This window comes from Peromyscus maniculatus, chromosome 1, assembly GCF_049852395.1.
Source record: "Peromyscus maniculatus bairdii isolate BWxNUB_F1_BW_parent chromosome 1, HU_Pman_BW_mat_3.1, whole genome shotgun sequence".
Taxonomy (NCBI): Eukaryota; Metazoa; Chordata; class Mammalia; order Rodentia; family Cricetidae; genus Peromyscus; species Peromyscus maniculatus.
In genome coordinates this window covers 18339412-18455297 of record NC_134852.1, presented here as the reverse complement: position 1 = coordinate 18455297, position 115886 = coordinate 18339412, and the positions used below count along the sequence as shown (strand labels likewise).

Here is a 115886-nt window from a genome sequence, read left to right as displayed (position 1 = left end):
CCAAGAAACAGAGTGAAACGGTGTATGGGTAAATATTATCTAAAAAATTTTATGTCTTCCTAAATGTTTGTTTCTGCTTTTCTCTAAAGATTTAACACTATTGGTCTTCTAATAGTCCCAGTTCAATTAAAATTTAAAACTGACTTTGGAGTTGGAGAATGGCTCTCTCCTTCTTTAAACTCAAGCATGTTGTTAAAAGGAAAATGCAAACTCCCTGTATCATGCCAGAATAAAAGAGCCATCTTCTGCTATGGTACAGGACAAAGGCAAAATTAATTAAGGGACTATTCTATTACTAATCTCAACTCTTTCGATTCTATTCTGATACTTTAAACTTTTCTTAAAGTATAAATTTTATATCAAAATTTACAAGATTAATATATATATATATATATATATACATTTTAAACTTTGTTAAGATATGAATGATCATATAGAGTACTAACTAATTCTAGAAAAAGGGCTAGCTGCATATATATGTTTTTGTGTTCGAGTCTCTTATCAGTTTTCTGCAGGAAATCACGGCCAGGCCTAACATCAAATGAAGTCTCCAGAAAGAAGATGGGGCCCCACCCCATCAACAATTCCACGTGGACAATAATAATATCATTAAACTGACAAACATCATCCACAGATCAGCTTTGAGCTACAAGGTGCTCAGAGCAATTTTGAGATGACTAGCTGAGATGATCCAGTCTCAAAGACTACTTGAATAAGGACTTGAAATAAACCCTGAACTTTGGCATTATACACAGACTGGATAATGAAGGATATAGTTACCTCTCCTAGAATTTGACAATTAACCTAAAATTTTTCTTTCAGGATACAGAAAACTTTGCCCATACCCAGCAGGAAGCAATTTTAAGAATACGACGTCCACATTCCCAAAGAGGTGGTGTGGGGCGGGTGGTTTTTTGGTCTTTTTAATGGGTTTTGGGTCTAAGATAATTTTCAGTGTTTAGGGGGGTTGGTTACAAGTTATTGTCAAGGGTTAGGAAAAAGGCTAAGCAAAGGAGATTAGATTTAAGGAAAGAAAGAAAGAAAGAGAGAGAGAGAGAGAGAGAGAGAGAGAGAGAGAGAGAGAGAGAGAGAGAGAAAGAAAGAAAGAAAGAAAGAAAGAAAGAAAGAAAGAAAGAAAGAAAGAAAGAAAGAAAGAAAGAAAAGAAAAAGGCAATTACTAGTTTTAAATACTTTACATTGGATTGAATTGTTTTATATTGTATACAAATTTGAAATTGATATTGTTAGAAAATGCTATATGTATATTTCTAATTGTATTCATACCATTCATTTATCAATGTAATGCAAATTTCTGATCCTTGAATGTTATTATTACCAACTATTAGGATATAAAGAAATGAAAGTTAGTAGTTAGACATTACAATAGAACTTGTAGTCATATTAGATATATTTTAAAAATTGAGCAGAGATGTTTTAGACAGGTCATCTTCAAACCCTTCAGAGATCTACAGAATATGGCATTTAAAATGTTTTAATAACTTAGAAAATTTTTCTTTTTTGAGACATGTCGGCTCCTGGCAGTACCAATCTACTTCAGAGAAAATATGGGCATTGAAGAAACTGTATACGGAGTCAACCTTCATTGTGGCAAAAGTTAGCCACTGAACAACAAAGTATCCTCGAATCAACAGGACAAAATTGACAGACAGGACATGAAACAAAATACTACTGATTCTTGCCAAAACAAGTGTGGTCATGGCTTTATCAAAAGGCATCTTCTGAGGCCAGGACAATATGGCCCCATCCCTGAAGTGGCCTTTGCAATCCGGAAAAGGCAGCTTAACAGGCAGAGGGCCGATGGCTTCTGTTGTGCAATGGAACAGCACATGAAAGCTCATGCCTCTCGAAAGTAGACTGGCATTTAATAGAGGGATGTGGAGAAGAAGGGGATGCTGAGATGAAGCCATATATACACAGCCAAGAAGAATGGGCAGCTGAATTAAAAAACTGTCAACAATTTCCTGAATTTAAAATCCTGAATCATGACAGGACACTAGTGGAATTCAGGTGTTTCTGGTACGTGGACTGCTCTCACCCAATGTGAGGTTAAACTGTTGACCTTGTGTACATCCTACATCACAAATGAGTCTGTCAGATACACTAAGCCTATGGGCTGAAGATGATGCCCAAACACTGCAGAGAAACCTCAGGTGACTGCCCAGGCAGCTGGCTGTTTCTGTCAACTAACAAAATTTTTTGGAAGTTGCTTGCATGCACTTCCTGTTTTTATTTTTGTTAGCTAATATTATTCCCTTCTTGGGTCTCTGAGGGATTTGAAGATTAGTTAGTTGTGGTTGAAGATTAGTTAGTTATAGTTGAAAATTAATTAGGATAGAAAGTGCATTAGATACATCTTAGATTTACCAAAATAGGATAGATAATGGAATGACTTCTCTGATTTGTCAAATACCTATTTAGGTATTTATTACTTGTATATATTGTATATAGTTATTGTACTTTTGTATATAGTTTTTCTTTTTCTTTTTTTCTTTTTCTTTTTGGTTTTTTGAGACAGGGTTTCTCTGTGTAGCTTTGTGCCTGTTCTGGAACTCGCTTTGGAGACCAGGCTGGCCTCGAACTCACAGAGATCCGCCTGCCTCTGCCTCCCAAGTGCTGGGATTAAAGGCGTGAGCCACCACTGCCCGGCTAGTTTTTCTTTTGTTAGTTATAACCTTTAGCTTTTTTTTCTTTTTATTAAAATAGAAAAGGGGAAATGTAGTGGTAATCTAATTGTACTGAAATGTGATTTTGATTGTATGTTAATAAATAAAGTTGCCCAGGGGTCAGAGCTATTAGAGCCATAGCAAGAGTGTGGCGGTGGTGGCACACGCCTTTCATCCCATAGATCTCTGTGTGTTCAGGGATACAGCCAGCATTGGAGACATATGCCTTTAAGACCTAGGGGGCTGTACATTCAGACAGTGACGAGGCAGTCACGTGTTTGGGTTTACAACCAATGAGAAGGCAGAACAAAATACTATAAATAGACAAACAGACAGGAAATAGGTCTCTTTCGGGAAGCTGGGACACCGCAGGCGGAAGGGTGAGATTTTAGCTCTGAGCTCTGACCTCTCGGCTTTCTCTTTTACATTGTTTCTGTGTCTCTTATTTAATAAGACGGTTGGTTACATCAACAAGACACCATGTTCTCAACACTCTCAAAATTAACTGGAAGCCAAAATACCAAGGTAATTAAAACTCAGGAAGAGCCCTGTGCTCAACTTCTTATATTCCATAAGACTGTCTATGAATTCCTTCATGAATTCTGTCGCATTATTGTTTTTTGAGATTATGTCTTAGAGGAAATCAACTGGGCAACTCCTCATTGACAGCATTATTGATCATTTCTAGTAGCACTTCAAGACTTTTAAAGTACACAGACTCCTCTGCACATAATCTCTGGTCCCCAGATAGAGGATGTCAGGAAATGATGATCACTTCCCCTTGAAGAGTTGAGATCATTTAATCCCAAACATATATTACAGCACACATCAACCCAGTATGCACTGTCCAGATAAGCCCTCAAAGGCAGGTATTTGGTGAGGGTGACAGTGTAATATATGTTATTCTGTATTTCTAATATCTTATATAATTGGTTCATGGAAATTATAAAATTTACTTTGTAGTATTCATTCAGATCTGGGTGTTTGGATAACTGTAGATTTGGAATCTTCAGAGTTGAAGTGTGATCAAGCCTCTCTCTCTCTCTCTCTCTCTCTCTCTCTGATTGTGTATGAAGTATGTAGGTGTGAAGTCTGCTTTTCACACATCTGACTAAGCTTTAAAAATGCCCCCCAGTGAGACCTTATGTGATAAGGGAGAAACCTCGTGCTGAGGAAATTCCAAGGAACCTACAAGGATGGCCCCAGATTAGATTACTAGCAATACTGGAGAGGGTGCCTGAACTGGCCTACCATGGGAATCAGATTGGTGAATACCCTAACTGTCATCATAGAGCCTTCATGCAGTAACTGATGGAAGCAGATGCAGAGATCCACAACCAAACACCAGGCTGAGGCCCGGGAGTCCAGTGGAAGTGAGTGAGGGGGACTATATGAACAAGGGAAGTCCAGGTCATGATGGGGAAATCTTCAGAGACAACTGAACCAAGCTCATAGGAACTTATGAACTTTAGACCAGCAGCAGTGGAACCTGCATGCGGCCAGCCTAGACCCTCTGCATACAGGAAACAGTGGTGTAGTTTGATCTGTTTGAGGGGACCCTGGCATTGGGATCAAGATCTATACCTGCTGCATGAGCTGGCTATCTGGGAGCCACCTATGGTTGGATACCTTGCTCACCCTTGGTGCAGGAGGTAGGTGCTTGGTCATAACTCAATTGAATGTATCAGGGTTTTCTGTACCCCCACAGGAGGACTTAGCTTTTAGGAGGAGGGGATGGGTGGTGAGTTGAAGGGGAAGGCAGGGGAGAGAGAGAGGAGGGGTAGGAGGGTGATCTGTGGCTGGTATGTAAAATGGATAAAACTTTTTTAAAATTTTGAAAAAAAAAATGTCCCTCAGCAGCTCCCAGTGGTGCTCTGAACCACCGACTACAGGTGCTTCATGCTTTTGTGCAGATTTGTGGAATCTGATATTTCTCTCTGCATCTATGAAAAACCACATCCCTGATGGCAAAATCAAATTTTATAGGCTGTTCATGATTCTGACTAATGTTCAAATTGATTCATAAAGAAAAGAATCAAGACAGACAGAAACACAGGCATGACACAAATGTCCAAAATATATAAGTATATATGACTATGACATAGATTCTTTGAAGTATCCTGGCAGCAGGAAAAATACTTGTACTGAATATTAGCCCCCATGGCCATCCCCAAAGCAGGCAAGTCAGTCAGAGACAGAGACACTCTTTGAAGTCTCACAAAAATATTAAGCTATACAACTGTCACATATATGCAGAGGACCTAGGTCAGACCCATACAAGCTCCCTGATTGTCCATTCAATCTCTGTCCGCCCCTATGTGCCCTAGATGATTCTGTAAGCCATATTATCCTGGTGTCCTCAACCCCTCTGCCTCCTACAATTCTTCTTCCTCCTCTTTCCAGGATTCCCTTAGCTCTGATGAATGTTTGATTGTGGCTCTTTGAATCAGCTCCCAACAATTGCTGTTCGAATCCTCTCTGATGGTGTCTATGCTAGGCTCCAGTCTAAAATTATAGTACAGGATCTTTAGGGATCATTTCACAGGATTTTTTCCACTTGTGTTTGGTGTTTAGGTCTATTCTAGGTATCTGGGCTATCCAGACCCTGGTTCCTGGCTGTCCAGACAATGTCAGGCATAGTTGCCCTCTCATGGAATGGGTCTCAAGTTGGACCAGTCATTGATGGGCCACTTCATCAAGTTATGCTCCACCATTACCCCTGCACATCTTGCAGGCAGGACAAATTGCAGGTCAAAGATTATGTAGCTTGTTTGGTGTCCCAATCCCTCCACTGGAAGCCTTACCTGGTTACAGAAGATGGCTGGTTCATGCTCCATATCCCCTATTACTAGGAGTCTTCTAGTATCTGCCTGGTAGATTCCAGGGAGTTTCAATTGTACTAGGTTTCCACTTTGCCCCTGAAATGCATACCAATCCAAATGTTTCTCCCAATACTCCTGTGATTATTTTTTTATCTGTATGTTCTTTATAGTAAATGGTTTTTTAAGACAATAAATGAAAAAAATTGAGTGTCAAAACCATTCTTTTGTCAATTTTCAAATGTAAAACATACTTATATTAAATATGATTATACTGCTCTTTCAGAACATCTGATCTTAATCAGGTTTCAATGGACATGTGTGAGGGTTGTTATTCTCTTTAAAAAATCTCATGGGTAATTTTCTATGAGGGCTATGGACTCAGAGTGTAAAGAACAATGGTCTTTATTTCATAATAAGATCATGAGAGTCTTAGGGTACAAATGCTAGATTGTTTAAGTGTTGATTGTGCAAGGCCCCGCTTACATCGGTAGTGGAAGTCATGCTGGTTGAGTGTTGATAATAAATTATAAACCCCAACATATGACCCTTCCTCCCCTCTGAGTAACAAGGATGGTACAGTCGTTTACATGTTTCTAGCTCTTTTCTTTCCCTGAGTCATTCAGGGTTATCGTTTTTACAACAAATACCATGCTCAGGATATTCAATAAGGACCATTGGTTGGAGGACCTGGAGACATAGCTCACTGGTTAAGAGCAGACACTACTCTTGGAGAGGAACAAGTTTAAATTCTCAGCTCCTACTCTAGGCACAACTGCCTATATTTCCAGGTGATCTGATAGCCATCTGACCTCCTGTGTGTACACACACACACACACACACACACACACACACACACACACACACAAGCACACACAAAGTATTAATTAAAATAAAAGGAAAAAAATTTATAGTATTATATTTTATAATTAGCTTAATTTCACATATCAGCCACTGATTCCCCCATCCTCCGTCCTCCCACCCCCAGCCCTCTCCCCCAGTCCACTCCCACTCCTACCAAAGCAAGTCCCCTCCTCCCTACACTAAGGCTGTGTCTCAGCATAGGCCCCAATCTCCATAAAGTCAGCCCATGCACCAAGGACAGGTCCTGACTCCACTGTCTGGGGGCTCCCAAACAGTTCAAGCTAACCAACTGTCTCACTTATCCAGAGGGCCTGGTTAGGTTCCATGGGGGTTCCTTCACCATTGATTCACACTTCATTTGCTTCCACTAGTTTGGCTATTTGTCCCTGTGCTTCCTTCAACCTTGGTCTCAACATCTCTTGCTCATACAATCCCTCCTCTCTCTCACCGATTGGACTCCCAGTGATCCACCTGGGGCTCAGACGTGGATCTCTGCAACCAATTCCATCAGACCCTGGATGAGAATTCTATCATGACAAGGTTTTTGGCCATCTGATCACCAGAGCAGGTCATCTCAGGCACTCTCTCAACCATTGCCAATAGTCTACAGTGGAAGTATCTATGTGGAATTCTGGGGACCTCTCTAGCATTCTGCTTCTTCCTATTCCCCTGGGGGCTTCATTAATCATGGTTTCTCCCTCTTGATTCTCCCACTCTGTTCCTGATCCAACTGGTACTTCCCTCTCTGATAAGCTCTCTTTCCCCTGACCCTTGCCATCCATTTACCCCCAAACCCCAGTTTACTCATGTAGATCTCATCATCTATTTCTCTCTTGTTGGGTGATCTGTGTGTCTTTCTTATGGTCCTTTTTACTAGGTACCCTCTCTGGAGTTGTAAGTTGCAGTCTGGTTATCCTTTGCCATCTAGTATCCACTTATGAGTGAGTACATACCATGTTGGTCTTTCTGAGTCTGGGTTACCTCACTCAGGATGATTTTTTCTAGTCCCATCCATTTGTCCGCAAACCTCATGTTGCCATTGTTTTTCTCTGAGTAGTACTGAGCTGAGTAGTACTCCATTGTGTATATGTACCACATTTTGTTTATCCATTCTTCAGGTGAAGGGAATCTAGGTTGTTTCCAGGTTCTGGCTATTACAAATAATGCTGCTATGAACATAGTTCAGCATGTGCCCTTGTGGTATGACTGATCATTCCTTGGGTATATGCCCGAGTGGTATAGCTGGATCTTGGGGGAGATTGATTCCAAATTTTCTAAGAAAGCATCATATTGATTTCCAAAGTGGTTGTACAAGCTTGCATTCCCACAAATAGAGGAGAGAGTTCCACTTTCTCCACATCCTTTCCAACATAACCTGTTTTCAATCTTAGTCATTCTGATGGGTGTAAGATGGTATCTCAGAATCATTTTGATTTGCATTTCTCTGATGATTAAGGATGTTGAGCAATTCCTTAAATATCCTTGGGATATTTGAGCTTCTTCTCTTGAGAATTCTCTGTTTAGCCTATATTTTAATTGGACTGTTGGGTATTTTAATGTCTAGTTTATTGAGTTCTTTATATATTCTGCATATCATCCTTCTGTCAGATGTGGGGTTGGTGAAGATCTTTTCCCATTCTCTAGACTGTCTTTTTGTCTTATTGAGCATGTCATTTGCCCTAAAAAAGCTTCTCAGTTTCAAGAGGTCACATTTATTAATTGTTTCTCTCAGTGTCTGTGCTACTGGTGTTATATTTAGGAAGTGATTTTGGGTGCCAATGTGTTCAAGACTACTTCCTACTTTCTCTGCTATCAGATTAACAGTAACTGGATCAATGAATTCTTTGATCCACTTGGACTTAAGTTTTGTGCATGGTGACAGATATGGATCTATTTGCAGTCTTCTACAAGTTGACATCTAGTTATGCCAGCACCATTTGTTGAAGATGCTTCCTTTTTTCCATGGTACAGTTCTGGCTTCTTTGTCAAAAATCATATGTTCAAAAGTGTGCAGATTAATGTCAGGTCTTCAGTTTAGTTCCATTGGTCCACATGTCGGTTTTTATGCCAATACCAAGCTGTTGTTTTATTACTATAGCTCTATAGTAGAGCTTGAAGTCAGGGATTGTGATGCCTCCAGAGGTTGCTTTATTGTACAAGATTCTTTCGGCTATCCTGGTTTTTTGTTTTTCCACATGAAATTGAGTATTATTATTTCCAGGTCTGTGAAGGATTGTGTTGCGATTTTTATGGGGATTGCATTGAATCTGTAGATTGCTTTTGGTAAGATTGCAATTTTTATTATGTTAATCCTACCTATCCATGAGCATGAGAGATTTTTCCATTTTCTGGCATATTTTTCAATTTCAGTCTTCAGGGACTTAAAGTGCTTCTCATACAGTTCCTTTGCTTGTTTAATTAGAGTTACCCCAAGCTATTTTATATTATTTGTGGCTATTATAAAGGATGATGTATCTCTGATTTCGTTCTCAGCCCATTTGTCATTTGTATATAGGAGGACTACTGATTTTTTTTAGTTAATCAGGTATCCTGCTACATTACTGAAGGTGTTTATAAGCTGTATGAATTCCTTGATCAAATTTTTGGGGTCACTTATGTATACTATCCTGTCATCTGCAAATAGTGAAAGCTTGAGTTCTTCCTTTCCAATTTGTATCCCTTTGATCTCCTTATGTTGTCTTCTTGCTCTGGCTAGAACTTCAAGTACTATATTGAATAAGTATGGAGAGAGAGAACCTCCATGTCTTGTTCCTGATTATAGTGGAACCGCTTTGAGTTTTTCTCTATTTACTTTGATGTTGGCTGTTGGCTTGCTGTAAATTGCCTTTATTTTGTTTCGGTATGTTCCCTGTATTCCCAATCTCTCCAAGACCTTTATCATGAGGGGGTGTTGGATTTTGTCAAAGGCCTTTTCAGCATCTAGTGATATGATCATGTGTTTGTTTTCTTTCAGTTTGTTTATATGTTGTATTACATTGACAGACTTTCATATGTTGAACCACCCACCCTTGCATCCCTTGGATGAAGCCTACATGACCATGAGATAATTGTTTTAATGTGTTCTTGGAGTCTGTTTGCCAGTATTTTATTGAGTATTTTTGCATCAATGTTCATGATGGAGATTGATCTGTAGTTCTCTTTTTTTGTTTCATCTTTGTTTCACTTGGGAACCAGGGTAATTGTAGCCTCATAGAAGGAGCTTGGTAATGTTCCTTCTGTTTCTATTGTGTGGAACAATTTAGAGAGTATTGGTATTAACTCTTCATTGAAGATCTGGGAGAATTCTGCACTGAAACCATCTGGTTCTCGGCTTTTTTTGGTTGGGAGAATTTTAATGTCTGTTTCTATTTCCTTAGGGGTTATTGGTCTATTTAAATAGTTTATCTGGTCTTGATTTAACTTAGGTATGTGATACCTATCCAGAAATTTATCCATTACTTTTAGATTTTTCCAGTTTTGTGGAGTAGAGGTTTTTGAAGTATGACCTGATGGTTCTCTGGATTTCCTCAATGTTAGTTGTTATGTTGCCCGTTTTATTTCTGATTTTGATAATTTGGATGTTCTCTTTCTCTTTTGGTTAGATTGGATAAGGGCTTGTCTATCTTGTTGATTTTCTCAAAGAACCAACTGTTTGTTTCATTGATTCTTTGAATTGTTCTCTTTGTTTCTATTTTATTGGTTTCAGCTCTCAATTTGATTATTTTCTGGCATCTATTCCTCCTGGGTGACTTTGCTCCTTCTTGTTCTAGGGGCTTTCAGGTCACTCACCTCTAGGTCTGGATGAGGCTGGGGGTTGGTTTCCAAGCCTTAGGAAGTGGCTGGTGTCTAATTGGAGCTGCTCTATGGTCAACACAAGCTAGTTGATTCTGTGAGTCACAGATGCTTTCTTTGTCTTCTCAGGACTCTTGGTCCAGTCACAGTTGACTGATTCCGTGTTTCAGGAGGCCTCTCTTCGTCCAATGAGAGGTGGCAGATTCTACTTCTCATAAAGCCACTCTTGGTCTAAAAAGGGCTGGCAGATTCACTGTCTGCTGAGGTTAATTTGGTCCAATGACTGCCCTTGGTCCAATGAGAGTTCATTCTCTAGTCCTGAATAGAGCTGGAGGTTGGTTTCCAAGTCTCAGGAAGTGGCTGGGGTCTCCAGCAGATAGGAATGGTGTTACAGCATGTAGATTGTAGTGTCTGCAGCTGAGCAATCTTGGTGAACAGGGAACCTTCCCATAGGAGCCCTGGCTACTGGCTGGCAACTGGGGCCGTGTTGGGCGGGTGTTCCTGGGTAAGGGATGGGGCCCAGAAATGGGTCCTAGGAGTGGGCTTCTCTGGATATGACCACAGTCATTCACATCTAGTTACTGATAGAGCTGAGGGTTGGTTTCCAAGCTTCAGGCTGGGGTCTCTGGAGGAAGGGAATGGGGTAGGGCATATAGATAAGAAAATTGTTTTTGACAAAAAAGGAATTCTCTACATTTCATATGTTGTAGATCTTGTTTGCAAATTTAGCTTTTAGGAGTTTTCTACTCTAAGTGTTTATCTTGGGTAGAGGGTTAACTTGCTGAGTTTGAGTGGAGGTAGAAAAAACAAGACTAGTATACACTAACTAGCACAGCAGGGTCTAGAGTTTTTGTTTTTTATCTGGACCTAAGCTAGCTCAGGGAACCTTGGAAAGTGAATCATAGATTATATTTCCTATGAACCTATAAGAACACCTTCTTTTTAGAGTCTGGTGTTGTAAAACTGGTATTGATCAGTACCAAAAATATTTACCTCCATATATACATATAGTCACAATAATCACAAGGAAATAGTAGTCCTCCTCACCCTGCAAGAATAACAGATTCTGTTGTGTTTGGATTTGAAAGTTTTAGGTGTAGACCTTCTTAAATCCTTGCTTCATAGAATCTACATTTGTCTGATAGGATTTTAGATTACAATCCATATTCTTTGTCTGTAATGGATGTACTTGGAGTGACTGTGGAAGGATGGATCAATTTGGACCACAAATATGTAGCTGCTGAAATAATTTCAGTAGCTTCTGTTACATACTGGGCAACACAAAGTTTAAAACCAACCTTTCTGACAAACTTGAAGATCATTGCCCACTGCATTTGGAAAGTAAGTGATGGCACTGAAGGTGGATCAGGTTACATTCCTACTACATACACAGAAAATGTCATTTCCAGACTTCTTCTATAGTCCATATTAGGGGAGATTTGATGGCCACACTGGGGAGCAGAAGGTACTGCATTTTCCTATAACATTCTAAGATAGGCTGCTGCATGATCCAGCTTATAAAATCGCAGAAAAAATGTCTTAGTTACATTTGTATTGCCCAAGGCAACTAATAGAAGAAAGAGTTTATTTTGGGCTTGAGGTTCCAGAAGGTTAGGCTCTATGATGGAGGACTGTAGGCCACAAACAGCAGTTGGCTGAAACAACAGCTGGTAGTTCACAAATTGACTTGCAAGCAGGAAGCAGACAGCACACCATGAATGGCACAAGTGTTTTGAAATGTCAAGCCAAGCCTCTCCCCAGTGACACATTTTCAACAAAGCCACACCTCTGAATCTTTCCCAAACAGGTCTACCAGCTGTGGACCAAGTGGTCACATATGTGAGCTGTTCTCATTCAATTTATCATAGAGACTTTTTCCCCCATATCCTCATGTCATCTGTGCAAGACTTCAGGAATCCTTCTCAGAGTGTCACCTAGTTTCTTCTGATTGAATTTATTCAATAATAGGCTCTGCAGCACCAGATTGGAGCCATATTTTCCTATGAAGATTCTGAAAGCAATGAGATCTCCACTCACACAGAGGTTGGTATGAAGCATGGTGGAAGCCAGAACTCATTTCTAAATGGTATTAGAAAACTGGATGCCAATCTCATCCCTATGCCAGCACCACTCAGTGGCCCAGGCTGTTCCATAGCATTCGGATTCTTACTGCATATGAAGCCTTAGGTCCAATTTTTACCATTCCAAAAACCCACATGAAAGAAAAAGCAACAAACAAGGAAAACTTTCATTGTTGATGGTTGTTTATAATCATTTCATAGTATTAGAAAAACTATCAAGTTGGGGATCATTTTGAAACAAATGTAAAAACTCAGGTTTTAGGAATGTGTGACCAACAAAATGAAAGTTTTGAAAGTGACAGAAGAAGCCATCATTTCGTACTCAGAGTCTGCAGTTACATGTCGCTACATCAAGTGTTTGCCTTTGATGTGTGGCTGTTTACATGGTTGTTGGGATCTCAGCTACATTTATATTGCTGATACAACAAGTGGTTTACTCACCAAATCTCCAGCACTTACAGATGAATCTTGTAAATTAGATGCAAGGAGTTGTCAGTTAAATTTGAGGGACACAAATGGCAGGATATAAGGGTCCACTTGGCTACACTCTTTGTTATCAGTCTTTGGTTCCCAGAATCCAACTCCTGTCCATTCTTCCTCCCCGGACTCCCTCTCTTGACACCCTAGAAGAGAATAATATCATACTACCAGCCTGTACCTATAGGATGCCAATTGTTCAGTTAAATCTTTTCTATTCCTTGATGTGAACAGTGTTGTCCAGTGGTGATGTCATCTCCCTCACAAATGCTATATCAGTGTTGTCTTCTCTAATACAACCCCATAAGCCATTGGGAAGAAGTTCTTGGAGCATATACAACATACATATTAGGTGTTGCTGCCAATCTACTGCTGTAGGTAGTCTGCCTGTGCCTTTGCTCACTTAGTCTCCATCCAGAGACAAGCATCACAGATATGTTATACCTACACACGTGAGTACTTTCTTTCAAATCTCCAGAATGCAGAGGAATGGACGTTCTCAGGTAGAACATATAATTGCTGTTCCCTGAATTAACATCTTTCTATCATGGAATTCCTCCTGAACAGACTCAATCCACACAATGGAGAGAATCAAACCTGAGGCTTGAGCCTAACATAGATAAAGGAAGGTTGCAGGTGAAAAGCATTTCAAGGCCAGACCCTCCCTTCTTGCAGCTATTTTCAAGTCAGTAAGAGGAGGTCTGCTCCCAGGGAGGTCCCTGGGTTAAATGTTTTCTGAATATATTCATTTTCTTATAAAAATCCCATACTCAAACATTAAAGCTCATGAACTATGGAGGCATTTATTATTCAAGTCACCACAGATGTTTAACTGTGTAAGACTCAAGGAACATCATGGAACTTATAATTGTCTCTTTCTACCTCCCAAGGTGATGCTAAAATTAAAGGTAATCATCATGCAAAACCAACCTTTTTTATGGGTTTCTAGAGATTTGAAGAACCAAGCCATTTACAGACCTCATAATTCATTTTAAATCTGCAGCAACTTAGTGGTTTCTATATAGAAATGATGATAGTATGAGTTTGGTGAATCCTTGGTCTACAATGACCTAAGGAGAAATGTATATTTATTGACTTGATCCCCTAATATATTACAGAGCCAGCCTCTAAAAGTTTTACTGTCTCACCCTCCCTCACCACCCACTGTGTCTCATTCTCAGTATCACACAATGTAGGGTATTTGAGATCCTACTAATCTGTGTGTTTATTCTCATTCAGCCTTTTTCCAAGGTGTCTTTTCTTTGTATGAATCCACTGAATTCAAATTTATTTATAATTCATGTATTTTGAGGTATTACATGAAAAACAAGAATGGCATAGTATTTTATCTCTAATTTTGGTGGCTTGATTCATTACATTTATTCAAAACTTTCTCATTCCTGAACATTATGTAATATATAAAATTTTATTAAATTCATCCTACATTGCTGAGTATGCTGATTCTGCCTACTGTCCTTGCCCTCAGCAGGTGAAGCCAGAAGGATTATGAGTTCAAGGTTAGCCTTGGATACACAGTGAGCTCAAGGCCACCCTTGACTACATATGACTCTGTCTCAGAAAAAAAAAGAAGTACAGGAGAGATATTTCAGTTGGTAAGAGCATGTGATGCTCCTCTAGAGGCCCCAAGTTCAGTTCTGAATACCTATGTAACAGGAGGCTCAGAAGCACCTGAAACTCCATCTCTGGGCATGTGACAATAACTTCTTGGATCTGTTGGCACTGCCACACAATATCCCAACATACACATGCACATAAATAAAGACAAAAATAAACCTGTTACTGTAAAGAAATAAAAATAACAAACATGAAATCTGAGATACCTCTCTTGCAAACTCTGTATATATACCATTTTAATTGGGTTCTTTGGTTTGCTGATGTCTAGTTTCTTAAGGTCTTTATATATTTTGGATATTAGCCCTCTATCTGATGTGGAGTTGATGAAAATTGTTTTCCATTCTGGAGGCTGCTGTTTGGTCCTATTGACCAAGTCCTTTGCATTATAGTTACTTTTTGAGTTAATGAGATCCCATTGGTTAATTGCCGGTCTAGTGCCTGTGATATCTGTATTCTGTTTCAGGAAATTGTCTCCATTGCTGATGCATTTAAGGATATTCCATGTATAGCAGGTTCAGTGTCTGGTTTGATGTTGACTTCATTGATCCACTTGGCTTGACTTTTGAGTAAGGTAATGAACAAGGGTGAATTTGTATACTTCTGGATGCGGACATCCAGTTAGGTCAGAACCATTCAATGATAATGTTTTTCTTAATTTCAAGTGTGTAGTTCTGGTTTATTTATCAAAAAAAATATTTTAAAATTCTGCTCTCATACATTACATCTTGAGGGCAATTTTATTCTCTCTACTCCTCCATGTTTTCCTCTGCCAACATTTTTATCATCCCACTGATTCTTAGGTTTCTTAGGCTGTCCAGATCAGTATGTACTGGATGTTCTGAGCATCTGTCTGATCTGAAATTTTACTATCCTCAAAGTATTTGCTGTTTTCTTCTTTCACTGCTGCTGACTGTACACTTAATAATCTCACTTTGCAAAACTGAAAGCATGGCAATTGTGAATCATTTCCCATACAAGACACGGACATCCATGGAGTCAAATATAAATTTACATTAAAAAGGGTTGTGGATAGATGAGTAAAATTTGTCCAGTAAATATTATGTACTACTCTAAATCATCCTCAATGAGAATAGAGCTCAACTGAGGAGATGAACCACATGAATGAGGGTGGAAGTACAATCTCTGTGGAATGAGCTCTTAGCCTGGAGAACATGGAAGCAGCAATGCTGCATCCTTAGCCATCATGGGAAGTGCAGGCAGAATTCCCTTCTCTTCAGAGCAGATTAGTCTTTTACATCAGTTAGCTTTGGAAGTTAATGATCAATACTAATAACAACTTTAAAATAGAACAGGTGAAGTTACTCCCCCAGAGAGACTTTTTTCCATTTATCTTTATTAAGAAATTTTCTACTCATTGTACATGTTACCCACAGATCTCACCTCCTCCCTCCTCCCACCCTCCAGCGCTCCTTCCCAAGCCACCCCACATCCCCACATCTCCCAAATCAAGGTTTCCCATGGGGAGTCATTAGAGCCTAGGCAGATCCAAGCCCCTCTGGACTGCACCAAGCCTGAACAAGGCATCACACCTCAGGCACCTAGCTCCCAAAAGCATGACCATGCACCAGGGATGGATCTCAAACCCCCTGCTTGAGTGCCCCCCAAGCAGTTCGAACTGAACAACAGACTTTCATATCCAGATGGCCCAGCCCAGTCCCGTGGGGGCTCCACAGCCACTAGTCTACAGTTCATGGGCTTCCACTTGCACTGTCAGTCATCTCTGCACTTCTTTCCATCATGGTCTCACTGTCCTCTGCCTGAAGAATCCCTCCTCTCTCTCTATAAATTGGATTCCCAGAGCTAAGCATGGAGTCTGTCCGTGGTTCTCTGCATCTGCCTCAATCAGTCACTGGACAAAGGCTCTATGATGACAATTAGGGTATTCCCTAGACTGGTCACCAGAGTAGACCAGTCCAGGTACCATCTAGAAAACTGCCAGCACTCCAAGGTAGGTCATCCTTGTGGATTCCTAAGTGCCTCCCAGCACCCTGCCTCTTCCAATTCTTTTATACCCTGCCTATCATGATATCTCCATTCCTGCCCTCCCACTCTGTCCCTGTTCCAATTCAACCCTCCCATTTTCATATGTTCCTCAGAGAGACTTTATAGCACCATAGTTTGCTTAAATGTTCTCTTTTAATTATATAGCCTAGATTTACATCTGATCATACTCCAGACCTTTCCAACTTTCCAAATTTGTCTTTTCTTGTATTTTTGGATTTTGTGACAGAGTTTCACAGTGCCACCTAGGCTGAACTCAAATACACAATCTTCCCACTTCTTTCTCCTCAAAACAGGGACAGCAAAGTCTGTGCTACCTGCTAATCCTCTTGTAGTCTCCCATGTCTCCTTTGTCTTAATTTAAACTATCAACCTAATGCTTACATATGTAAATGTTTCCAGTACTTATTATTGTGCATGAAATTACTACAGTTCAATTCTAAACAATTTTATTTGAAAGTTTACCTAAACCTGACTTTTAAAAATGTATTTCTAATAACTTTACAGGGCTGGGAGTTATACTTTAGATTTAAGAAATATGTTGTCTATTAAATATACATTCCCTTCTGTAGCCAACACTGGCATGTTTCATTACCATCACTGAATCATTCTGACATTTTTCATCCTCTTCACTTGTTCTTACTTTCTGACAGCCACCAACACTTGATTTGATGGCCCAGGTGCAATCTGCAATGTTTAACTTTTGTACTGAAGGTGACAATGTCAATTTAAAAAGTCTCATTCACTGAGAAGATCACCTGAAGGACTACACTCCACCTAAACCCCACAGGTTAACTCTCCCTGCTACTGTGATATTCTCCATTAAAACTGTGAGTGCTGATTGTTTCAGCACTAATATCATACAGCTTGATTGACCTGTGTCCCAGACTACAAGACAAACTGCATTGGGAAGAAACTTTGTAGACAATGGGTTTCTTCTGCAAAGTTTGGTATTGACAGTGTGTTCACAGAATAGAAACTGAGTAGAAAACATGGATAGAGGGATGCAGACAGCAGAGCTTTTAGAATTCTCTGACTACACAAGCACAGTGTATTGTCTGGTAAAAACTACTGCAGCAGAGCCTGAAGAATGAAGCATAGTGTCTGATGAGCAGAAAGGGGCAGAGTGCTGGAAAGCATGCCGCCATGGCTGCACCAGTGTTAGACAGCCACCTAGATCCTTCACTGGCAGATAAATAAGATGTAAAGACAACAGAGGTTGCATAAAAGATCACAAAGCAGCACACTAGGGTGAGGATGCTTTGGGTGGCTCTGGTTTCAGGGGATGACCTAGGAGACAGGGATCTGTGGATGTGTTGCACCCTCTGCTTATGTCTGAGCAGGATGAATACCATGTAGCCACTGGCCAACGTCATGAGTGTCAAAAAAACGACATCATTGAATGCTATTAGGATTACAATAAGAATGCTGATCAGTTTCTCAGAATTGATAACAGTACAATATCCAAAATCTTGTATTCCAGTAACATTTCTTCCACCCCTTATATTGGTTGTATATACAAAAATAAAATTATATAACAAAAGCTGGAGTGCCCAGCATAGGCCCAGGAATGGACCAATAATCCTGGGGGCTCTGGGCTTGTACTGTGCCCACCGAGAACTACTGGGGCTGATGGTGATGGCCTGAAAGACACTCAGAAGGGATGTGGAGCTAAGGGATACTCCTCTGCCAACTCGATGAAAATAAAAGGCAAGTTTACAGGAAACATAATCTAGATAGTAAGTCTGACTAAAAGCAGCAATGGTCTGTGGGATTCCTCTGCAGAGAACAATGAAGTTGGCCCAGACCAGGTGTTTGACAATCAGATCAGTGGGCTTTGCCCTGATTCCAGAGAAGTCAGCAATGATAAAACAGCAAAGCAAAGCTGAGTTCCCCAGCATTCCCAGTACAGTCTGGGACAGGAAAAAGATCCCTACAACCATGTCTCTGGAGGCCATTCTGTCATGGCCCTGGGTCAATGCAAAACATGTCCAGAGCACACTTGTTAAACAAGTTGGACTTCCTTTTTCTTAGCATGCCAAACAATGTACTGCATATACAATATTACCTTACATTCATAAGTAATGCTAATGTGTGTCTTCCTAGTAAATAGTTTGCTAGGTCTCAGTGAACTGCTATTGTTTCAATTGCAGATAATTAACTGGGACATTGTAGTAAAAACTAAAGTTTATTATGCCATAAATATGTCTTAGCATTTTTCAAGCACAATGCAGTTAATTGCAGGTTTAATATCCACAGTGCACTGGTGAGATGATCTAATGACCAAACTACATTCAGATGAATGTCCTGGTTGCAGAAACACTACAGGTTACCATGGTCCCAGCAAATTGTAAAAGGCTTAAGAAAGGAGACTGTATGACTCCACAGAAAATGGTAACCCCTAACTAAGATGCTATGGACAACTGATAGCTACTAGGAAAGGTGGAGTCAGTTCCCTTTAAAAATGTGGCCCATAGTAGGTTGACAATGGCATAGTAGATGGTCACACGCCCAATATCATGTGGGTACCACAAGCTATGCTTTATGTGTTAAGAAATTTAAAAGGCAAAACATGAGTGGGTCAATTTCTATAATTGAAATTGAAAACATGGTGTAACTGTGTGGAGTGGGGTAAGTATGTGAATGATCAAAATACATATAAATTTCTCCAAGTTAAAAAATGAGAATGAATAATAGAGAATAAGAAAAACTGTACAATTTGGAATAAAAAATAGAGAGTAATAAAAAATGTAAGGCTTCTAGCTGTCAGGAATGATAACATTTGAGTTCTCCTTTTTCAAACACACAAATGTAATTGCATTTACATATGTCTGCATGTACATATATGTGCTCATATTGGCTTTTAAGTGTTTTCAACATTAATTTTAACCACTTAATTTGGCATGTATTATTTTGAATATAACTCTATCACACTTAACCATGACTAAAGACATGTATAGCAAAAAAAAAACTTCAGTATATTTACAACAGTATGAAATGAAGGTGATTACTCAATAGAAGGATCACTAGTGAGATTCTTCAATTATTTGTATTAAAATTAAAACACAATAGAGACCTATGTAACTGTTGAACAATAGGAGAAGGCCTTCTGAATTGTGGGCCATAAAATTTAACTAATATAACTGTAAGTATTATAGAAATTGATAGATACTAATATACTGTCAGTCAATGATATAATGGGTACCTAACACATAGCACAATAATAATTGACATATCTATGTGATTCAAAAGCAATATCTGGGCTGGGAATAGTGACACATGTTTTTAATCCCAGTTCCTAGTATGCTGAGGCCAGAGGATCTCTATGAGTTTGAGGCTAGTCAGGTCTATCGAACAAGTTTCAAGACAGGAAGGACTCCATAAATAAACCCTGTCTCAAAAATCAAACAAACAGAAAGCAAATTTAGGGGAACATGAAGATCCATGTCTTGGAGGAAGTGGACATATCAGAGGCCTCAGACCTGAGTGATATTAGGCTGCAGTTATTCACTTAGTCAAATGCCCATGGACTTAAAATTTGGATACAGAGACACCAATTTACCAGTTACTCCTCTTTTCACAATCCAGATAACATAGCCCTTTAAGAAGGATATTAAGTTCTCACTATGCCACTGTACACAGGAGTTTCCAATAAAGAAAAAAATCTGCATGCATATAAAGCCCCAATGGAAAGCAAAATCTGTGGTGTAAATATGCAGGGGATATCAAACAACTCTCAAAGTTACTCTTATAACTCTTTAAATTCTGGCAGAGTTTTACCAACCCACTGCACAAGCCTGAGATTAGAAAATGAAATAGAACAGATGAATCTGAGAATAAGTAATAAACTGTCTTCGTCACCAGGAACCCTCCTGACTGGGAACAGTCACAAGTCTTGGAAAAAAGCATCAAGCATCAAGTGGGAATCCAGGATAGTCTCTCACCTGCAGCCTCCAACAAATCTTGTTGGGGTCAGGTCTCTGGCTGATTCTTCCTACAATGAAGTTTCAACCTGTGCAGGACCCCTTTCCTGAAAGAGAAAGATCATTTTGAAAGTCTGAACTCACCCACCTTCCAGAGACTGCCCTGTCCTTTGAAGACTGGGTGCCTGAAGAAAATTAACTCACCTATGCAGATAGAATGCATCTGTGAAGCTGGCTGCTGGATGGCAACTCAGTTTCCAATAGGACCCACAACCGTCATATAGCTACAAAGTTGACAGCAATCCCCAAGATGAAGGCTGAATGTACACAGTTCTCATACCCTAAGAGTATGACAGGATGATGTCACAGGAAGTAACCATGACAGTGGCGCCCAGGGACTTTACATCACCTTTGAAAAAAATAAGCAAGAGAAACTTTTAACTGAGTAGTGAACATCACAGAAGGGTAGGCAAGAAGAGTAAAGTCCCTCTTCTCTCCTGTGGTATTAGAAGTTTAGAGTCCTAGTAGCAGAACAAGCAGTGATTATAATCTTGGGAGCAGGGACCAAAGGCAAAGTGTGAAGTTACAAGTGCACTCTACTTTGGGGATGCATCATTTTGAAAATGTCTCTTTCATTTGAAGAGACTGGAAGTTTTACTGGACCTCACAAGAAGAGTTAAATTGAGGTCACTTAAGATTTAACACTGCTATTCAACTATATGCTTAGAGTTTGTGATTAACCTGCATTTAAGAGAACAACATAACAACCAACCTTATTTGCTTTGGAAGTAATCAGTTTTTACAACCTAAGCTAATGCATAACATTACTCCTAAAATATGTAATCTTCCATGAGCTGACACAAGAGCAATGCTGGTGCATATGTATGTTATAGCAATAAGTGATTAAAACAGCTAGTTTGAAATCAACCTAATGAAACAAATATACACAATAAATGTTGAAAGTGATACAAATATAGGTTGATATATCTATATCCAGTGATATTACAGTACTGTTTCTTATCTGAGTCAATTGAGAGCAGTTGGTATCAGTGTCTCATTCCCTTGTAAAAATTCTTTTAAATATTTTGGTAAAGCATCCCTCATTCCTTACTCATGTGAAGCTTCTATGCTGTTCAATAAATACAGAGCAAAGAGCACCTGATTGGACTAAGAAGTGAGTTTTATCCTCATACCCAAACACCTCAGTCCCTAGGCTTTGGGCCCAGGAGCACAACCCTGTACCCCTATACCACCACCCATTGCAGTCTCAGGTTCAGGCCAGTCTGTAGGCAGACCTGCTACAGACAGGTCAGAATACCATCATCCCCCATCAGACCCTGTAACCCAAGCCCCACCTTCCCCAAATCCCATCTGCCCTCCAAGACTGCAACTGTTCCCTGAGACAGAGCCTGCCAGCACCTGATTGAACTAAGAGGTAATACCTTGTCTAGATGGGGCCTAGGGGCACAACTCTGCGCTGCTAAACTATCACCCATTGCAGTCCAAGTTTCAGGTCAGTAGGCAGGCAGACCTACTACAGACAGGTCAGACTATCTGCAGACAGGTCAGACAACCACCAGCCAGCACCAGACACAAGCCGCACACCCTCCCAATATCAGAATTGAAAAAATTGCAACAACTCCCTGAGACAGAGACAATGAGTGCTAATTGGACTAATAGCTGCTCTCTGAGTCAGAGTCCATCAGAACCTACTAGACCAAGAGCTGCCACTGGACCAAGAGTATCAATCAGACCAAGAGAGCCTCTCTCAGACACAGACTCCACTTGCACCAAGTGGAGAAAAAAGATGGGTGCAAAAATACAGTCAACAACAACAAAACAAACAAACAAGCAAACAAACAAAAATACAGTATGGCTCCATCAGAACCTACATCAGCAAGACCTCAACATCCCAACAAAGAAGTAACAGAAGAAATCGACTTTAACAATGACCTTAAGAAGATGATAGTGATCTTTAAAGAGGACATGAAAAAATCCCTTAAAGCAGTTGAGAAAGAATGAGGGAAACAGTTTGAGATTTGAAAACTGAAATCAAGACAATAAAGAAGATACAAACTGAGGTAATGCTGGAAGTGGAAAATCTGAGTAAACAAACAGGAACTACAGATGCAAGATTAACCAACAGAATGCAAGAGATGTAAGAGCAGATCTCTGGCACTGAAGATACGATACAGGAAATATATTCATCAGTCAAAGAAAACACTAAAGCCAACAAGGTCATGACCCAAAATGTCCAGGAAATTTGGGACACCATGAAAAGACCAAACCTAAGAATAATAGGGATAGAAGAAGGAGAATTACAACTCAAAGGCACAGAAAATATATTCAACAAAATCTTAGAAGAAAACTTTCCCAGCCTAAAGAAGGAAATACCTAAAAAGATACAAGAAAGTTATACAACACCAAATAGAATGGATCCCAAAAAGTCCCCTTACCACATAATAATCCACTAAACATACAGAATAAAGAAAAAATATTAAGAACTGCAAAGGAGCAGGTGGTGGTGGTGGTGGTGGTGGTGGTGGTGCACCCCTTTAATCCCAGCACTTGGGAGGCAGAGGCAGGAGGATGTTTTTGAGTTCGAAGCCAGCCTGGTCTACAGAGAGAGATCCAGGAAAAGCGCAAAGCTCCACAGAGAAACCCTGTCTCGAAAAAACAAAAAAAAAAAGGAAAAAAGGCCAAGTAAAATATAAATGTAGACCAATAAGATTAACACCTGACTTCTCAATGGAGACTAAAGACAGAAGGGCCTGGACAGACATTATGCACACATTAAGAGACCATGGGTACCAACCCAGACTACTATACCCAGCAAAACTCTCAATCAACATATGGAGTAAAAAATTTTTTCACAATAAAACCAGATTTAAACAATATCTCTCTGTAAATCAAGCCCTACAGAAAGCAACTGAAGAAAAAATCCAACCTAAGAAAGTTAGATACACCCATGAAAACACAGGCAATAGATAGTCCCACACCAACAAATTCCAAAGAAGGGAAACATAGAACACTACCACAACCAAAAAACAGGAATTAACAACAACTGGTCATTAATATCCATTAATATCAATGGTTTCAATTCACCTATAAAAAGACACAGACTAACAAAATGGATACCAAAACAAGATCCATCCATTTGCTGCATACGAGAAACACACCTCAACTTCAAAGACACACACTACCTCAGAATAAAATGCTTGGAAAAGACTTTTCAATCAAATGGATTTAAGAAGCAAGCTTGTGTAGCTATCCTAATATCTACTAAAATAGACTTCAAACTAAAATCAATAGGTAGGTAATTGATTTCAAACTCTGGAGGAGGTTCTCAGTAGGAATAATAAAGAAATTTTTGAGTAGAAGGGCAAAACCATTCAAAAATTAATATCACCAGGTGGCTCTTATAAAATGGCTTATTCTGTCATCATGCCTGAGAGCCAGCAAGTAATACTCATTCTGAATAACATATACAATATATTTGGCACCCTATTCATATGAGAGATTTAAAACATATTCAGGAAGTGGTAGTCACCTATGGAATACATTCAGCATATGTAAAATACATGTTAAATACATGGTTTTCTAGAAATAGCATTAAACCAGATGACTGGAATCAGTTTATCCCAGCTGTGGTAGAATATAGCCAGCAGTTACAATGGAAAATCTGGTTGAAAGAAGAGACTAAGGCCCTTGAACAGCAAGGTGAGATCAGAGGTTTTGAGATCTCCCAAGAGTATATTTTTGGTGAGGACCATCTCACTGATTTAAATGTACAAACCATCTTGGGTAAGCATAAATGTTTTCTATGCCATACAGCAGCTTTAAATTGGCCTCTTCAAGAGATAAATGTCTAATTTCTAGGGATTGCCACTCTATCTCTGCTAATTTTGAGATGTGTTGAATGCATAGGGCCAGAAAGACATAGAGGAAGGCTGAAGCTGTATGTGGCAAATGTAGCAGTGAATCATTGTGGTCGAGATCTGTTACAATAGTGGAATACCAAGATGAAAATTCTTCCAATCTCAGAAGTGAGATATAGAGCAATTCACGTTCTGGGGAGTAATGATAAGATACTATATAAAGCAACCACCAACCATTCAGGCTGTACATAAAAAGCACAATTGCCATTGAACTCTCAGATGTACCAATGGCTCTAATTTAAAAATGGCTTACTGATAAAATTATCTGGGTTGGACAATAGCCTATAATAAAAGAGGAACTACAAGCTTTAGAACAGCTGGTTCAGGAAAAGTTAAATGTTCAACACATTGAAGAATCTTCCACCCTTTGGAATTTTCCTGTATTTGTTATTAAAAAGAAATCTGGTAAATGGAGAATGCTGACAAATCTGAGAGCCCTAAATAAAGTAATTCAGCCCATTGTCTCATACAAAATGGGATTCCTTGCCCTCTCTGTTACCCCAAAAATGGCTTATTATACTTATTGACTTAAAAGTTTGTTTCATCACCATATTGTTACAAGAAAATAATAGAGAAAAAATTCCCCTTACAGTACCTACTTATAATAATTCCCAGCCATTCAAGAGATATCAATGGAAAGTCTTCCCACAGGGAAAGTTAATAGCCCTACCCTATGTGGATATTTTGTACAAAAAAATGTTGGAAATAATTCATGCAAAATTTCCACAACCTAAAATCTACCATTATGTGGAAATTTATTAGCTAATCAAAGTTAGGTGCCTAGGTAAACATGTTTGAAGAAGTAAAAAAAAAAAAAAGGTTACCTAACCAGGGATAAAATGTTCCTGAAAACTACAAAGAGGAAATTCTACTATTTAGGATAAGATAGATGTACAAAAAAGTTAGACCCTAGAAGGGACAACTGAGGAGAGATAGATAGCAGACTCTTCCGCCCCACCCCCTTTTTTCGAGACAGGGTTTCTCTGTGCAGCTGTGGGACTTTCGCGGATCTAACTGCATAGAGGAGGCTGGCCTCAAACTTACAAAGATCTGCCTGTCTCTGTTGCCCGAGGGCTGGGATTAATAGTGTGCGTCACAACCAGCCAGCAGACTGCAGACTCTCAATTGTTTTCAAAAATTGTTAGGAAGAATTTCCAACTTACAAACCATCATTGAAATGTGTAAAGATGGACTAGTAAATTTGGCCAATACCCTAAAGGGCAATGAGGATTTAAACAGTACAACAGAATTATAAACTGACCCTGGGAAGGAATTGGCTCTAGTGGAAAAGAAAATATGACAGGCACATGTGGATGATGTGACTCCTGAACTCAACTGCCTTCTGGTCATACTCCCTTTCTGACACTCCCCCACAAGGTTTTCATGCAGAGAGAAGATGTTATATTGGAATGGATATTTCTACCACATAAACCAAGTAAAAAGTTAAAGGCCTCTGTAGAAAACATCCCTGATTTGATGCTAAAAGGTAAATTAAGACTTCATCAGTTGACAGGAACGGACCCAACTGAAATTGTAGTACCTTTATTTAATGAGAAAAATGTCTCTTCATGGAAAGATAATGTGTACTAGTAACCAGCCTTCAGTAACTTTTAGGGAGAGATCTACAACTGTTATCCCAAAAGAAAGAGAATATAATTCATGAAAGATCTGAATGGTCCTTTCTCATGGTGTACAACAACATGTACATGTTGTACCATGTACAACATGGTGTATTTCTGGAGTCCCCATATGCTATACGAATACAAATAAATCAGGGAAGGCAGAATAAAGTTAGGCAGTACATTCAAGCTGGAGAGAGAAGAGAAGGAAGGAGAGTGGGGAAGATGTTGTGAGCCACCACCAAAGGAGCAACAACATGACAGCAGACTGGTAATGTCACAGCTATGTGTCAACATATACATAATAGGAATGGATTAAATTAAGTTGAAAGTACTTGCTAACATAATTTGCCCCTCTCTGTGTTTATTTGGGTCCAAGTGGCTGTGGGACTGGGTGGGACACAGGAAAACTCACTACTATAGAACAAGACCTAGAGGAGGTAAATGGAGCAGCCAACACATGCTGCAGGGTAAACTTTATGATTCTTCCACCAGCATATCCTGGTACTGCTGATCATGACCTGGAAGACATTCAAGAGGCAGGTGGTACCAATAATTTGAGTGTAGAAAAGGAACCTGCATATATATTCATTCTGGAACTGCTTCAACCCCAAAGATTCCATTATGTAGGTCCCTCCTGAAGAGAGAATGATCAAGGTGCTGGCATCCATTATGTACATTAGAATCAAACCTGTGGATGTTATGATCATTCTCTATATTAAATGACTGGATAGTAGAAAATAGGAGAAATTTCCTAGAATCCTTGTTATACTTTGTGAAAAGTTAATTATTCTTATTGCCAGACTCCAGAAGATAATTCTGTGATTTGGTACAATTCTTTAGATGATGGTCAGGCTGTTGGTCTGGTTACAATGAATAATGACACAATATTGTTTCCTGAGGGAACTGAGGACAGTGTTAACTGGAAAGAGGCCAGAGAAATAGAGAAAACAGAGGGTTTGTGACAATCAAAACAATAAGTATTAAAATGCTTGAAGGAAACTTGTTACTGTGTAAGCAAATAAAAAAGAGAAAATAAAAACACAAAACAAGCAGATAAAAATTCAAACAAAGTGAAGGAAGCGAATGCTGGAAACAGAAATCTTACATGCCAGTAATCAAACTTTAATTTATTTTCCAACATTCTATTCAATATTCATTTATTCTTAGAATAAGCGCATTATATAATTACAATTTAATTTGTGCTAAAGAAGGTAAGCTTTTTATAAGGCGTTTTTCCATCATTTTATTATTTTTAATTAAAATATAATTACATCATTGTCCCTTTCTTCCTCCAAACCACTTCCAAGTACCCCCACACACATACTTCTCAAATTATTTGAAATTGACCTATTTTCTTTAGATGTTGTTACATATATATGTGTGTCTATATTTATACATGTCTATACACATACAAATGCATATAAACATATTCAAACACACACACACACACACATATATATATATATATATATATGTATGTATATATGTATGTATATTCTCAATCTGCATTTGTTACTTGTATGTACATGATTTCACTGTTCATCATTTCCTACTCGATTTGGGTATTTTTTCTGAGGAAGACTTTTTCCTTCTGCCCTCAGCAATCCTTCATTACCTGTAACTCTTAGATGTCTGAGAAGAAAATTCTCTTTTATTTTATAATTTAATTTAATGTAGAAATCTCAGCCAATGACTGAGGGAAACAGATGCAGAAGAATCTTTAACAAAAAGAGGAGACCATTACAAAAAACCACAACTGATCAAAATCCAAGAACAAGTGGTTTTGTGGTGGCAAGCCTGAATTGATCCATCTACAATTTCTGCACTCAGAGCTCAGGGAACATTGTTATAGAAGAAGCAGGAAGACTATTAGCATCAGTGGAACACATGTTGGCTGTGAGATTGCATCTCCTAGAAATGTCATGGAAGCAAGAACCTTGAAGTCTCAACATAACCCTGGCTAAATAAGAACTAAATATCACACCAACAGAATGCTAACATGGAAGGTGGCAACATCCCTAGGCTCCATTAATCCCAGTTTTAAGAATCACTCAAAAAGGAAATTAGCATTTTATATCATCCAGTAACAATCACAGAAGCTTTGACATGCAAACCTGCATCACATACCCTGTGACAGCCCATGATTAATTAATTGATATGTGCAAAATTGTACATACCAATACCAGGCTTGGTAGATTTCCTGTCATCACTGTCTGGTCAACATAAATAGCTGTTTCTGACCATCACAATGGGTGTGCACATTGGTCAACATGGAGCAGAGGCCAAGCAGCCACAATGGCATAAATTTGTCTTGGTGGGTTCACAGTATGAGCAAAGTGCTGTCCTGAAGGACCACACCATGGCTCACATGCTACAGAAATAGGAAGTTGGGCAGTATTTGGTATCAGATATTCATCAGAGCTATTTGGACCAATATCATCTGCAGATGTGTAAGAAACTCCAGAAAGAAGCTATAAAAAAAACCAATCACAGTGCCAGAAGTATTACAAAGATCTTAAAGTACAGATTGAGAAAATGCTCAGGAAATCAGGAGAAGCAGGCAACTGAGGATTACATGCGGTATTCAGAAGAGAGAAAAAAGGAACTAGAGAGTCTGTTCCACAAAGGGAGATTTTTTGGGAAGAGGAAAAGGAAGACATACATCCTAGAGTTCTCTGGAGTCAGCAGTTAACTATGGAGAGGATGGAGGAATGGAACCAAGAGTGATCAGATAAGCTCTCTCTACTACTGCATGAGTGACCCCCAGGGTTCTGGAATGATAGGAGTGTGAAATTAACCAGAAATTGCAAAAGAAACTTGTGGAAATTGCTCAGTTCCTGATGACTGAAGAAAAGAACGCTTCCAAGAAAACCAAAAGAAAAGTCATTATTGGACATGGAAAAACATGACCCTAAGTGCACGAAAATGCAGCTAAATTAATACATTAAAAGTCAAAAGACAGTGAATACAATCAATATTTTATGGTTGAATGGCCATCCCAAACACCATCACCTACAATAGTGAACAATGCAGAACTGAATCACACCCATTTTACAAATGAGCATAATACCACTCCTCATTTCTCAAAATCAGAGTTCTTAAAAAGATATCCATAATAAGGTGAAATAAAAAAATATCAGCCCTGTAAATGGTCTTGCTGAAGCAAATATTACTGGATGATACAAAATTAATTCTACAATGGAGGTTGTAGATGGAATTCTAAATGGTCTTATTACATAAGACACATAGAGTTAAATGCAGAGTTAAAAGCCCAAAAGATCAGAGCACTAGCGAAGCCTTTGGCTTACCAGTCATTGCTGTCGTTCCCCTGAGAGAGAGACATTTTCTGTGTGATCAGTCTTTTTATTGTTTTTCTGATCTAGCTCTCATTGGTTTTAAATCCAACTACATGATTTCTTCATCATTATCTGTCTATACAGACCTCCAAGTCTCTAAAGTTTGTACTGAGATTAAAGGTTCAGGTCACCTCTGGCTGTCCTTGAGCACATAAAGACTCTGCCTATCATGTGATCAGATTAAGAGCATGAGCCAACACCACCAGACTTCTGCAAAATGGCTCGGTTTTCGCTTGACCCCCAGGAAACTTTATTTCTTAACATACAAATAAAATAACATTTTAACGCAAATAAAATATCACCATAGGATGTGTTCCTTCTATCTAGATTTCTGTGAGTTACTGTCAAGAATTTTCATAACCAAACAATTTTATGTCATTTCTAATAGGAGAATTCCAGACCGCAGTGCTGAGGAAGAAAATATAAGTACACAAAAATATATAGACCAATAAAATCCTCAAAATATGCAAGAGTTACTGATTGATATAGGACTCCATTTATGACAGCCTAACACAAGTAAAATGTTCTAACCTCTGATGTCTGATCACCGCATCAGTGCAGCAGACACCTGGTTTGGGTTAGTTAATTCAGGGGAACTTGAGATTCTTATGGTATTGTGTTTAATATATCCACTGTGTTGCAGGATGTACTTTACTTGTGCAATTCCCATGAAAACTATGATTATGATTTTTGTTGAAAAACTTTGTCATACAAAAAGAAAGAAAGGGGGAGAGAGAAAAAAGGGAATGGGGAGGAGAGAAGTAAGTAAGGAAGCAGGAAAGTAGGAAGGAAACAAGGTAGGAAGGAGGAAGGTATTGAGTTTGGGTTTAGGTTTTTGGGTAAATGTCATCTGGTGACTTTAACAAGCCTCATGGAATCACAGTTTAAGACCTTGATCCCCCCAAAACAACATTATTTTACATTTTCAAACTGTGATGCTTACTTGAGTGTGACATGTTGTCAGAACAATACCATAAAGACATTCTTCAATTGTGACTTCACTGCTCTGTTGATCATACATGTAGGAAATAGGACATCATTTATGATACCCACTGTCCAACAGGCTCATGTGAAAACTCAACATCCCTGGAAGATGTTTAAAGCTCTACTTCCATGTTGTACTTACCAAGAGGCCATGAACTTTCCCAAGAAAATGATGCCAGTGGACCTGCACTACCACATCTAGGAGGATGAAAAAGAAATACAATAATAAACTTGGGTAAGTTCAACTCTAGCAATCATACTGCAAAAATATTCTACACATCATGTAAGGTAAAGTTAATTATCACTTTTCACACAATACTTCAGTAAGTTCACAGACAGACTGCATTATCCTGGTGTTATTCACTGTTACTCTAAGGTGGGCATTTATAGTCAAAACCAACAGTGACTGGCAAAACTTTATGAACACTTCTGTCTTTCTCACTCACATCTTATGTGGAGCTATGGAATTATTCTTATGCCTTCTCTCTCAGTTCCAAGAATCTGTTCCTACATCAGATTCCCTTTGCTAGACATGAACAATTACACAGGCCTCTCTTCTTTGCTGGTTCTGTTGCTCAAACTGAAACATGAAGTACTCACCTGGCTTCTTGTCTCAGAAGGGTGATGAGTTCATTGGGTAGATCTAGGCTTATTAATAACTAGTGCCGTGTGAAAGCCAGTTGAGGCCTGAGGTAGAGCTCTTGTGACTCGGTGACCTCACCTCCCTCCAGAAGTTCAATTTTCATTTCATCTGCAGTAGCAATGACAGTGTTTGCTTTGGGGAACAAAATAATTCATGAAACTTTTTCCAGTTGCTAATTAACAAAGATGCTTGAGAGTTTCCTGTGAATATCTCCAAAGAGACAAGGTGTTTTGAAGATGCACTGAGTTTTTTTGATGCTTGAAAGCTGACCTGTGTCCCACAGAAGGTGATAAAAACTCTGAGGTGAGATTTGTGTGAACAGTAGAGAAATCTCTATGTCCCATTGGATCTAGGCTTTTCTCACTTCTTTCAACAGAAATCAATTTAGTTTTCTTTATTTAGCTTATAACGTTAATAATTATGTGTTTGAGTATTTTATTCATACTAATGTGGTTAAGTAAAAACTACCCACTATTATCTCGTTTCCAAATCCCTTCTTATCTCACATCAGTATTCTCTCTAAATTCCATGTGCTTTGTTAAGAAAAGATGAAATAAAGAAGAAAAGAAAGGAAGGAATGGAGAAAGGAAGGAAAGCAGAGTCTATACTTAGTGATGCCTATATGCTAGTGCAGGGGCATATATGAAAGCAACGTTAGCCTCTCTCTCTCTGAAAGACTTAAGTTATCTGGCACTTCCTCTTTCTGAAGCCAGAAATTCCCATCAGTTCTTCACCTAGGATTTGGACTTCCTGCCATATCCACTCTGCTTGTATTTTGTCTTCTAAATCTTGTGTAGTGTTTGTGTGTACTGTTCTAGAGAGTAAATTCACATGTGTAAGTGCCCTGGTTTGGTCTAGACTAGATCTATTTCCTTGAAATCATCTACCACCTCTTATTCATATATTTTTTTCTGCCCATCTTCAATTATGATCTCCTAATCTTTGGAGGAATAGCTGTCATATAGATGTCCAATTTTTAGATGGACCCTCCAGAGACTCTTATTCTCAGCACTTTGAATGATGGTAGTTTTCTTTGTTAATCACCATAGAGTGCAAAACAATGCTTCTCTGATAAGAGTTGAGGGATAGACCTATCCACCAGAATAAACATAGATGTAAAACGAATCTAAAAGTTCTTATAATAAAAACCCCAGAGCCAGATATTGAGGAGAAAGCTGAAAGATCAGAGAAGCAAAAGAGCCTGCCATTAGCTTACTTCTATGAAATCCTCAACCTCAAAGAGTGTCTTCCTATTTCCTCAAGACTTATAGACCTTTCTCTGCTCAGACATCACTTCTGGGATTAAAGGCATGTGTGCCTCCCAGTCCTGGGATTAAAGACTTGTTCCAGCACTACCATTATCTACTTCCAGTGTGGCCTTGAACTCACAGAGATCCAGAAGCATCTTTGCCTCCCAAGTTATAGGATTAGGTGTATTTGCCACTACTGGCTGACCTATAAATCTAATCTAGTGGCTGGTTCTGTCCTTTGATCCCCAGGTAAGCTTTATTGGAGTATAAAATATATCACTACAAATAAGAGTTTGGTGGCCGGGCGTTGGTGGCACACGCCTTTAATCCCAGCACTCTGGAGGCAGAGCTAGGCAGATCTCTGTGAGTTCGAGGCCAGCCTGGGCTACCAAGTGAGCTCCAGGAAAGGCGCAAAGCTACACAGAAAAACCCTGTCTCGAAAAATTAAAAAAAAAAGAGTTTGGAGAGCATTTTATTACTCTGTCAGTTTAGTAGAATTTTGATCAGTATTATGTTCTTCCCCAGGACCTCTGTACTCTTAAGACTCACATTCTTGTGCATAATGATGGTGACACACAAGTATACCATTGTGAAATGGGCCTTCAATTCAGTCATGAATCAGTTTGTTACACCATGATATTAATGACAGTATTACATGGGACTTATTGTTGGTATTGCTCTCATATTTCCATAATTATTTTATTACCTCTAGCAGTGTGAAAATCATCCAGTATAGATGGAGTTTCCACCTTGATTTCTCCATGGACTGTGACATAATTATATTGCATCATTATTGACAGGATCTATCCATCTAAGGACAATATACCCATACATATTACAAGCTAATGACATTGTTCTTGGTTATCTTCAATGTACTTCTGATTTTCAACCCCTGACCTGCACAATTTTAGAGTACTTGGAAGAGTTACATCGAGACTCAAATCTGATGAAAATACCAAAAGATATGGGAGCAAAAGGGAAAAAAACAATGTCACAATCAGCATTGGAGATCATTAGAACATTTAGTAAAATATAGTACAAATTAATTTTAACATTAAAAGCATGAACATATTCTGAGGAAATGAAAGATGTTGACCTTGTGAAACAATCTTTTTTAATTCTATGAAATTTCCATTACTTTTGAAATTTAAACATAATTACATCATTCCCACTTTTTATTCCTACCTCTAACACTTCCCAATAAAACTCACAATGCCATTCAAATTTATGGATGCTATTCTTTAAATATAGTCACTTACCCCAATCATACTAAAGCACACATACATAAATGTCCTCCTTAAGTAAATACAACATGCTTAGTCCATAGTGTTATTAATATGTATACAATTTCAGTGCTAATGATTTGGTATTTGATGAACAAGTGGGAGGCTCTTTCCTGGGTAAGACTATTTCTCCCAATCTTACAATTCCTTGGATGTCTATAGTTTGCTGTCTATGGCTAAGGTCTCATGAGATTCAGCCCTTCCATGTTACCATGTCTATAAAATATCTTGTTATTGTTCAGGTCTTGTTTAGGAAGCCACACTGATGAGACTTCATGGGTTTAGCCTCTCTGACATTTGTAGGACATGAATTCTCACAGCAAACTGCATGTTCCTCTGGCTCTTGCAATCTGTTCAACCTCTCTTTCACTAAGATACCTGAGCCTTTAGTGCATTTGTGTTTAGATATATCAGACGAGGCTGAGCACCACAAGGTCATTTGTTCTCAGCAATGTGGTCTGCTGTAGCTCTCTATAATGCTTGCCATCGATTGCAAGCCACACTTCTTTGGCAGGGAATGAGACCAGTACTTATCTCTAGTTTAAGGATAAATATTTGCAATGTGATTAGGTATCCTGCTGGTTTAGCAAAGTGGAAGTAGGAGATTCTTCTCTAAGATTCAAAGTTCACTAGTTCTTGTAGTTGGTTTGGTTTTTTTAAGCCCTAGTCATTTTTCCTTTCCTTAAGGAGAAACATTTCCAATTTTTTTATGTAGCCATTATAGGAATATATAAATATAAATATATGTATGTTCAGACACATATATATATATATATATATGTAATAAAATTTTCTTTCTATCAATGACTTCGAGAAAGGTGTGTTCTTTTAAGAAAATGGAAACAAAGAGATAATTATATTAAGGGTATTAAGCCAGTCATAAAAAAAATGAGAGAATTATATTAAGTGAATAGAGTCACACAAAAAAGTTTTAGTCCTGTTATTGTGTCTCAAGCTTTTTCCAAGCACTTTGGTCTATGTAGTGAATCCCAGGACAGGCAGCACTATGAATAGAGACTCTACTCCCCACTAAATAAACAATCAATGTAACAAATAAATAAATATAAAGGAAAGAAATAATATAGACAAGAAAAAAAGAACAAGAAGGAAAAGCAGTTACACAAATTATCTTGTTTATGGTTCATAGATCTTATATAATTACACAAAATTGTGGATGCATATACACTGAATAAAGACATGAGAAAATCTGTCCAGGGGAAGAAAGGGGATAAACAGAATGAACAAGAAAATGGAAGCTGAAGAGCATGAGGGAAATATGCTCACTATAATATATTTTTGTACAAAAATCCCCATGGTGTCACTGTTTCATGGCCAATGTACATTCACAGTGAAAATCAATACAAGATAAAATCATGGTTAATTCCTCATCTCAGCAATTGTCCTGTCGTGAGAGCTGTTCTTGCCTTGACTACTTTTCTTGCTCTGACAAGAACTTTTGTCTTTTATCCTCCATCAGTTTTCTCTATGTTTAAAATGTCACCGCCAAGTCTGGAGATGTGGCTCAGTTGGGAGACTGCTCCCCTAGCATACAGGAAGCCCTGAATTTGAATTCTCACACCTCATAAACAGATGTAGTGATGCATTCTTGTAGTCCTAGAGCAGTCAGAAGATAGAAGCAAGATATCCAGGGTCATCCTTTGCTTCATAGCAAGCTTCAGGTCAACCTGGATTACATGAGACTCTGTCAAAAAACAGATAAGAGCACACAGAATGGAAGGAATAAAAAGAAAAAGAAAACAACCTGTTTTTGAGAGTATAATGCCTAATTTTTGAAGCTCTTTCTTAAGTATGGGTCCCATGATTTCCTGTCACTGTGAAATTGCTCACAAGTCTTATCAAACACTGAAATTTTTCCTAGTTCTTCACTGTAGTATTTTCTATTTTTCATTGCCACCATAATAGGTATTTGTCTATTACTGCATAGTTTATAGTTGTTAACCAAGTCCTTTCTTCTTTTCCCCATACAGAGTAGTCAATGGTAGCCTTATTTCTGCCCCAGTCTTTCAGAATCAAAAGGAACAGGTGTAGATCTGGATATCCCTGATCTCTTGATTTTCCTTGCACATCCTCTTCAGCATTTGCAACTGTCTTGTGACTAGCCTGAATTACTATTTGGAGATAGTGGAAAGTTCACAAGTACAGTCTAGTAGTCTAGTACTAGATGGGCCATTAAGGATGTATATTTGAAGAGGACATTAGGAACATGGCCACTCTCTCTCTCTTCTCTTTGTTTCCTTTAAGTCATGGGGGTGCACAGGTTTTCTCTTCCCTCACCATGTACTGGCTCAACACTGGCCCATAAATCAATGGGAGCAAATTCCTTTCTATTGAAAATTATAATATATATGTTGCCCCATGGTATAATGGTAATTACTTTATTTCTGCAACTATCAATTTTCAACACAGATTTTTTCAAATTAGCTTTGCAAGAATTTGGTCTTTTCAATAATTTGAATTCTCTTTCTTATAAGTTTACAGCAAGAGATTGTTTAGAAAAAACTGCTTTAAAACATATATAGGTAACATGGAATAATATTATACATATTAAATATTTAGTAATGATAAGCTAGAGATAAAGGCACTTGCTACCATACCTGAAAACTTCTTTTGATCACCAAGATCCACATTGAAGAAGGAGAGAATCAGCTTCTGCCAGTTGTCTTATAACCTCCACATAAACACCATGTAATTGTCCTTCCCCAAGAACACAAAATGAATAAATAAATTCATAATAAAATGCAGTAAATAATATGGTACCACCCATATTATATGCAGTTGTTTATATAGTACTGTACAAAATAAATTTCTCTTTATATTCAGTTGATGAAGTATATCAAGAGCATGACTTATGAAAGACAGAGCTTAGAGGTGAATTAACAAATAAAAAACTAGTCCTGCTAACTTGTTTATAATTTCAAGACTAATATATAGAATCCTATTTCATTATTTGATTTTGAAACATGTCACATATTTTCAAATGATCCAAAATGGTTCAAATAGACCAGCATGACAGCAGATGTTCTGTCTTCTGGAACTTAAGAGTCTCTCTGCCCCTCTTCTGTGATGTTCCCAGAGCCAGAGATGCAGGACCTGTGCTGTAGATGCATACACTCTAGCTGGGCTCCACACATACTTTTGCTCTCCACATTGTGTCCAATTTTTGATGTTGTTGTTGTTGTTTGTGTGATGATCCCATTTGAGGTAAATAAAAGCTTTTTTTGGTGAGGGATATTAGCTACATTTATGTATGGTTCTAAGGATATGACCTAGTAAGAAATTATGCTGGCTGAACAAAGTGACTGATGTTGTATAGCAAAACATTCCCTGGCTACATGCAACACAGATCACAACTTACCCCAGATAGGTATCCCAGAACAGACTAAAGTATAGATATCACTATAGTCCAGGTTGATGAACTTTGAGGTTTATTGTGGTTACTTACAGGAATATGGATGAGGGGTTATTTAGAAGAAGAGAAATTATGCAAAATCACCTTTATCATAGGAGTCCACCTCAGCATGTTGGACAATTCACAAAAGCTTGAAATCTGGAGTTCACTTCACAGTCTTCAGACAGCTCAATGGGTTAGAGAGTGTTCTTTGTGAGTGAATCAGCTGGTCTAATCCTCATCTCTTCAGCTCTGCTGTTTGTGCTTTTTCCCATTAGCTTGTCTTGTCTTAGGGGGTCTCCTTTGAAGATGGGATTATCTGAGAAAAACTCCAAGCTTTTATTGTTTACTCTACAAAAAAGATCTTGTGAATCACATTAGTATTACGGACTCCCAGAAATATTACTGAGTCTTTTAGCTTTTTGCTTGTGGTAGTTTGAATAAAAATCGACATCATAGTCTCATAAGTAGTGGTAGTGGGAGGAGGCATGCTCTTGTTGGAAGAAGTGTGTCATTGGGGATGGGCTTTGGGGTTTCAGATGATCCAACCAGACCCTATGTATCTCTCTCATCCTGCCTCCTGTCAATCTGGATGGCGAATTCTTGGCTCCTTCTCCAGTACCATGTCTATTTACATGCCTCAATGCTTCCCACCATAATGAGAGTATACTGAATCTCTGAGACTGTAAGCCAGTCCCAACAAATTTGTTTTCTTTTCAGAGTCACGGTGGTCATGGTTATCTTCACAGCAAGAAAACTCAACCTTCAACCTAAGGGACTGCTTTAGGAGATTCCCTGCTATATATACTTTTTCAAGCACAGAGGAAACCATTATACAACATCATGAGTAGATTTCTCTTTCACAGTTCATGACTTTAGTAGCCTAAATGCTCTGAAGCACATATCTAATAAGGCTTCCAGTAGTTTCAGAGTGCATGCCAAAAAAATGTGATCCTGAAGTAAACACTGTTAATACCAATGATCGGAGGGGAAAGGTGGCCTGGCTGTAGCCTCCAGGGACAAAAATGTTATTGCAGTTAAAAGAGAAACTATGTTGGGATGGATTCAGTAGCCTGGGTTATCCAGTTCATACAGGGTTATTCATCATCATGATCTTCTGTGAATGACTCCCAAAGTCCAGATGCTAGAATCCAGAAGGCTGTGGGCTGCAGAACTTTAAGTGGAACTATGTTGCCACCACTGTACTCTCTTTCTTAACAGACTCAATTCCTTACTTGAAGCTCCTCCAGCAACACTACTGGCCCTCCCCTGATCCTCCAACTGCCAGGTTCTGCCCACAGAACACTTTAACTGCCTTATTAACTCTACCTTGCCCTTACCCTACTGAGTAAAATGCTGCACTTCTGCACTTGAAATCCCACCAGTCTCTACCCTGGAAAGCTTCACCCTGAAAAGTCCCACTCCCATGCCACACCCCAAGAAACTATATAAACCCCGACTTCTGCTCAGTTTTCTGCTGTCTCTCACTCAGGCAGAGGAAGCCACCCTCCTGGTGTTTTCCTTCTGAATAAATATCTTGAGTGAGGTTTGTTGTGTGTGTGCCTTTGTGGTACTCCTTGGCTCCGAACTGCCAGAATACCTTTACATCTGAGTTGTAATGTGTTCATTTGGTTCTGAAGCCCGGGATTGTCTCTTCTAGTGTCTGCAATTCCACAAAGTGCCTAAGCTGCACTGGACCCTATCCCTCATCTCCAGTCCACCTGCAACAGATTAACTTCCTGGCTCATTGATTACTCAACACCCAATCCAATAGCAGCAATTATGTAAGTTTCACATTTGGTCAGTGTAAACATTTCCCTGAGTTTGAGGAACATAAAGTTGAGTCTCCAGCACCACTCTGGTACTCTTGGAGGTGGAGGTGCCACTCATCATGGACTTTGCAGCTACATCTAATCCTCTTTTTCTGATCATGTCCCCCACACTTGGAGCTGCTATCCTACAATTTCTTTAGGCTAAACCAAGCTATTGTGACCCTTCCTTTTCTCTTATTCCACCTTCCATTCAAAGCTTCTTATAATCCCACAGTTCATCTAGCCCCTGTGGCTTTTGAGACCTCATTCCCAACCCTTTCCTGTGGATGAGTCCCTCCTCCTAGAGCTCAGTTTTTCTCTTTGCCATCTGGCCTCTAGGAAAGCCTTGGTACCAGGTACTGAATCTTACCAGTGGATAAGTCACTGATCCACATTGAGTGTGGTGATGACATACTGAATGGTCCTTCTTTAGTGTTGTGAATCCTGAGGATGCTCAATACTACAGACCCTAGTAACATTTTTTTCTCTGTAATCCATAGAGATGAGTCATCAATATCCTCTCATTCCCTCTTGGGATGCCTTTTAAAAAAACTCAACTTCTCCACCTGTCACCCAACATGAAGGGCCCCAAGTTTATGTATTTTCAGCTAAATTCTATCTTAATACCTTTGATAATAATTCTAAAGGGCTGCATAATGGCACCTTAGGTCCTAATAATATTTTGGACCTTTACAAATACTGTGAATGATCAGGGAAATGGAAAGAGATTTCTCTATTCCTTAACTCTCTTTTCTTTGCTCTAAGACCTGTTTGTTTTAGTTTAGTCTCTCGCCCAACATTGTTTAGATATCCTATCTTTTAAGGCACTATGGATGGATCTGTTCATTTATTGGAAATTGGGAGCCAGTAATCAGACCTAACAGCAGAGGGTAAAGCAAAGCAGTAGGACAACTCCAAGGTCTACTGAGGACATGTCTTTCACACACACTCTTTACTTTCTGGTACATCTCTCTGCTCCCACCTGAATCATCCTCTGTCTGCAGCCCTGACTCAAAAATTTCTTACCTCCAAGCCTTCTCTGTTCTCAGCTTACCAAATTCAGTATTACCAGGGTTGAAGTACATTTTTCATTATAGTAGCATTGCACTGTTGCTTTATGCTGCCTCACTTGAATAAAATCCAGCTCTGGAGTTTGTGTACGGTTCTCACTACTCTAAACAAGTATGCTTGTTTAAAGGTTTCTTCCAAAATCTCCTTCCCATATCAGGCAGGAAAGCAAAACAAAATAAAGGGACAGACTATTCCCAATAGAGACTATTGCTACTAATCTCATAATCTATTGATTTTCATTTAATCCTGAAACATTTGCTCAGACATAAATCTTATTTCAAGATTTGTAAAAATATTGTGTAAATTTTGTGTACCTCAAATGTGCAAGCACATTGGGTATGATTAAAACCCTGCAAAATCAGTAACATTGGCATTAGTTTAGAACTCATAACACTGGGTTGATGGTTAAGAATCCATATGTAGGTAATCTTAAAGGAAGCGTGTGGATTGCTGCCACCTTACCTGCTCTGCCCCTATTGGTATGGAGGTAACCACGTGGCTGACAACCATCTGTGCTAGGCAAAGAATGGATTTTGTCCTGTGACCTCACTTTCATCTTGATCAAAATGACCACACAACATGGGCCCACCAAGGAAAAAACAACTCCTTCTAGCAGTGTGGACCAAACCAGATAATTCTCCCACTATTTTCAACTTTACACACTGTCCTTTCTTTTCTTATCCAGCCTTCTTGGTAACCTGTCTCCCTTCTCAGTGACAGGCTATCAAAGCAGTCAGGGCTGAGGTAGTCCCAAACCAGAACCTTGAAAGGAACCACAATACCCCAGGGAGCATTCTGGCTCAGGATCCATTTGTATCTTGCCTCCTGGATGGTCTTCACAAGGCCACCCTTAAAGCGGTAAATTATGGAAAAATCCAAGAGGTCATTCAGGACTCCTAGACTGCCTCACAAAGACCCTCCATAATATACCAATCTGACCCTAAGACCCCAGACATAAAACAACTCCTTAGGAAATGCTGCCTCTCCCAGAGTTTTGCTGTTATTATTGCCAAACTTAAACATCCAGTGAGAGGACCCATGACTCCACAAGCAGAAATATTAGTCATAGCCTTTAAAGTGTACCATAGAATATATGAAAAAATAATAAAATCAAAAATAACTGATGCTAGTAAAGGCCTTTTGACTGGCTGTAGCAACTTCCCATGTGATCTGGACTCCAGAAGTCTGAGAATTTCTGATTCCCTGTCAAATACACTCAGGAAATTCACTGAGCCCAAGCCTGTCTGAACCCTGGAAAACCATCTGGACCATTTCCAAAGTGTCATCAAAAGGGAATTGGGTTGTTTGCTGTCATCTTGTCCCTTGTGGCATGGGAACATCAAGCCCAGATGGCCTGTCAGCTGACCTGCTAGATCTGGCTATAGACAACTGAGGGGCCCAGGTTCTCTTGGCCTGACCACTGCCATCTCTGACTGGGAGCCTCTGTGGACATCCAGTCCACTGAGGGCAATCTAGCTCTCTTCTTTTGATCACTGGGCTACCTACTTAATTCCGAAGAAGTTTTAAGGAACCACATCTTGTTACAATATTGTCAGACTAGGGTGACAGCTGTAACAGCTTCACCAACGTCACCAAATATATCTCGCAGGCTCAATATCCGTCTTTCTTCATAGCCTCAGTGAAATGAAGCCTCTTTTCTCTGGCCCTTTAAGAAAGAATCTTCTGCACCCCACTTCTTCCTTTGTTAATTCCCCATACTCCCAGGTAGAAATTCCTCTCACCCTACTAGGCCCTCATCACATAGAAAGGAATACCTCTCCACTGTGATTTGGGACATTCCTCTCTGACATATTTCTCAGTCCACTTGGGGAGGCCCTGGATTCAAATTCTCATTACCACAACACTTATCACCCTGTTCCCTCACAGCTCCTCTCTTTCTTTAGTAACTTAATTCCTCATTTACCCTAGGAGCTGTTACATGCTGCTGGTTATGAAATCTTTCCCTTGAAACTACCTGTTCTCTCTCTCCTAGTGTCATCCTGCTCCTATATGTTGTAATTTTCCTTGCCTAGGAAAAGGAGCTTCTTGCAAAATCCCACAGCTTCCTTAAGCACTTTTGAGACTCTGGGACTTGTTCCTCCTGTCTCTTAGCTGCATGCTACAGGTCTCACATCTTCTCTGTGCTGTCCTGGCTTCTCTCCTGCGGCTCAGCTGACAATTGGAGCTGATAGAAACTCCCTCCAGCAGAGTTTGCTTTGTGAGCCTTCCTCACATTATCCACAGACTTGGAATTTATTAAACCCTCATTCTGTTATTGCAAACAGCTGAGTCTCAGTGCATTTCAATGGCCTAAATTGGCAAGCTCAATTTTCAATGGAGGCAACTTCTGCCACTGGACAAACAAATGATCTGAAAATCTTTTATAGCTAAACTTATTATTCTCTTCCTCTATTTCTCCCTAACTATACCTATCCAGCATAGCTCTTATATATGGAGATCCCCTACCTCTAACAAATAACTTATCCCAGCAGAATGGGGAAGGTGCTCTACATCAGGCTGTCAAAGGCCAATTCAGTTCCCTCTAATTCCCCTATCCATCTCTTAACTGGGGCTTACCCTGATGCCTCTTTTCTCTATTTTTGTATAATTTCCCTCTTGAAAACAAAAATCAAAAAAATAAGGTTTTTGAAGAAAACAAAGGGGAAAAAACAAAATTTCTACTTTAATAAGGTATTAAAGATGCACCTCCATGTACTCATACAAGACTATACCTCATACTGTTAGTCAAACTTCATAATATAGGAGTCACCTAGGTTTTAAAATGACATAAAGGGTTCATGAAGAGAAACTGAGACTTGGCATTGTGTGGCAGGACTGGAGTTCCTAAAAATATACTGAGAGAGGATATTGTTGAAAGCTACATTAATTTCTGAGTCTAAGAAAGGGTGTGAAATTCTGAGGATACAAAAGCTTAAGAAAGTTCTGAAGATATAATACCGTGCTTTAAGGCATGCAACTAAAAATTTCTGAAGGTATGAAAAAAGTGATGAAAGGCAATGAAAAATGTATCAGATTGCTTTTCCCCTCTATGCTATTTCTATATTAAGTTTTCAAATGTTGAGGAAACATTTGCTTAATGATTCTACCAGACCATTAGTGTGGTGGGGTATGAAGACTGCTCACCCGCAGGATGCCAAAAGGAGATACTTATCCTTACAATACCTGTCATACTATGTTTGCTTTCTCTATAATCAAGATAGAGATTACTGCAGACTTTGGCAAGAGACTTATGGAGGCTGCTCTTATTGGAGCTGTAGGAGAAATAATGAGTATTCAGAAATGTTTTCTACCTTTTATGCAAAATGACCAAACTTGTATATTCTAATTAATAATCAATTGCACACCAGAGGGGAAATGAACATCACTGCTAAACTTTCCCATAATATTTATTACAGCTGCCCATCAGGTACAATCAGAGTACAGAGGATACACATCTGACTCTCTCAAAATCTAGGGATAGTCATGGTAGAAGCTCTTCAATGGTCCTTACACCTTTAATATCCCCCTTTTTACGTGATGTTGATGCCACCTCCCTGTCATCGCATCTCTTATTTCAGACCTTAACTTCTGCATATCAGTTGCTACATAATACTCTGCCTGACTTCTTTGGAGAATATAGGTTGTGTGGCCCTTCTGGGTCATACTCACTGCCACCATTTGTGGCCTCACAGATGGTCTTATTGGACTCTCTTACCTCACCTTTCATTAACTGGTTTAAGCCAAATATCACTACCATCCTTTATCTCTCCCACATCTCTCTTTGGAAACACAGACTGTTTTAACTCCTCAGGAAATGTCTTTGTTGGCATGCTGTATTTCATAGACTGCGATAATACCTCAACCCTTAGTACTACCACCAAGGCCCTAAGTCCAGTCATTAACAATGCTTTGATTCTCTCCAGCATTCAGTTTTTTTCTGTCTACCTGCTGGGGGGTTAGGACTTCTTTCCTGGTGTTCTTTTTCCAAAACTACAGGGTGGCACATGTTAAAGAGCCCTTTCCAGTTCCCATCACTGGGTTGATAATAGCAGGGCATGACAGGGGAGAAGTTCAGGTATTGCCCTCTCTAGCAGAGCTGTATAAAATCACTGACATTGCCACTGGAGGAGTGAAACTGAATACTTCATTAGCTCTGTACCATTCATTTTCCTCTTAGTTCATCTGTGATCTCAAATGGGTGGCTCAGACCATCCTGAGCCTATGGGGTCAAATAGACTCAATGACCCCCATAAGAGCAATAAAACTGGTGAATATTAGATTCACTGACAGCAGAAAGGTGTGCTTTTTCTCTTCTTCCAGGAGGAATGCAGCTTCTATGCCAACCAGTTAAGTATAGTAAAAAACATGATCTGACAGTTCCAGATGGATCTCCAAAAGCATAAGAAACAGCTCAATGCCTATGGCCAGTGGCTCATTGAAAACCCAATATGCAATTGTATACTACCCTTTTAATCCCCTTGCTCCTCCTTTGCTTAATCCTACTAGTTGCACCCTGACTTACAAACATCTTGTCTAAATTTCTTCAACAACAGATTCACAAGTTTTCTAGCCAGACGTTCAATCAGTTGGCATTACAGGATTACCAGTCCCTAGCTGCAGAACCAGAGGCCGATGACCCCTGGGTCTACCCTGAAGAAGATCAAGTTCACCCAAAGGCATTGATGCCCTGATTCAACAGGATGTGGTCTAATGTTCACATTGACCCCTTTCTTGTGACCTGATTTTATGTCAATAACAAATAAAAAGGGGGAATGCAAGCCCCTCAAGCCACAAGAGTAGCCAGACCCCTCCCCTGAGGGCCTCCAACTGCCAGGTTCCACCAACAGAACACTCTTAACTGCCCTAACTACTGTCCCTACTCTAGAGAGCAAAAATTCCAATCTCTGGACATGAATTTCCACCAATCTCTAACTTAGAAAACTTCATGTGTAAAGTAGCAACCTCTCTTCAAAAACTCTATATAAGCCCTACCGTCTGATCAGTTATCTGCTGTTTCTTGTTAAGAAGAAGCTACCCTGTTGAGTTTTTTCCTCCCAATATATCTCTTCTGTGAGGTGTGTTGTGTGGTGTGACTTTGTGATATTTCTTGGCTACTGACCATCAGAATACATTTCTATCCAGGGTTTAATGCTTCTACACACAATCTTGTGAGGCTTCAGGCACCAAATCTAGTAACACTTGTGTACGACCTGTATCTTATCATCCACTTACCTTAATATCCTTCTTCAACATGATTCTAGCCAAGCTGCTATTCAACAATCACATCTTAGGTAACCATGGACTTATAAGTCTCTGTTTCAAACAAAAAGAAACTTCACAACCCACAGCTTCAAAGTCCTCCATATTCAATGGCATAATGCTCACTTCTCTCAGTGTGGGCTACCAAGATGTCATAATGGCATCATTCTGAAATTATATCCTACTGTCTCCATGGCACACAGATACCTTGGAATTCACCCTGACTACAGAAGGCTTCCCTAGCTACCAAAATCCAGTAGGAATCACAGATATAATGTGATACACTAGGAAGCTTAAGAGAGACACCATGTTCTCAACACTCTCAAAAATTAGCATGAAGCCAAAATACCCAGGTAATTAAAACTTACACAGAGCCCGTGCTCATCTTCTTACAGCTTGTAAGATTATCCATGAATTCCTTCACATTATTGTTTTTTGAGATTATATCTCAGGAGACCAACTGGGCAACTCCTGACTGACATCATTAGTGATCATTTCTAGTAGCACCTCAGGACATTTAAAGTCACAGACTCCTCTACACATAACCTCTGGTCCCAGATAGAGGCTGTCAGTTGACTTGTAGGGGAAATGATGAACACTTCCCCTTGAAGAGTTGATTTCTCTCTCTGATCTCTCTCTCTCTCTCTCTCTCTCTCTCTCTCTCTCTCTCTCTCTCTCTCTCTCTCTGATTGTATATGAAGTGTATAGATGTGAAGTCTGCTCTTCACACATCTGATTAAGCTTTAAAAAATGCCCCTCAGCGAGAACTTTTGGGGAAAGTGAGAAACATGGTGCTGAGGAAATTCCCAGGAACCTACAAGGATGCCTCCAGCTTAGACTACAAGCAATACTGGAGAGGGTGCCTGAATGGGCCTACCCTGGTTATCATTTTGGTGAATACCCTAACTGTCATCATAGATCCTTCATCCAGTAACTGATGGAAGCAGATGCATAGACCCACAACCAAGCACCAGGCTGAGGCTCCGGAGTCCTTTGGAAGACAATGAAGAGGGACTATATGAACAAGGGGAGTCCAGATCATGATAGGGAAATCTTCAGAGATGACTGGACCAAGCTCATAGGAACTCAACAGCAGTGGAACCTGGGTGGGATCAGACTAGACCTCTGCATAAGGGAGACAGTTGTGTAGCTTGGACTATATGAGGGGACCCTGGCATTGGGATCAGGATCCATCCTTGTTGCATGAGCTGGCTTTCTGAAGCCCATTACCTATGGTTGGACACCTTACTCATCCTTGGTGCAGGTGGTAGGCACTTGATCCTACCTCAACTGAATGAATCAAGTTTTGCTGTAACCCCACCGGATGACTTACCCTTTTGGAGGAGGGGATGGGTGGTGAGTTGAAGAGGAAAGCAGGGGAGAGTGAGAGGAGGGGTAGGAGGGTGATCTGTGGTTGGCATGTAAAATTAATAAAACAATTTTTAAAAAATCATTGAAAAAATGTCCCTCAGCAGCTCCCAGTGGTGCTGTGAACCACCGACTACAGGCGCTTCATACTTTTGTGTAGATTTGTGGAATCTGATATTTCTCTCTGCTGTCCATGAACAAAACACATCCCTGATGGCAAAAACAAATTTCATAGGCTGTTCATGTCTCTGACTGATGTTTAAATTGATTCATAAAGAGAAGAATCAGGACAGATAGAAACACAGGCATGACACATATGTCAAAAATATGAAATAACAATATATGGCTATGACAGATTCTTTGATGTAACCTGGCTGCAGAAAAATATTTGTATTGAGTACTTAGCCTCCATGGACATCCTGTGCAAAACATTCAGTTGAAGAGAAGCTTATATTTCGTTCAAGTGAGTGCAAGTATGTATAATCACATAAACAGAACTGGAAGCCTGCATATCTTAGAATGTAGTAATATATGTCTTTGTTTGTGACTTAGAATACAGTACTATGGGCATGATACACATATACATAAAGTGGTGAGGGAGGCATTGACAGATGGACAGACTGTAGTGAGAAAGAAAGAGAGAAATGAATGATAGACATCTTTTAGAAAATCCATGTCACATTACCAGCTTGCTCTCTACACAGGGTCAAAACAGCACTTCCATCATTTCCCTTGTGACAGTCCTCCCTGAAACTGTCCTCATTAACCCAGGGATAAATTCCCTATCATAACTCCATCCAGACTAAGATTTTAAAGCTAAGACTTGGCTGGAGCCATGAGACAAAAAATAAGCTCTTACATGCTAGGCAGATACATGTGCCTGAATGACAGGGGCTAGAATGTGTTTAGGATTGGCTGTTCCTTTCGTTTCTCTTAAGTTTTGGGGAGAATATGTGAGCCCAAGGGAAATTGAAATTACGTTTATAAAATATATGTGGCTTCTAAAAGAAAGATAATATTTGTGTACAGGTGAAAAAAGCTCATTCATAGCCCCATGTTAACAAATAAAAAAGGTTTATATGAAGACTCCGTGGTTAATAGTTATTTGGTGGGGTGGAGGCATAAGGACAAAAAGAATATCCAAGTAAGGATTTTAACATGTCAGTGTGAGAGTTAAATAATACATTTATATTGGTTTAAAACCAGGTTTAGTCAGTGAGGTACTGTTTTCTTTCTACTATCAATGTTACTATTAGCTGTCCTCAAAAGTTTACATGAAATAAAAACATTATTTAAATCAAAGTTCCCACCAATTGAGTAAGTTCTGGTCCTTCTATGAGGCCCATTGCACTGAAGTCACTCATCCCTTCTGTTGTCCTCAGATTCTGATAATCAGCAGAAATCCTGAGTCTTGCCCACTGTGAATTCCTGCACTTTATTATGAGCCACAGTAAATCTGCAACTTCAAAACTGTCAGGTTTGTCTAACAAGCCTTAGAGTGCAATTTCCTCTCCTGGGAAAGCTGTCTATATTTATACTCATTTCAGAGTTTGTCTAACACATATACCCGAGTCTTTCCCTTCCTCTCAGTTTAATTCTCTCTTTTTTTCTGTCTTGTGACTTCATTTCCTCTGTGATCCTTAAGTAACCTTTCAATACTGTGCAACCCTTCACATTGATAAAGGACATAGTGCATACTCTGAACATTCCTGGTGACAATGAAGAAACACAGCTGTGTATCTGAGTGCTCTGACCTGCTCTACTGGGTCTTCTGGGGGTAACTACACATCCCTCAGTTGGGTGCTGAGTTCCAAGAATCTGGAACTTTCCTATTTTCTTAATTGAGGAACTTTGAACAAGTTTCATCTTCATGTTTTGTACCAATTTTAGTAAGGGATGACATTTTGATGTTACTCTCTGTGTATTTGACATAGAACTTTCAGAAATTTCTATTTCTAGTCTACTTTGTTGAAGATAAAAAGAAATAGAAACATCTGTAAAACTTATATGCCACACTTATTAATTATTCTCTGAGTTACTTATGCTTATATTGTTACATAGTCATGTGGATTATGCTTAAAATTTTGGTCACAGAATTTATGAATGGTATATTACAAATTATTAACTACCATAATTTTCAAGTATAGCTGTGATCAACATTTTACTATTCCTTACTACTAATCATGTCTCTTATATGTAAACGTGTTTTAAATTTACTTAAATTATTTTAATAAGTTAATATACATTAAAATTTTATGAGTTGATTCCACTTCTTCATTTACTTTATAATAGAGTTTCTTTTTTTTATCTGATGGGATCAATGATTCTAGAATTATGCTTGAATAGTTTATGCAGTCAAATCATATATCACATACATAATATCAATTTGTGTAGCTCATATTTGTATGAGACAAACGTTCTGTATTCTTTCTTTGCCATGTAGCACATTTAGCAAGGAGCGGTGATGTCAGTGCAAAAGTTTCCCCCTCTGCTGAAGGTTTTCTGTCAGATATGGACTACCATCCTCTGCACTATTTAATTCTAACAATAAAAATTAAGGGCACCTGAAATAACCATCTTCACTGAGTTGAGTCTGTGCATACAAAAAACCTGTCATGACAATTTAAAGTGGGAATATATAGAAAAGAATAGATACTGAGAGTCGAATGATGGTCATACAGATAGTCTCATTGGTCTAATACCTCATTCTTCTGACTCTGTTTAAATCAGTAACCTCTTGGTGAAGATAAGAAGTATTCTGCCAGCTGGTCTATGTAGATTATGTCCCACACTCAGACAGCCATTAGCATCATAGGAAATTCTCCCCCCTCTTTCTGTACATCTTCCATCTGCTCACTGGACATCATTTGGGAGCTATAGATTAGGTTCACAGTCAACTGGTTCTGGCCAACTTTAGTGTTTCATCACCTAAATCTATACCACAGACATTGATAACATTGGGGTGGAAATATTTCCTGAATGATACAAGTTGAAAACTTGTCTATTACTTGTATAGAGTTTACAGAGCAGTGTCCTTTATCACTGTCTGTTTCTTCAGTTTTTTTCCTAGTCCATTAATCTCAATTCTAGGATGTGCAGGTGGATCTCTACAGTTCATTGTTTACTACTCTCCCTAGACCTGGTTTCAGCATCTCCTGAAGAACTTATTTCTTCCATTTTTAGAGAATATCCCATTAAATGAGAAAACCTTCAGTGTTGAAAGTAATAATGGGTATTCCTCCTGGACAATGCTGTCCACATATGCTTCAGTATATAATGCCCTAAACTTTTTCTGTGACATGTTTAGTTTGATTTTTTTTAATCTGTGCTAGTGGATTTGTGGTAATTTTGCTTCACAGACATAAGCAGTGCCCAGAACATTCACAACATAGCTTCTCCTCTAGTGGTTCCCATGAAGAGAGAGTCACATGTAGCATTCTTTATCCTCATGAGTTTATAGCCTTCTATTCAGTCTACATAAGTTTGGCCCTTTGAAACTCTTACTGAAAAATGTGACCAGTGGGGAGTGAACACCTCTGTCCTTCTGGCATCCTGTTTTCCATCATTCATCTCTTATGTGCTCATCCTCAGTGACACATGACTCTGTCAGGTCTGTGTTTGCCAAGGAATAAAGCTTTTTCCTTATTCATGTGCTCTGCTAATAGTGTTTTGTAATCAAGGTATTTGAACAGAATATTACTGTCAACATTTGTCATTATTATACTCTCTGTAATCCAGCAACACATATTGTCCTGGAAATAACATCATTTGTTTCTCTAGTGTTGTGTATCTCATAAGCAATGGAAAACCTTTTATACAGGAGGAATCAAGGCAATGTTATGCTAATATTTAGGGCTTAAAAAACTAAGCTAGCCTCACATGGGCCTGGACTACTTCTAATACCCCATGCTAATGACAACAAGAAATTGGTTGCCCCAAGATTAGACAATTAGCCCCTTTCAGATTGCCTACAACCTGACAAGACAGAGTAACAGGAAATAAATATCCAAATACCCACTTAATAAAGGGAAATTTAGGTTTTCACACTAAGAACTGCTACCTAATTCCAAATTCCTAGATCTCATCATAAAAATGCAAAGATCACAAGTAACCAAGATGGTCTTTCTCTGCCAAAAACTATGACGTCTACATTAATGTTGCCTAGAAATGTCATTTAGATATGTACAAGTCAATGATTTCAAAATAGCAATAATATATGTGATCCTGCAACTCAGATGATATGAATAAATTGCAGAATGAGGATGCAAAGCCCAAACACTTGAATAAATAATGTAAAGAACTCAAGATATGAAAATATAACTTAATTATGAGATAAAATCCCTGAAGAAGGCAAAATGAAGTGGTAAATCAGGAATTTTTGAAATGGTAAATCAGGAATTTTTCTTTTTAAAGTTCAGAGAATTCTACTGTGGAATAATCCTTTTGCACATTGTGAACATAAATTGCTCTCCTTGGCTAATGAAGTATTGACTAGCTGGTGGCCAGGCAGGAAATATAGTTGGGACAACCAAACTAAGGATGCTGGGATGAAGAAGGGTGAAGTCAGGAGTGATAAGCAGACACAGAGAGAAGCACGTTTCCCCAGCCTCCTCTCCTCCTAGTCCCTCCCGTAATGTCCCTTCCCCCTTGGATCCACTTCTCCTCTCTTTCAATTCAGAAAATTGCAGGCCTCTCAAGGATATGAAACAAACACTGCCTGTCAAGTTACAAAAAGAATAGGCACATCTGTTCATATTAAGGCTGGATAATGGAACCAAGTGGGAGGAAAAGGTTCCCCAAAGCAGGTAAATCAGTAGGAGACAGCCCTCACTCACACTCTTTGAAGTCTCACAAAAATATTAAGCTATACAACTGTCACATATATGCAGAGGACCTAGGTCAGACCCATACAAGCTCCCTGATTGTCCATTCAATCACTGTCAGCCCCTATGTGCCCTAGATGATTCTGTAAGCCATATTATCATGGTGTCCTCAACCCCTCTGCCTCCTACAATTCTTCTTCCTCCTCTTCCCAGGATTCCCTAAGTTCTGATGAATGCTTGACTGTGGTTCTCCAAATCAGCTCCCAACAATTGCTGATTGAAGCATCTCTGATGGTGACTATGCTAGGCTCCAGTCTAAAATTATAGTATGTTGTGGTTGTGCCTGCACTACTGGCACCTGTTCACCATGTCCAAGCAAGGGGCTGTGGATTAAAAAATAGAGACAAGAAACAACGAGTCATTCGCCACAGCAGAATGCAGAATGCCATTTATTGAAAGAGGGAGGAAACCTTAAATACAGGCTTACAACACAATGGAGGAACCCTGGAGGGCAGAAGTTTGCTACCAAATGTTCTACATTCTTGCATTTAAGCTGTTTACACCAAATGCAGGATAAACGAAAAAAGAACCTCCAGTGAGCGTTCAGTAAGAAGGAAACCACATTCAGTAAGAAGGAAACTGGCAGAGAATCAGCATAGGGAGGACAAGCATAGGGAGGTCAAGGTTGGCAAGCATGATGGCAGCTACTCACTGTGGGGGTCCAGGGCCCTACAGGTCCCGCCTTTTTACTATAAAATGAGCTTTTGACTTAGGTTGCATGGGAAGTCAGCAGGTCACCTTACCTCTCATGGAGATACCTGCCCAGGCCACACAGGCGCTCTGCCTTAGGTTGGTAACCGCCCCCCAGGTATTACCTGTCTCTGAATACTCATTATCATACAGACTCAACCTCCTGAGCTGTAGAGTTAACTGTTGCCAAAGATATCAACGTGGCACTGGGCTTGCAATCTGTACAACACAGAAAAGACCAACAGAAGTCCTAACTACCCATAAGCAAGTAGGCTAAAGGCAATTGAGCCATTCCCTTTCTTGATGAGCCTTACTGCAAATTGGGGTCCTCCTAAGGTGGTATCCCAAAAGCAAGTGTAACTTGAGTTTTACAAATTTTATAACTTAAGATCCTGCCCCCGACTTCCCTTCTGGACCAGAGGTGAGTATCCGTGCCCAACCCAGCCCCCATCCCTGGGCACCAGCCACTCTGGGAAGACCTGTCCAACTTGGCCCCAGGTTCTGGCCAACAAGCAGGTCCCCTTCTAGCCCCACCGGGAGGGATCCCCTTTTCCAAGCCCCCTGGCAGCCCCTGCAATCTCCGCGCCCTGCCCCCACGCCCATCTGCCTGAGACCCCAGCCACCTCCTGAGACTTAGAGACCAGCCCCCGGCTCCCATCCTGCTCCTTACCTCCCTTCTGGACCAGAGACTTCCATTCCAGATAAAAGCTTCCATCCTGCCCCGGAGTTCCGATTTGGACAAGAGAACTCCCATCTAGACAAGAGAGAGAGACTTCCTGAATCTGTCAGCTCTTTCTGAACCAAGTACACTGATAAGACCAAGAAGGAACCACAAGGAGATGGGCAGACATCAAGGCAGAAGTACATACAACAAAATGAAGAGCAATACAGCATCACAAGAACCTAGCCTGCCTCCAACATCTAGACCTGAACATCAAAAATTGGAAGAAGCAGAAGAAAGTAGCCTTATGAGTAACATCATGAAGAAGTTAGAGGCTTGTGTAGAGGAAAAGACAAGACAATTGGAAGAACGCTGTAAACAACTAGAGGAAAGGGCAAACAAATTAGAAGAAAACAATAAAGTCCTGCAAGAAAACAAATTTTATAACTTAAAAAGCCAATCTAAATGCATATAACTATTGAATAAAATTTATCATGCCCAATAGAATGAAAGATTAATTAATTGTGGTAGCTACTTTTGCTGCCAGGGTCTCCACTGTGCTAGCTGTAGTAACCAATTATGAAATAGCAATCCCAGAAACAGTAGCAGCAGTGGCCACCACCCCTATAATAGCAACAAGGCACCAGTGATGTCAAATTCTCTTCTGGAGCATGTGAGTAATCATCTGTGTCTTACTGCCACTGTCCACTGGCATGGACACAGCTTCAGGAACACGAACCACCAAGGCCCATTTTTCTTGATCCCAGCATGACTTATGCTGGCAGCTCTGCAAAAGAACAACTAAGAACCATAAAGAAAAAACAAACAAACAAACAAACAAACAAACAAACAAACAACAATAAACAGACAGCAAACAAGGAACGGAATTACTGGTCTCATAATGGATACATTCAGGTTCACAAATTTTAAGGTATCTTCAAAGGGGGCTAGATGAATTTCAGGAGGCCAAAAAAAGTTGCACAGAGCCACTCCTGAAAAGTAGGTACTACACCAGCTTGAAGAGAATTGCAAAAATGAAAAAGGCTTAGCTGGGATGTTATTGTTAACAAATGGAAGTCAGTGACCTTCAGGGTTATCCTTAATCTCCAAGGTGTCTGTGTGACACATTCTCAACATTTTTTTAAAAAGTTACCATACATTACCTTCTGAAGAATCCAACTGCATGGCTACAGTTCCTAGGCTTACATTAATGCTTGCCAAGGTTGGCCATATTGGGTTCTCAATCCCCATTGACATCAAAAGGGGAGAGTTTTTCATGAAGGCCCAATAGGTCTCTGCCATGTTGGGATTCAGCAGCCGCCACTGGGTGCACACAGCACTCTGGAATCCAAAGAGGCACCTCATAGTTCTGTGGAAAGACACAAACAGATCCCAGGGCCCACACCAACTCTGGATCAGGTCCCCTCCAAGTGCCAGTAGAAAGATCCTTCCATTGCACCAGAGGATGCTTTGCATCAGGAGCCCTCCAGTGCTTATCTGCAGCAGATACTCCAGCAAAATCCACTGCTAAAAAAATTAAAATATATAAATCAAGGGAAAGAACAGACTGTGGAAAGGAGAGGTGAGCTCCTAGCTCCCCATTTTTACTTCAGCAATATCTGTTTTTTTTTTTTTTGAGATACGACAGCAGCATTCTACTATAGCCTGTCCTTGAGGATTATAAGGAATGCCAGTCTTATTAACAATAGAAAAATATTGGCCAAATTTTGAAAATCCTGTACTTCTGTGGGCGGGACCATTATCAATCTTTATGCATTTTGGCACTCCCATATAAGCAAAAGCATGAAGATGATAATTCTTTACATCCTTAACCTTTTCCCCTGAATGGGCAGAAGCAAAAATTAGAGAAGACTATGTATTAATAGACACATGGACATATTGTAGTTTTTAAAGAAGGCTTGTGTGTGACATTCATCTGTGACACATGATTAGGTAATAATCCTCGGAGATTAACTCCCAAATAAGGAACAGGTAAAAAAAACAACACAAATAGGACATGATTTAACTATCTGGATTGCTTGTTCCCAGATTATGCCTGTATGATGACAGAGAGATACAGCATTAAAATGATAACATTAATGCAACTGAGTAGCCTTTTCAAAGGCAGAACAAATTAATGTGACAGCCATCGAGTAACAATAGCATCAGCCCTCTAATTACCTTTGCGTAGAGATCCAGGTAATTGGGTATGAGCTCTAACATGGCCCACATAAAGGTTATGTGAGCAGGACCATATGAGTCCTTGCACGTGCAATAAATATTTATGAATGGGAAGAATGGATGGTATGTAGGCTGCTGTCTCCAAAGCCATAATGGCATGTGCCACATATTGGCTATCAGTGTAAATATTTACACTCTCATCAGAAAATATTTGCAAAGCAAGCAACAGTGCCTGTACCTCTGCATCTGGGCAGAAGTGCCCTGGAATGTTATTCTCTTCACTATGTTACCAAAAACCACCACAGCAAAAACATGTGAAGTGCCATCAGTAAATACTACATGTGCTGGAGAAATATGAGTCATCTGTACTATCTTGGGAAATAAAACAGGATGCAATTTAAAAAAAATTGACATACATCATTGGAGGGGTAGTGAGTATCAAACCCTGCATGGAGCATGTCAATATGGTCCAATAATTATCATTAACTTGCAACCATGCTATTTGAGACTGGGTTATGTGGTTACCACAATATCTGGCTCCTTACAAAAAGTTTGAAAACTGATCTTAATTCCCTTAAATGTAATCTGAGCAACAGCCTGAGGATAAAAAGTAATGATTTTTGCTGGAGAAGCTGGGGAATGTACCCATAGAATAGGACCTGTTTGCCAAAACACTCAAGTAGGTGATGAGTAAAACAAAATATTCATGACCTAAATAATGATATGGAAAAGATACCTGTACCTTTTCTGGGCTATTTGTAAATTATCCAGGCTAAGAACCTCTTGTAATTTAGAAAAGTCATCAAAAACAAGTTTTTTTTATCTTTAGCAGCCAATAATTCATCATCCATAAGTCAATCACAATTAAATGTCAATGTTTAGGAATTGCCACAGAGGCAGGCAAGCCAGGCTGTGTTGCTCCCATGAGAAGCATGGTTTTAATTATAGCTCTAAGATCTTGCAATTGTCTCCATTTTCCTGACTTCTAGTAGAGGCCAGTTGGGATCTCAGGATTCTTGTGAAATTACAGATATATCTAGCATCAGAATCCAATAATATTTTAATCTCAATCCCATGTAATTTTATTTTTAATTTAGGCTGTTTAATATTGATAACTCTTTGTCAAAACACAATTTTCCTGTCCTTTCAAAGGCTCCAGTTCTATATATCAGCACAATTTTGCATTTAAAATATGAAAGAAATAATAATTAATCAATTCTATCACCAACTTCTAATTCCATGGTCCTTTTTACATATGCCAATTATGAAAGCATTAAAAAGCTGGACAGTTGTGGTGCACACCTTTAATCCCAGCACTCTGGAGGCAGAGGCAGGCAGATCTCTGTGAGTGCAAGGCCAGCCTGGTCTAAGCCTGGATAAGGGCTTGTCTATCTTGTTGATTTTCTCAAAGAATCAACTCTTTGTTTCATTGATTCTTTGTGTTGTTCTCTTTGTTTTTATTTCATTGGTTTCAGCTCTCAATTTGATTATTTCCTGGCATCTATTTCTCCTGGGTGATTTGCTCCTTCTTGTTCTGGGGCTTTCGGGTATGCTGTTAAGTCACTAGTGTGAGATTTCTCTAAGTTCTTTATGTGGGCGTTTAGTGCTATGAATTTTCCTCTTAGCACTGCTTTCATAGCTTCCCAGAAGTTTATGGTATGTGGTATATTCATTTTCATTGATCTTTAGGAAGTATTTAATTTCTTTCTTTATTTCTTCTTGACCCATTGGTGATTCAGTTGAGCATTATTAAGTTTTCATGAGATTGTAGGCTTTCTGTAGTTTTTGTTGTTGTTGATATCAAACTGTATACCATGTTGGTCTGATAGAACACAGGCGGTTATTTCAATTTTTTTTTGTATCTGTTAATATTTGCTAGTGGCCAAGTATGTGTTTGATTTTGGAGTGGTTCCATGGGGTGCTGAGAAGAAGGTATATTCTTTTTTGTTAGTGATGGAATGTTCTGTAGATTTCAATTAAGTCGATTTGAGTCATAACATCAGCTAAGTCTCTTAATTTTCTGTTAAGTTTCGATTTGGCAGATCTGTCCATTGGTGAGAGGGGGGTGTTGAAGTCTTGCACTATTTTTTTTTTTTTTTGGTTTTTCAAGACAGGGTTTCTCTGTGTAGCTTTGCGCCTTTCCTGGGACTCACTTGGTAGCCCAGGCTGGCCTCAAACTCACAGAGATCCTCCTGGCTCTGCCTCCCGAGTGCTGGGATTAAAGGCGTGCGCCACCACCGCCCGGCTAAAGTCTTGCACTATTAATGTTTGGGGTTTTATGTGTAATTTAAGCTATAGTAATATTTATTTTACATATGTGTTTGTTCTTATGTTTGACGCATAAACGTTCAGAATTGAGACTTCATCTTGGTGGATCTCTCCTGTGATGAGAATATAATGTGCTTCTTGATCTCTTTTGACTTATCATAGTTTGAAGTCTATTATGTTGGATATTAGGATGGCTATACCAGCTTGCTTCTTAAGACCATTTGATTGGAAAGACTTTTCCCCAGCCTTTTATTCTGAGGTAGTGTCTATATTTGAAATTGAGTTGTATTTCTTGTATGCAGCAGAAAGACAGGTCCTGCTTTTGTATCTAATCTGTTATCCTGTGTCTTTATATAGGTGAGTTAAGTCCATTGATATTAAGGGATACTAGTGACCAGTGATTGTTAGTTCCTGTTATCTCTTGGTGGTAGTGTGGGTAGACTTCTCTTCTTTGGGGTTTAATGCTGTGGGGTTATCTATTGCCTGTGTTTCCGTGGGTGTATCAGACTTCCTTAGGTTGGAATTTTCCTTCTAGTGCTTTCTGTAGGGCTGGAAATGTAGATAGGTATTGTTTAAATATGATTTTGTTTGGGAATGTCTTGTTCACTCTGTCTATGATGATTGAAAGTGTTGGTGGATATATTAGTCTATGCTGGCATCCATGATCTCTTAGTGTCAGCATTACATCTGTCCAGGTCTTTCTGGCTTTCAAAGTCTCTGTTGAGAAATCAGTTATTATTCTGATGTGTTTGCCTTTATAAGTCACTTTGCCTTTTTTCTTTGCTGCTCTTAATATGCTTTCTTTATTCTGTAGGTTTAGATGTTCAATTATTATGTGGCAAGGGGACTTCTTTGGGGGAACTAGTCTGTTTGGTATTCTATAGGCTTCTTGGATTTTCTTGGTATTTCCTTCTTTAATTTGGGAAAGTTTTTTTTTCTGTGATCTTGATAAATATATATTCTGTGCCTTTGATTTGGCATTCTTCTCCTTCCTTAATCCCTATTATTCTTAGGCTTGGACTTTTCATGTTATGCCAGAGTTCTTGGACATTTTGTGTTATGACATTTTTGGGTTTAGTAACTGTCGAATCCTTTTCCTCTATTGTATCCTCTACATCAGAGTTCCTCTCTTCCATCCCTTGTATTCTATTGGTTATGCTTGCATCTGTTTCCTGTTCATTTACTCAGATTTTCTATTTCCAGCATTCCCTCTGTTTGTATCTACTTTATTATTTCTATTTCCCTTTTCAGGTCTTGAACTGTTTCCTTACCTTTTAAATTACATTTCTGTGGTTTTCTTTAAGGAATTTGTTGCTTTCTTCTCATTTATTTGCCTTTTTCTGTATTTCTTCCAATTTTTTGTTTGTCTTTTTTTGAATTTCTCTTTTGATTTATTCCACTTTTTTGTTTATCTTTTCTGCCATTTCATTTTTCTTTTTTTCTTGAAAGACCTCAAGCATTTTCATGATGCTACTCTTAAGGTTGCCTTCTTCTGCTTCTACTACCTTGTGATGTTTAAATCTTGCTGTTGGAGGAGGGCTAGGTTCTGGTGATACTGAATTGTTCTTTATGTTGTTGTATGTACCTCTGCCTTGACATCTGCCCATCTTCTCTAATGGGTATAAGAGGTGCCTATGTCTGAGTGAGTTACTGTTGGTGAAATCTGTGTTTGTTGTGTCTGTGTCTCAGGGGCACTCTTCTTGGTCTAATCTTAGATCCTGGTCTAATTGGAGCAGGCAGATTCTGTGTCTCAGGGAGCTGCTCTAGTGTCAACTCAAGCTCGTTGATTTTGTGTGTCACAGAAAATTTCTTGGTCTTCTCAGGACTCTTGGTCCAGTCAGAGTGACTGATTCCGTGTTTCATGAGGCCTCTCTTGGTCCAATAAGAGGTGGCAGATTCTATTTCTCATAAAGCCACTCTTGGTCTAATAAGGGCTGGCAGATTCACTGTCTGCTGAGGTTACTCTTGGTTCAATGACAGATCATGGTCCAATGAGAGCCCCTCTCTAGGCCCAATGAGAGCTCTCTAGGTCCCAATAGAGCTGGGGGTTGGTTTCCTAGCCTCAGAAAGTGGCTGGGTTCTCCAATGGATGGGAATGGGGTCAGAGCATGTAGATTGCAGTATCTGCAGCTGGGCAATCTTGGTGAATAGAGAGCCTTCCCATAGAAACCCTGTCTGCTGGTTGGCAACTTGGGCCTAGTTGGTCAGGTGTTCCTGGGCAAGGGATGGGGCCCAGAAATGGGTCCTAGGAGTGGGGTGACCACAGTCACTCACCTCTAGGTACTGATAGAGCTGAGGGTTGGTTTCCAAGCTTCAGGAAGTGGCTGGGGTCTTTGGAGGAAGGGTATGGGGGTAGGGCGTATAGATAAGAAAATTATTTTTGACAAAAATGGAATTCTCTACATTTCATATGTTGTGGATCTTGCTTGCAAATTTAGCTGTTAGGAGTTTTCTACTCTACACATTTAGCTTGGGTAGAGGGTTAACTTGCTGAGTTTGAGTGGAGGTAGAAAAAACAAGACTAGTATACACTAACTAGCACAGCATGGTCTAGAGTTTTTGTTTATTTTTATCTGGACCTAAGCTAGCTCAGGGAACCTTGAAAAGTGTATCATCAAATAATATTTATGAACCTTTAAGAATACCTCCTTTTTAGAGTCGAGTGTTGTAAAACTGGTATTGATCAGTACCAAAAATATTTACCTCCGTATATACATATAGTCACAATAATCACAAGGAAATAGTATTCCTGCTCACCCTGCAAGAATAACAGATTCTGTTGTGTTTGGATTTGAAAGTTTTAGGTGTAGACCTTCTTAAATCCTTGCTTCATAGAATCTACATTTGTCTGATAGGATTTTAGATTAAAATCCATATTCTTTGTCTGTAATGGATGCACTTGGAGTGACTGTGGAAGGATGGATCAATTTGGACCACAAATATGTAGCTGCTGAAATAATTCCAGTAGCTTCTGTTACTTGCTAAGCAATGCAAAGTTTAAAACCACCCTTTCTGACCACCTTGAAGGTCATTGCCCACTGCATTTGGAAGGTAATTGATGGCAGTGAAAGTGGATCAGGTTATATCCCTACTGCACAAATGTCATTTCCAGACCTCTTATATAGTTTGCATTCAAGAATGTTTGATGGCCACACTGGGGCGCAGCAGGTACTTCATATCCTATAATATTATAAGCCAGGCTGCTGCATGATCCAGCTATTAAAGTCCCAGAAAAGGAGATGTTTTAGTTACATTTCTATTGCCCATGGCAGCTTACAGAAGAAAAAGTTCATTTCGGGCTTAGGGTTCCAGAAGGTTAGGGTCTATGATGGAGGATTGTAGGCCACAAACAGTAGTTGGCTGAAGCAGCAGCTGGTAGTTCACAAATTGAAATGCAAGCAGGATGCAGACAGCATAACTTGAATGGCACAAATATCTTGAAATCTCAATGCCAAGCCTGTCCCCTGTGAAACATTTCCAAGAAAGCCACACCTCTGAAACTTTCTCAAACAGGTCTACCATCTGTGGACCAAGAGTTCATATATGACTCTAGTTGAGATGTTCTCATTCAATTTATCAAGAGGCTTTTCTCCATATCCTCATGTCATCTGTGCAAGACTTCAGGAATCCTTCTCAGAATGTTATCTAGTTTCTTCTGAATTTATTCAATAATAGGCTCTGCAGCAACAGATTGGGGCCATATTTTCCTATGAAGAAGCAGAAAGCAGTGAGATCTCCACTCACACAGAGGTGGGTATGAAGCATGGTGGAAGCCAGAACTCATCTCTAAATGGTATTAGTTAATTGGATGCTGATCTCATCCATGTGGCAACACCAGTCAGTGGCCCAGGTTGTTCTATAGCATTAAGATTCTTACTGCATATGAAGCCTTAGGTACAATTTTTAACATTCTAAAATCCCATATGAAAGAAACAGGAACAAACAAACAAAACATTCATTGCTGTTGCTTATTTATAATCATTTTATACTACTAGGAAATCTATGATGTTGGGAATCATTTGCAAACAAATGTAAAACCTCAGGTTTTGGGAATGTGTGACCTACAAAACAAAAGATTTGAAAATGGCCGGATGGTGGTGGTGTACGCCTTTAATCCCAGCACTCCGGAGGCAGAGGCAGGTGGATCTCTGTGAGTTTGAGGCCAGCCTGGACTACCAAGTGAGTTCCAGAAAAAGGTGCAAAGCTACACAGAGAAACCCTGTCTTGAAAAACAAAAAGAAAGAAAGAAAGAAAGAAAGAAAGAAAGAAAGAAAGAAAGAAAGAAAGAAAGAAAGAAAGAAAAGAAAATGGCAGATGAAGCCGTGATTTTTGTACTCAGAGTCTGCAGTTACACGTTGCTACATCGTGTTTGCCTTTGATATGTGGCTGTTTACATGGTTGCTGGGGATCTCAGCTAAATTCATATTGCTTACAGAACAAGCAGTTTACTCACTAAATCTCCACCACTTACAGATGAATCTTGTAAATTATTCCTTGTTCCCTTCTCTGTTCTTGATCCAGCTGGGATCTCCTCGAAGCTCTCTTTAGGAGACCATGGTAAATGAAGACCATATGAGAATAGCAAGAAGCAAAGTGCTAGATAGGCCCACAGAAATCTACAAAGATACCCCGACAATAGACTCCTGGCAATGGTTGAGAGACAGCTGGATCTGACCTACTCTGGTGATGGGATGGCCAAACATCCTAATTGTCATGCTAGAAACCCCATCCAATGACTGAGGGATCTGGATACAGGGATCCATGGCCAGACCTCAATTGGAGCTCTGGGAGTCCAGTTAGTGAGAAAGAGAAGGGTTTATATGAGTGAGAATTGTTGAGACCAAGGTTGGATAAAGCACAGGGACAAATAGTCAAACGAATGGAAACACATGAACTATGAACCAATGGCTGAGGGGCCCTCAACTGGATCAGGCCCTCTGAATTGGCTTGATCTATTTGGGAGGCATCCAGGCAGGACTGGGTCCTGTGCTCATTGCATGAATTGGCTGTTTGAAACCTGGGGCTTATGCGGGGGTCTCTTGGCTCGGCCTGGGAGGAGGGGACTGGACCTGCCTGGACTGAGTCTATCAGGTTGATCTCAGTCCTCTGGGGAGGCTTTGCCCTGGAGGAGGTGGGAAATGTGGGGTGAGCTGAGAAGTAGGGGAGGGGGGAGAACTAAGGAATCCGTGGCTATTATGTAGAATTAAATTGTATTGTAAAATAAAATAAAAAACTCTTGTAAATTAGATACAAGGAGTTATGAGTTAAAATGCAGGGACACAAATGGCAGGATATAAGAGTCCACTGGGTTACACTCTTTGTTATCATTCTTTGGTTCCCAGAATCCAACTCCTGTCCATTCCTCTTTCCTGGACACACTCTCTTGACACTCTAGATGAGAATAATCTCATACTACCAGCCTGTACTTATAGGATGCCAACTGTTCACTTAAGTCTTTCCTATTCCTTGATGAGAAATATGTTGCCCACTGATGATGTCAACACCCTCACAAATGCTATTTCAGTGTTGTCTTCTCTAATACAACCCCGTAAGCCCTTGGGAAGAAGTTCTTGAATCATATACAACATACATCTTAAGTGTTGATGTCAACCTCTAGGTAGTTTGCCTCTGTCTTTGCTCACTTAGTCTCCATCCAGAATAAAAGCATCACAGATATATTATACATATGCAGGTAAGTACTTTCTTTCAAATCTCCAGTTTGCAGAGGACCAGACATTCTCAGGGAAAACATATAATTGCTGTTTCCTGAATTAACATCTTTCTTTCATGGGATTACACCTGAACACCTTCAATCCACACAATGTAGAGAATCACCCCTGAGGCTTGAGCCCAACATGGATAGAGGGAGGTTGCAGGTGAAAAGCACTTCCAAGACTGACCCTCCATTTTTGGGGCTCTTTTCAAGGCAGTAAGAGTAGGTATGCTCCCAGGGAGGTCCTTGGGTTAAATGTTTTCTGAATATATTAATTTTCCTTATAAAAATCTCATACTCAAACATTAAAGTTCATGAACTATGGAGGTATTTATTATTCAAGACACCACAGATGTTTAACTGTGCAAGACTCAAGGAACATCATGGAACTTATAATTGTCTCTTTCTACCTCCCAAGGTGATGCTAAAATTAAAGGCAACCATCATGCTCAACCAAACTTTTTTATGGGTTTCTAGAGATTTGAAGAGCCAAGCCATTTACAGACCCCATAATTCATTTTAAATCTGTAGCAACTTATATGTTTCTATTATAGAAGTGATGATAGTATGAGTTTGGTGAATATCTGGTCTACAATGCCCTAAGGAAAGAGGTATATTTATTGACTTGATGCCCTAATATATTACAGACCCAGACTCTCAAAGTTTTATTGTCTCACCCTCCCATACCACCCACTGTGTCTCATTGTCAATATCAAACGCTGTAGGGTATTTGAGATCCTTCTAATCTGTGTGTTTATTCTCATGCAGGCTTCTTCCAAGGTAACTTTTCTTTATATGAATCCAGTTAATTCAAATTTATTTAAAATTAATATATTTTGAGGTATTACATGAAAAACAAGTAAATAATGGCATAGTATTTTATCTCTGATTTTGATAGTTTGATTCATTACATTTATTCAAAACTTTCTCATTCCTGAACATTATGCAATATATAAAATTTTATTAAATACATTCTGCATTGCTGAGTATGCTGATCCTTGCCTACTGTCCCTGCCCTCAGCAGGTAGAGGAAAAGGATCATGAGTTCAAGGTTAGTTTGGGATACACAGTGTGCTCAAGGCCACTCTTGACTACATATGAATCTGTACAGGAGAGATATTTCAGTGGTTAAGAGCACGTGATGCTTCTCTAGAGGGCCCAAGTTCAGTTCTGAATACCTATGTAACAGGAGGCTCACAAGCACCTGAAACTCCAAACCTGGGCATGTGACAATAACTTCTTGGCTCTCTGGCATGACCACACAACGTCCCAACACCCACATACACATAAATAAAAAACAAAAATAAATCTGTTATTGAAGAGAAATAAAAATAACAAACATGATATCTTGTATGATTGTGCTTCAATTTTCATATTTTGGCTCAGGAAAGTGAATGTAGTTCTGTCTTCAGTAGCAGTCCTCAGGGAGAGGCTTGGCTGGGACAGTGTTGAACTTGCTGCTTGTGTCTGTTCAGGACAAGGACCAAAGAATCACTGTCCAAAACCATGAAGACCAAACACATAACAGCAGTGGTAAAAAAAAAGGCAAAATTTAATAATATTATGCATTTTTTCAGTATGAATAAGGAACAGCATCTGTAATTGAGTTAATAGTTATATTTTATCTGCCCCTTAGTCCAGTTAATCCAACATGAGTATAGATATTTACCAAGAATTGCAGGATCCAATAATAGTACCACAGACACTAACACACCATGGGCATCTCTTTCTGAACTGCTTACAACAACAGAAACTGTGACAAAGCTAGGTGGCCTTGAAGCCACTAGGTAAGCAGGAGGTGTTAATAGAAACCTTTTGGCTACTAATAATGGTATAAAACAACTTGACATTCAGCATCACCCATGGAATCCTCGCATCTAAAAGCTGACATAGTCTGAGGGATCCCTCTGATGAACAGAACAAAGTTTTTGTCAAAGGCCAGTTGATAGGGCGTCTCATGTTTTGTCCACTGAGAAAAGTGAAGCAATAAAAACAGGGAAGCAAGAAGTTTCCCACGATGCCTGCAGAAGTCTAGATAAAGAAAATAATCCCCACTTCCAAGCTGAAGTCACTGATCACTTCCATATAAGGGAGATACAGTTTTTAAGTTGAGACAGAAAAATTTATTTTTTAAAGTTACTTTCTTCAACCCTGTAATTTATACTGCTCAATCTTATTTTATGTGTGGGTATTTGCCTGCATGAATATCTGTTCACTATTTACAATTAGTGTAATAATTGCAGAGCCCAGAAGTAATCAATTCCCCTTTGATTGTTATGAGCTAATATGTAGGTGCTGATAACCAAATCCAGGTTCTTTGTAAGAACATTAAATACTCCTAAACATTTAGGCATCTCTCCACACTCTTCTTTTCTTGTTTTGAATGATTTTCAAATTAAATACATGTGGGTAAAGTAGATATTATATAAGATGTGAGAGTGGACTTTATTTAAGTAATAACTTTAGGGTCTCTTTGACAATGTAAGTCACCATAAATACAAAATTAAATGAAAATGTTCATCTCTCCCAATAAACAAATTTACTCTGAAGATAAACCTTAAGTGAAAAAAGTTTCACAAAACAAGAAATATAGTATGCTTTGATTCTTATGATTATAAAGAGATAAGAATAAAAATAAATACGAAGGGATGCCTCAAAACACATTAAGCTGCAAATGAGCATTTGTGAGTTCATATTTTGATAAAATTATTCAGAACTACAAAATTAGTAGCATAGAAAAATATAGACCAAACAATGTAGAAGGAAAGCAGCACACATTTTAGCATTTCTTTTATTATTTTAACGTTAAGATTAATATACATTATATTACATTTGTAGAAATATTTTACATAGCACTTTCATAATTGAGGCACATTATACAATATAACATACATAATTACCAACATTTCATCAGATTCCAAATTCAGAGACAATATTCAAAAATAGTACATAGGTTTTACTGAGTATCAACATTTTAGTCAAGCCATTAAAGAAATTTTATGTTAAATTTAATTGTATTGGAGAATGGGTCATCTTTGCTGTTCAGAATATTCTTGAATATTTGGGCTTCAGTGAAACTCTCTCCTCAATGTACCAACATACTCTAACTTCAGTCATGTACTGTTATGAGATTTATTTAAGGTTGAGACATATATTTCATATATATATATATATATATATATATATATATATATCATCTGTGTGTGTACACATTATATTTGTATTACTATAATAATTCTTTATAGTGTGTTTATAGATGAAATATCCATAAAAAGCTACCGTTGTTAATAGTCTACATTGAGAAGCAAATTCATTATATAAATTGAAACAGCATTTATCAATAAGGAACAATCAAATTTAATTAAGATTGCCTCATTTCAAATTTATTTATAAGAATCAGGAGTTCTGAACATGGTGTGTTTCACTAAAAACGTCTATGTATAACAACCCTGTCTTGACTAATTATCATCCCAGTCACCCAAGCTATGCTCTTAACATGCAAGTACAATCTCTATGGAATGAGCTCATACCCTGGAGAACATGGAAGGATCAATGCTGCATCCTTGGCCATCATGGGAAGTGCAGGCAGAATTCCCTTCTCTTCAGAGCAGATTAGTGCTTTATATCAGTTAGCTTTGGAAGTTAATGATCAATACTAACAACAACTTTAAAATAGAACAGGTACAGTTACTCGCCCAGAGAGACTTTTTTTTTCATTTATCTTTATTAAGAAATTTTTTACTCACTCTACATACCACCCACAGATCCCACCTCCTCCCTCCTCCAACCTCCAGTCCTCACTCCCAAGCCACCCCACACCCCCACATCCTCCAAATCAAGGTTTCTTATGGGGAGTCATCAGAGCCTAGGCAGATCCAAGCCCCTCCTGACTGTACCAAGCCTGCACAAGGCATCACACCTCAGGCACCTGGCTCCCAAAAGCCTGACCATGCACCAGGGATAGAACTCGATTCCCTGCCTGAGTGCCCTCCCAAGCAGTTTGAGCTGAACAATAGTCTTCCATATCCAGATGGCTTAGCCCAGTAACGTGGGGGCTCCACAGCCACTAGTCTACAGTTCATGGGCTTCCACTTGTGCTGCCAGTCATCTCTGCCTTTCTTTCCATCATGGTCTTACTATTCCCTGCCTGAAGAATCCCTCCTCTCTCTATATCAATTGGATTCCCAGAGCTAAGCATGGAGCCTGTCCGTGGTTCTTTGCATCTGTCTCAATCAGTCACTGGACAAAGGTTCTATGATGACAATTAGGGTATTCCTTAGACTGGTCACCAGAGTAGACTAGTCCAGGTACCATCTAGAAAACTGCCAGCACTCCAAGGTAAGTCATCCTTGTGGATTCCTAAGAGCCTCCCCAGAACCCGGCCTCTTCCTATTCCTTTATACCTTGCCTATCATGATATCTCCTTCCCTGCCCTTCCACTCTGTCCCTGTTCCAATTCAACCCTCCCATTTACATATGTCCCTCTGAGAGACTTTATTGGACCATAGTTTGCTTAAATGTACTCTTTTAATTGTATAGCCTAGATTTACATCTGATGATACTCCAGAACTTTCCAACTTTTCAAATTTGTCTTTTCTTGTATTTTTTGGATTTTGTGAGAGAGTTTCACAATGCCACCTATTCTGAACTCAAATACACAATCTTCCCACTTCTTCCTCCTCAAAACAGGAACAGCAAAGTCTGTGCTACCTGCTAATCCACTTGTAGTCTCCCATCTCTCCTTCGTCTTAATTTAAACCTCAACCTAATGCTTACATATGTCAATGTTTCTAGTACTTATTATTGTGCATGAAATTACTACAGTTCAACTCTAAACAATTTTATTTGAACGTTTACCTAAACCTGACTTTTAAAAATGTATTTCCAAATACTTTCCAGGGCTGGGAGTTATACTTTAGATTTAAGAAACATGTTGTCTATTAAATATACATTCCCTTCAGTAGCCAACACTGGCATATTTCATTACCATCACTGAATCATTCTAACTTTTTTCATGTTTTTTACTTGTTCTTATTTTCTGACAGCCACCAACACTTGATTTGATGGTCCAGGTGCAATCTGCAATGGTTAGCTTTTGTACTGAAGGTGACAAGGTTGATTTTAAAAGTCTCATTCTCAGAGAAGCTCACCTGAAGGACTACACTCCACATAAACCCCACAGGTTAATTCTCCCTGCTACTGTGATATTCTCCATTAAAACAGTGAGTGCTGATTGTTTCAGCACTTATATCATGCAGCTTGGTTTACCCGTGTCCCAGACTACAGGACAAACTGCATTGGGAAGAAACTTTGTAGGCAATCAGTGTCTTCTGCAAAGTTTGGTATTGACAGTGTGTTCACAGAATAAAAACTGAGTAGAAGACATGAATACAGGGATGCAGAAAGCATAGCTTTTAGAGTTCTCTGACTACACAAGCACAGTGTGTTGTCTGGTAAGAACTAGTGCAGCAGAGCCTGAAGAAGGATGCATAGTGTCTGATGAGCAGAAAGGGGCAGAATGCTGGAAAGCATGCAGCCATGGCTGCATCAGTGTTAAACAGCCACCTAGATCCTTCACGGTCAGACATATAAGATGTAAAGACAACAGAGGTTGCATAAAAAATCACAAAGAAGCACACTAGGGTGAGGATGCTTTGGGTGGCTCTGGTCTCAGGGGATGACCTAGGAGACTGGGATCTGTGGATGTGTTGCACTCTCTGCTTATGTTTGAGCAGGATGAATACCATGTAGCCACTGGCCAACATCATGAGTCCCAAAAAGATGACATCGTTGGATGATATTAGGATTACAATAAGAATGCTGATTACTTTCTCAGAATTGATAACAGTACAAATTCCAAAATCTTGTATCCCAGTAACATTTCTCCCACCTCTTATGTCTGTTGTATATACAAAAATGTAAATATATAACAACAACTGGAGTACCCAACATAGGCCCAGGAATGGACCTATAATCCTGGGGACTCTGGGCTTGAACTGTGCCCACCTAGAATTACTGGGGCTGATGGTGATGGCCTGAAAGACACTCAGCAGGGATGTGGAGCTAAGGGATACTCCTCTGGCAACTCTATGAAAATATAAAGCAAGTTTACAGGAAACATAATCCAGATAGTAAGTCTGATTAAAAGCAGCAATGGTCTGTGGGATTCCTCTGCAGAGAACTATGAAGTTGGCCCAGACCAGGTGTTTGACAATCAGATCAGTGGGCTTCACCCTGATTCCAGAGAAGTCAGCAATGATAAAACAGCAAAGCAAGGCTATGTTCCCAAGCATTCCCAGTGCAGTCTGGGACAGGAAGAAGATTCCTTCAACCGTGTCTCTGGAGGCCATTCTGTCATGGCCTTGGGTCAATGCAAAACATGTCCAGAGCACACTTGTTAAACAAGTTTGACTTCATTTTTCTTGGCATGCCAAAAAATGTACTGCAGTACTGCATGCACAATATTACCTTACATTCATAAGTAATGCTAATGTGTGTTTTCCTAGTAAATAGCTTGCTAGGTCTCAGTGAATTGCTATTGTTTGAATTGCAGATCATTAACTGGGACATTGTAGTAAAAAATTAAACTTTATTATGCCATGAATACGTCTTAGCATTTTTCACATACCTTGCAATTAATTGTAGGTTTAATATCCACAGTGCACTGATGAGATGATCTAATGATCAAACTACATTCAGATGAATGTCCTGGTTGCAGAAACACTACAGGTATCAATACTCCCAGCAACTTGTAAAAGGCTGGAGAAAACAGACTGTCTGACTCCACAGAAAATAGTAACCCCTAACTAAGATGCTATTGACAACTGATACCTACTAGGTGGCTTCAGTTTCCTGTAAAATTGTGGTCCCTAATAGCTTGACAGTGACATAGTAGATGGTCACAAACCCAATAACATGTGGGAACAACAAGCTATGCTTTATGCGTTAAAGATTTTAAAAGGCACAAACATGAGTGGGTAAAGAAACATGGTGTAACTGTGTGGAGTGGGGTAAGGATAAAAATGATCAAAATACATATAAATTTCTCCAAGTTAAAAAATGAAAATGAATAATATTGAATAAGAAAAACAATACAACTTGAGAATAAAAAATATAGAGTAAATAAAAAAATTAAAATAGTGACCATCAGCTGTCAGGAATGATAACATTTTACTGAGTTCTACTTTTTCAAACACACACATGTAATTGCATTTACATATATCTTCATGTACATATATGTGCTTATGTTGGCTTTTAAGTGTTTTCAACATTAATTCTTAACCTTTTAATTTGGCATGTATTATTTTGAATATAACTCTATCACACTTAAACATGTCTAAAGACATGAAAAGAGTAAAAAAAAACACCTTATCAAGATATTTACAATAGTATGAATTTAAGGTATTTACTCAATAGGACAATCACTTGTGAGATTCTTCAACTACTAGGATTATATTTAAATCACAATAGAGACTTATGGAACTGTTGAATAATAGGAGGATGCCTTCTGAATTGTGGGCCATAAAATTTATCTAATATAACTCTAAGTGTTACAGAAATTGACAGATACTAATATACTCTCAGCCAATGATGCAATGGGTACCTAACACATAGCACAATAATAATTGACATATCTGTTTGATACAAAAGCAATATTTGGGCTGGGAATAGTGACACATATCTTTAATCCTAGTCCTTACTAAGCCGAGGCCAGAGAATACCAATGAGTTTGAGGCTAGTTGGGTCAATAGAACAAGTTTCAGGACAGGAAGGACTACATAAATAAACTCTGTCTCAAAAATCAAACAAATAGAAAGAAAATTCAGGGGGACATGAACATCCATGTCTGGGGGAAGTGGACATATCAGAGGCCTCGGACTTGAGGGATATTAGGCTGCAGTTATTCACTTAGTCAAATCAAATGCCCATGGACTTGAAATTTGGATACAGAGACAGCAATTTACCAGTTACTCCTCTTTCACAACCCAGATAGCAAAGCCTTCTAAGAAGGATATTAATTTCTCACTATGCCACTGTACACAGGCATTTCCAATAAAGAAAAATCTGCATACATAGAAACCCCTAGTAGAAAGGAAAATCTTTGGTGTAAATAAGCAGAGGATATAAAAACCTGCAGCCTCCATCAAATCATGTTGGTGTCAGGTCTCTGGCTGATTCTTCCTTCTATGAAAATTCATCCTGTGCAAGAGCCCTTTCCTGAAAGAGAAAGATCATTTTGGAAGTCTGAACTCACCCACCTTCCAGAGACTGCCCTGTCCTTTGAAGACTGGGTACCTGAAGAAAAGCAACTCACCTAATCAGATAGGATGCATCTGTGAAGCTGGCTGCTGGATGGGGACTAAGTTGCCAGTAGGATGTATAACAGTCATATAGCTACAAAGTTGACAGCAACCCCAAGATGAAGGCTGAATGTTCACAATTCTCATACCCTAAGAGGATAACAGGATGATGTCACAGGAAGGAACCATGACAGTTATGCTGAGGGACTTTACATCACCTTTGAAAAAATAAGCAAGAGAAACTTTTAACTGAGTAGTGCACATCACAAAAGGGCAGGCCAGAAGTGTAATGTCCCTCTTCTTTCCAGTGGTGTCAGAAGTTTAGAGTCCCAGTAGTAGAATCAGGCAGTGATTATAAACTTGGGACCAGGGATCAAAGGGAAAGAGTGAAGTTACAAGTACACTGTACTTTGGGGATGCATCATTATGAAAATGTCTCTTACATTTGAAGAGACTGTAAGTTTTACTGGACATCCCAGGCAGAGTTCAACTGAGGTCACTTAAGATTTAATACTGCTATTCAACTATATGCTTAGACTTGGTGATTAACATGCATTTAAGAGAACAACTTAATGTGTTCCCCAAAATATTGCGTACCCTAAAAAACTTATCTGGGGTCAGAGAACAGAACAGCCACAATATTAAACATAGAGAATAGGCAGTGGTAGCACATGCCTTTAATCCTAGCATTGCAGAGGCAGAGATCTATCTGGATCTGTGTGTGTTCAAAGAAACATCCAGGCATAGTGACTCATGCCTTTAATCCCAGAAAGCAAGCCTTTAATCCCAGGGGGTGATGGCAGAAAGCAGAAAGGTATATAAGGCATGAAGACCAGAAACTAGAAGCTTATGGCTGGTTAAGCTTTTAGGCTTTTGAGCAACAGTTCAGCTGAGATTCATTCTGGACGAGGACTCAGAGGCTTCCAGTCTGAGGAAATAGGATCAGCTGAGGAACTGGCAAGGTGAGGTAGCTGTGGCTTGTTCTGCTTCTCTGATCTTCCAGCATTCACCCCAATACCTGGCTCCAGGTTTGTTTTTATTAATAAGAACTTTTAAGATTCCTTCTACAACTTAACAACCAACCTTTCTTGTTTTGGATTTAATCAGTTTTTACAACCTAAGCTAATGCATAACATTACTCCGAAAGTATGTAATCTTCCATGGGCTGACACAAGAGCAATGCTGGTGCATATGTATGTTATAGCAAAAAGTGATTAAAACAGCTAGTTTGAAATCAACCTAATGAAACAAATATACACAGTAAATGTTGGAAGTGATAGAAATATAGGTTAATATATCTATGTCCAGTGATATTACAGCACTGTTTCTTATCTGAGTCAGTTGAAAGCAGTTGGTATCAGTGTCTCAATCCCTTGTACAAATTCTTTTAAATATTTCAGTAAATTATCACTCCTTCCTCACTCATTTGAAGCTTCTATGCTGTTCAATAAATACAGAACAAAGAGCACCTTCTTGGACTAAGAGTTGAGTCTTTATCCTCATACAAAAAACTCAAGCCCTAAGCTTAGGGCCCAGGGGAATAACTCTGCACCCCCACACCACCACGCATTGCAGTACCAGTTTCAGGCCAGTCTGTAGGCAGACCTCCTGCATTCAGATCAGACTACCACCATCCCCCATCAGACCCTGTAACTCAAGCCCCACCTCCCCCAAATTCCACCTGCCCACCAAGACTGGATTGGACTAAGAGGTGATACCTTGTCTAACTGGAGCCCAGGGGCACAATCCTGACCTGCTATACCATCACCCATTTCAGTCCCAGTTTCAGGTCAGTAGGCAGGCAGACCTACTGCAGACAGATCAGACTAACTGCAGACGTATCAGCCTACCACCATCCCACACCAGACCCTGTAACCCACAAGCCCCACTCCCTCCCAACCTTAGACTTAAAAGATTACAACTACTCCCTGAGACAGAGCCCATGAATGCCAATTGGACTAAGAGCTACTCCCTGAGACAAAGAGTCCATCAGTACCTACTAGACCAAGAGCTCCCACTGGACCAAGAGTATCAATCAGACCAAGAGAGCCTCCCTCAGACACAGACACTACTTGCAACCAGTGGAGAAAGAGATGGGTAGAGATCAGTACAAAAATACAGTCAGCAACAACAACAATAAAAAGAGTATGTTTCTATCAGATCCTGCATCAGCAAGACCTGAACATCCCAACACAGAAGAAACAGAAGAAATCAACCTTAACAATGACCTTAAGAAGATGACAGAGATCTTTAAAGAGGAAATCAAAAAATCCGTTAAAGAAGTCAAGGAAAATGAGGGAAACAGCTCAAGATTTGAAAACTGAAATCAAGACAATAACGAAGATACAAACTGGAGGAATGCTGGAAGTGGAAAATCTGAGTAAACAAACAGGAACTACAGATGCAAGCATAAACAATAGAATGCAAGAGATGTAAGAGCAGATCTCTGTCATAGAACATACGATAGAAGAAATAGATTCATCAGTCAAAGAAAACACTAAAGCCAACAAGGTCATGACCCAAAATGTCCAGGAAATTTGGAACACCATGAAAAGACCAAATCTAAAAATAATAAGGATAGAAGAAGGAGAAGAATTCTAACTTAAAGGCACATAAAATACACTCAACAAAATCATAGAAGAAAACTTTCCCAGCCTAAAGATGGAAATGCCTATAAAGATACAAGAAGGTTATAGAACACCAAATAGACTTAATCCAAAAAAAAGTCCCCTTACCACATAATAATCAAACCAGTAAACATAAAGAATAAAGAAAAAATATTAAGCGCTTCAAAGAAAAAAGGTCAAGCAACATATAAAGGCAGACCCATAAGAATAACACCTGACTTCTCAATGGACACACTAAAATCCAGAAGGTCCTGGACAGACGTTATGCAAACACTAAGTGACCATCGATGCCAACCCAGACTATTATACCCAGCAAAATTTTCAATCAACATAGATGAAGTAAACAAAATATTCCATGATAAAACTAGATTTACACAATGTCTCTCTACAAATACAGCCCTACAGAAGGCAACTGAAGAAAAAATCCAACCTAAGGAAGTTAGATACACCCATGAAAACACAGGCAATACATAGTCCCAAACAAACAAATACTAAAGAAGGGAAACATACAACACTACCACCAAAAAAAAACCAAACAGGAATTAACAACAACTGGTCATTAATATCCATTAATATCAATGGTCTCAATTCACCAATAAAAAGACACAGACTAACAAAATGGATATCAAAACAAGATCCATCCATTTGCTGCAAACAAGAAACACACCTTAACTTCAAAGAAAGACATTACCTCAGAATAAAAAGCTAGGAAAAGACTTTCCAATCAAATGTATTTAAGAAGTAGGCTGGTGTAGATATCCTAATTTCTATTAAAATAACATAATAAAGGTAATTTACAGCAAGCTGACAGCCAGCATCATACTAAATGGAGAGAAAATTAAAGAGATTCCACTAAAATCAGGAACAAGACAAGGCTGTCCATTCTCCCAATAATTACTCAACATAGTACTTGAAGGTCTAGCTAGAGCAGTAAGACAACAGGAGATCAAGGGTATACAAATTGGGAAAGGAAAAAATCAAACTATCACTATTTTCGATGACATGACAGTATACATAAATGACCACATAAATATGACCAGGGAACTCTTACAAGCCAGAAGCCTGGAGACATCTCCCCCTATTTTGTTTTTAAAAGATGACTTCTGCCATTCCATTCAGATATGGCTGTGCCACTTACAGCAGATAAACTCCTTCAGTACAGTGGCAGGATAAAAGATTAACTCAAAAAATCAGTAGCCCTTCTATATACAAATGATAAAAGGGCTGAGAAAGAAAACAGAGAAACGTCACCATTTTCAATAGCCACAAATAATATAAAATATCTTGGGGTAACTCTAAGTGAGCAAGTTAAAGACATATATGATAAAAAGTTTAAGTCTCTGAAGAAAGAAATCAAAGAAGATATCAGAAAATGGAAAGATCTCCCATGATCATGGATGGGTAGAAATAACACAGTAAAAATGGCAATCTTACCAAAAGCATATACAGATTCAATGCAATCGCCATCAAAATCCCATGACAATTTTTCACAGACTTGTAATGAACAATACTCAACTTCAGATGGAAAAAAAAACTAGGATAGCTAAAATAATCCTGTTTAATAAAGCAACCCCTGGAGGTATCATGATCCCAGACCTCAAGACCTCCACTATAGAGCTATAGTAATAAAAACACCTTGGTACAGGGATAAAAACCAACACATGGACCAATGGAATCAAATTGAAAACCCTGATATTAATCGACAAACCTATGAACTAATGAATTTTGACAAAGATGCCAAAACTTCACCATGGGGGAAAAAGCATCTTCAACAAATGGTGTTGGCATAAATCAACATGCAGAAGAATGCAAATAAAGCCATATCTGTCACCATGCACAAAACGTAAGTCCAAGTGGATCAAAGAACTGAACATAAATCCAGTTACACTGAACTTGATAGGAGAGAAAGTAGGAAGTTGTCTTGAACAAATTGGCACAGGGGACTACTTCCTAAATATATCACCAGTAGCACAGACACTGAGAGTAACAATTGATAAATGGGACCTCTTGAAACTGAGAAGCTTTTGTAGGACAAAGAACATGGTCAACAAGACAAAAGGACAGCCTACAGAATGGGAAAAGATCTTCACCAACCCTACATCTGACAGAGGGCTGATATCCAGAATATATAAAGAACTCAAAAAGGTAGACTTCAAAATACTGAACAATCTGATTAAAAAATGGACTACAGAGCTTAACAGAGAATTCTCAACAGAAGAAGCTCAAATGATTGATAATAAATATTAATACTTAATGGATAGAACAAAGCTTCTTCAGAGTCATCTTAATGCCATTCAGATAATTTATAAGGATGAAAGATCATTGCTAATTGATAGAATAATTTATGTGGAATCATGTTTCTGAAGAACATAAAAATTGTATGAGTTCATGAAATCTCTACAATCCTTTACAACAGAGCGTGTTCAAACAATGTAATCGGTAGGTAATCAATTTCAAACTCTGGAGGAGTTTCTTGGTAGGACTAATAAAGAAACTTTTAAGTAGAAGGGCAAAGCCATACAAACATTAACATCACCAGGTGGCTCTTATAAAATGGCTTATTCTGTCATCATCCCTGAAAGCCAGCAGATGATACTCATCCTGGAGAACATATACAATATATCTGGCAACCTATTCATATGAGAGATTTAAAAAATATTCAGGAAGTGATAGTCACCTATGGAATACATTCAACATATGTAAAATACATGTTAAATACATGGTTTTCTAGAAATAGCATTAAACCAGATGACTGGAATCAGATTATCTCAGCTGTGTTAGAATAGAGCCAGCAGTTACAATAAAAAATCTAGTTGAAAGAAGAAACTAAGGCCCTTGAATAGTAAGGTGATGGAGATTTTGAGATCTCCCAAGAGCAAATTCTTGGTGAGGACTATTTCACTGATTTAAATGTACAAACTATCTTGGGTAAGCATACATGTTTTCTATGCCATAGAGCAGCTTTAAATTGGCCTCTTCAAGAGGTAAATGTCTAATTTCTAGGAATTGCCACCCTATCTCTGGTAAACCAAATTTTGAGATGGGTTGAATGCATAGGGCCAGAAATACAGAGAGGAAGGCTGAATCTGTATGTGACAAATGTAGCAGTGAATCATTATGGACGAGATCTGTTACAATAGAGGAACACACAGATGAAAATTCTTCCAATTTCAGAAGTGAGATATAGATCAATTCACATTCTGAGGAATAACGATAAGATACTATATAAAACAACCACCAACCATTCAGGCTGTACATAAATAGCACAACTGCCATTGAACTCTCAGAAGTGCCAATGGCCCTACTTTGAAAATGGCTTACTGACAAAATTATCTGGGTTGGACAATAGCCTATAGTAGAAGAGAAACTACAAGCTTTAGAACAGCTGGGTCAGGAACAGTTGAATGTTCAACACATTGAAGAATCTTCCACCCTTTGGAATTTTCCTGTATTTGTTATTTAAAAGAAATCTGGTAAATGGAGAATGCTGACAAATCTGAGAACCATAAATAAAGTTATTCAGCCCATTGTCTCATACAGATTGGGATTCTTTGTCCTCTCTGTTACCCAAAAAATGGCTTATTATACTTATTGTCTTAAAAGATTGTTTCATCACCATACCTCTACAAGAAAAGTATAGAGAAAACTTTTCCTTTACAATATCTATTTATAATAATTCCCAGCCAGTCAAGAGATATCAATGGAAAGTCTTCCCACAGGGAATGTTAAATAGCCCTACCCTATGTCAATATTTTGTACAAAAATATTGGAAATAATTCATGCAAAATTTCCACAATCTAAAATTTACCCTTATGTAGATATTTATTGGCTAATCCAAATTTAGGTACTTTGGTAAACATGTTTGAAGAAGTAAAAAAATTTTACTTAACTGGGGATAAATTGATCCTGAAAAACTACAAAGAGGAAATTCTACTAATTATTTAGCATAATATAGATGTACAAAAAATTACACCCCAAAAGATACAACTCAGGAGAGATACATTGCAGATGCTTTTTTATCCCCCCTTGTTTTTTCGAGACAGGGTTTCTCTGTGCAGCTGTGGGCCTTTCCTGGATCTCACTGTATAGACGAGGCTGGCCTTGAACTTACAAAGATCTGCCTGTCTCTGCCTCCCAAGTGCTGGGATTAAAAGTGTGCACCACCACCGCCTGGCATATTGCAGACTCTTAATTGTTTTCAAAAATTGTTAGAAAGAATTACCAGCTTACAAACCATCATGGAATGTGTAAAGATGGACTAGTAAATTTGGCCAATACCCTAAAGGTCAATGAGGATTTAAACAGTCCAACAGAATTATAAACTAAACCTGTGAAGAAATTGGCTCTAGTAGAAAACAAAATATGACAGGCACATGTGGATGATGTGAATCCAGAACGTAACTCTATTCTGGTCATACTCCGTTTTCGACACTCCCCCACAAGGTTTTGATGCAGAGAGAAGATATTGTATTGGAATGGATATTTCTACTATATAAATCAAGTAAGAAGTTAAAGGCTTCTGTAGAAAACATCCCAGATTTGATTCTAAAAGGTAAATTAAGACTTCACCAGTTAACACAAATGGACACAGCTGAAATTTTAGTACATTTAATTAATGAGGAAAATGTCTCTTCATGGAAAGATAATGAGTACTGGTAAAGAGCTTACAGTAACTTTTGGGGAGAGATCTACAACTGTTATCCCAAAAGTAAAAGAATATAATTCATAAAAGATCTGAATGGTCCTTTCTCACAGTGTACAAAAAAAAAAACTTATTTCTGGAGTCCCCACAAACTATATGAATACAAAAAAATCAGGAAAGGCAGAATAAATTTAGGCAGTACATTTGAGCTGGAAAGAGAGGAGAAGTAAGGAGAGTGGGGAAGATGTTGTGAGCCACCACCAAAGGTGCAAAAAGATGACAGCAGACAGGTAATATCACAGCTATGTGTCAACATATACATAATAGGAATGCATTAAATTAAGTTGAAAGTACTAGCTAACATAATTTGGCCCTCTGTGTGTTTATTTGGATCCAAGTGGCTGTGGGACTGGGTGGGACACCCGAAAACTCCCTGCTACAGAACAAGACCTAGAGGAGGTAAATGGAGCAGCCAACATATGCTGCAAGGGAAACTTTATGATTCTTGCACCAGCAAATCCTGGTACTGCTGATCATGACCTGGAAGACATTCAAGAGGCAGTTGGTGCCAATAATTTGAGTGTAGAAAAGGAGCCTGCATATATAATCATTCTGGAACTGCTTCAACCCCAAAGCTTCCATTTTGTAGGTCCCTCCTGAAGAGAGAATGATCAAAGTGTTGGTATCTATTATGTACATTAGAATCAAACCTGTGGACGTTATGAGCATTCTCTATATTAAGTAACTGGATAGTAGAAAATAAAAGAAATTTCCTAGAATTCTTGTTATACTTTGTGAAAAGTTAATTAGTCTTATTGCCAGACTCCAGAAGACCATTCTTTGGTTTCACTCAATTTTCTTCAGATGATGATCAGGCTATTGGTCCGGTTACAATGAATAATAACTAAATATTGTTTCCTGAGGGAAAGGAGGACAGTGTTAGCTAGAATGTAGCCAGAGAAATGGGGAAAGCAGAGGGTTTGTGACAATCAAAACACTAAGTATTAAAATGCATGAAGGAATCTTGTTACTGTGTAAGCAAATAAAAAAGAGAAAATAAAAACAGAAACCAAAGAGATAAAAATGTTTACAAAGTGAAGGTAGTAAATGCTGAAAACAGAAACTCTACATGCCAGTAAACAAACTGTCTATATTTATACATGTCTCTACACATGTGTGTGTGTGTGTATGTGTGTGTGTGTGTGTGTGTGTGTGTGTGTGTGTGTGTGTGTGTGTGTGTGTGTGTGTATTCTTCTCAATCTGCACTTGTTACTTGTATGTACATGATTTCAGTGTTCACCAGTTCTGGATTTGGGTATTTTCCCTGAGGAAGACTTTTTCCTCCTATCCTCAGCAATCCTTCATTACCATTAACTCTTATGTATCAGAGAAGAAAAATCTTTTACAAAAAGGTTTTTGTAAAAAAAAAAAAAAAAAAAAAAACTGATCAAAATGCAAGAACAAGTGGTTTTGTGGTGCCAAGCCTGATTGATCTATCTATAATTTCTGCACTCAGGCCTCAGGGAACATTGACATAGAGAAGCAGGAAGACTATAAGCATCAGTGGAAGACATATTGGCTGTGAGATTACATCTCCTGGAAATATCAGGGAAGCAACATCCTTGAAGTCTCAACATGACTGGCTAAATAAGACCTAAATATTACACCAACAGAATGCTAACACGGAAGGGGAATTATCCCTAGGCTTCATTAATCCCAGGTTTAAGAATAACTAAACAAGGAAGTTAGCTTTTTAAAGCATCCAGTAAAAATCACAGAAGCTTTGACATGCAGAACTGCATCACATACCCTGTTACAGGCCATGATTAATTAATTGATATGTGCAAAATAAAATTATACATACCAATTCCAGCCTTGGTACATTTCCTGTCATCAATGCCTGGTCAACATAGATAGCTGTTTCTGACCAGCATTATTGGTGTGCACATTGGTTAACATGTAGCAGAGGCCAAACAGCCACAATCACCTAAGTTGGCCTTGGTGGGTCCATAGTATGAACAAAGTGATGACCTGGAGGACTGCACCATGGCTAACAACCTACAGAAATAAGAATTTAGGCAGCATTTGGTATCAGATATTCAGTAGAACTTTTGGACCAATATCATCTGCAGGTATATAAGGAACTGCAAGAAGAAGCTATAAAACCCCAAATTTAGTGCCAGAAGTGCTACAGTGATCTTGAAGTACAGATTGAGAAACTGCTCAGGAAATCGGGAGAAGCAGGCAACTGAGGCTTTCATGAGGTATTCAGAAGAGAAGAAAAAAGGAACTAGTGAGTCTGTTGCACAAAGGGAGGTCTATGGGAAGAGGAAAAGGAAGACATGCATCCTAGAATTCTCAGGGGGCAGAAGTTAACTATGGAGAGGATGGAGGAATGGAACCAAGAGTGATCAGATAAGCTCTCTCTGCTATAGAATGACTGACTCCCAGGGATCAGGAATGATAGGATGGTGAAATTGACCAGAAATTGCAAGAGAAACTTTTAGATTGCTCTGTTCCTGATGACTGAAGAAAAGAAAGCTTCCAAGAAAACCAAAGAAATAGAAAAGTCATTATTAGACAAAGAAAAACATGATCCTAAGTAAAAAAAAATCAGCTAAATTAACACATTCAAAGTCAAAAGACAGTGAATACAATATTTTATGGTTGAATGGCCATCCCAAATGCCACCACCTATAACAGTGGACAACGAGGATCTGAATCACACCCATGTACAAATGAGCATAATACTACTCCCCATTTCTTAAAATCAGAGTTCTTATAAAGATTTTCATAATAAGGTAAAATAAAAAAAATCAGCCCTGTAAATGTTCTTGCTGAAGCAAATATTACTGGATGATACAAAATTAATTCTACAATGGGTGTTGTAGATGAAATTCTAAACGGTCTTATTAAATAAGAAACACAGAATTAAATGCAGAGTTAAAAGCCCAAAAGATCAGAGCATTACCAAAGTCTTTAGCTTACCAGTCGCTGCTATCCTTCCCCTGAGAGAGAGACCTATTTCTGTGTGATCCTTCTTTTTATTGTCTTTTTGATCTAGCCTCTCATTGGTTTTAAATCCAACCACATGATTTCCTCATCATTGTCTGTCTATACAGACCTCCAAGTCTCTACAGTTTGTACTGAGATTAAAGGTTCAGGTCACCTGTTGGCTGTGTCCTTGAGCACATAGAGACTCTGCCTATCATGTGATCAGATTAAGAGCATGAGTCACCAACACCAGACTTCTTCTAAATGGCTGGTTTTTAGCTTTGACCCCCTGGCAACTTTATTTCATAACATACAAAAAATAACATTTTAACAAAAATAAAATATCACCATAGGATGTGTTCCTTCTATCTAGATTTCTGTGAGTTACTTTCAAGATTTTTCCTAACCAAACAATTTTATGTCATTTCTAATAAGAGAATTCCAGATCCCAGTGCTGAGGAAGAAAATATATATACACAAAAATATATAGACCAATAAAATCCTCAAACTATGCAAGAGTTACTGATATAGGACTCCGTTTATGACAAGCTAGTACAAGTAAAATGTTCTAACCTCTGAAGTCTGATCACCACATCAGTGCAGCAGACATTTGGTTTGGGTTAGTTAATTGAGATTCTTATAGTATTGTGTTTAATATACCCATTGTGTTTCAAGTTGTACTTTACTTGTATAATTCCCATGAAATATATGGTTATGATTTTTGTTTCTTTTGTTGAAAACTTTGTCATACAAAATAAAGAAAGAAAAGGAGAGAGAAAAACAAGGGAATGGGGAGGAGAGGAGGAAGTAAGGAAGCAGGAAAGAAGGAAGGAAGCAAGGTAGGAAGGAGGAAGGAATTGAGTTTGGGTATAGGTTGTTGGGTAAATGTCAGCTGGTGACTTTAACAACCCTCATGGAATCACAGTTTAAGACCGTGATCCCAAAAAACCAACATTATTTTATATTTGCAAACTGTGATGCTTACTTAAGTGTGATTTCACTGACATGTTGTCAGAACAATACCAAAACCACATTCTTCAATTGTGAATTCACTACTCTAACTGTTGATCATACATGTAGGAAATAGGACATCATTTAGGATACCCACTGTCCAACAGGCTCATGTGAAAACTCAACATCCCTGGAAGATGTTTAAAGCTCTACTTCCATGTTGTACTTACCAAGATGCCATGAGATTTGCCAGTAAGATGATGCCAGTGGACCTACACTGCCACATCTAGGAGGATGAAAAAAAATACAATTATAAACTTGGGTAAGTTCAACTCTAGCAATCATACTGCAAAAATATTTAAACATCATGTAAGGTAAAGTTAATTATCACTTTAACTTTTTCACACAATACTTCAGCACCTTCACAGACAGACTGCATTATCCTGGTGTTACTCACTGTTACTCTAAGGTGGGCATTTATAGTCAAAACAACAGTGACTGGCAAAACTTTATGAACACTTCTGTCTTTCTCACTCACATCTTAGCTATGGAATTATTCTTATGCCTTCTCTCTCAGTTCCAAGTATCTGTTCCTACATCAGATTCCCTTTGCTAGACATGAACAATTACACAGGCCTTTCTTCTTTGCTGGTTCTGTTGCTCAGATTGAAACATGAAGTACTCACCTGGCTTCTTGCCTCAGAAGGGTGATGAGTTCATTGGGTAGATCTAGACTTATTAATAACTAGTGCCATATGAGAGTCAGCTCAGGCCTGAGGTAGGTGACTCGGTGACCTCACCTCTCTCCAGAACTTCAATTTTCATTTCATCTGAAGTATCAACGACAGTGTTGGCTTTGGGGCACAAAATAATTCATGAAACTTTTTCCAGTTGCTAATTGACAAAGATGCTTTAGAGTTTCCCGTGAATATCTCCAAAGAGGCAGGCTGTTTTGAAGATGCATTGAGATTTTGTGATGCCTGAATGCTGACCAGGGTCCCACTGAAGGTGATAAAAACTCTGAGGTGAGATTTGTGTGAACATTAGAGAAGTCTCTATGTCCTATTGGATCCAGGATTTTCTAACTTCTTCCAACATAAATCAACTTAGTTTTCTTTATTTAGCTTATAACATTTAATATTTAAGTGTTTGAGTATTTTATTCATGCTAATGTGGTTATGTCAAAACTACCCACTATTATCTCCTTTCCAATTCCCTTATTATCTCACATCAGTATTCTCTCCAAATCCCATGTGCTTTGTTAAGAAAAGAGGAAATAAAAAGAAAAGAAAGGAAGGAAAGGAGAAAGGAAGGAATGGAGAAAAGAAGAAAAGTAGAGTTTATACTTAGTGATGTCTGTATGCTAGAGCAGAGGCATATATAGAAAGCAACCTTAGCCTCTCTCTCTGAAAGACTTAAGTTATCTGGTATTTCCTCTTTCTGAAGCCAGAAATTCCCATCAGTTCTTCAGCTAGGAGTTGGACTTCCTGCCACATCCACTCTGCTTGGAATTTGTCTTCCAAATCTTGTGTAGGTTTTTTTGTGAACTGTTCTAGAGAGTAAATTCACATGTCTGAGTGCCCTGGTTTAGTCTAGACAAGACGTATTTCCTCGAAATCATCTACCAACTCTTATTCATATATTCTTTCTGCCTCATCATGAATTATGATCTCCTAATCTTGGGCAGAAGAGCTGTCACATAGATGTCCCCTTTTTAGGAGGACCCTCCAGAGCCTCTTATTCTCAGCACCTTGAATGATGGTGCGTTTCTGTGTTAATCACCATAGAGTGCAAATCAAAACTTCTCTGATGAGAGTTGAGGGATAGTCCTAAGTCCCAGAATAAAAATAGATGTAAGATGAATCTAACAGTTCTTATAATAAAAACCACAGAGCCAGATATTGAGATGAGAGCTGAAAGATCAGAGAAACAGAAGAGCCAGCCATTAGCTTACTTCTATGAAATCCTCAGCCTCAAGAGAGTCAGTTCCTATTTCCTCATGCCTTACAGAACTTTTCTGCCCAGATGTTACTTCCTGGGATTAAAGGTGTGTGTGCTTCATAGTCCTGGTATTAAAGGTATGTTCTAGCACTACCTGGTTCTGTTTCCAGTGTGGCCTTGAACTCACAGAAATCCAGAAGCATATTTGCCTCCCAAGTTATAGGATTAGGTATATGTGCCACCACTGGCTGACCTCTAAATCTAATCTAGTGGCTGGCTCCGTCCTTTGATCCCCAGGTAAGCTTTATTGGGGTATACAATATATCACCACAGATAAGAGTTTAGAGTGCATTTTATTGCTCTGTCAACTTAGCTGAATATTAGTATTATGTTCTTCCCCGGGAACTCTATACTCTCTAGACTCACATTTTTGTACATAATGATGGTGACAGGCAAGTGTGCCATCTTGTGAACTCGGTCTTCATTTCAGTCATGAATCAGTATAATACACAATGATGTTTTTGACAGTATTACACAGGACTTGTTGGTATTGCTCTCATGGTTCATATTTACAAAATTATTTTATTACCTCTAGCAGTGTGAAAACCACCCAGTATAGATGGAGTTTCCACCTTGATTTCTCTATGTACTCTGACATAAGTATATTGCATCATTATTGACAGGATTTATCCATCTAGGGACAATATACCCCTACATATTACAGGCTAATGACATTATTCTTGGATGTCCTCAATGTAGTTCTGATTTTCAACACCTGACCTGCACAATTTTAGAGTACTTGGAAGGGTTTCATAGATACATGAAAATTTGACATTAATAGCATTAAAAAGTTCTGAGGAAATGAAAGATGTTGACCTTGTGAAACAAACATTTTTTAATTCTATGAAATTTTCTTTACTTTTGAAATTTAAACATAATTACATCATTTCTACTTCTTATTCCTACCTCTAACACTTCCCTATAAACCCCATATTGCCATTTAAATTTATGGACTCTATTCTTTAAATATAGTCACTTACCCCAATCATACTAAAGCACACATACATAAATGTCCTCCTTAGGTAAATACAACATGCTTAGTCCATAGTGTTATTAATATGTATACAATTTCAGTGCTAATGATTTGGTATTTGATGAAAAATTGGTAGGCCTTTCCCTGGGAAAGACTATCTCCCAATCTTAAAATTCCTTGCATGTCTATAGTTTGCTGTCTATGGCTAAGGCCTCATGAGATTCAGCCCTTCCATGTTACCATGTCTATAAAATATCTTGTTATTGCTCAGGTCTTGTTTAGGAAGCCACACTGATGAGACTTCATGGGTTTAGCCTCTCTGACATTTGTAGGACATGAATTCTCGCAGCAAACTGCATGTTCCTCTGGCTCTTGCAATCTGTTCAACCTCTCTTTCCCTATGATACCTGAGCCTTTAGTACATTTGTGTTTAGATGTATCAGACTAGGCTGAGCACCACAAGGTCAATTGTTTTCATCAATGTGTTCTGCTGTAGCTCTCTGTAATGGTTTCCATCTATTACAAGCCACATTTTTTTGGCAGGGGATGAGACCAGTACTTATCTCTGGTTTAAGGATAAATATTTGCAATGTGATTAGGTATCCTGCTAGTTTAGCAAAGTGACAGTAGGAGATTCTTCTCTAGGATTCAAAGTTCACTAGTTCTTGTAGTTGGCTTGGTTTTTTAGCCCTAGTCATTTTTCCTTTCCTTAAGGAGAAACATTTCCAATTTTTTTATGTAGCCATTATATGAATATATAAATATAAATATATGTATGTACAGACACATATGTAATAAAATTTTCTTTCTATCAATGACTTTGAGAAGTTGTGTTGCTTTTAAGAAAATGTAAACAAAGAGATAACTATATTAATGGTATGAAGCCAGTCATAAAAAAAGTGAGAGAATTATATTAAGTGAATAGAGTCATACAAAAAAGTTTTAGGCCTGTTATTGTGTCTCATGCTTTTTCCAAGCACTTTGGTCTGTGTAGTGAGTCCCAGGACAGGCAGCACTATGAATGCTGCTGCTCCCCCCAAAATAAACAATCAATCTAACAAATAGATAAATAGAAAGGAAAGTAATAATACAGACAAGAAAATAAAGAACAAGAAGGAAAAGCACTTACACAAATTCTCTTGCTTATGGTTCAGAGATCTTATATAATTACACAAAATTGTGGATTCATAGACACTGAATAAAGACATGAGAAAATCTGCCAAGGGGAAGAAAGGGGATAAACAGAATGAACAAGAAAATGGAAGCTGAGGAACATGAGGGAAATATGCTCACTGAAGTATATTGTTTTCTGAAAATCCCCATTGTGTCACTCTTTCATGGTCAATGAACATCCACAGTGAAAATCAATGCAAGACAAAATCATGGTTGATCCCTCATCTCAGCAATTGTCCTGTCCCAAGGGCTGATCTTGCCTTGAATAATTTTCTTGATGTGACAACAACTTTTGTCTTTTATTCTCCATCACTTTTCTCTATTTTTAAAATGTCACCGCTGAGTCTGCAGATGTGGCTCAGTTGGGAGACTGCTACCCTTGCATACAAGAAGCCCTGCATTTGAATTCTCCCACCTCATAAACAGGTGTAGTGACACATTCTTGTAGTCCTAGAGCAGTCAGAAGATAGAGGCAAGATATCCAGGGTCATCCTCTGCTACATAGCAAGCTTCAGCTCCAAGGTTGTGTGGCTTGTTTGGTGTCCCAGTCCCTCTACTGGACGCCTTACATGGTTACTGAAGTTGGATGGTCCATGCTCCATATCCCCTATTACTAGGAGTCTTCTAGCATTTTCCTGGTAGATTTCAGGGAGTTTCAATTGTAGTAGGTTTCCACTTTGCCCCTGAAATGCCCACCAATCCAAAGTTTCTGCCAATATTCCTGTGATTATTTTTTTCATCTCCAAGTTCTTTATACTAAAGGGTTTTTTTAAGACAAGGGATGAAAATAATTGAGTGTTAAAATCATTCTTTTTTCAGCTTTAAAATATAAAACATACTTGTATTACATATGATTATGCTGCTCTTTCAGAACATCTGATCTTAATCAGGTTTCAATGGACATGTGTGAGGATTGTTATTCTCTTTGAAAAATCGCATTTTTGGTAATTTTCTATGAGGGCAGTGGACTCAGAGTGTGAAGAACAATGGTCTTTACTTCATAATAAGACCACGAGAGTCTTAGGGTACAAATGCAAGATTGTTTAAGTGTTGATTGTGCAAGGCCCAGCTTACATCTGTAGTGGAAGTCATGCTGATTCAGTGTTGATAATAAATTATAAACCCCAACATATGACCCTTCCTCCCCTCTGAGTAACAAGGATGGTACAGTCGTTTACATGTTTCTAGCTCCGAGTCATTCAGAGTTATCGTTTTTTTTTACAAGAAATACCATGCTCAGAATATTCAATAAGTACCATTGGTTGGAGGACCTGGGGACATAGCTCACTGGTTAAAAGCAGACACTACTCTTGGAGAGGAACAATCTTAAATTCCCAGCTCTAGGCACAACTGCCTGTATTTCCAGGTGATCTGCTAGCCATCTGACCTCCTGGAGACACACACACACACACACACACACACACACACACACACACACACACAGAAGCACCACAAAGTATTAATTAAAATAAAAAGAAAATTATTTTTGACAAATTGGGATTATCTCTCCATTTCATATGTTGTGGATCTTGCTTGCAGGTTTAGATGTTAGGAGTTTCTACTCTAAACTTCTAGCTTGGGTAGAGGGTTTACTTGCTGAGTTTGAGTGGAGGTAGGAAAACCAAGACTATCGTGAACTATCTAGCATAGCAGGGTCTAGAGTTCTTATTTTTATCTGGACCTAAGCTAGCTCAGGGAACCTTGGAAATTGAATCATCAGATTGTATTTCTTATGAACCTATATGAATACCTTCTTTTAAATTCTGGTGTTGCAAACCTGGTATTGATTGGTACCAAAAATGTTTAGCTCCATTTATACGTATAGTCACAATAATCACAAGGAAATAGTAGTCCTCCTCACCCTGCAAGAATAACAGGTTCTGTTGTTTTTGGTTTAGAAAGTTTTAGGTGTAGACCTTCTTAAATCCTTGCTTCATAGAATCTACATTTGTCTGATAGGATGTTAGATTACAAACCATGTTTTTTGTCTGGAATGGATGCACTTGGAGTGACTCTGCAGAAGGATGGATTCATTTGAACCACTAATATGTAGCTTCTGAAATAATTTCAGTAGCTTCTGTTACATGCTAAGCAATGCAAAGCTTAAAACCACCCTTTCTGACCACCTTGAAGATCATTGCCCACTGCATTTGGAAAGTAATTGATGACAGTGAAAGTGGATCAGGTTACATCCCTACTGCACAAATGTCATTTCCAGACCTCTTATATAGTTTGTATTCAAGATTTGATGGCCACACTGGGGAGCAGCAGATACTTCACATCTTATAATATTATAAGCCAGGCTGCTGCATGATCCAGCTATTAAAGTCCCAGAAAAAGAGATGTTTTAGTTACATTTCTATTGCCCAAGGCAACTTATAGAAGGAAGAGTTTATTTGGGGCTTAGGGTTCCAGAAGGTTATGGTCTATGATGGAGGAGTGTAGGCAAGAAACAGTAGAGGGCTGGAGCAATAGCTGTTATTTCAGAAATTGAATTGCAAGCAGGAGGCAGAGAGCATAATTTGAATGGCACAAATGTTTTGAAATCTCAAAGCCAAGCTTGTTCTCAGTGGCACATTTCCAATAAAGCTACACCTATGAATCTTTTCCAAACAGGTCTATGAGCTGTGGACCAAGTACTCACATATGTGAGCTGCTCTCATTCAATTTATCACAGAGACTTTCCCTCCCCTTATCCTCATGTCATCTGTGCAAGAGTTCAGGAATCCTTCTCAGAGTGTTACCTAGTTTTTTCTGGTTGAATTTATCCAATAATAGGCTCTGGAGCACCAGAGTGTGGTCATATTTCCCTATGAAGATTCTGAAAGCAATGAGATCTCCACTCACACAGAGGTGGGTTTAAAGCATGGTGGAAGCTAGAAGTGATCTTTACATGGTATTAGATAATTGGATGCCAATCTCATCCCTGTGACAGCACCAGTCAGTGGCCCAGGCATTCCCTAGTGTTGTGGGCTGCAGGAATATATCATAAGAACTCAGCTGGTTATGGCAAAGTCACTACCTGGAGGGATCATGGAATTCCTCCAGAGGAAGTCAAATCCCAAGGAGTTTTTGGAGTTATATATCAGCTGTTTTTGGCTTGTTATATATCAGCTGTCTTCTGTTATGAAAATCATGTGTGCCTTCATAGCTTTCCCAATTGACTTTTCCCCAAGAAGGACTAACAGTGTAGACTGAGCACTCTCTGGACATACACATTCCAGGTAATTTGGAGAACAGCCTCAGGGAAAGGCTTTCTCTGGAATGAGATTATCTCCCTTAGCCACTTTCAAGGACTACAGGAAACACCACCCAGGTGGGCGCCCATTGTTAGTCTTGGGACTAACAATGATAACAGCCTGTCTCCTGACTTAAGGTAAATTCCACAAGGAGACACCGCCTAGGAGAGGTGGACGTTAAGTAATAGCTTTACACAATTTAGCTCAGACCCTCCTTTTTATATATCGGGACTTCCAGGGCACAGGGGGAGAAAAGAGAATGGAAGAACGAGATGGCTAAGAACTTGAGAGGAACAAAATGAGATGGGGAAGAACTAGAATGGAGGGCTAAAAGAGAGGACTAGAGGAACGAGATGGAAGAAGAGGAAGAGCCAGATGGGGAAGAACAAGATTAGGAAGAGCCAGATGATAGAGAAGGAGACGAGAGAGGAGCTGATAGGGGAAAGAACTAGATAGATGAGAACCTAGAAGGGACAGAACTAGATGAAGGAATTAAGATAGAACCTAGAGGGGACAGTAGATAAATATAGAGAAATCAGGCAAGAAAGGAGCTAGACATGAGAACAGAACTGAAGCTGTGTATAAAGGATGTTATGCCAGAAGAATTAAAGCGAATGGACCAAAGAACTCTGCGTGCGTAGACTGATTTACCGACCCTAAAGAATAGATCCTCAGCTGGTTGATAGAGCCTTCCACGGACCCTGGGAGGGGACTATCGAGGGGCTGGACCCCCATAGTCCTCGATACCCTAGCATTCGGATTCTTATTGCATATGAAGCCTGAGTTCCAATTTTTACCATTCCAAAAACCCACGTGAAAGAAAAAGCAATAAACAACGAAAACTTTCATTGCTGATGGTTGGTTATAATCTATAAAGTTGGGGATCATTTTCAAACAAATGTAAAAACTCAGGTTTTAGGAATGTGTGACCAATGAAACAGATGATTTGAAAGTGGCAGAAAAAGCCATGATTTTGTACTGAGTCTGCAGTTACATGTTGTTACATCAAGTTTTTGCCTTTGATGTGTGGCTGTTTACATGGTTGTTGGGGATCTCAGCTACATTTATATTGGTTACACAACAAGCGGTTTACTCACCAAATCTCCAGCACTTACAGATGAATCTTGTGAATTAGATGCAAGGAGTTGTCAGTTAAATTTGAGGGACACAAATGGCAGGATATGAGAGTTCACTTGGCTACACTCTTTGTTATCAGTCTTAGGTTCCCAGAATCCAATGCCTGTCCATTCCTCCTTCCTAGACACCCTCTCTTCCTAGATCCTAGAAGAGAATGATCTCATACTACCAGCCTGTACCTATAGGATGGCAACTGTTCTGTTATGTCTTTCCTATTCCTTGATGTGAACAGTGTTGTCCAGTGGTAATGTCAACTCCCTCAGCAAATGTTGTCATTGTTGTCTTCTCTAACACAATCCCATAAGCCTTTAGGTGGAAAATCTTGGAGTGTATACATCTTAGGTATTGCTGCCAACCTACTGCCTGTGGTAGTCTGCCTGTGCCATTGCTCACTTAGTCTCCATCCAGAAGCAAGCACCACAGATATATTATACCTACAAAGGTGAGTACTTTCTTTCAAATCTCCAGTCTTCAGAGGACCAGATATTCTCAGGTAGAACATATAATTGTTGTTCTCTGAATTAACACCTTTCTTTCATGGGATTCCTTCTGAACAGATTGAATCTACACAATGGAGAGAATCAACCCTAGAACATGAGCCCAACATGGATAGAGGGAGGCTGTAGATGAAAAGCACTCTAAGACCTGACCATCCCTTCTTGCAGTTCTTTTCAAGGCAGTAAAAATAGGTCTGTAACCATTGACGACCCATGGATTAAATGTTTTCTGAATATATTTATTTTCCTTATAAAAATCTCGTACTCAATCATTAAAGCTCATGAACTATGGAGGAATTTACCATTCAAGACACCACAGATATTTAACTGTATAAAACTCAAGGAACATCATGTACCTTGTGATTGCCTCTTTCTACCTCCCAAGGTGATGCTAAAATTAAAGGCAACCATCATGCACACCCAGCCTTTTTATGGGTTTCTGGAGATTTGAAGAGCCAAGCCATTTACAGACCCCATAACTCATTTTAAGTCAGCAGCAACTTATTGCTTTTTATAAATGAAGATAATATGAACTTGGTGGATCCCTGGTCTACAATGCCCTAAGGAAAGAAGTATATTTATTGACTTGATGCCCTAATAAATTACAGACCCAGACTCTCAAAGTTTTACTGTCTCACCCTCCCTCACCACCCACTATGTCTCATTCTCAATAACAAACACTGTAGAGTGTTTGAGATCCTACTAATCTCTGTGTTTATTCTCATGCAGCCTTCTTCCAAGGTAAGTTTTCTTTATATGAATCCACTTAATTCAAATTTATTTAAAATTAATATATTTTGAGATATTACATGAAAAACAAGTAAATAATGACATAGTATTTTATCTCTTATTTTGATGGTTTGATTCACTACATTTATTCAAAACTTTCACTGTCCTGAACATTATGTAATGTGTACAATTATATTAAATGAATCATGCATAACCGAGTATGCTGATTGCTGATCCTTGCCTGCTGTCCTTCCCTTCAGCAGGTGAATCCAGAAGGATCATAAGTTCAAGGCTAGCCTTGGATACACAGTGAGCTTAAGGCCACCCTTGTCTACATATGACTCTGTCTCAGAAAGAAGAAGCACAGGCTAGTTAAGAGCACTTGATGCTCCTCTAGAGGGCATAAGATCCGTTTCTAACCCCTATGTCACAGGAGGCTCACAAGCACCTAAACTTCAACTCTTAGCGTGTGACACTAACTTCTTGGCTATGTTGGCACTGCCACACAATGTCCCAACACACATATGCACATAAATAAAAACAAAAATAAATCTGTTATTGAAAAATAAAAATAACAAACATGAAATGTATGATTGTCCTTAAATGTTCATGTCTTGGCTCAGGATGGTGAATATAGCTCTGTCTTCAGGGGCAGTCCTCAGGGAAAGTCTGTGGCTGTGAGGGTTTTGGACTTGCTGCTGGTGTCTGTTCAGGACAAGAACCCAAGAATCACTGTCCCAAACTGTGAAGACCAAACACATAACAGCAATGGCAAAGAACAAGTTGAAATTTAATAAAACTTGGCAGTTTTTCAGTATGAGTAAGGAACAGCATCTGTAATCCATGTTAATAGTTATATTTTATCTGCCCCTTACTCCAGTTAATCCAACAGGAATATAGATATTTACCAAGAACTACAGGATCCAATAATAGAAGCCAAAGATACCACCATACCGTGGGCATTTCTTTCTGAACTGATTACACCAACAGAATCTGTGACAAAGCTAGGTGGCCTTGAAGCCACTCAGAAGGCAGTAGGTGTTAATAGAAACCCTCTGGCTACTCATGAAGATATAAAACAACTTGACATTAAGCATCACCCAGGAAATCCTCGCATCCAAAAGCTGACATTGTCTGAGGGATCTCTCTGATAAACAGAACTAAGTTTTTGGCAAAGGCCAGTTGATAGAGGACCAGTTCTGTGGGTCTCACCATTTGTTCAATGAGAAAAGTGAAGCTATAAAGATAGGGAAGCTAGAAGTTTCCCATGATGCATGCAGCAGACTAAATAAAGAAGATAATCCCTGCTTCGAGGCTGAAGTCACTGATCACTTCCATATCAGGGAGATAGAGTTTTTAAGTTGAGACAGAAGAAAATGGTTTTTTTTAAGTTACTATCTTCAACCCTGTAATTTATACTGCTCAATTCTAGATGTATTTCTCATGTTTCTGTAATACATATTTTCTATTCTTATTATTTTTAATGTTTATTTTATGTCTATGTGTAGCTAGAGTTTTCCTGCCTGGCCCACAGTCAGGACAAATCTCTATCATCCGCCAGTCCCACAGCTGCTCAGACCCAACCAAGTAAACACAGAGACTTATATTGCTTACAAACTGTATGTCCATGGCAGGCTTCTTGCTAACTGTTATTATATCTTAAATTAATCCATTTTTACCAATCTATACCTTGCCATATGGCTCGTGGCTTACCAGCATCTTCACATGCTGCTTGTCATGGCGGCGGCTGGCAGTGTCTCTCTCCGCCTTCCTATTCTCTCAATTCTCCTCCCTGTTAGTCCCACCTATACTTTCTGCCTGGCCACTGGCCAATCAGTGTTGTATTTATTGACCAATCAGAGCAATTTGACATACAGACCATCCCACAGCACTTCCCCTTTCCTTTTTTTTTCATAGGAAGGTTTTAACTTTCACACATCTCAAAAGTCAGCTTGGTATATTTGGGAATTTGGGCATAGCTTCTCTTACTACTTTCTGCTGGAGGCGTGCACTTTATCTTACAGGGACACAAAGAAAATTTTGGGATTATGGAGTATTCCATGAGGGTATATTGTCTGAGCCAGTTGCCTTGAAATGTTTCTGGATGTTGGATCATCTGGGCCATGGTGTCATTGGAGACCTTTCAGGGGATCTCGGCTTGTCAAAACTGATGTATATTAATCTGGAACAAATCCATAGCCTCTGGTTTTCTGTGGAAACAAAAGCAGAGCCTCCTTTCCAAAGCAACACATCATTACATCCAAATTTTGAAGTCAAGGTACCGTTAAAATATACATTTAGCATAACTCAACAGCTTTTACAATCAAGTGTTTTTCTTCAGTTACATATATCAAAGAGAACATAATCCAGATTCTCTTTGTGGTAGCCATCTTTACGTGGCTTATTTTTTATATTACCTTGAGCCTATTGCTTTAAACTCCAGCATTCTAAGCCTGAAACTGCGATGTGGCTGCTGGGTCTGCCCACTTTAGCTTCCCAACATGGTGGTGGTACATTTTCCACCAGCTCTGGGAGCCATCAACTCTCTGAAATAGTGGCTCTATGCTTCTACCAAAGCAGCATGTAGCCCAGAAACCTCTTACTTTTTGTTTTGTACTAGCAAAGGCTAAATCCACCAGGCAGCTTAATGTGCCACTTGCAGAGGCCTCATTCCCACCTTACTGTAGGTTGAGCACACACGCCAGGAACCTGCCATAGTAGCTAGTAGCTCAAACACGCATGGTGCCGCTAACTTGAAAGAGACAACTAGGAACTGTTTTTAGCTCCATTTTAGAAACTTCTTACTCAGGTTTTAGGTGGAAACACTTGCCAACACATTGAGTGCCATTTGTAGCTGGAGAGCTTCTCTCCAGGTCCCACCAAGCCCGGGCAGTCTGAGAGTAAACTTATAAAATAAATACACTGACACTTATATTATTTACAAACTTTATGGCTGTGGCAGGCTTCTTGCTAACTGTTCTTATAGTTTAAATTAATCCATTTCCATAAGTCTACACCTTGCCACGTGCCTCGTGGCTTACCAGCATCTTCACATGCTGCTTGTCATGGTGGTGGCTAGCAGTGACTCCTTCTGCCTTCCTGTTCTCTCAATTCTCTTTTCTGTTAGTCCCACCTATACTTTCTGCCTGGCCACTGGCCAATCAGTGTTGTATTTATTGACCAATCAGAACAGTTTGACATACAGACCATCCCACAGCATCTATGGGTGTTTGCCTGCATGAATATCTGTTCACTATTTGCAGTTAGTGCCTGCAGAGCCCAGAAGTCATCAGATCCCATTGGATAGTTATGAACTACTATGTAGGTGCTCACAACCAAATTCAGGTTCTTTGCAAGAACAGCAAGTGCTCCTAAACACTTAGGCATCTCTCCACCCTCTTCTTTTGTTGTTTTGAATGATTTTTAAATTAAATACATTTGGATAAAAAGTGGATATTAAATAAGATCTGAGAGTGGAATCAATTTAAGTAACAACTTTAGGATCTCATTGACAATATAAGTCACCATAAATGCAAAGTTAAATGAAACTGTTCATCTCTCCCAATAAACAAATTTACCTTGAAGATAAACCTTAAATGAGAAACGTTTCAGAAAAACAAGAAACATAGTATGGTATGATTCTTATGATTATAAAGAGATAAGAATATAAATAAATATGAAAGGGTGCCCCAAAACACATCAAGCTGCAAATGTGTATTTGTGAATTCATAGTTTTGGTAAAAATATTCAGAACTACAAAATTAGTAGCATAGAGGAATATAGACCAAACAATGCAGAAGGAAAGAAGCAAACATTTTTGCATTTCTTTTATACTTTTAATGTTCAGATTAGCATATAGTACATAACATTTATAGAAATATATTACATAGCACTTTCATATTTGAGTCACTTTATAAAATATAACATATACATAATTACCAACATTGCATCAGAATTCAAATTCTGGAACAAAATTCAAAAATAGCACATAAGATTTACTGAATAAGTAGTTGAAAAAGCCTTTAGACATTTAAGAATATTTAAATGTTTGACAATAATTAATTCAGATTTTAAAAGATGAATATCTGTATTTTAGAAAAATAATTACTGAAATTATTTTGCAACAAACACAAATTCCAGAATATATTTAGTTAGTAATACAGTTGATGAATCAATAAAACACTGAACTCTTCTTTTTTTTCCTTTTATTTTATTTTACAGTACCATTCAGTTCTACATATCAGCCATGGATTCCCTTGTTCTCCCCTCTCCTGCCCCCCTCCCCTTCCCCCCCAGCCCACCCCCCATTCCCAACTTCTCCTAGGCAGTGGTACCAGGTCCTGTGCTCATTGCATGAGTTGGCTGTTTGAAACCTGGGGCTTATGCAGGGATGCTTGGCTCAGTCTGGGAGGAGGGGACTGGACCTGCCTGGACTGAATCTACCAGGTTGATCTCAGTCCTTGGGGGAGGCTTTGCCCTGGAACACTGAAATCTTCTATTCCTTTCTGTCTAACTAAATTTTAGTGTTGCTTATGTTATTGAAAATTCATCCATGCTGAAAATGATTGGCCATGCAAGAAAACATTATGAACACCAAATAAAACCTATAGTCATAAAAGCATGACTATTTTCTTCATCTTGTTCTGAGCATAAGTTATTGTTTTAAATAAATGATTGTCTTGTGAGACCAAAGCTCCTCCATTTTTACAGAATAACAAGTTAAGCATTTGATGGTGACTGTGTGACCATGGAATGTCCCAATCCTGGTCTCCATGGTGATTGTTTAATCACAGAATGTCCCCACCTGAGGGCAGCCAATGAGAAACGGTGATGGGAACCACCCCCTTAGAAGTGAGATTAAAATATGATTTCTGGAAAGTCCCTAGAAATGAGCCAATCAGAAATATACAGGTATGGAAATCCCCTGCTATTGTAATCTTGTGGTTTTTGTCTTTAAAAGCTGTGCACAATTCAGGCTGGCCACTTCCTCCAGCCTCCACTGCACTGAATGTGTTAGACAAAGTCCCTGCCTAGGCTTGTATTGCTTTTGGATATCCTATTTTAAAGCCTTGCTTTTGCAACAACAAAAACAAAGATTTACTGAATAATAATATTTTAGTCAAGCCATTAAAGTAATTTTATGTTTTTTTTTTGTTGTTGTTGTTGTTTTTTTTTGTTTTTCGAGACAGGGTTTCTCTGTGTAGCTTTGCGCCTTTCCTGGAGCTCACTTGGTAGCCCAGGCTGGCCTCGAACTCACAGAGATCCGCCTGGCTCTGCCTCCCGAGTGCTGGGATTAAAGGCGTGCGCCACCAACGCCCGGCTAGTAAAGTAATTTTATGTTAAATTTAATTGTATTTATAATATGGAGAATGTGTCTTCTGTGCTTTTCAGAGTGTTCGTGAATTTGAGGGCTTAAGTGAAACTCTTTCCTCAATGTACCAACATGCTGTAACTTCAGTCATGCACTGTTATGGGGTTTCTTTAAAGTTGAGACATATATTTACACTAAATATGTGTGTGTGTATATACATATTATATTTGTATTACTATAATAATTCTTTATAGTATATTATAGATAAACTACACATAAAAAGCTATTGTTAATATTTCATATTGAGAAGCAAATTCATTATATAACTGGAAACTTAGGATTTATCAATAAGAAACAATCAAATTTAATTAAGATTGCCTAATTTCAAATTTATTCATAAAAATCAGCAGTTCTGAACATGGAATATGTACTGTTTCGGGTTTCATTAAAAACTTCTATGTATAACAACCCTGTCTTGAGGAATTATCATCTAAGTCACCCAAGCTATGCTCTAAACATGCCACTTCTCACCTCAATGCCTGATCGAGGACCTATGAATTGTTATTTGACAGCTTCTGGGGAGAGTCAATTTTCCTCAAGGTTGAGGCCCCTGAAAAGTTGACCATACTCTATCGGATGGCAAACACAGGTGTATATGTGCTGCACAAATCATAGCTGATGTTTTTTTGTTTTCTAACAGGACACACAGTTGGGATAAGGAAGTAGGAGTGGTTCTGTGAGGAGTTAGAGATGGAGAAATGGAGGATTGTTTCCCTGGCTCCACATCCTTGCCAGCATGAGCTGTTATATTTGTTATTGATCTTAACCATTCTGACAGAAGTAAGATGGGATCTCAAAGTAGTTTTGTTTTGCATTTCACTGATGACTAATGATGTTGAACATGTTTTTAGTGTTCGTTGGCCTCTGAGATTCCTCTCTTGCAAACTCTGTTTATATATATATATAATATAATGTATATTAATAATATATATAATTAATGTAATATATATGTAATTAATAATATATATATATATATATATATATATATATATATATACCATCTTAATTGGATTCTTTGATTTGTTGATGTCTAGTTTCTTGAGTTCTTTATATATTTTGGATATTAGCCCTCTATCTGATGTGGAACTGATGAAAATCTTTTTCCATTCTGTAGGCTGCTGTTTTGTCCTATTGACCATGTCCTGTGCGTTAGTTACTTTTTGAGTTAATGAGATCCCATTGGTTAATTGTCGGTCTTAGTGCCTGTGAAATCTGTGTTCTGTTTCAGGAAATGGTCTCCACCGCTGATGCATTTAAGGCTATTCCATATATAGCAGGTTCAGTGTCTGGTTTGATGTTGAGCTGTTTGATCTGCTTGGCTTGACTTTTGAGCAAGGTAATGAACATGAATCAATTTGTATTCTTCTGGATGCAGACATCCAGTTAGGCCATAACCATTCAATGAAAATGTTTTTCTTTATTTCAAATGTGTAGTTCTGGTTTATTTATCAAAAACAATATTTTAAAAATTCTCCTCTCATACATTACATCTTGAGGGCAATTTTCCTCCTCTCTACTCCTCCATGTTTTCCTCCCCCACAATTCTTATAAATATATACTGATTCTTATATTTTATTGGCTGTCCAGATCAGTATGTACTGGATGCTCTGAACATCTGTTTGATCTGGAAATTTACTGTCATCAAGGTATTAGCTGTTTTCTTCTTTCACTGCTGCTGACTGTACACTTAATAATCTCACTTTGCAAAACTGAAAGCATGGCAATTGTGGAACACAGACTTCCATGAAGTCAAATATAAATTTACATTAAAAATGGATTGTGGATAGATGAGTTAAAGTTGTCCAGTAAATATTAGGTACTGCTCTAAATCATCATCAGTGAGATGAGAGCTCAATTAAGGAGCTGAACCATATGAATGAGGGTGGAAGTAGAATCTCTGTGGAATGAGCTCATACCCTGGAGAACATGGAAGCACCAATGCTGCATCCTTGATCGTCATGGGAAGTACAGGCAGAATTCCCTTCTCTTCAGAGCAGATTAGTGTTTTATATCAGTTAGCTTTGGAAGTTAATGATAAATACTAACAACAATTTTAAAGTAGAACAGGTACAGTTACTCTTCCAGAGAGACTTTATTTTTTTCATTTTTCTTTCTTAAGAATTTTTCTACTCACTCTACATACCACCCACAGATCCCACCTCTTCCCTCCTCTAACCCCCACGCCCCCCACATCCGCACATCCCCCAAATCAACGTCTCCCATGGGAAGTCAGCAGAGCCTGGCACACTGAGCCTAGGCAGGCCCACTGCACCAAGGCTTTGCAAGATGCCACACCACAGGCACTGGGCTCCCAAAAGCCTGCCCATACACCAGGGATGGGTCTTGATCTTCTTGCCTGGATGCTCCCCAAACAGTTCGAGCCAAACAACCGTCTTCTGTATCAAGAGGGCCCAGTCCAGTCCCATGGGGCTCTACAGCCACAAGACGACAGTTCATGGACTTCCAGTAGTATCGTCCATCATCTCTGCATATCCTCCTATCATGACATTGATGTACACTGCATGCAGAATCTCTCCTCTCTCTCATGGATTGGATTCCTGGAGTTCAGCCTGGTGCCTGGCCATGGATCTCTGCATTTGCCTCCATCAGTCACTGGACAAAGGCTCTATGATGACAGCTAGGTTATTTGCTAGGCTGGTCACCAGAGTAGACTGGTCCAGGCACCCTCTGGACCACTGCAAGAAGATCAAGGTGGGGTCATCCTTGTGGATTCCTGAGAGCCTCCCCTGCACCTTGCCTTTTCCTATTCCCATGATGTCTTCATCTATCATGGTATCTCCCTCCCTGACCTCCCACTCTGTTCCTGTTCCAGCTCAACCCTCCCATTTACCTATGTTCCCAGAGAGACTTTATAACACCACAGTTTGCTTAAATGTTGTCTTTAAATTATATAGCCTAGATTTACCTCTGATCATACTCCAGAAATTTCCAAATTTGTCTTTTTTTTTGTATTTTTGGATTTTGTGACAGAGTTTCACAATGCCACCTAGGCTGAACTTAAATACACAATCTTCCCACTTCTTCCTCCACAAAACAGGAACAACAAATTCCGTGCTACCTCCTGATACACTTGTAGTCTCCCATATGTCATTTGTCTTAATTTAAACTATCAACCTAATGTTTACATATGTAAATGTCTTCAGTACTTATTATTTTGTATGCAATAACTACAGTTCATCTATAACCATTTTTATTTGAAAGTTTATCTAATTCTGACTTTTAAAAATGTATTTCTAAATACTTTCCAGGGCTGGGAGTTATACTTTAGATTGAAGAAACATGTTGTCTATTAAATATACATTCCCTTCAGTAGCCAACGCTGGCATGTTTCATTACCATCACTGAATCATTCTAACTTTTTTCATGTTCTTTACTTGTTCTTACTTTCTGACAGCCACCAACACTTGAATCGATGGTCCAGGTGCAATCTGCAATGGTTAGCTTTTGTACTGAAGGTGACAATGTTGATTTAAAAAGTCTCATCCTCAGAGAAGCTCACCTGAAGGACTACACTCCACATAAACCCCACAGGTTAATTCTCCCTGCTATTGTGATATTCTCCATTAAAACAGTGAGTGCTGATTATTTCAGCATTCATATCATACAGCTTGGTTTACCCGTGTCCCAGACTACAAGACAAACTGCATTGGGAAGAAACTTTGTAGGCAATCAGTGTCTTCTGCAAAGTTTGGTATTGACAGTGTGTTCACAGAATAGAAACTGAGTAGAAGACATGGACAGAGGGATGCAGACAGCACAGTTTTTAGAGTTCTCTAACTACAAAAGCACAGTGTATTGTCTGGTAAGAACTGGGACAGCACAGCCTGAAGAACAAAGCATAGTGTCTGATGAGCAGAAAGGGGCAGAATGCTGGAAAGCATGCAGACATGGCCACACCAATGTTAGACAGCCACCTAGTGGTTGCTTCAAGGGCAGACAGGTAAGATGTAAAGGCAATAGCGGTTACATAGAAGAGCACAAAGGTGCTCACTAGGGTGAGGATGCTTTGAGTGGCTCTGGTCTCAGGGGATGACCTAGGAGACTGGGATCTCTGGATGTGTTGGATCCTCTGCTTGTGTTTGAGCAGGATAAACACCATGTAGCCACTGGCCCACATCATCAGTCCCAAAAAGATGATATCATTGGATGCTATTAGGATTACAATAAGTGTGCTGATTAGTCTCTCAGAATTTATAACAATACAATATCCAAAATCTTGTATCCCAGTAACATTTCTTCCACCCTTTATGTCAGTTGTATATACAGGAATGAAAATATATAACAGCAGCTAGAGGGCCCAACACAGGCCCAGGGAAGGACCAATGACCCTTGGGGTTCTGAGCTTGAACTGTGCACACCTGGAATTATGAGGGCTGATGGTGATGGCCTGAAAGATACTCAGAAGGGATGTAGAACCAAGGGATACTCCTCTGCCAACTCTATGAAAATATAAGGCAAGTTTACAGGAAACATAATCTAGATAGTAAGTCTGACTAAAAGCAGCAATGGTCTGTGGGATTCCTCTGCAGAGAACAATGAAGTTGGCCCAGGTTAGGTGCTTGATAATCAGGTCTGTGGGCTTCTCCCTGATTCCAGAGAAGTCAGCAATGAAAAAACAACAAAGCAAGGCTGAGTTCCCCAGCATTCCCAGTGTAGTCTGTGATGTGAAGAAGATCCCCATGGCCAGGTCTCTGGAGTTCATTCTGTCATGGTCCCGGGTCAATGCAAAACATGTCCAGAGCACACCTATTAAATGAGTCTTCATTTTTCTTAGTATGCCAAACAATTTACTGCATACACAATATTACCTTATATTCATAACTAATGTTAAAATGTGTCTTTCTAGTAAGTAGTTTGCTAGGTCTCAGTGAATTGTTATTGTTTGAATTGCAGATAATTAACTGGGACATTTTAGTAAAAATTAAACTTTATTATGCCATTAATAGGTCTTAGCGTTTTCTAAGCACTTTGCAGTTAATTGCAGGTTTAATATCCACAGTGCACTGGTGAGATGATCTAATGATCAAACTACATTCAGCTGAATGTCCTGGTTGCAGAAACACTCTGGGTTATCATGCTCCCAGCAACTAGTAAAAGGCTGAAGAAAGGAGAATGTTTGACACCAGAGAAAATAGTAACCCCTAACTAAGATGCTATGGACAACTGATAGCTACTAAGAAAGGTGGAGTCAGTTCCCTTTAGAAATGTGGCCCCTAGTAGGTTGACAATGACATAGTAGCTGGTCACACACCCATTATCATGTGCAATATCATGTGGGTACCACAAGCTATGCTTTATGTGTTAAGAAATTTAAAAAGCACAAACATGGGTGGGTAAAGAAACATGGAGTAACTGTGAGGAGTGAGGGAAGTGTGAAAATGATTAAAATACATATAAATTTCTCCAAGATAAAAAATAAGAATGAATAATAGAGAATAATGAAAACAATACAATTTGAGAATAAAAAGTAGAGAGTAATAAAAATAAAAGAAAATAGGGACCATTAGCTGTCAGGAATGATAACACTTGAGTTCTCCTTTTTCAAACACACACATGTAATTGCATTTACATTTGTATGCATGTACATGTATGTGCTTATGTTGGCTGGCTTTTAAGTGTTTTCAACATTGCTTTTTAACCTTTTAATTTGGCATATATTATTTAGAATATAACTGTATTGCATTTAAACATGCAATGTTTAAAACATTTAAACATGCAAAAACTAATCAATATATTTACAATAGGTTGCAATGAAGTTGTTTATTCAATAGAAGGATCACTAGTGAGATTCTTCATCATTTTGCATTGGAATTAAAGCACAATAGAGACTATGGAACTATTGAACAATAGGAGCAGGCCTTCTGGATTGTGGGGCATTAAATTTAACTAATATCATTGTAAGTGTTACACAAATTGAGAAATACTAGTATACTGTCAGCCAATGATGCAATGGGGACCTAATACATAGTGCAATAATAATTGACATATCTGTGTGATTCAAAAGCAATATCTGGGCTGAGAATAGTGACACATGTCTTTAATCCCAGCCCCTAGTAAGCAGAAGCCAGAGGATCTCTATGAATCTGAGGCTAGCGTGCTCTATAGAACAAGTTTTAGGACATCAATGTCTAAATAAATAGACTCTGTCTCAAAAATCAAATAAACAGAAAACAAAAAGAAAAAAAACAGGAGGACATGAAGATCCATTTCTGGGGGAAGTGGACATATCAGAGGCCTCAGACCTAATGACATGAGGTTGCAATTATTCACTTAGTCACATGCACATGGACTTGAAATTTGGATATTGAGACATCAATTTACCACTTGCTCCTCTTTTCACAATCCAGATAACAAAGCCCTCTAAGGAGGATATTAAATTCTCACTATGCCACTCTACATAGGCATTTCCAATAAAGAAAAATATCTGCATGCATATAAAGCTCAGTGGAAACCAGAATCTGAGGTGTAAATATCTCAAATTGCTCTTGTAACTCTAAATTCTGGGAGAGTTTTACCAACCCACTGCACTAGCCTAGGGTTACAAAATTAAAAGTAGAACAGATAAATCTGAGAAAAATTACTAAACTGTTTTAGTCACCAGGACCCCTCCTTACTGGGAGCAAACACGAGGCCATTGTCTTGGAAAAGAGCAACAAGTGGGAGTCCAGGATAGTCGCTCACCTGCAGCCTCCATTAAATCATGTTGGGTTCAGTTCAGATCTCTGCCTGATTCCTCCCACTATGAAAATTCAACCTTTGTAGGAGCCTTTTCCTGAAAGAGAAAGATCATTTTGGAAGTCTGAACTCAGCCACCTTCCAGAGACTGCCCTGTCCTTTGAAGACTGGGTGCCTGAAGAAAATCAACTCACCTGTGCAGATAGGATGCATCTGTGAAACTGGCTGCTGCATGGCAACTCAGTTGCCAATGGGACCTACAACTGTCATAAAGCTACAAAGTTGACAGCAACCCCCAAGGTAAAGGCTGAATGTTCGCAGCACTCATACCCAAGAGGATGACAGGATGATGTCATAGGAAGGAACCATGACAGTTATGCTGAGGGACTTTACATCACCTTTGAAAAAAATTAAGCAAGAGAAACTTTTAACTGAATAATGAGCATTACAGAAGTGAAGGCTAGAAGTATAAAGTCTGTTTTCTCTCTTGTGGTGTCAGACTCTAAGAGTCCCAGTAGCAGAACCAGGCAGTGATTATAATCTTGGGAGCAGGGACCAAAGGCAAAGTTAGAAGTTACTAGTGCACTGTACTTTGGGGATGCATAATTATGACAATGTCTCTTACATTTGAAAAGGCTGGAAGTTTTACTGGACCTCACAGGCAGAGTTAATGTACTTTGAGGTCTCTTAAGACTTAATACTGCTATTCAACTATATGCTTATCCTTTGTGATTAACCTGCACTTAAGAGAACAATGAAACTACCAACCTTACTTGCTTTGAATTTCCCATATAATTGGTTTTTACAACCTAAGCTAATGCATAGCTTTCTTTACTCCTAAAACATGTAATCGTCTATTCCATGACACAAGAATAATACTGGTGTGTATGTATGTTGTAGTAATAAATGATTAAAACTACTACTTTGAAATCAACCTTATGAAACAAATATACACAATAAATGTGGGAAGTGACACAGATATAGATTGATGAATCTATGTCCAGTGATGTTACAAGACTGTTTTCTTATCTGAGTCAGTGGAGAGCAGTTGGTATCCCTTGTAAAATTTCTTTTAAACATGTCTGTAAATCAGCCTTCATTACTTACTCCATGCGAAGTTTCCATTTTGTTCAATAAATACAGAGCAAAAGTGAGGCACACACAAAGACAGAAATGTCAGGGCAGATAGATCCACAAGTCAGCATTCAGTTAGGCACTGATTCAGGCTGATAAAACAGACTGAGAATGATGGAAGACAACAGGAGGGAGAAGCAAATAATTTATAACTGGGCTTGTTCTTGGTTAAATCCCAAGGGAAAGAGATTTTTGATTTTTTTTCACAATGTGACTCTGTCACATTGTGAGTACTTTGGGGCTACCAGTAATGCATCAAAACCAGTGCACTCTACATCTTTATAGTCTGTCTGCATGAAATTTACCTTCCTCCTCAGGACCCCACCCAAAGTGGACCACAGAGTCTTCCCCTCCTCATTTTCCTACCTCTACTCATTGTTTAAACCCAGCCTCCAAGTTCAGAACAAGATGGTTTTAGCATAGTATTCTACTCGGTTTTCAAAGAAGAGTTAATCCCAGTACTCCTCAAATTATACCACAAATAGAAACAGAAGGGACATTGACAATTCATTTCATAAGTCCACAGTTATCCTAATACAAGGACCACAGAGAGACCCAACAAAGACAGAGAATTACAGTCCAATTTCCCTTGTGAGGATAGATGCAAAAATTCTCAATACAATACTTTTAAACAGAATCTAAGAATGCATCAAACAATCATTCATCATGTTCTAGCAGGCTGCATTCTGGGGCTACAGGGACTGTTTAGCACATATAAGTCAATAATTGTAATCTGCCATTGAAACAAACTGAAATAAAAAGACAACATGATCATTTATTAGATGTAGAAAAGGCTTTTGACAAACATCCAACCTCTTTGCATGACATAGGAAATAGGTCCTAAAAATTTATGGATATTAGGGACATATATCAACATAATAAAGACAATTTAAACCAAACCCATAGCCAACATTAACTTAAATGGAGAGAAACTCGAAGCAGTTCCACTAAAATCAAGAACAATACAAGGTTGACCACTTTCTCCATACTTATTCAATATAGTACTTGAAGTCTTAGCTGGATCTAGGGGATACAAATTGGAATGGAAGAAGGCACAGTATGTTTATTTGCATATAATATTGTAGTATATATAAGTGTTCCAAAAAATTCCACTAGGAAACATCTACATGTAATAAATACTTTCAGCAAAGTCTCTGATACAAAATTAACCAAGAAAATTAATAACCATTTTATATATAAATAACAAATGGAGAGAGAAATCATTGGAACCTTACCCATGACAATAGCCTGAAATAATATAAAATATCTGGGTTATATCTAAACAAGCAAGTGAAAAACTTGTATGATTAAAACCTTCAACTGATTGAAGAAGATATCAGAAGACTGAAAGATCACTCATACTCATGGATCTGTGGGAATAACGTAGTATCCTACCTTAAGCAGTCTACAGATTCAATGCAATCTGTCTCAAAATTCCAAAGCATGCCTTCACAGATCTTGAAAGGACAATTCATAGTTTTATATGGAAAAAAAACTGAGCATAGCAAAAACAGTCCTGATAAATAAAAGAACTACTAGAAGCATCACAATTCCTGATTTTAAGTTGTACCAAAGAGCTATAGTAATAAAAATTCGATGGTATAGGTACTAGGCGAGACACACTGATCAATAGATGTTGCTGGCTCTGCAGCTGGGGTCCCACTGTCTCTGATCCCAGGGACAGGGGGTGTGCAGACGCAGAACCAATGACACAGGCTCTGGGAGATATGCAAGCAATCTCCTCTATTAAACAAAGAGCTGAGGGGTTTATGGGTGTGCTGTTTGGCGGGCTTTGCTTCCAGCTGCCATGGCATTTCTTGGTTTGGTTTGGCCCTGGGTCTTATGTTGGCAGTTGTTATCTTGGGGGTCTGGTTTCAGGCTCCTCTGGGTCAGGATGCTACTGCACATGTCAGAGTTCTTTGTTTGCTTAAGACATGGCCCAGTGCTTTCAGTCTTATCTGCCTCAAATAGAATCAAATTCAAGTCCTAGACATAAATCCACACTCCCATGGTTACAAGATGTTTGATAAAGAAGCCAGAAATACATATTGCAAAAGATAGCATCTTCAATAAATGTACTGGTCAACCTGTATATATCTGCATGTAGAAGAATCCAAATAGATGCATTCTCATTACCCTGCAAAAAGGCAACTCTAAATAGATCAAAGACCTCAATATAATCCAGATTCATTGAACCTGACAGAAGAGAAAGTGGGGTGTAGCCTTGAAATAATTGGCACAGGAAAAGACCTTCTGGAAAAAAAAAACAGTGTTAACACAGGCACTAAAGATCAACAATTAATAAATGGTATTCAATGAAACTGGGAAGCTCCTGAACTGTCATTTGTATATAGTGACAGGCTACAGAATGGGCAAATATTTTTACTAACTACACATATGACAAAGGATGATCTATGAGAAGTGTTTCTCTTTAGACAGTCAGGAATTTTTCTTAATAAAGACTCTGAATTTGGATTTTGATCATGCTGAATTGTTACTGGACTGGACATTGTTAATATATATAATGGAGTTTTTATCTGAATCTGTCAAATGTTAATGGACTAGACATTGTTAATGTAATCTTGACTGTATATTGCATATACTTATTGAAGATAGTTTTTCTTGTATTAGTTATAAGCTTTCTTTAATTTTAGACAAAAAGAGAGGAGATGTGGTGGTATTGTGTTCCCCAAAATATTGTGTACCTTAATAAATTTATCTGGGGTCAGAGAACAGACAGCCACTAGATACAAAGGCTAGAAAATGGTGGCACTCACACCTTTAATCCTAGCATTCCAGAGATAGAAATCCCTCTGGATCTCTGTGAGTTCAAGGCCACATTGGAAATAGCCAAGCATGGTGACACACGCCTTTAATCCCAGAAAGCCAGCCTTTAATCCCAGGGAGTGGTGGTAGAAAACAGAAAGATATATAAGGCATGAGGACCAGAAACTAGAGGCATTTGGCTGGTTAAGATTTGGCTGGTTAAGCATTCAGGCTTTTGAGCAGCAGTTCAGCTGAGAGCCATTGGGATGAGGACGCAGAAACTTCCAGTCTGGGGAAACAGGACCAGCTGAGGAAATGGCAAGGTGAGATAGCTGTGGCTCGTTCTGTCTCTCTGATCTACCAGCATTGACCCCAATAACTGGCCTCGGGTTTGATTTTATTAATAAGAACCTTTAGGATTCAATGGTCTTTATTTCACTATCCTGAAGTTGACTTAGATAAGAAAAATTTATTAAAATGTTTTTATTTTTATTTATTAAAAAACAAAATATTTCCGAATGATGGTTCATGTGGCAATCTGCATCAAATTCTGAGCTAGCTCTCATGAAACTCCACTACAAATAGACACCCATGAATGTGTGCACAGTCAGGACTATAATAGATGTGGAGAAAACAAGTATGATGAACTCTCACAGAAGAAAAAAAACACAATAAAAATACAAAAATATGCCAGGACACATGTGACGAAGAACAATATCTAATGAATGATAGTTACTTGGGAAGTGTTCAGTGTCCCTATTGAAATTGTGTCTAGGATAATCACGAAACATTCAAGTTTACAGTGGAAACGTTAAGAATGAAGGCAGTGGGTCAAATAGCTCATCAGTCCAGTGCAATGAGAGGAAACTCTCAGGACATCCTGTTTCCAAAGCATTCTTAAATTGTGTAATATATCCTTGCAGATGCAGAGAGTAGTAGCTGTGAATCAGCAACAGGTTGCACTGTGAGTCCCCAGGGAGGACACTGCTGCTCTGCACATTCATCGGACATGCAGGACAGCTAGGTGGACAATCAAGAACAGGGGCAATATTGGCAGTTAATCCTAGGAGCTAACTAAGTTTAAACAGAGTGGGGAGATGAGATGGGACCTTAGGAACTACCAGATACTTACAGTCTCCCCTTCCCAATACTCTGACGCTGTAGAATACCCTAGGGAATGGCTGCAGAAGAAAGTAGAAACTATTCTATTAAGTGGTGCATTCAAAGTTCAAAAAGTCTAATAGAACTGTTCCAAATGTGATTTTTATACCTTCTTTTAGAAGTGTGTATTTATGTGAAAGTGATCATGTGTGGAGTCCAGGAAACAAGGAAGGCGAATTAGAAGGTCTGGGGAAATGGTAGGGAGAGAAAAACAAGATATGTGTTTTGAAAGGAAAAGAAGGAATAATGGAAATTGGACAGTGTGAGATGGGAGGAGGATATAGAAAGGGGGAAAGAGGAGGGACTGGGCCAATCAAAAGAGTAAGTATTAAATAGTCTAAAGGAAACTTCATATTTTGTAAACTAATCAATCATAGTGAAAAATCAAAATAAAATCAATAAAAAGTGAAAGCAAAAAGGCTGAAAATACAAAATTGGGGCATGCTTGTGAATGAATGAGAGATCTCATGCACTGACAATGTCTGTGAATGTCATTACAAATGTTGGAAAATGGTTTACATCTGCTTAATTGTAGAAAATATAACCTTACAGGCTAGCAATCACACTTTTATTTTTCCAACATTCTAAACAATATTTATTTATTCTGAGAGAATATACATTGTATAATTATAATTAAATTTTTGTTATGGAATTTGTGTATAGAAGCACAGACATATAATTACACACACACACACACACACACACACACACACACACAGCCTCTCAGGAAAAAAAAAAAACTTCTTTGCAAAAGAAGTTCAAATCATTACAAAAACACACCACTGATCAAAGTTTAGAAAAACACATGATTATGTGGTACCAAGCCTCAGTTGATCCATCTACAATACAATTACACTCAAGGCTCTGAGGATATGGTTGTAGAGGAGGCAGAAATATCCTAAGGGCCAGAGAAACAGATAGCTTATGTGAGATTATGTCTCCTAGATACATCAGGCAAGCTATACCACTGAAGTCTCAACTTGGCTACCTAAACAAACCAAAGCAAGGAGACCAACAGACATGCTAGCATGGTAGGAGAACTCTCACTAAGCACCAATAACCCCACTTTTTTTAAATTTTATAATTCGATTTAATTTTACATATCAGCCATGGATTCCCCTGTCATCCCTCCTCCCACCCACCCCGGCCTCCCCCCAGCCCATCCCCCAGTCCCATCTCCTCCAGGGCAAGGACTCCCCTCCTTGAATCCCTGAGGGATACAGTTCAGCCTGGTAGATTCAGTTGAGGCAGGTCCAGTCCCCTCCTCCCTTCACCCAGGCTGAGCAAAGTGTCCCTGCGTAGGCCCCAGGCTCCAAACAGCCAGCTCATGCACTAAGGACAGGTCCCAGTTCCACTGCCTGGGTGCCTCCCAAACAGTTCAAGATAATCAACTGTCTCACTTATCCAGAAGGCCTGATCCAGTTAGGGGCTCCTCAGCTATTGGTTCATAGTTCATGTGTTTCCACTAGTTAGGCTATTTGTCCCCGTGCTTTTTCCAATCTTGGTCTCAACACTTCTTGCTCATACAAATCCCCCCTCTTTCTTGCCAATTGGATTCCTGGAGCTCCACCTGGGGCCTGGCAGTGGATCTCTGCATCTGCTTCCATCAGTCATTAGATGAGATTTCTAGCACGACAGTTAGGGTGTTTGGCCATCCTACACCAGAGTAGGTCAGTAGGGGAGGAGGGAGGACAGGGGAATCCATGGCTGATACGTAAAATTAAATCAAATTATAAAATAAAAAAGAAAGAAAGAAAGAATAACTAAATAAATAAATTCACTTTTTACATCATCCAGTAACAATTATGGAAGTTTTAACATGCAAACCTGAAACACATGAGCAGTGACATACCATGAGCAATGAATTTACTCACATAAAATAGACTTCTAAATACCAATTATAGGCTTGAGAAACTCCCCATCATCCCTGCCTGAGGCAAATGATGGCTGCTGCTGGCCCAAGGAAAGACATGCAAGGTTGCCATGAACCAGAGTCCAAGCAGCAACCATGACCAAACTTGCATTGATGGGTCCACAGAATCAAGGAAGTTTGTGGTGATTTTGCTGTGCTGTGGGGCCAAACATTGATTTATAGCCTGAAAGACCAAGAGGGCAAGCATCATTTGGCATTATATATTCAACAGAACCATGTGGTCCAGCATCATCTTGAGGTAGTTAACCAACTCTAAGAGGAAGTTCTAAAAACCCAAATTCAGAGCCAAATATGCTACAAAGATCTTGAACAAAAACATCAAGAAAGTGCTCAGGAAATCAAGAGGAGCTATCATTGAGGTTGGGAGACCATGGATTGGTTAGAAGACCAATGAGGTTATGTTGTGTACTTTGAAAATTATGGGGGATGGGTAGAGGGAGAAAAGGGATGAAGACCATTACAGAGTCCTCTGGAGGCAGCAGTTACTATGGAGAGGATGGAGGAATGTAACCAAGAGTGATGAAAGAAAATGTCTCTACTCCAGCATGAGTGACCCATAGGAATCAGAAACAGTATGATGATGAAATTGCCCAGAAATTACAAGAAAAACCTTTAGAAATTGCTTTATTTCTGATGGTATAACAGAAACTCATAAGAAAGCCAAAGAGTAAGAAAAGAAATCTTTTACATAGTAAAACATGACCTGAATGCAAGCAAAAGCTGCTAAATCAACACACTCAAAGTCAAAAGATAGTGATGAAAACAATGTTCTAACAATGACAGGGCATCCCAAATAGTACCATCTCCAACAATGGTCCATTATGATGTGGACATTTTACAAACCAGCACAGTGACATTTGTCATTTCTCGAAATCAGAGTTGTCTCATAAAGAATTCCATATCAAGTAGTAATTTAAAAATCTTCCTTCAAATTGGTCTTACTGTAACAAATATTGCGGAATACAGGTTTCTGAAGTATGACCTGATGATTCTCTGGATTTTCTTGTTGTTTGTTCTTATGTCTCCCTTCTCATTTCTGACTTGTTAATTTGGATGCTCTCTCTCTACCTTTTGGTTAGTTTGGATAAGAGTTTGTCTATCTTGTTTATTTTCTCAAAGAACCAACTCTTTATTTCATTGATTCTTTGTACTGTTTTCTTTCTATTTTATTGATTTCAACCTTCAGTTTCATTGTTTCCTGTTATCCAATCCTCCTGGTTGAATTTGTTTCTTTTTGTTCTGGAGCTTTCAGTTGTGCTGTGAAGTCACCAGTGTAAGATTTCTCCATCTTCTTTATGTAGCCATTTTATCCATTTAGAGCTGTGAAATTTCATCTTAGCACTGCTTTCACAGTGTCCCATAAGTTTGGGTATGTTGTACATTCATTTTCATTGAATTCTAGGAAGTATTTAATTTCTTTCTTTATTTCTTCCTTGACCCAGTGGTGATTCAGTTGAGTGTTGTTCAGTTTCCATGAGTTTGTAGGCTTTCTGTTGTTTGTGTTGTTGTTGAATTATAAATTTAAGCCATGTTGGTCTGAGGTTATTCTAATTTTTTTGTATTTTTTGAGGTTTGCTTTGTGACAGAGTATATGGTCAATTTCAGAGGTGGTGCCATGGGGTGATTTCAGTTATACTGTCTTCATATATGTATACATTTTAGGAAGCTTCTACTGTATTAGGTTTCCGCAGTGCCCCTTAAATGGCCATTAGTTTCACCTGTCTCTTCCTGTTCTGTCAATTGCCCACCTCATTCTTCTCCTTCCCCACTTGACCCTTTTATTCCTGCTCCTCACTTCCATCCATAACTATTCTATTTCCCTTCCCTAATGAGATCTATCTGTACCCCTTAGTCCCTTACTCTATAGCTAACATCTGTGGTTCTACATCTGTGGTAGCTTGTTATCATTGTCTTAAAAGCTAATATCCACATATAAGTAAATATGTATTATATTTTCTTTATTAGTCTGGGTTACCTCATTCAAAATGACTTTTTTTCTAGTTTCTTCCATTTACCTGAAAACTTCACGATTTTATTTATTTTTTAATGGTTGAGTAATACTCCACTGGGTAAGTGTATCAGTTTCTTTATCCATTCTTCTGTTGAGGGACAACTAGCTTTTTTCCAATTCCTGATTATTATTAGTAGAGCAGCAATGAACATGGTTGAACAAGTGTCTTTGTGTTAGGATGAAGGACACTTTGAGTATATGCCCAAGAGTGGTGTGGTACTTTGAAAGAAAATGGCCCACACAGGGAGTGGAACTACTAGGTGTGTCTTTGTAGGAGGAAGTGTGTCACTATGGGGTCTCTTTTGTTCAAAATACTGTCCAGTGTTTTAGACCACTTCCTGTTGCTTTTAAGCTGTACGACTCTCAGCTACTTCTCCAGCACCATGTCTGTCTGCACACCACCATGTCCCACCATAATAACAGACTGAACCTCTGAACTCTAAGCAAGCCAACCCAGTTGTTTTCCTTTAGAAGAGTTGCCATGGTCATGGTGTATGGGAGCCCATTTTCAGGTTCCTAGTAGCTTTACCAAGCAGGTCTTCATAGAGGTTGATTGGAGGACCACAGGCCTGAGTACAGGTATCTGAGATGGTCTGCACTTGGCTGTGCTGGGGGGAGGTCTTTTGCTCCACCCCTTGGCATTTCTATAAATACTCTAGGGCAAAGACTGTCAGGGCCCATTGGAATAGGGTTCCAGGCCCTCTCAAGGCTATCCTGTATTTTCTATCTATTTATCTCCACACTTTAAATTCTTCTATTGAATATTTCCTACTACTCTCACTCAAGAACACTCTGCAGAAATGGGGGGGGGTATCCCCCCAACAATGGTGTCTATTCATAGCAATAAAAACTCTAAGACAAGTGGTATACCTGTATCTTGGAGCAGATGGATTCACATTTTCCTAAAGAACTGCCACACTGATTTCTACAGAGGCTGCATAAGTTTACACTCCCATGAGCAATTGATGAGTGTCCTCTTTACTCTACATCCTCATCAGCATGAGTTAAGAATGCACATCAGAGTCATCAATAAACAGCCAGATCATGCTGCCTTATGTGACCTCACATCTTTCTTCCTTTCAATGGGAAAGGCTCTAGAGTTCTAAGAACCTTATTAGAATAAGCCCCTTGGGCCACCTGTCTCATTGCAGTATTAATCACATCTGCAAACACAAATTGATCACATAAGGTACTATATTTGCAGAACCTAGGGATTAGCAAATAGTACATTTCAAAGAAGCTAACCTGCTTACCAGTTTGCTCTCTAGATCTCCAGGTTTAAAATAAAATGATGCCATCTCAAGGTCCCAAATGTCTCAATCTATTACCTTATAACCTAAAATTTGTATCTCATCACAATCTCAGTTCTACAACCCTGAACTTCACCTTCTAAAGCTCCAGTGCAATTTATCCCAAAGCACAGTTTATCTTCACCTGTGACACTTTAAAACTAGCAAACTAATCATGTGTTCCCAAATAAAAATATGGTGATATTTTATTTGTGCTGAAATGTGATTTTATTTGTATGTTAATAAATAAAGTTGTCTAGGGGTCAGAGCTAATAGCAAGCCATTTAGTAGAAGTCTGGTAGTGGTAGCACACATCCTTAATCCCATCACATGGCAGGCAGAGTCTGTGTGTTCAATGATACAGGCAGCTTGGTGACACACATCTTTAATCCAAGTACCAACTTTAGATACCTGGAGGTCTGTATAGACAGGTAGTAACGAAGAAGTCATGTGATTGGGTTTAGAACCAATGAGAAGACAGAACAGAAAGTCAATAAAAAATACAGACACACAGGAAGTAGGTCTCTTTTCTCAGGGGAAGGAGGACAGCAGCTGGTAAGCTAAAGGCTATTCACTAGTGCTCTGACCTCTTGGGCTTTTAACTCTTTATTTGGCTCTGTGTTTCTTATTTAGACTGTTTAGAGTTACATCTACAAGGGGAGAAAAATGGGAGGGGCTAAAACAAATTTCCAATATCCGAAAATTTGAAATCCAGTTTAGCAAACTCAACTAGGTATCAGTGTCTATGAATATCTGTGGCTAGATCTCTGCAAACTGGCTTATCCTCTGTTCAATCACATTATCACCATCAAAGTTAACAAAGTCTGTAGCTCAGAGCTGTCAGCCTGTTTCTTATGTGCAAAATGTTAAGAGCTCATAAAATCTTTGTCTTGGACAGTTTTTGTCAACTTGACACAAACTAGAATCACCTGGGAAGAGGGAACCTCATATGAGGAATTGGCTCCATCAGATTGTCCAGTGGACATGTTTATGGTACATGTTGATCATTAATGATTGATGTGGGAGGCCACAGTCCACCGTGGGTAGAGCCAACCCTGGGCAAGTAGTCCTGGATTGTATAAGAAAGCAGGCTAATTAAGCCACAAGGAGCAAGCCAGTAAGCGGCCTCCCCCCACAGCTTCTGCTTCAGTTCCTGCTTCCAGGTTGCTGCTTGACTTTCTTCTTTGGCTTTCCCTGATGATAGTCTGTAAGCTATAGGCCAAATAAACCTTTTCCTCCCTCAAGGTATTTTTGGTTGTGGTACTGATCACAGCAATGAAAAGCAAGCTAGGATACCCTTCAATCTTATCTGCATTGTCCTTTTAGATAGAAGCTGACAGTTTTTTTATCGGTATAAAACTTTGTAGACTTTTCATTCTCCAGTACATCACAAGAGCTTTACCCAGAGTTTAAGTCCTTAATGGTCCCACACATTTTTTTTTTTTTTTTTTTTTTTTTTTTTTTTTGGTTTTTCGAGACAGGGTTTCTCTGTGTAGCTTTGCGCCTTTCCTGGAACTCGCTTTGGAGACCAGGCTGGCCTCGAACTCACAGAGATCCGCCTGCCTCTGCCTCCCG

At 38.9% G+C, this 115886-nt stretch overlaps 2 protein-coding genes, 1 long non-coding RNA gene and 1 pseudogene across 4 annotated transcripts; 1 reads left to right on the top strand and 3 right to left on the bottom strand.

Moving 5' to 3' along the window:
• Positions 1–15844: 15844 nt before the first annotated feature.
• Positions 15845–45061, bottom strand: LOC121824926 (vomeronasal type-1 receptor 4-like). Of its 2 annotated transcripts, XM_076570962.1 has the most exons (8): positions 44897–45061; positions 36888–37101; positions 35989–36088; positions 34951–35075; positions 30798–30948; positions 30340–30395; positions 20502–20706; positions 15845–20404 (listed from the first exon to the last, which is right to left on the bottom strand). In XM_076570962.1, exon 8 carries the CDS (start codon positions 18330–18332, stop codon positions 17397–17399), a length of 936 nt encoding a protein of 311 aa, XP_076427077.1. In that variant the 5' UTR covers positions 18333–20404; positions 20502–20706; positions 30340–30395; positions 30798–30948; positions 34951–35075; positions 35989–36088; positions 36888–37101; positions 44897–45061; the 3' UTR covers positions 15845–17396. The 2 variants fall into 2 exon arrangements, with proteins under 2 accessions (XP_076427077.1, XP_076427087.1); XM_076570972.1 differs by lacking the exon at positions 36888–37101 and having other exon boundaries at positions 44897–45037.
• A 78-nt stretch (positions 45062–45139) lies between these two features.
• Positions 45140–60916, top strand: LOC143273048 (uncharacterized). The gene is made up of 3 exons (XR_013050895.1): positions 45140–45276; positions 47674–47768; positions 60650–60916. It is a non-coding gene; the product is annotated as an uncharacterized LOC143273048 (long non-coding RNA).
• Positions 60917–68101: 7185 nt separating this feature from the next.
• Positions 68102–69037, bottom strand: LOC143274253 (vomeronasal type-1 receptor 4-like). The gene has a single exon (XM_076576292.1). The coding sequence runs from the start codon at positions 69035–69037 to the stop codon at positions 68102–68104; it is 936 nt and encodes a 311-aa protein (XP_076432407.1).
• A 32049-nt stretch (positions 69038–101086) lies between these two features.
• Positions 101087–103136, bottom strand: LOC143273043 (vomeronasal type-1 receptor 4-like; annotated as a pseudogene).
• Positions 103137–115886: the final 12750 nt, after the last annotated feature.

What these genes read in the sequence shown, in the direction of transcription:
- LOC121824926 (XM_076570962.1), bottom strand. Translation starts at nt 18,332, where the DNA reads ATGGCCTCCAGAGACATGGTTGTAGGGATCTTTTTCCTGTCCCAGACT.
- LOC143274253 (XM_076576292.1), bottom strand. Translation starts at nt 69,037, where the DNA reads ATGGCCTCCAGAGACACGGTTGAAGGAATCTTCTTCCTGTCCCAGACT.